The sequence below is a fragment of the Pelophylax lessonae genome (assembly GCF_965119305.1).
Source record: "Pelophylax lessonae genome assembly, chromosome: 12".
In the NCBI taxonomy this organism is placed as follows: Eukaryota; Metazoa; Chordata; class Amphibia; order Anura; family Ranidae; genus Pelophylax; species Pelophylax lessonae.
Window position 1 is genome coordinate 106,813,252 of NC_138779.1, and position 136,038 is coordinate 106,949,289.

The 136,038-nt window shown below is 42.0% G+C and overlaps 1 protein-coding gene across 1 annotated transcript; it reads left to right on the top strand.

Annotated features, from left to right (window-relative positions):
• The first annotated feature begins 18,472 nt into the window (after positions 1–18,472).
• TMEM143 (transmembrane protein 143) lies at positions 18,473–82,049 on the top strand. Its single transcript, XM_082274542.1, has 8 exons — positions 18,473–18,565; positions 35,383–35,603; positions 44,758–44,865; positions 60,096–60,293; positions 61,811–61,941; positions 67,827–68,106; positions 75,667–75,856; positions 81,657–82,049. The coding sequence occupies exons 2-8, from the start codon at positions 35,403–35,405 to the stop codon at positions 81,821–81,823; spliced, it is 1,275 nt and encodes a 424-aa protein (XP_082130668.1). The 5' UTR covers positions 18,473–18,565; positions 35,383–35,402; the 3' UTR covers positions 81,824–82,049.
• Positions 82,050–136,038: the final 53,989 nt, after the last annotated feature.

Genomic DNA, 136,038 nt, shown 5'->3' on the forward strand with positions numbered 1-136,038 from the left:
GTTGGATACATTCCTAAATGCACAAAATATAAGGGGATATTAACAGTTATAGGTAATAATACCAGAGATTGTTGATCAAGGGAATATTTGACTGCCTTTAGAGCAGGGGTAGGCAACCTTTAAGAGGTGAAGGTCTACCTAAACAGCATTAAAAAAAATCAGAGATCACCAGAAAAAAAAAAATAAATAACTAGCAAAGCCTAACTAAATTGTAAAGACAACTAGTATTAGAAAAAGATAATAACACAAATGTAATTTTAAAAATATAAACTTAATATTAACTAAGTCTACCTTAAAAGGGGACAGCGTCAGTCAGGAGAGCAGTGGACAGTGGACAGTGTGTGGACAGTGTCAGTAGGGCAGTAGACAGTGTGTGTATATTAAAAAAGAATAGCGCACACATGCAAAAGAGATGACTATCAAATATGGAGACAATCCATAAATAAAAATGGGGATTTAGTCCCACCATATGGCCATATCGTGCTCAAGCCCACCACTACGTCAAAGTACCCCATTATCAGTGGGTCCTACACTATCCATAAAAAGGGGGTGAATCCAGCCTCTCTAACCCTTTAATATACATGTCGCTTGGTTCATAGCTGCACTGGCTTTAGATATACATGTTCAGGGTTTGCTCCCCCAATTTTTTTGCTTGTTTATTAACCACTTACCGCATTCTAACGTACCGGTACGCCGGTACACTTTGCGGGGTTATACCATGATGATGCCTCTAGTTAGAGGCATCATCCCGGTACCGTGGTTTGAAGCCGACGGTCGGCTTTCCGTCGGTAACGACCGATGCGGCTCGGGAGCCGCTCGATCGTTACCCGGGGGGGGGGGGGGGGCGGTAGGGGACCGGGAGCCCCGAGCACCCAGCCGAAACGTCCGGAAACGGCATCGATCGGGTCTCCGATGACGTAACCCAGGGGCGGCGTCCATGACGTCCCTTTCGGGTTACTGTGCTGCAAAAGGCGGCAGATTTGAAAAACGGCTGTATGCAAAAATACAGTTTTCGGCGTTTTGCATATAGGGAAGTGTAGTGGAGGGGTCTAGGGTCTTTTAGACCCTCAATCCCTCCATAAAGTGTACCTGTCACTACATATTGGTGTCACAAGGGATGTTTACATTGCTTGTGACAGCAATAAAAGTGATCAGATTTTTTTTTTTTTAAAAAAAACCTGTAATAAAGTTTAAAAAAAATAAAAAATAAATAGGAAAAAAAAAAATAAAATTTAGCCGCCCCCGTCACTGTTAGCTCGCGCACAAAAAAAACATATACGCAAGTCGAGCCGCGAATGAAATCGCTGTTCAAACCCCACATGTGAGGTATCGCCGCGATCGCCAGAGCGTGGGCAATAATTAAAAAAAAAGAGCTACACTCTAACTCTAAACTGGTAACCGTTAAATAAATTTAAAGCGTTGCAGATTGAGATCTCTATTGACTGTAGTTTGTCGCCATCCCACGGGGGGGGGGGGCGCAATTTTAAACCGTAACATGTTGGGTATCTATTTACTCGGCGTGACATCTTTCACAATATACAAAAAAAATGGGCTAACTTTACTGTTTAGTATTTTTTAAATGCAGTGAAATGTGATTTTTCAAATTTTTTCCAAAAAAATGGCGTTTTAAAGACCGCTGCGCAAATACTGCGTGACAAAAAATTTTGCAATGACCGACATTTTATTCTCCAGAGTCTTTGCTAAAAAAATATATATAATGTTTGGGGGTCTAAGTAGTTTTCTAGGTGGTTTTAACTTGTAAACAAAAAGTGTCCGAAATAGGGCTGGGGCTTAAGTGGTTAAGTAGACAGTGTGTGGACAGTGTCAGTAAAGCAGTGGACAGTGTCAGTAGGGCAGTGGACAGTGTGTGGACAGTGTCAGTAGGGCAGTGGACAGTGTGTGGACAGTGTCAGTAGAGCAGTGGACAGTGTCAGTAGGGCAGTGGACAGTGGAAAGTGTGTGGACAGTGGACAGTAGAGCAGTGGACAGTGTCAGTAGGGCAGTGGACAGTGGAAAGTGTGTGGACAGTGGACAGTAGAGCAGTGGACAGTGTCAGTAGGGCAGTGGACAGTGTGTGGACAGTGTCAGTAGGGCAGTGGACAGTGTGTGGACAGTGTCAGTAGGGCAGTGGACAGTGTCATTAGGGCAGTGGACAGTGTGTGGACAGTGTCAGTAGGGCAGTGGACAGTGTGTGGACAGTGTCAGTAGGGCAGTGGACAGTGTCAGTAGGGCAGTGGAGAGTGGAAAGTGTGTGGACAGTGGACAGTAGAGCAGTGGACAGTGTCAGTAGGGCCGTGGACAGTGTCAGTAGGGCAGTGGACAGTGTGTGGACAGTGTCAGTAGGGCAGTGGACAGTGTGTGGACAGTGTCAGTAGGGCAGTGGACAGTGTCATTAGGGCAGTGGACAGTGTGTGGACAGTGTCAGTAAAGCAGTGGACAGTGTCAGTAGAGCAGTGGACAGTGTGTGGACAGTGGACAGTAGAGCAGTGGACAGTGTCAGTAGGGCAGTGGATGGTGTGTGAACAGTGTCAGTATTGCAATAGATGGTGTCAGTAGGGCAGAGGTTAGTGTCAGTAGGGCAGAGGATAGTGTCAGTAGAGCATTGGACAGTGTCAGTAGCGTTGGATCCTCGTTAGCATGACAGTATACATTTATAGAAAGAAAAAAAGTAGCACACTTAAAGGTAAAATTATTGAAAAAATAGCATGAGTGGTAGGAATCACTACAATTGATACAAAGCAAGGATGTGTGCAGGAACTGCAGCTCCAGATCCCCTTGCTGGTATCACAGGGACCCTCTGTGACAGCTGCCAAATTCCTTGTCGTGACTTCCACGTGCTTATGGAAAGAAGGGTCAGTAACATGTTTCAAAAGACAACCCCTTCTTTCTCAAACATCTTCACAGTCTCCCTGTTTATTTATGATCTGAAGCATAGTAAACAAAGTTTACTATGCTTCAGTTATGAATGAACGCAGTGATCAGTACCAATAATTCACTGTGTTCATTCAGTCCGGGGTTGGCAAGAAAGGGACATGATCTACCAGTCACCTGTCCACAATCAACAGGTTGCCAACCCCTGCTTTAGAGGATCAGGAAGAAATTTTGTTTCCTCAGCTGAAGAAAATTGGAAAATAGGAAAATAAATGGCTCAACCAAAGAAAACTGAGAAGACTGCTACTAGGCATCAAAAAAAACCCCAATTGCATGTGAATGACAGCTGATATAAAGTACACACTATAAAGTCCACATAGGTCTGAGGTCCAGGAATGTCCAAGAACACATCAGTATCAGCTTGATGACCTGAGGAAGGAGCACGAATGCTCTGTAATGCGTAGCCTATCCTACTGCACTTGGAAGGGATGTCACATCTGCCCCTCGGCTCTGTTGTGTGTTCCACACTGGTCCAGAACAGCAAGCCCGGGAGCTCATTGCACACCCATCCAGCGGGTTCGGGATTGATGTCAATTGATGTTCCATACCTTTGATGAGCATTCTTTTACATGTGTTTGTGAATTGCCTACCATGTGTTAATAAATGTTTTACATCATGCTACACTCAGATGACCCTGTCTTTTTCTCCCCTTTTTGGCTTTTTGTACATAGGACGTTTGAAAAGCTCCTCTGAATGCTAGAACTTGACAGCTAGTAACCAACGGTTAAAAACGTCCATTTTGACACTTTTACACGCCGCGTTCATGCGCATTTAGCGGTGTTTATGAGCGTTTGCATTAAGAAGTGTTTTTTTTTCTCTCTCCCATTAAAAATGCCTATAAACGAACGCAAGTTACCGTGTTTTGACGCAATTACATGCTGTTAAAAACATTTGGCGTTTCAAATGCCACTAAGCTACTGTCCTGAACGCAATTTGTTTGCTTTCAGAAAAATGCTTCTAACTTCAACTGCTTACATTTACCCATAAAATAACATTGAGTAGAGTTCAGGGGCTGCTGAAAAAAAATGCCCAAATGCTCATAAACTTCAGTTTACCAGTTGCAGTGTACATGAGGCCTTAGAAGCAAATTGGACCATGCTTTATAGGGATGTTTTTGCTTTCCTCTTCATCGACTTTGGCTATAGGGGTTTATACAGAGTTGTATAAAGTACTCGAAACCCATACTTGAGTAAAAGTACAAGTGCTCGATCAAAAAGTGACTTGAGTAGAAGTGGAAGTGCTCGATCAAAAAGTGACTTGAGTAGAAGTACTTAAATATTTAACATTTTTTGTACTTAAGTATTGCAAGTAGTTTTTTTTTTAAATTTTGCTACTCAAGTACTGAAAGTAAAAGTACCAGTAGTTTTGAAAAAAAAATTGCTACTCAAGTACTAAAAGTAAAAGTACAAGTACTGTGTTATGTAGTTATTAAAGAAAGAAGTCAAAAGTTTGAACATCATATTGTTTTTTATTATTTCAAATGCAGCTTTTATTTATACATACAGCAGCTTTTATTTTCGTATGCGCTGATAATACACATGTTTTGAGCTTCATGAAACCTGCCATCTACTGTTCTGGCAGTGGTAATTTTTATAATTGTAACAAGTAACTATGCAGCACAAAAAAATATATCGGAGTAAAAGTATTGAAATCATTGAAAAAATGTAGTGAAGTAAAAGTGGAAGTAGGAGAAAAAAATTCTACTCTAGGAAAGTAGAGATACCGCCTTTCGGTACTTAAGTACAGTAGTGACGTAGTTCTACTTAGTTACTATACATCTCTGGGTTTATATATAGAGGCTTTTTACTTACGGTATTTATTTTTTCTATTGGTTGAACAGGATGGACTTTTTTCAACATAACTATGTAGCTATATGATTGCTTATTTTTGGTAGAGCTTTTAAAACCTTACAACGACTTGCATCTTTGTTTTAAGCGCAGATATCTGAAGGTCACGTTCTGCAAGATATGTCATTAAAAAAAAAAAATTTCAAAGAACGTGCAGCGCTAAAAAAATTATACTCAATAAAGATGTATAATAAAATCGTGAACAATGTGACTGTAATAACAAAAAGTCCCAAGTGCAAAAGGCATTAGTGAAATTCCAGGGTGATGTACGTGATCCACAGAAGGCATCAGATCCCAACACCAAGAGGAAAGACAAATAATCACGCTCACCGGAACGTGTGTGTGGGGGGTGGGGAGGGCTGCTCAACCTCGATAGTCTGGTCAGACCGAATACATAATAAACAGGCAAAAAATTTGGGGGAGCATACCCATGTATTTCCAATGCTGCTGCAGCTATGAACCAAAAGACATGTATATTAAAAAAGAATAGCGCGCAAATGCAAAAGAAATTACTACCAAATCTGAAGACAATCCATAAATAAAAATGGGGGTTTGGTCCCACCATATGGCCATATCGTGCTCAAGCCCACTACTGCGTCAAAGTACCCCATTATCAGTGGGTCCTACACTATCCATGAAAAAGAGATGAATCCAGCCTTTCTAACCCTTGGAGATAATACTCCTTGCTGGGAGAGATGTGCAAATGCACTACAGGGGACTCCTCCTATATCCACTTGATGGTGGATATGTAATGAAGTATTTCACTGTTCCTACTCATGAACATGATATCATAGGTTTTGGATGTAATATGCACCTTTTTTATATTTGCACATTGTGCTTTTAACCTGTATTTTTGATGGATTCAATAAAGTTATCTTTTTTATACTAAGCATATTGTATGTTTACCATTGACAAACCCCCAGCCTTTAAAATCCCACTTCGTCAAGGTGGTAGGTTAGTCAACCCTCCTGTCCTCCTTGTTCTTTTCTCACTGCAAGATATGTAAGAAGTCTGCTCATGATTCAATCTGCTAGCATCTTCCAAAAGCAAAAATTTCAATCTTAGGTGAACTGACCCTTTAATTTTCTTCCTTATGAATTCAGAGGAAAAAAGCTCAGCCATGTATATACTGTATGGTGGAAGGGCTTGTACTAATGTATTCAGTGATTGATTCTGTTTTCAAACTCCACATTAGCACGTAGCTCTTAGCAACTTCATTGAATAAACAAATCAATGTGATTTCTAGAGCCCAACACAAATTGATTTTGCACATTTTCCTGAAGCAAAGTAAATATTTCATAATTCATTACCATGAACTATATTGAAAAAACTGCTGAAAAATAAATAAGGAAATAAGTCACATCTAATATTTTAATGCCAAAAGAAAAAAATTACACCCAGTTTTAGTATGTTATTACTAGAAAGATTTTGAAAGTCTTAATATTGTTCAGCTCTAGCCTAAATAAAATTTAGGCCAAAACAGCCCCGCAGATTTTCACAGATTTTTTTCATTACACTCAAACACAGGTGGGGAAAGTAGTATTCTCCAAACTGGGGGTCGGCAGCACATGTAGATCACGGGCAGGTCACTGGTGGATCGTGTTCCTTCCTTGCCGATCCCTTGATTGCTTTACCTACATATGAAGAGCGATGAAGGAAAGGAACAACTTTGTATGCTTACCGCTAACAAGCAGAAGGAAGGGAAACCTGGGCAGGAGGGGCGGCAGGGGTGGCATTTCCTGGAGCTGACTCCTTGTAGTTCCCCATTGCAGCAGCTGAAAGCTGTCTTCCTCTCCCTCCTGTCACTTTTAACTGCTGCAGGGCAGAACTACAGGGGATCAGTTCCAGTAAATGTCACCCCCACTGCCGCTTCTGTCCAGGTTCCTCTTCCTTCTGCTGCCTGGGCACCCCTGTGCACCCCCAAACACCCCCCCATTACCAGATTCCTCTCCCTCCTGCCGGCTGCTGCCAGGACCATTTCAGGATGGAGAGCAGGGAAAGGGGCTGGTAAATATGTCATTTAAAGGCCCTTTTTTTCTGAACAAAAGGGTATCGACCACTCACTGTGTTCAGTCATAACTCAAGATAGTAAACTAAGTTTCCTATGCTTCCATTTGTAAATTAACAGGGAGACTGTGCAGAGTTCCTCCTGTTCATTCATTCTGTGTAGCAAAGGCTGAAGGGATGGAGATTGAAGACATAGTCTTCAATCTTCCTTCTCTGTCTCAAAAGTGAGACACCAGGGGTCTGTTAAGACACCCTCTGTCCTACTAAAGCTGTCCACTGCCCTACTGACATCATCTTCTGCCCTACTGACACTGTCCTTTGAGCTACTGACACTGTCCTGTACCCTATTGATACCGTCCCCTGCTCTACTGATTGACACAAGCCACTGCTCTAATGACTGACACCGTCCACTACCCTACTAACTCTAACCTTTACCCTACTGAAGCCATCCAATACTCTATTGGCACCGTCCACTGACCTTTTGACATCCACTGCTCTACTGAACAGAGAACTGGACAGAGGAAGCCAGAGCAAGCAGCTTCAACTCTCCTGCTCTCTGCACCCCCTATATGAATTAGGAAGCTTTTTGTTTACTCCAACCCCCCTTCCCCGCTGTATCATTATAAACCTCTCATCTGCACACATGTTAATACCCCACATGTTGTGGTGCACTGCTTTTGGCAAAATTAGTGCAAGTACATTTTTTGAGTGTTGAGGACAAGTAGGGGGCCATTTGAAGTGAAGTATCTGACAAAGCACAAAATGAACACAACATAATGCAGTGTAGGTGTGAACTTTGGCCCAGGGTCAGATATATGCACACTGCGACAAACTCTGTGTCAAAGGAAATTTGATCCTGCAATATTAATCATTGGGTTGGAGCTTTTACAACACCCAATATATCTATTTAGAAAGATCTGAGCCTCAAAACTAGTATTTCATAGGTTAGGAGGGGGATCAAAATTTGAGTAAAAACTTATAATTTGTGGATTTCTTGAGGCACTATCAAACATAAATACTAATGTCGATGCCTGCTCTTCACCCAATAGGTCAGTTTTTGTAATGTTTCCTGAGCATACCTGTAACTATACCTAAAATATAAACCTGTTAATACCTGGGCATACATTAAATTGAAAATTTAATGAATAGCTGCATTCAGTGCAAACTTAAAAAAGAAAGATCTAGATGTGGAGTTAGAGGCCGCAGAGGTTTACCAAGACCTCAACTTTTATGTAACAGTCGAATTCAACTTTGTGCCATCAAGCAACTGTAGCAGGGTTACCCCGTGCCACTGGGTAAAATGGTGGTTTACATCAGATTTTGTAGGAAACAAGCATATTATTGGTGCAGGTGTGTGCTGGGTTTATGTTAGAGCCAGTAACAAACAAAATTGCCCTTTCCATCCATTAGAGTGCATGTGCTTCCACTGTGGAGACTCTCATAGATTTACAGGAGTTAAGACTGCAGGTAATACAGGGTGCCGTGAAGTTGCCCTGCATATTTGGCATGCTTTGCAAATGAGTGCTAACTAAACCCTTGTTTTTAACGCATACTGTTAGACAGGTTAATTCGGTTGGTAAGCAGGCTGGTTGGTGAGTTAAGCTGGAAATATTTCTGGTTATGTTAGAGCCAGAGTTAGAGCTTAGGGCCCCACCCACCCAAGGAAGGGAGCCATGAGAGGTGCTGTGTCCAGGTCAGGACAGGAAAATAAAAAAAATAAATAAAAAATGGTCACACATCACAGTTTTAATCCAATATAATGTCCTTTATTCTTCAAACATGGGACAATAGCGAAAGATAGGTTACAGTTGACATGTTTCAAGTGTAGGAGTGCTTAGTCACTCAGCAGTTATGACTAAGCACTCCTACATGTATAGCATATTAACGGTAACCTATCCTGCTCTTTTGTCCCATGTTTGAAGAATAAAGGACGTTTTATTGGATTACAACTGGGGTGTGTGACCAGTTTTCTTCTCATTTGCATGTCACTGCAGTAGCGAGTCTGGGTCAGCACCTGTGAGTAATCCATTACGTACCACATCTGAGCAGTATCTTGTTCTCTAGTTTGGATTCAGGTCAGGACAGACCAAGGCCTGAGCCTGAGATAGTCTAGGAGGGATACAGCATCTGGTAGAGCTGCAATGAAAAACACAGAGCTCAGGTACAGAATCTTTGCATGAACACTAGGACATGTTTCATGGTCAGGAGGACCAATGCGGTACTACTCAAGGAAGTCAAGCTGCCACAAGAGAGCCAGGAGGCTGAATGCTTTGTTTTCATTAATTGATGGTGAGAACCCCCTGCGTAGGAAGACTTCATTGTGAACATTGATGTAAATGTACAATCAGGGTTGCCAACTGTCAGTAAATTTACAAACAGTTTGTAAAATCTGTAATTACTGCATCTGTCCGGGAATGTCCACGTCCGCCGTCTGGTCAGAAAGCTGAACAAAGCCAGGATCGGCTTTGATTGGCTCTCTGCTATAGTAACCCGGAAGCGATGACCTGACATCACTTCCGGTTTACCCAGATGTCAACGGCGCTATTTTTAAAAAATCAAAATCATTCGAAAACTGTTGCTGTTTTGAATCCTTTCAAGAGCAGAGGAGGGATTTTGGGTCTTATAAACCCAAGATCTCTCCAATAAAGGTACCTGTCACATGCCTATTGCTGTCACCCAGGGTGTTTACATTCCTTGTTACAGCAATAAAATTGATAACACAATTTTTATAGCAACAGTGTATATAAAATAAAATATTAAATGAATAATTAAGAAAATGAAAGTGCCCCCAACCCCCATATGCACGCAAACATCGATAGTCCCACACATGTGAGGTATTACAGTGAATGTCAGATCATGGGCAGTAATTCTAGCACTAGACCCCCTGTGTAAATCTAAAGTGGTAACCTGTAAAGGCTTTTAAAATGTCGCCTATGGATAGTAAAATAAACGTCGTTTGTCACTGTTGCACTGGCATGCGCAATTTTAAAGCGTGACATGTTTGGTATCTATCTAGTAGGTGTAACATCATCTTTTATATTTGACAAAAAAAAAATGGGTTATGTTTTGTGTTTTTTTTTAATTAAAATTCATAAAAGTGTATTTTTTCTCAAGAAATTGCACTTTAAAAAGTGCTGTGCAAATGCGGTGTGACAAAAAACTGCAAAACACGAGAGGGCATGGCCAGCTGCAGACCAGGGCGGAGGCTCTGCTCCGTGGCCTAGAATAACAGCGACACAGCGCTACTCTCCTTCCCACACTCACTCGCCCTGCATGGGAAGGACAGGGGACACCCTCAGGCATGTTAAAAAAAAATATATAATTCAAGCCACCAGCACCGCGGCGTCTCACCCATTATTACACCGCTGCAGGGGACATGCACTCGGCCCAAGATTGTACCGGCTCCAGATCCAGCCATAACAGCACAGCCACAGCCGCAGATTCTCTTCCTGCGCATTCCACTCCAAAGGCCCTGGAATCGAGTGATCCCCTCACAGATGCCACCAGATCTGACATGGACACTCTTCCTCCACCAAATTCCATTACTGGGACAGAAGCAGCAGATAGAGGTAAGAGACTGACATCCTCACCTGCTCACTCACCATGTAAAGAGCCCCAAGCCAAAAAACACCTATGGGCTGCTACATCGAATGGTGCATCCATCACAGAGCACATACCATCATTAGCTGCTGTCCCTGTGACAGAAAACCCTGTTACTAAGGCAATACTTAAATCCATGTTGCTTACTTTAAAGAAGGATTCACACAGAGAGTTGCAAATATCTCTCTCTCAAGTCCATGAGAGTGGATTATTTGGAAGAGAGGGCATATGCGTGACTATTCCAAAGCTCACAATGAATTACTATATGCGCATGAACATCAAGATGAGGAAATCCACCGCATTAAGATAAAACTGGCTGATTTAGAGGATCGCTCCAGGCAAAATAATATAAAATTCTGAGGGATCCCAGAAACAATTAAAACAAATGAGCTTACTCCATACTTACAGCAATTTATCTTAACACTACTCCCTTGCCTGAACACACAAGACCACCTAGCAGCTGACATCCCAAGGGATGTCTTACCTTGGATCCACTTTTTCCATATCAAAGAGCAAATTCTCTTGACCTTCAGGGTCAGAAAACACCTGCCAGCACCATACGCTGGCATCAAAATGTTCACTGATCTTTCTCCTGCCACAATGGAAATGTGCAGAGCTTTCACTCCACTCCACTTCATTACCTCCATTCTCCAGCAAAACAAAATCACCTATAAATGGTGGTTGCATGGGGAAAAAGAAGCGCTGGCCTGTGATTAATCACAACTGCTGCACCTGGAACTACCTGAACACCGGGAGAGTGAGATGCTGTATACATATATATATATATATATATATATATATATATATATATTTATGTGCACTGTTGTGAAATAAACAATAGTGCACATACAAACACTACTGACAAATAATATTGCCAATATGTACAAACATATATAACCAATAGTGCAATATAGTATATAATAATAAATAACAAAAAGTCCATATGTGATATAAAATCAACCGGTGACAACTCAATCATTTCTGTGTGCTGCATGCATCACCACTGTGCAAAAAGAGTTCAATTGGCTGTTTACCAGACCCGCAAGGGTCAATGGGCATGTAAACTGGTATGGAATGAACCCACGGACCAAAAAACAATCAGCGTCTCCAGGGTCACAGATGGATATAAGGAGTGAAGAAGGATTATCTCTTATAAAATCACTTTTATTAAGGTTAAAAACACTTACAAAACAGACGGGGAGATGTAGCACGCTTCTCGTGAAAGCACGGCCGTCTGCAGTGCGGTCGTGCCTGCTGCCGTCACGGCTGTATCCACCCATTTTGTAGGTGTTTTTAACCTTAATAAATGTGATCTTATAAGAGATAATGCAATCAGTCCTCCTTTTTCACACCTGATATCCATCTGTGACCCTGGAGACGCTGATCGTTTTTTGGTCCGTGAATTCATCCCTTAACAGTTTACATGCTCATTGACCCTTGCGGGTCTGGTAAGCAACCAAATCAACTCTTTATGCACAGTGGTGATCATTGCAGCACACAGAAATGATTGAGTTGTCACCTGTTCATTTTATAGGACTTTTTGTAATTTTATTATTGCACTATATTGCACTTTTGGTTATACTGTATATATACATATATATATATATATATATATATATATATATATATATATATATATGTACATATTGACAATATTATTTGTCAGTAGTGTTTGTATTTGCACTATTGTTTATTTCACAACAGCGCAATTATATATATATATATATATATATATATATATATATACAGTACGAATGGGGGTTCCCAACGAAATTACTAGTCACATACCAACAACTCACCCCTATCCTCAACCCCAAAGATGGGTACAAAAAGCTGACAAATTAGGGTCTACTTACTCTTGCTACCACCAATATGGGACGAGGCACCTCCAAAGCGCCCTCTAGCTCCCAGAACCCGACGCCTAAAATGGACTGAGCATATATCAGCATTTAACTCCCTTCATCTACTCAGATCCAGCTTGGGCTATGTCCACGTTTATTTTTTTCCTACCCCTTGGGTTACAGTGTGCTACACACACAATACGGTTAAATACTGTTTATCTGACACGTACGATACACTTTTTTGTAGTTGTCTTTTTTTTTTTACAGTTCTCCTTTTCACTGTGTTTTACGATCTGTGCCGTGTATTATACATAGTCTTATATTCAGCGAGTAGTTCAGATCATTTATTATTATTATTATTATTATTTCAGGTACTTATATAGCGCTGTCAATTTACGCAGCACTTTACATATACATTGCACATTCACATCAGTCCCTACCCTCAAGGAGCTTACAATCTAAGGTCCCTAACTCACATTCATACATACATAGTAGGGCCAATTTTTATACAGGATCCAATTAACCTAATAGCATGTATTTCAATGTACTTATTTGATATATCTTAAGAGTATAGTCTCCTTCCATCTACTTGCACTTCCAAATATTCACTACTATTATGGCTATCTCAATCACCTCCATAAATGCTAAAGATCTAAAGTCGCCTTTCAAAAGTAACTTACTATGAAAGAGGCAATATCACCCCATGCAGATGTCCTCTGTGTACAAGAGACCCACTTTTCTAAACTCAAACAACCCTCATGCAAACACAAACAATATCCTTACTTTTTTTTGCAAATGCTAATAAAAAGAAGAGGTGTGTCATGATCGCCATAAGCGCATCAGTAAATTTCACGCTACACCACAGCGAAACAGATGATGATGGCAGATACATAATCCTCTCAGTAACAATTGACAATCACCTTCTTACCATCGTCAATGTGTACCCACCAAACACAAGCCAAAAAAGGTCCTATAACACCTTCTTCTCAAAATTAGCCTCCTACAGATCTGCTCCAATAGTAATCTGTGGAGATTTCAATTATATTATTGACGCTACACTCGATAACTCCAATCCACCAAAGCCTCTGAACTCTCTGCTCTACTAAAAAAGGAAGATCGATATGATCCCTGGAGGTGCTTGCACAATGTGGTATGAGATTATAACTTTTACTACCCCTCCCCCCCCCCCCATCTTACTCTCGGATTAATTTGTTCCTAACAGATAAACTTTTGTTACAATCCGTAAAAGAAGCCGGAATTGGAATGATCCCTTAGTCTGACTACGCACCGGTCTTGATCAAATTATCTGCCCCTAACCACTAACCTAAGCACAAGATCTAGAGATTGAACATCTCCCTTCTCAACAACCCCTTATTTGAACCTCAAATACATTCTGAGATTGAGAATTATTTTCAAATCAATGTGAACTCTGTAAATGATCATGCTTTGACTTGGAATGCTCACAAGGCTTGTCTATGAGGTATTTTCATAAACTAGGGGCACAAGCCAAAAAATCCCGCTCATCTAACACAGAATCTTTACTAAAACAGATCCGTGACTTAGAAATAAGTAACAAACAAAACCCCAACGCCACCACCTCCTTGACACTTAAAAATCTTAGATATCAACTAAGCGAAAAACCTCTGCAACAAATTTGACTATTTCATTAAATGTATTAGAATGCAGTCCTACACAGGGGCGAACAAACCAGGAACATTCATGGCCAAAAACATAAAAAGACAAGTCTCAAACAAAAAAATCTCTTCCTTTACGAACTGCCAAGGCAAACGTCTAAGCAGCCCACTAGACATAGCAAATGAGTTCAGCGACTTTTACGCTAAACTTTATAACCTCATGGAATCAGACCCAACTTTATCTCCCATTTAGGAAGATATTGTCAAATTCCTTTCTACCACTCACCTTCCTACCATCTCACCAGGACAACAGGAATCCCTATCTGCACCCTTCTCTCCAAGAGAAATCCTCAGAATCATAAAGAACCTCCCACTTCAGCAGGCCCCCGGTCCAGATGGTATACCAAATGAATATTACAAACACTTTTCTACTCTCCTTACCCCTCATCTCTGCAAAACATTCAACCAATTTTTGTCAACAGATATTACACCCAAGGAAGCCCTAGAAGCCCTAGTTACTCTACCGAAATTGGGTAAAACACCGGATAACCCTGCCAACTATCGACCAATTTCACTCCTAAACACCAACACCAAATTATATGAAAAAACTTTTAGCCCAACGTCTCTCTACAGTCATTCCCCAAATTATACACCCAGACCAAGTGGGCTTCGTACCAGGCTTTTAAGCTTCAGATGGTACTAGAAGGTTCATCAACCTCATACATTGGGTAGAGCACGGTCAGACGCCTTCTCTCTTTCTCTTTCTGGATGCTGAGAAGGTTGATCTTACATGGAAGCAGTACTTTGTAAATTTGAGCTGTCGGGAACCTTTTTAACAGCCATACTAGGCCCTTACTCTCACCCAAGAACACATGTATGGACCTTGGGCATTGTATCAAACCCTTTCACAATCACCAATGGCACAAGACAGGGATGCCCCTGATTTTTGCCATGGTAATGGGACCCTTAGCACAGGCTATAAGATCCAATCCCGCAGTTTCAGGAATTAAAATTGGAGATACTGAACATAAATTGGATTATATGCTGATGACGTTATTATAGCTTTAACAAACCCTGAGAAATCCCTTCCTGAAATTCAAAACATCCTGGACTCGTTTAGTTCAATATCACTATATAAAGTAAATCACAGTAAATCCCTCAAGCTGAATTTAGGCCTAGGTGCCCAAACGACCAGAGATATACCTGCTGTTACTCCTTTTGCGTGGTCTCCAAAAATCGTTCTTACCAAACTTAGGAATCTGCTTAACATTCCCCAGTCACAACCTAGTAAAATTGAATTATGAAGACCTTGTGGAGAAACGTTTGTGACTATCCAAAGATATGGGCCATATCCTTGCCTCTTGGGCAGGGAGGATTGCCAAAGTAATGTACCTACTTCCCCAAATTTTGTACTTATTCCTTAAAATTCCCTTGCCACTCCTACAATCCCATCTGAAGAAAATACAAAGGATCATAATTTCATCTGGCAACAAAAGTGTCCAAGAGTGAAAGGATCTATCCTCACAACCCCTGTCCAACAAGGATGTCTAAGAACATCTAATCTCCTGGTGTACTATCTTGCGACAATCCTGAACCAGTTGAAAGAATGGTGCAGGACAGACAGTCATGCAACCTGGAAACAAATAGAAGCGGCCGCTCTTAAAATGAAGCCCAGATGTCCATACTTAACTTCAAACCATCACACCAACCCTTGGGAACTATAAATGCTTCACTACGTGTATGGACAGCAATCTCACAGATCAGTAAAGGAATCCTAGCAGCCACCCTATTATTTATACCTACTGAATCCCTAGAACTTTTATAGCCAGATCTATCTTTATCAGCATGAACAGAAGCTGGTATTTCTGATCTGGAACTGCTCTTCTCTGCATCAGGAATGCACACCTTGGCTTATCTACGACAGAAATATGGTTTATCTACCAAAACTATTTTCCTATACTTGAGGATATGTTTGTTCCCTGCTATCCAAGCTGCAATGGTCACAAACAGAGTCTCTATCATATGCCCTCCTAAGATTTTACAATACCAGCAATTCTACAACTAAAGGAATCTCCCTAATATACACATTACTTACCACATCACATCCAGAACCACTCTCCCCTCCATCAAATTCTGGTCCAAACTAGCTGATAATCCACCTCCAACCAAACAATGGATTCAGGCCCTCACAATGCCTGTCTGTCAATTCTACTGCATTTCCCACTGGGAAACCTTACACAAATTGTTCTATAAATGTTACTACACCCCTGACAGGCTGGCAGCTATATATCCCACAACCTCATCATTATACTGCTGGAGAGGTTGCGACAAGGTTGGAACACTACGACATATCTGGTGGGACTGTCCAATGATCAAGAATTATTGGCTAGAGATAATTAACCTTGTCTCATCATTACGCAACATCTAATTTCCTACGTCTCCACTAGACCTACTCCTGGGACTATCAATACCCACCTGGCCAAGACATGCTCAGACGCTAGTAACACATGTCTTGGTTGCTGCGCATCTGGCAATTGCAAAGAACTGGAAATCAATGCAATCCACTGCCCTAACAGACACTATCCGCATTCTGAACACAACTTTCCAAATGGAATTCGCATTTGCCAAAGCCAATTTATCCACGCCAACTTTCTACAATACATGGGCAAAATGGATAGGTGACCAAGAAGCACTCCCCTCTCACAATGAGACCCGATTGGGTAATTACAACTTGCTACCAGATTCCGGAGGAACTCTCCCTTACCTGCCTTACTTGGAGGTAACTCTCCCCCAAGTCATCCCCCCAATACATAGAAGTACCCACAAAGACTGCTCCAATATCTAATTTACTAAATATCATTTCATGGCACAAATAAAGCCTTCCTTACCAAGAAGCACCTACCATAGGTGTCTTCAAGTAAAATCTTGATATTGTTTTCATGTTAATACTATCCTACTGTATCTTATGTAACTACCCATACTTGACACGACTGTTTATGTATCTGCTTTTTCTTTCAATAAAAAAAAAAAAAATTAAAGTAAAAAAAAAAAAAATTACAAAACACACTCATTTATTCTCTAGCGCCTTTTTTTTTTTTTAAAATATATTTATAATGTTTGAGGGTTCTAAGCATTTTTTTTAGCAAAAAACACTGATTGTTACATGTAAACAAAAGGTGCCAGAAAGGACCTGGCCTGGAAGTGGATAAATGTAAAGCGCTGCGTAAATTGACAGCGCTACATAAGTACCTGCAGCATGTTTAGTGCCACTTTAACCACTTGCTGACCACGCTATAGCTGAATGACGGCTACAGAGCGGCTGGCAAGTTCTGGGAGGCTGTCATATGACGGCCTCCCGCCGTGGGGGCGACGCACTTTGTGATTACAGTGTCCGTAGGATACTGCTGATTACAGATTGAGGTGAAGAGCCAGTCAGTGGCTCTTTACCACATGATCACAGCTGTCCAATCACAGCTGATCACGGATGTAAATAGAAAACCGGTTATCAGCACTTCTTTCCTCATGCTGACAGCACGAGGAGCGGAGAAGAGAGCAGATAACCAGCTTCCCTAAAAAGGACATGTACATTGATAATCAGGGCACTAATAATCAGTGTCCTGATTATCAGTGCAGTCCCAACAGTGCCCACCAGTCCTGCTAATAAGTGCTCATCAGTGCTGCCAGTCAGCGCCCCCTCATCAGTGTCACCTATCAGTGCTGCCTACCAGTGCCCATCAGTGCTGCCTACCAGTGTCACTTATCAGTGCACCCTTTTAGAGCTCATCAGTGCCACCTATCAGAGCCCATCAGTGCTGCCTATCAGTGCCCCTATCAGAGCCCATCAGTGCTGCCTATCAGTGCCACCTATCAGAGCCCATCAGTGCCGCCTATCAGTGCCCCTATCAGTGCTTCCTCTTCAGTGTCCACCAATCTTACCTCATCAGTGCAGCCTATCAGTACCCATCAGTGCAGCCTCTCAGTGCCAACCAGTACAGCCTATCAGTGCAGCCTCATCAGCACACATCAGTGAAGGAAGAAATATTACCTGTTTGCAAAATTTTATAACAAACTATAAAAAAAGTTTGTTTGTTTTTTTTCACAATTTTCCATCTTTAGTCATCTATTTAGCAGAAAAAAAAAAAAAAACCCAGTGGTGAAAAAATAACACCAAAAGAAATCGCTATTTGTATATAAAAAATGCAAATACATTTTGTGGGTACAGTGTTGCATGACTGCACAATTGTCATTCAAATTGTAACAGCACTAAAAGCTGAAAATTGGCCTGGGCAGAAAGGGGGTGAAAGTACCCAATAGGCAAGTAGTTAAGGACACATGAATGAAAAGGGTTAATTGCAGAGTCAGAAGGAATGTATGGCTGTGTTCAGTCAGAGACTTCCTAATAAAGTTGAAAAACAAAACCCTTGAGCTTCCCTGCACAAGACATAGGTTTTTATTTAAACTTCGGTTCATATATATATATATATATATAAAACTTTATTAGTTTGAGATAAATGTTCAGCTCTTCCACTATATCCTACTCTGGCAGGAAGCCAGGCACACGCTCACACCCCCTACAGCACGGACACTTCTTTCCTAGTCGGACGTCTAACATTTGACGTAAGCACGCAGCAGTGTTCAGACGCAGGGTCGGAGGTCGCGTACTGCGCATGCTCGGGATCTCAATGTCAGCTCTGTGCTTCCAGAGGTTAGCGCTTGCTATATTGTGTCGGTCTGGGGAGGGGGGATTGTTACTATGGCAGCAGAATGCTTAATATGACGTATAGACAAAGTCCAGGCTGTGTAATTACTGGTTACGTGGATTGTCTTCATTTCTGTGTGTATAGAGACGTGCCTGGCAGTCCTAGCAGGGGGAGAGCGCAGGTAGCACTGGCTTGTTACTTGTCTATGGGAATTAGAAGTTATAGGTGTACTAGGCAGGTGTGCTGAGACTTGTAGTCCTTTATATTGGACCTGCACCTGTTCTAAGGACTCCCTGTCACCTGTCCCCCCCTCTTACACAATCAGAGAGTTTGTATGTTTTAGGAAATGTAAATGATCTTTTTATTCTCTAATGGTGCGTCTCCCCACTTCCTGATCCCTCACCTGGGCCAGGATGACCCAGGGATCAGCACCTGCTGCTTCCGGGTGTGTCCATGTTACACACCCCGGGGGCAGAGTTCACACAGACTGCACTGATCTGCATGTTACTGCATGCCCTGCAAGGATGTAGAGAAAAAGATTGTTTACTATTCTCTCCTGCTCACACCACAATGCTGGTGTCATGTACAACATGTATGCATTTTATCGCAATGCACATCAAAATAATGCAAATCTATTGAGAAAAAAAAAGCTTTTTATCGCTTTGTCCTTTAGAGGGACCCAAAGCCATTTAATGTGCATAAAAAAGCATGACAAGCATGGTAAGAATTAAAGGATAACTCCACTTCCATGTGGGGGGGCTGGGAACACAAAAAAAGAAAAAACAATATAGCATATACAATTATGACACAAGTCATATTGTAATTGAATGTTATTAAAAATTACCTTTCCTTCTCAATCTGCAGCTGTTGTAATTTTCTGAAAATGCAATGCAATATGGCCGCCTGTTCTGTACACAGAATGTATACTGACCACACCCCAAAAACATAATTTACTGCTTGTGTGATTGGCTCACCATTTTTCCCAGAGGTCTGCCTAAGCGTAGCACGTAGCTACGTAAGCTTTTGTCAGACGACATAATTCAGGCAGTCTAGAACACATTCCAACATCACAGACACGCACTTTTGACAAAAGACGGACGATCGTTCGGTGGAAATTCGTAGCGTGTGTACGGGGCTTAAGATACAAGTCAGATTTCTGGCATCCCCAGCAGCAAAAATTTAATTTTTGTTGAGATACTTCCAATATGAACACATCTAAAGGGATGCAGGCCTAGCAGCTTTCCTCATTAGAGCTCTGCAGCTGCCACAGCTGATAGATAGTTATGAAACCACTCCCATTAGACCCATTCAGCACACAGGAACAAATAATGATTTCTTCAGAATACCAAAAGGTAGGACTCTGCAACAAAGTTTGTTAAAATCCCTGCAATGTATTGAGATCACCCAGAGGGGAATGTTTTTTTTCTCTCAACAAAAGTGGAGTTACGCTATAACATCAACTCATTTAACCGGTTGCCGACTGCGCACAGTATATTTACTGCGGCAGTCAGCCCCGGCCAGGCAGAGTGACGTAGGTCTACGTCACTCGCCTGTCACTGCTATTAAAGCCAATAGCGGGCGAGCGCGCGCCCGCCTCGGCTCGTTCAGGGAGGAGTGCGGGCATGTGACCGGCGGACCCGATGTCCGCCGGTCACACTACGATCGCCGGTACAGCAGGAGAAAGACAGAGCGGCTTATGTAAACAAGCCGCCTGTCATTCTCCCTGTGTAAAAATGCAGATCAGACGGTTCTACTATGTAGAACCGTTGATCTTTGTTTTTACACCAATAGCATTGTCCCACTACAGTTAGAATCACGCCCCTAGGACACACTTAACCCCTCCCTGTCCAATACAGTTAACCCCTTTCCTGCCAGTGTCATTTTTGCAGTAACAGTGCATATATATAGCACTGATTACTGTAGTAATGTCACTGGTACCCCCAAAAGTGTCAAAAATGTCAGTCAAGGGTCCGAGCTGTCCGCCGCAATGTCGCAGTACCGCAAAAAAAATCGCAGATCGCCGCCATTACTCGTTAAAAAAAAAAAAAAACACCAAAAATGACAAAAATTTTTCCCTTTGTTAGTAAACGCGATAACTTTTGCGCAAACCAATCAAAATACGCTTTTTGCGATTTTTTTTTTTTTTTTTTTTTTTTTTTTTTTATACCAAACATAGGTAGCATAAAACAATTTGGCCGAAAATGTTAAAAAATTTTGATTTTTACATTATTTTTTGGGGGAATTTCATATAAAAAAAAGTGAAAAATATTGTTATTTTTGCAAAAACTACGCTCTTTTTTTTGTTTATAGCGCATGATCAAAAAATCGCACAGGTGATCAAATACCACCAAAAGAAAGCTCTGTTTGTGGGAAAAAAAGGACGTGAAATTCGTTTAGGTACAGCGTCGCACGACCGCGCAATTGTCCATTAAAGTCACGCAGTAAAAAATCGCAAAAAACACCCTGGTCAGGAAAGGGGTAAAATCTTCCGGGGCTTAAGTGGTTAAAAATGCACACCCAATAGAAGACAATGCAAGTTCATTTTTGAGCAATGTAATGCATTTTCCTGCATGTTTATGTGTGAACAGGTCCTGGGGATGAAGCATTGCATGAGTTCAGACCTGCATCATGTATGTGTATGAGAGATCTGGCAACATGCACAAGTGTGAAAATCAGGGAGCAACAGGGACAAGGGGAAGAAAAAGGAGGCATAGAGGGGTAACAATGCAAGGAGAACTTTAGCTGCAAGGAAGACAACACTGAACTCCATGGACCAGTAACACACACACACACATGTATACACACACTATATTGTCAAAATTATTGGGATGCCTGCCTTTACACGCACATGAACTTTAATGGCATCCCAGTCTTACTCCAGTTGGCCCACCCTTTGCAGCTATAACAGCTTTAACTCCTCTGGGAAGGCTGTCCACAAGGTTTAGGAGTGTGTCTATGGGAGTGCTTGATCATTCTTCCAGAATCACATTTGTAAGGTCAGGCACGGATGTTGGGGAGAGAGCCTGGCTCGCAGTCTGCATTTGAATTATTCTCAAAGGTGTTCTATCGGGTTGAGGTCAGGACTCTGTGCAGGCCAGTAAAGTTCCTCCACCCCAAACTTGCTCATCCATATCTTTATGGACCTTGCATTGTGCACTAGTCTAAATCATTTGGTTCAGGGGTGATTATGGTGTAAGGTTGTTTTTTAGGGGTTGGGCTTGGCCCCTTAGTTCCAGTAAAGTGAACTCTTAAGGCGTCAGCATACCAAGACATTTTGGACAACTTCATGCTACCAACTTTGTGGGATTATTTTGGGGGATTTCCCCTTCCTGTTCCAACATGACTGTACACTAGTGCACAAAGCAAGGTCCATAAATACATGGATGAGCGAGTTTTAGGAGAAGAAACTTGACTGGCCTGCAGAGTCCTGAGCTCAACCTGATATTACATCTTTAGGATGAATTAGAGTGGAGACTGGGAGCCAGGCCTTCTCATACAACATCAGCACCTGACCTCACAAATGCGCTTCTGGAAGAATGGTCAAACATTCCCATAGACACTCCTAAACCTTGTGGTCAGCCATATTTAAAAATCTTGTGAGCAGAAAGCAGGCTACGACTATGTCTCTTCTGCAATAAAGGCGCCTTACCTTTTTTCATGCAAGATGCTTTAGAATGTACAATAAGCTGCACAGCTTATTGTACATTGTCTGCACACCTCATCCTATGGGCTGGAGTTACGTCATCCTGGCCCAGCCAATCAAGGTGACAGAACAGGAAGGGAAACTCATGGATGTCTCCGCACTGGAGAAGAAGCGAGCTTTGGGTGGTTTAATTCAGATTTTAATTTGTCTGATTTAAAGTGGAATTAAACCTGATTTAAACACATGAATAGTAGGTTATATGGTTCCAAGGGCAAAGTTCACATCAGTGTAATCCATTCCAGTTCCAGAAAAAAAAAGTAGAACGTGCTGAATTTTTTGTTCTTTTGTACTGGACTGTACTGGAACACTTTACGACCCTTTAAAAAAACGCACCCAAGTGCACTGGAACACTTATGTCCTTTTAAAGATTAAGAAAAAAAAAAAGGGGGTGCACTGGACTGCACCAAAAATGCATCAAAATGCACTGGAACACGTCAAAAACGCTCATGCAGAAAAGCATCCGGAGCACATCCAGACTGCTTTACTCTGCTGTGAACGGCCACTACAGGAAAGTGAAAAATAACAGTAAGTAAGAGTAAGGCTGGCCATACACTATACAATTTTTGTTGTTCAACTTTCCTTTAGATTTACCAAAACCATATAATATAAGTTCAAACCTGAACACTTTCAATTTGTATGTAATCAGGCAGGCCCTTGCACTACATAGTTGAAGGTAAATCTAAAGGAAATTGAATAAGAAAATTGTATGGTGTATGGCCAGCCTTAAGCTGGGTACACACAGGCCAAAAATCATCAGGAACTGGCAGACTTTCGGCCCATGTGTACAGCTCCTCATCCAACAAAAGTCCGTCTCATGACCAGCTTCTGTTGAACAAGTGTGCTGGAAAACCAGAATCTAATCAGCGCTCACAGTCAATGGCTGTGTGCTCTGATTACTGTGTTCTGGTGGGGGCAGTCCCCTTGTCAGGACACAATAGCGCAGCAGTGGAGATTGCTGTCCTAACATCGAATGTGTTAGTACAGCGATTCGTACGTTTTTTTTGTTCAGCCCACTGGGTTATATAAAATAACAGAAAACAAACTTCCCTGCATTCCTGGCTGGATCACCAAGTGAAAATAAAGAGAAAAAGTCTTAAAGTTTAAGTTCACCCTTTCCAGATTTTAGCCTGTGCAGTCAAGGGGTTTCAGTAGATGGTAATAGAATTGAAAATTGAAAAATTTACATGATTTTAGTGTCATACCTGTAGGTCATTTCCCTAGTTAAAGGCTGCTGCAGGTTTGGATGGGTTCTGTAGTGCTAAAGAACACATAAATAAATCATGCTCCCTACAGGCCTTCCTTATCCATTTAAAAGCAGAAAATAATCCGGTATTAGATTCAGAGGCGGCTTTACACTGACCTGGCTGGGCACCAATGGGACATTTTCACTTTAAGATATATAATTGGGGCCTGTGGGGGACATGGTTTATGTTTACGTCAATGCATGCAATAAGATTCTGGTAATTAATATTTCTATTGCTTGTTTACCTTGGTGGGAAATGTTGCCTGCCTACACTTCTCACTCATGCTTGCTCTACATCTCTGTGTTATTGAGACAATGCCAGACTGATAAAAAAAACCTGATAACTGATATCCAAATCCGGAGTGGTGAACAGAACTTCAGCAGTTTTGTAGGCTGTTCCACGGGCCATATGTGAAACAATTTCAAACGGGATTCCTGCACATATAGGTGTCCATTTATGAAACTGAGATGAGCCGTGATCCTGCTGATCGCAGCTCATTTCCGATCTCTATTGGTTTATGAAACAGAGATGATCGGGGAGAACATGTTCTTCACTGATCATCTCTACATAGGAGAATCTGTCATTGACTGACACAGAAACAGCCAGTTTATGAAGCTGCGATCTTCACACTCCCGGATTCACCAGCCTGGAGGAGAGAAGACAGAATCGGGGGAGAAGGAAGATATTTGACTTCCTTCTTCCTCGTTCAGACCCCCCAACACAGTAATCATGTCCCCCTGCTATATATATATATATATATATATATATATATATATATATATATATATAATGTGTTTGGACACACCTTCTCATTCAAAGAGTTTTCTTTATTTTCATGACTATGTCACACTTCAAGAGGTAGTCACCTGAAATGGTTTTCACTTCACAGGTGTGCCCTGTCAGGTTTAATAAGTGTGATTTCTTGCCTTATATATGGGGTTGGGACCATCAGTTGTGTTGTGCAGAAGTCAGGTGGATACACAGCTGATAGTCCTACTGAATAGACTGTTAGAATTTGTATTATGGCAAGAAAAAAGCAGCTAAGTACAGGAAAACGAGTGGCCATCATTACTTTAAGAAATGAAGGTCAGTCAGTCTGAAAAATTGGGAAAACTTTGAAATTGTCCCCAAGTGCAGTCACAAAAACCATCAAGCGCTACAAAGAAACTGGCTCACATGTGGACCGCCCCAGGAAAGGACGACCAAGAGTCACCTCTGCTGCGGAGGATAAGTTCATCCGAGTCACCAGCCTCAGAAATCGCAGGTTAACAGCAGCTCAGATTAGAGACCAGGTCAATGGCACACGGAGTTCTAGCAGCAGACACATCTCTAGAACAACTGTTAAGAGGAGACTGTGTGAATCCGGCCTTCATGGTAGAATATCTGCTAGGAAACCACTGCTAAAGAAAGGCAACAAGCAGAAGAGACTTGTTTGGGCTAAAGAACACAAGGAATGGACATTAGACCAGTGGAAATCTGTGCTTTGGTCTGATGAGTCCAAATTTGAGCTCTTTGGTTTCAATCACTGTGTCTTTGTGCGACGCAGAAAAGGTGAACGGATGGACTCTACATGCCTGGTTCCCACCGTGAAGCATGGAGGAGGTGTGATGGTGTGGGGGTGCTTTGCTGGTGACACTGTTAGGGATTTATTCAAAATTGAAGGCATACTGAACCAGCATGGCTACCACAGCATCTTGCAGCGGCATGCTATTCCATCCGGGTTTGCGTTTAGTTGGACCATCATTTATTTTTCAACAGGACAATGACCCCAAACACACCTCCAGGCTGTGTAAGGGCTATTTGACCAAGAAGGAGAGTGATGGGGTGCTGCACCAGATGACCTGGCCTCCACAGTCACCGGACCTGAACCCAATCGAGATGGTTTGGGGTGAGCTGGACTGCAGAGTGAAGGAAAAAGGGCCAACAAGTGCTAAGCATCTCTGGGAACTCCTTCAAGACTGTTGGAATACCATTTCAGGTGACTACCTCTTGAAGTGTGACTCTACAATTTTCATAGTCATGAAAATAAAGAAAACTCTTTGAATAAGAAGGTGTGTTCAAACTTTTGGTCTGTACTGTGTATGTGTGTGTGTATATGTATATGTATATATATATATATATATATATATATATATATATATATATATATATATATAATACACAGCCCTCAAAATTCCCACTCGCCTTCTCGCATTTGGCGAGCAGTATGAAACTGCATCACAGAAGATTCAGGGCTGCGGATAAGAAGATATCACTTTTCCTCCTGTAGGCGGTTCAGAAAGCAGGGAGATCAGTGTGGCAGGTGGGCGGTAGCAATTGCAGAGCTCTGCCCTGTGCGGCTCTCTGTAGCTAAAAGTTTGTTTCTCGCTCTCTCCCTTCCACCGGCTTACTGCTCATCTGAAAGGGAGGGAGTGACTGCTGATGTTGCCCCACCTCCTGCCACATCCTTAGCCAATCAGCATACTCCAGCGCAGGATGGGATCAGATATACCTGGCTGAGTAGGAAGAAGGTATGATCACACTCCGCTCACACAGGACTTTACACAAATAGCTCTACAGAAACAGCTGAGGATCGTCACTGCAGAAGTCTTTCCTGTGCAGATTAGGCAGTGAACTCACTGATCGGGAATGGCTTCCCCTCCCTCTTCTCACACTGCTTCTTATCTTTGTTTTTTTGTAAACTGCACAAAGGGTAAACACACTGATAATGATGAGAATTTGATTTCTGAAAGATGCTGCAGCAGGCATTAGATAGGAGTATGTGACATGTAATTGTCTTCAGCTGTTTCTATTGAGCTATGTGTGCCAGAGATCTGTCTCATCCCTCCATTTGTTTGACCTTTTTATGTTATCTTTGCAGGATTTAGGCTGGTCAGGCTAGGAGCTCCAGACTTGTTAACCATTTACTGTCTTGTATTCTGTCCAGTCTCTGACCATCTCTTGTGGTATTTCTGCTATATCTGACCACCCCCTGTATTCTGTCTGCAGTCTCTGACCACCCCCTGTATTCTGTCTGCAGTCTCTGACCACCCCCTGTATTCTGTCTGCAGTCTCTGACCACCCCCTGTATTCTGTCTGCAGTCTCTGACCACCCCCTGTATTCTGTCTGCAGTCTCTGACCACCCCCTGTATTCTGTCTGCAGTCTCTGACCACCCCCTGTATTCTGTCTGCAGTCTCTGACCACCCCCTGTATTCTGTCTGCAGTCTCTGACCATCTCCTGTATTCTGTCTGCAGTCTCTGACCATCTCCTGTATTCTGTCTGCAGTCTCTGACCATCTCCTGTATTCTGTCTGCAGTCTCTGACCACCCTCTGTATCCTGTCTGCAGTCTCTGACCATCTCCTGTTTCTGTCTGCAGTCTCTGACCACCCTCTGTATTCTGTCTGCAGTCTCTGACCATCTCCTGTATTCTGTCTGCAGTCTCTGACCATCTCCTGTATTCTGTCTTCAGTCTCTGACCACCCTCTGTATCCTGTCTGCAGTCTCTGACCATCTCCTGTTTCTGTCTGCAGTCTCTGACCACCCTCTGTATCCTGTCTGCAGTCTCTGACCATCTCCTGTATTCTGTCTGCAGTCTCTGACCATCTCCTGTATTCTGTCTGCAGTCTCTGACCATGTCATGTATTCTGTCTGCAGTCTCTGACCACCTCTTGTGTTCTGTCTGCAGTCTCTGACCATGTCATGTATTCTATATTTCTAAATGTGATAAAAACAGTCCAAATAATAGTCCGTTTGAAGTGCAGCACAACCGCATGCAGGCAGCAGGATACAAAACCTCCACCTCACCACAGTGCACGCCCAGATGGAAATGCGCTTACCGACAGTGGCTCAAATACAAGCCTGTAGTAATCACTTTTTCACATTTTAAACTTTAAAGAGTGCACCTGTTTTGTATGTTTGTGTATTATATAGTGGCCGCTTATAATTTCAGAGTACAGTTTGATGTGCCCTTTCATTATATAAATAAGTTCTGGAGCGCTGGGTGAGCAGGATATTTATTCTACTCCTAGTGATATATGTCCTGTATTCTGTCTGCAGTCTCTGACCATCTCCTGTATTCTGTCTGCAGTCTCTGACCATCTCCTGTATTCTGTCTGCAGTCTCTGACCATCTCCTGTATTCTGTCTGCAGTCTCTGACCACATCCTGTATCCTGTCTGCAGTCTCTGACCATCTCCTGTGTTCTGTCTGCAGTCTCTGACCATCTCCTGTGTTCTGTCTGCAGTCTCTGACCATCTCCTGTGTTCTGTCTGCAGTCTCTGACCATCTCCTGTGTTCTGTCTGCAGTCTCTGACCACCTCCTGTATCCTGTCTGCAGTCTCTGACCATCTCCTGTGTTCTGTCTGCAGTCTCTGACCATCTCCTGTGTTCTGTCTGCAGTCTCTGACCACCTCCTGTATTCTGTCTGCAGTCTCTGACCATCTCCTGTGTTCTTTCTGCAGTCTCTGACCACCTCCTGTGTTCTGTCTGCAGTCTCTGACCATCTCCTGTGTTCTGTCTGCAGTCTCTGACCATCTCCTGTGTTCTGTCTGCAGTCTCTGACCATCTCCTGTGTTCTGTCTGCAGTCTCTGACCATCTCCTGTGTTCTGTCTGCAGTCTCTGACCATCTTCTGTATTCTGTCTGCAGTCTCTGACCATCTTCTGTATTCTGTCTGCACTCTCTGACCATCTCCTGTATTCTGTCTGCAGTCTCTGACCATCTCCTGTATTCTGTCTGCAGTCTCTGACCATCTTCTGTATTCTGTCTGCAGTCTCTGACCATCTCCTGTATTCTGTCTGCACTCTCTGACCATCTCCTGTATTCTGTCTGCAGTCTCTGACCATCTTCTGTATTCTGTCTGCAGTCTCTGACCATCTCCTGTATTCTGTCTGCACTCTCTGACCATCTCTCTGTGGCATACATAGCAGAACTTGTTTTTTTAAATATATCCCAGTGGGGATGATATTTTGTCATGCCATATTGACTTTTTAAGTGTAAACTTGGTATGGGTATTTGTCGTTGTTTACATATCATGTTTTTACTGTTTAAACATGTTAAAGTTGTTGTTTAATATTTATTTTTGTAACTTAATTCTGAATAAAACCTTTTTAACAATGAGATAATTTAGGAGGGCATGTTTAGGGGCAGAATTTGGGGCTAGGGGTTGGGTGGGGAAACTGGTGGCGAGTAACTCTTAAAGCCTGGCTAGTAGCTCAGGACTTAAAATTTTGAGCCCTGTATGTATATGTATAATGTATATATGTGTGTGTGTGTGTGTGTGTGTGTATATATATATATATATATATATATATATATATATATCTATATATAATACATACATGTGTGTATGTATTTATATAATGTGTGTATATTTATATAAAATGTATGTGTGTATGCAGTATATACATATATTTATGTAGGGGGACTAATTATTTTATTAACATTAGTGGGGGTCGAACGCACGTGTACTCAGCAGTGATAATCCAAACGTGCGCCAGTTATGGTAATCTCGCTTTGTCTCACGAGATTACAGGCGGCCCATTCACTTCTACACAGATCTCGGCTGTTCTCAGAGGAAACCCTTCTCTGATCACCCTGTGAGAACTGAAGTTCACCGCTTCATAAAAAGGGTGCCAGAGGTGATAATTTTCCTCGGAGAACTGCCGGGGAGAAAAAAAATTCACAGTTTCATAAACGTACACCAAATTGTATTAAACACAAAAGATATAAAAATATGCAATATCAAAAAAAGCATATCAGAATTATTCCATTAACAGTTTTGGGCTATTATGATAATGTCCTTTCCCAAATCGGAACACATCTAATCTAGTGGGTTACTATTTAAATGTGTTGCAATCTGAGGAAGGGCATTCTCATGCTAGCTCAAAACTGATAATGGAATATTTCTGTTTCATTTTGCATATTTTTATATCCTTTGTGTTTAATACATTTTAAGTGCAGCAATCCCATTTAAATTTATATACACAGTAGATAGAGAGATTAAAAAAACAAAATAAGGGCTCTTTCACACGGGCGTTCCGATCAGATCCGCCTGTCAGTTTTTTAGGCGGATCTGATCGGATGCCCATTCAGCCCTATGGAGCAGCGGATGTCAGCGGAGACACCTCCGCTGACACCTGCTGCCATCCGCATCCGATCCTGTCCGTGAAATCCAGACAGATGGAAACCATATTTTCCATCCGTCCTGGGGATCGGATCAGATGAGATCGGACAGGCGGTCCGCTCTCATCCGATCCCCCATAGAGAGCAGTGGGAGCTGTGACACCTCCCTCTCCGCACTGCAAGTGGAGACGGAGCTGTCATCCGCCGGCTCAGCGGGGATCGGCGGATCGATCCCTGCTGAGCAGCACGGATCCGCCTACGGAGGCGGACCGTGTGAAAGAGCCCTAAATGTATATTTTCTCCAAATAGAAGGTGAGTCACTAGTTTTCACTAGTGCCTTGCGAAAGTATTCGGCCCCCTTGAAGTTTTCGACCTTTTGCCACATTTCAGGCTTCAAACGTAAAGATATAAAACTGTAATTTTTTGTGAAGAATCCACAACAAGTGGGACACAATCATGAAGTGGAACAAAATTTTATTGGATACTTCAAACTTTTTTAACAAATAAAAAACTGAAAAATTGGGCGTGCAAAATTATTCAGCCCCCTTAAGTTAATACTATGTAGAGCCACCTTTTGCTGCGATTACAGCTGTAAGTCACTTAGGGTATGTCTCTATCAGTTTTGCACATCGAGAGACTGAAATTTTTGCCCATTCCTCCTTGCAAAACAGCTCAAGCTCAGTGAGGTTGGATGGAGAGTGTTTGTGAACAGCAGTTTTTAGTTCTTTCCACAGATTCTCGATTGGATTCAGGTCTGGACTTTGACTTGGCCATTCTAACACCTGGATATTTTTATTTGTGAACCATTCCATTGTAGATTTTGCTTTATGTTTTGGATCAATGTCTTGTTGGAAGACAAATCTCTGTCCCAGTCTCAGGTCTTTTGTAGACTCCATCAGGTTTTCCTCCAGAATGGTCCTGTATTTGGCTCCATCTCCCATCAATTTTAACCATCTTCCCTGTCCCTGCTGAAGAAAAGCAGGCCCAAACCATGATGCTGCCACCACCATGTTTGACAGAGGGGATGGTGTGTTCAGGGTGATGAGCTGTGTTGTTTTTACGCCAAACATAACGTTTTGCATTGTTGCCAAAAAGTTTGATTTTGGTTTCATCTGACCAGAGCACCTTCTTCCACATGTTTGGTGTGTCTCCCAGGTGGCTTGTGCCAAACTTTAAACAACACTTTTTATGGATATCTTTAAGAAATGGCTTTCTTCTTGCCACTCTTCCATAAAGGCCAGATTTGTGCAGTATACGACTGATTGTTGTCCTATAGACAGAGTCTCCCACCTCAGCTGTAGATCTCTGCAGTTCATCCAGAGTGATCATGGGCCTCTTGGCTGCATCTCTGATCATTCTTCTCCTTGTATGAGCTGAAAGTTTAGAGGGACGGCCAGGTCTTCATAGATTTGCAGTGGTCTGATACTCCTTCCATTTCAATATTATCGCTTGCACAGTGCTCCTTGGGATGTTTAAAGCTTGGGAAATCTTTTTGTATCCAAATCCGGCTTTAAACTTCTCCACAACAGTATCTCGGACCTGCCTGGTATGTTCCTTGTTCTTCATGATGCTCTCTGCGCTTTAAACGGACCTCTGAGACTATCATAGTGCAGGTGCATTTATATAGAGACTTGATTACACACAGGTGGATTCTATTTATTATCATTCGCCATTTAGGTCAACATTGGATCATTCAGAGATCCTCACTGAACTTCTGGAGAGAGTTTGCTGCACTGAAAGTAAAGGGGCTGAATAATTTTGCACGCCCAATTTTTCAGTTTTTTATTTGTTAACAAAGTTTGAAATATCCAATAAATTTCATTCCACTTCATGATTGTGTCCCACTTGTTGATTCTTCACAAAAAATTACAGTTTTATATCTTTATGTTTGAAGCCTGAAATGTGGCAAAAGGTCAAAAAGTTCAAGGGGGCCGAATACTTTCGCAAGGCACTGTATATAGATGTGTGCGTGTGTGTACTGTATAATATATATAAATATATACAGCGGGTAAAATAAGTATCGAACATGTCGCCATATTTCTAGGTAAATCTATTTCTAAAGGTGCAATTGACATGAAATTTGATAACAACCCATGCAATCCATACATTCAAAGAAAGCAAAACAAATACGTTCAGGAATTATGTTATGTGTAATGCACAGAAAAAGTATTGAATACATGAAGAAAGGGAGGGGTGCAAAGCATGGAAAGCCAAGACACCAGCTGAAATCTGTCAGTAATTAGTAAGCAATCCTGCCCCTTGTCAGTGCAAATTAATATCAGCTGGTTCATTCTCAACTGATGTCCTCTTAAAATGGTGTCTCATTACCAAGGTGTCGCACAAGAAATATCTCATGATGGGTAAAAGCAAAGAGCTCTCTCAAGATCTTCACAACCTTTTTGTTGCAAAACATACTGATTACAGAAGGGTTGCTAAACTTCTGAATGTTCTAGTGAGCACTGTTGGGACCATAATCTATAAGTGGAAACAAAATCATTTCACCATAAACCAGCTACGACCAGGTGCTCCTGGCAAGATTTCTGACAGAGGAGTAAAAATAATTATCAGAAGCTTTGTCCAAGAGCCAAGGACCACTTGTGGAGAGCTTCAGAAAGACCTGGAATTAGCAGGTACAGTTGTTTCAAAGAAAAAAATAAGTAATGCACTCAACCGCTATGGCCTGTATGCACGCTCACCACACAGGACTCCTTTGCTGAAGAAAAGCATGTTGAAGCTCGTTTAGGGTTTGCTGCACAATATTTAGACAAGCCTGTGACATACTGGGAGAATATAGTTTGGTTTAGATAAGACCAAAGTTGAACTCTTTGGATGTCATAATACGCACCATGTTTGGAGGTAAAAATGGCATTGTACATCACCCCCAAAACACCATACCAACAGTGATGTTTGAAGGTGGGAACATCATAGTGTGAGGCTGTTTTTTAGCTTACGGTACTGGCAAACGTCGTATCATTGAAGGAAGTATGAATGGAAAAATGTACCAAGAAATTCTTGAAAAAATCTGTTGCCATCTACCAGGATTATGAAATTGAAACCAGGGTGGACATTTCAGCAAGACAATGATCCCAAACACAAAGCCAAGGAAACTCTCAATTGGTTTCAAGGAAATAAAAAGCTGCTAGAATGGGCCCAGGCAATCACCTGACTTGAATCCAATAGAAAATTATGGGGAAAACTAAAGATCAAAGTTCATAGAAGAGGCCCATGGAGCCTTCCAATATTTAAAGACTGTGTGGAAGAATGGGCAAAAATCACACCTGAGCAATGCATACAACTAGTTTCTCCATACAGGAGGCATCTAGAAGCTGTCATTACCAACAAAGGACGAAGTATTAAATAAATTTCATTTAGCGTGTTCAATAATTTTTCCGTGCTATTCCATTTTGTTACACATAACTTAATTTCTGAATTAATTTGTCTTGTTTTCTTTTATGTATAGATTGCGTGGGTTGTTATCAACAAGTGGTGAACATTTCATGTTAATAGCACCTTTTAGAAAATGGGATTTTTGACTTACCGTAAAATCCATTTCTCTGATGTTCATTGACGGACACAGCTCCTGATATTCAAAACCAGTGGGTTATACTGACCCCTACAGGAGTAGGACACTAGGCAGAAAATAATTCTGGCTAAACCCATGGGAGGTTCTAGGGGGTATACTCCCTCTCTCTGCTATAGCCACCAAGTTTTGTTACAAGCAGTGTCAGGAGAATTATAACAGAGGGGTAGGAGCTGTGTCCGCCAATGAACATCAGAGAAATGGATTTTACGGTAAGTCAAAAATCCCATTTTCTCCTTCCGTTTATTGACGGACAGAGCACTGTCCAATACAAGGGATGGATTTTCCCAGAGGAAGCGCCGTGAAACAAAGCCACCATATCAGGGACTCCTTCGTGCCCCGAATCAGGCGGATCTGATTGTCCAGAGACTGCGGAGTCTTGTCTCATTTGGTCAGAATTTCCCTTTGCATGGACCTTGTATGGAAATGTGCAAATGGAACCGCTTCTAAGGTAGACCCCCATCAGGCCCAGCACCCGCATGCAAGTCCGGAGGGATGACCATTTGTTGCACAGCAGGAGGTGAATTTGCAGCCTACAATTTCTGGAGTTTGTACAGAGGAAGGAGCACTCTGACTAAGGCCGATTCCAGAGTCCAAATTCAGAATCCAGCGGAACTCCCTCAGAGTTCGTATTGTGATTCCAGGTTGTCCACCAGAGCAGAGGGAAACTCTGCTCGCAGAAGGTGATCGTCCAAGTAGCCCAGTACCGCAATCCCCTGTTGGCGTAGCAAAGCTAGCACCGAGGCTGACACTTTTTTTGTGAAGACCCGAGAAGCAGATGCGAGCCAAAAGGATAATGCCACAAACTGATAATGCTCCTCTCCCACAGCAAAGCGGAGAAAACGCTGGTGACTGGCACATATTGGAATGTGAAGGTAGGCATCCTTGATATCGATGGAGGCGAGGAAATCCCTCTGACGCAGGGATGCCACCACCATTCGAATGGACTCCTTTCTGAACTTCTGTACCCGCACAAAGCAGTTTAGCGCCTTGAGGTCCAGGATTGGACGCACTTTGCCTTCCTTCCTGGGAACTGTGAACAGGTTTGGGTAAAAACCCTAAAAACCTTCCGAGGTCGGAACCGGGACAATCACCCCTTGAAGGAACAGGTCTTGAACCGCCCCAAACAGGCCCTGTAAGTGGTCTGGGGACAGGCGCAAGTTGGAAGGAAAAAACCTTGCCAGGGGACAAGAGGCAGGACCAAAGATCCTAGCAAGGAACTAGGTCCTGACTAGGAAGAAAAAAAACTGAGTGGCTATAGCAGAGAGAAGAGGTATACCCCCCCCCTGGGACTACCCATGAGTGTAGCCAGAATTATTTTCTGCCTAGTGTCCTACTCCTATAGGGGGAAGTATAACCCAATGGTTATGAATATCAAGAGCTGTGTCTGTCAATGAATGAAAGAGAAATATATTTACCTTGAAATATGGTGATGTATTCAATACTTATTTTACCTGAGATATATATAATATAGCGAGGTTAGGCAACTCACTCCTCTTCACTTAGCTTTCTATCTAACGTCCCATTAAATTCTCATGGCAGCAACACAAAAAGAAATAAAAGGAAACTTTGTATGCCACCTTTTGGTAGCTCCAGAATATATTTTGTAAAGGAAAAATCTGTTTATTTGCACTAGGCAGCAGCTAGTGCAAATAAACATATAGGATGGCCTATTATTTAAAAATGCTTTATTTTATTGCTGCTTTAGACCCCTTTCACATGGGCTGTCCGATCAGGTCCTCTTGTCTGTTTTTCAGGCGGACCTGATCAGACCTTGCACTCTCCCCTATGGAGCGGCAGATGTCAGCGGACACATGTCTGCTGACGTCCGCTGTTATCCGATCCGATTCTTCCTGCAAAATCCGGATGGATGGTGGTCCTATTTTGCCACCCGCCTGACGGATCAGATAGCATCGGATGAAAACGGACTGGCGGTCCATTTTTACCCAATTTCCCCATAGAGGAGAGTAGGACTGTGTCCCTCTCCTCTCTGCACAGCAAGCAGAAACAGCGCCTGAGTGAAAGGGGCCTTATAAAGTTTACTGTTTAAAACAGATGCAAGAACCTTTGACATCTCTTACTGGCACTATTTTTGCATTATAGATTCTCTTTTGCTTATAGGCTCCTATATTTGAGACATTCTTCCATTTATAATTTGTTCATCAGAGTTTGTGTTTTCTTTCTTACCTAGGGACATTGCTGGCCTTCAACATGCTACACACAGCCCTGGGGGCCCTCCGCACAGGGATTGGTATAGGCAATTCATTAACCCGCAATATGGGCTCACTTGCTGCTAAAATGTCGGAATATAGAAAACTGTGGAGGCCCAGTAAGCCCAAGGATTGGAATGTACAATATCAAGAAAGATATATTCCTTTTTCTAGGTGTGAACTAGTGGACTATTTGGCTCAGGTGAGTGGGAAGTTTAATTATTTGTCATCCTATACAGTTTGATTGAGACTCGTCCACACTACCGCAACTTTGAAGCTGAAATCCCAGTGCGACTTTGGCATGACTTGCATACAACTTCTTTAACAAAAATCAAGTTCCTATTAGAATGGTTCCATTGCACTTAATGGGGTGTGACTTATGATGCGATATGCGCTCTCAAAGTCGGAGCCCATGTCGCATCAGTGAGAACCGGGCCTCATTGGTATGGCTTTCATTCTCTGAACGTGTCAGGTGTTGTCATTTTTAAAAGAGAGACTTAGGCAAGCAAATACATAGATTTAATACTGCTTGTCTATGCCTGCTTTGGGCTTGTTTCAGGCCTCAAGAAATGAGATCGGCCACCAGGATTGCTCAATTTTCAGATACATACCATAGTTTCCTATTGACTAAATAATAAACACTGGTTTGGGTTTTCACCAATGAAATGTAGCAGAATATATATTTGACTTACATTCATAAAGAAAGGTTATTTATTTGCAAAATGTTATCACAGAAACAAAGAAAAATTTTGTCTTTTTTTTTTTTTTTTTTTTTCAAAATTTTGCAAGGTTTTTAGTTTATGTAGAATTTTTTTTTTTTTAAACAAAAAACTCAGTGGAGATTAAATACCACCAAAAGAAAGCTCTATTTGTGTGAAAAAAATGATAAAAATTTCACCTGGGTACAGTGTTGCATGACCGAGCAATTGTCATTCAAAATGTGACAGCGCCGAAAGCTGAAAATTGGCCAGGGCAGGAAGTGCCCAGTATTGAAGTGGTTAATATATCACTGAACTGATTGCTTAGAGCAGCTACTACTAATTTTGTTGCTCTGTTGCAAGTATGGAAAAAAATAATTATGTTCTTGGCTTAGTGCTATTAGGGATAATAACGTAAAATGAAGATTACATTTATCTAGCAAAGCAGGAGAACTGTAAGGGTCCTTTCACACGGGCTTTCCACCCGGCGGACTCTGTTTTGCTCAGTGGGGGATCGATCCGCCGATCCCCGCTGAGTAGGCGGATGACAGGTCTGTTTTTCTCTCTGTGCTGAGACGGACCTGTCAGATCCCCGCTCTCCTCTATGGGAGATTGGATGAAAATGGACCGCCTGTCCGTTTTCATCCAATCCTCCAGATGGATGGAAAATAGGGTTTCCATCAGTCTGGAATTCATGGACAGGATCGTATCAGAAATCAGGGGTGTCAGCGGACATGTCAGCGCTGACATCCGCTGCTCCATAGGGATGCATGGAGCATCCGATCAGGTCCGCCTGAAAATCTGACAGGCGGACCTGATCGGAAAGCCCGTGTGAAAGGGGCCTAAGTGAAAATGAAACTGCAGTAGAAAAAGATCATGTCTCCTCCCCTGCCAGGCAGGACTGCACTATGTGGCCGTGCTGTGTAAATCTCAGGACTGCATGGACAGAAATGTAAATGGCTTCGGCAAGTAAAACAGCTCTTTTATATGTATTTCGTCTTTGAATTTAGCGCTTTGCCTGAAGTTCAGCTTTAAATGGGAAGTAGATCAGATAATTCCCCTGTTTAAAATCATCCTTTTGGATATAGAAGTGCACTGTATGCTTTTTCTACTCTCAAGCAAATTGTATTTCTAGTTAAATAGAACACAGATACTTGGGTCTGGCAGGATATTCATTAATGAACAGTGACCTTTCTATTTTTCAGAGTAGCCAGTTGCTTATTGCACTTTCTCTCTGGGAAAAACCCTCCGAGATGGAACTATAAACTATGGCCAGGAGCACTTGTCATATTTTGCTGATTTACCTTTTGATCAGCCAGGCTTGGTGAGAACCATTACCGCTAAACTCATTAATTAATAGGAATCTCCTGCCTTAGAGCGGTTCTTCCCCCAACATGCAGGTTAAAGGCCAGATAGAGTTGGTTATGTGTGGAATCCCTCAGGTCCATTTATTTATCTATTTTAATTTCCAGAGATAGCTGTGTGTCCATCCACATCATTGTTAATGATGAGAAGACTCATGATGGATTGTTTACAAAATTCTTCTTTTTAGATCTGTTCACAGCTGTGCTCTTTGTATCCACCCGGTGTCTTAAGTCAGTTCCTTACAAATTAATAGGCCCTCATTGCTAAAATATTAAATAAAGTTAAAGGATAACCTTTTGTAACCTGTTACATGTTACACCCATGTACCTGTCAAAATTGGATACCTGCTCCCCCCCTGCACCTCAAAAGGGCTAATTGTGCAAGAGGAGCAGGGGACGAGTCCTTCAAAATGGAACTTCCGCTTTTAGGTGGAGTTCCGCTTTAAAGGAGAAGTATGGGAAAAGAAAAAAATCACTCATGCTCACCACCCTGCTACAGCATCGGTCTGATACTGCAACTGTTCCTTGCTGGGTCTAAGAACTGAGCAATTACACAATCACTGATTGTTCAGTTCTTAACCTTCCCAGAGCAGAGAGCAGTTACTGTCAGTCACCGCTCTCTGCTCTTTCCCTCCAGTGCTCGCTGGCTTGGCAGGTTGGAGAGGGGATGGGAGTGGCTGGCCCAGGCTTTCAGCAGCAAGCTGAGAAGCTGAGCCAGCTGCCAATCTGGAATCTGGGTGGATCCCATATTGTTAGCATCTTTCCGGAGTCTGGAGCAGCTCAGTTGTCAGAGGACTTTAGCCTTAGGCCATACTTCTCATTTAAACAAACTCATAGCTAAACTAAAATTGTATAGGTATAATTAGCAGCTGGTAGCTGATGGCCTTAGAATTAGAATTATTTACCTCTTGACGTTGGCTGCACGCATAAATACAGCCACTTAGCAGGTGGGCCTTAATGGGGAGTGGCCACTTATATGCAGCCCTGTTAAAAACCAATTGTGCTGAGATCATGCTCCCAGCATGATAGCTGGCGGGGATCGGTAAGCTCCCAAAGCATACTTGCAATCGGGAGCTTTCCGATCATGTGACAGCCAATCACAGCGGTCAAATGACCCAAATGCCCTCCTCTGCCTCCCAGTTTTTAGAACTCTTAAAGGGTCGGGAAGCCTTTGGTGCGAAGGGGTTAAAGCAAGGGTCTCCAAACTATGGCCCTCCAGTTGTTCAGGAACTACAATTCCCGTCATGCCTGTGAATGTTAGAGTTTTCCGCAACAGCTTGAGGGCCGTAGTTTGAAGATCCTTGTGCTAAAGTGACTTATAGAAAAAAACGTGAATCAGCAATTTTCTGTAAAAAAGATTTTGCGCTCTAACAGAACAATGGGTGTCACTGACAAATTATCAGTCTCTAATTTTAATGGTAGGTTTATTTTAACAGTGAGAGACAGAATAACAACAAACATATCCAGAAAATGCATTTCAAAAAAGTTATAAATTGATTTGCATTTTAATGAGTAAAATAAGTGTTTGATCCCCTATCAATCAACAAGATTTCTGGCTCTCAGGTGTCTTCTATACAGGTAACAAGCTGAGATTAGGAGGACTCTCTTAAAGGGAGTGCTCCTAATCTCAGCTTGTTACCTGTATAAAAGACACCTGTCCACAGAAGCAATCAATCAGATTCCATTAACTCCACCATGACCACGACCAAAGAGCTGTCCAAGGATGTTAGGGACAAGATTGTAGACCTACACAAGGCTGGAATGGGCTACCAGACCATCGCTAAGCAGCTTGGTGAGAGGGTGACAATAGTTGGTGCAATTATTCGCAAAAGGAAGAAAAACAAAATAACTATCAATCTCCCGAGATCTTCAAGATCTCACCTCCTGGAGTTTCAATGAGAATGGTGAGGAATCAGCCCAGAACTACAGGGGAGAATCTTGTCAATGATCTCAAGGCAGCTGGGACCATAGTCACCAACAAAAGAATTGGTAACACTACGCTGTGAAGGACTGAAATCCTGCAGCACCCGCAAGGTCCCCCTTCTCAAAAAAGCAGATATACAGGCCCGTCTGAAGTTTGCTAATGAACATCTGAATGTTTAAGAGGAGAACTGGGTGAAAGTGATGTGGGCAGATGAGTCCAAAATCGAGCTCAACTGTGTTTGGAGGAGGAAACAATATGCTTTGGGGGTGTTTTTCTGCTAAGGGGACAGGACAACTTCATCAAATCGACGATGGATGGGGCCATGTACCATCAAATCAAATTTCCTCAGCCTGGGGAATTGGAAATGGGTTATGGATGGAAATTCCAGCATGACAATGACACAAAACACACAGCCAAGGCAACTAAGGAGTGGCTCAAGAAGAAGCACATTAAGGTCCTGGAATAGGATAGCCAGTCTCCAGACCGTAATTCCATAGAAAATATATGGAGGGAGCTGAAGGTTCGAGTTACCAAACATAAGCCTTGAAACCTTAATGACTTGGAGAGGATCTGCAAAGAGGAGTGGGACAAAATCCCTCCTGAGATGTGTGCAAACCTGGTGGCCAACTACAAGAAACGTCTGACCTCTGGGATTGCAAACATGAGTTTTGATACCAAGTACTAAGGTATGTTTTGCGAAGGGGTCAAATACTTATTTTACTCATTAACCTCCCTGGCGGTAATGCCGTGTGTGCCTCAGGGTTAATTTTCAGTATCAAAAGGGGTCACACTAGGGTTTACCCTTTAGTGAAACTTACCTTGTCCCTACAATCCCCTGATGTCCTCTCACTGTGTCCTCTGGCCAATGCCGGCATCCGTCTTCCGGGTTCCCTTTGCGGGGCTCGCAGGGGGGCGGAAAATTCAATAACCGTACACAAAACATGACATGATACATTGTAATCTGTTAGGATTACATTACTGTATCAAATCCTTTCACCTCAGTTTTGTCTCTAGTGCTTTGTCCGGTGCCCTGCCTGCACTTTTACAGTTTTATTCCTTTTATTTTTATTAAGAATTTATTAATTTAATTCATTAATAGTTTTTATTCACTTTTACTGTTTTTTTTTCCTAAGAATTACAGGCCTACAATATAAAACAACAGATTTCCATGCAAAACAATGTACCGTTTTGACATTCAAAAATACTGACATAATCAGACCGCCAGGGAGGTTAAAATGGAAATCAATTTATAACTTTTTTGAAATGCGTTTTTTATTCTGTCTCACAGTTAAAATAAACCTACCATTAAAATATAGACTGATCATTTCTTTGTCAGTGGGCAAGCGTTCAAAATCAGCAGGGGATCAAATACTTTTTTCCCTCACTGTACATGTACAGCATATGGACAGTGAGAAAGGGTGAAAACAGTTGTTTCTCAGAGTATGGATGTAAAGTCTAAAGCCTCATACACACGCAACGATTATCGGCCGACCGATCGTCCGACTTTTGTCCAGAGTTGTGTTTTGTTGGTTGGAATGTGCCTAGACTGCACACGAATTTTCTCGGCCAACAACAACCAACTTCAGAAGTGATGTCATGTGCTGGGTTACTTTCCGTGTGTTTTTTCTTCTTTGAGCATGCCCATCAGATTTTTGTCTGCCGAAATCTGTACTGACTGACGGAAAATCGGCCGCTGTGTTGACGGCCAACAAAAATTTTATAGCCTGCACACCAGATTTTATTCGGCCGAAAAGTCGGAGTCGGTTGTCGAAAGCATCATACTAACAAGCCGAAAATCGGGCGATCAACGTTGGCCGAAAATTCCCAGCCAATAATCTATGCGTGTGTACGAGGCATTAGGTTACATACCCAGATGTGGATAAGCATCCTACAACTACAGCCTAACTAACTTTTTTTTCCCCATTTGTTCATAATAGATGGGTATGGGAGGAAAGTAGAGGGTAAATAGAAAATACAATAATAATGTATCTATAGTTGAGGTAAGCAGCGAAGTTCTCATTATGAAGATAAACAGAACCTTGTTTTCTTAAAAATGTCCTGTTTTTTTTTTTTTTGTCAGGAAAGAACCAGGTCTCCCATTTTGCTGATATTCTCCACCTTACATAGTCACTTGGAAATTGAAGGGGAAGGAGGTTAGGGTCCTTCCATTTTAAAGGAATACAGGCTATAGCTGTTTATTTGTCTTTTTTCCTTTTATATATTAACAAATAAAAACCCAGTGCTTATTAAATACCACCAGGAGTAAGCTCTAGCTGGCTCAGAAGATGATATAAAATTAATTTGGATACAGTTTTGCATGAACAATAATTGTCAGTCAAATTATCACATCACTAAAAATGGAAAACATGCAAGTACTGAGATGGTTAACCACTTTACCACCGGAGGATTTTGCTGTCTTATGTCCAGGCCACTTTTTGCGATTCGGCGCTGTGCGACTTTAACTGACAATTGCGCGGTCGTGCGACCCTGTACCCAAGCGAAATTTACGTCCTTTTTTTCCCACAAACAGAGCTTTCTTTTGGTGGTATTTGATAACCTATGCGATTTTTACTTTTTGCGCTATAAACAAAAAAAGAGCGTTTATTTTGAAAAAATAACAATATTTTTAACATTTTTTTATATGAAATTCCCCCCAAAAAAGATGTAAAAAACAATTTTTTTTTACATTTTTGGCCAATTTGTTTTCTGCTACCCATGTTTGGTAAAAAAAATCACAATAAGCGTATTTTGATTGGTTTGCGCAAAAATTATTGCGTTTACTAACAAAGGGAAAGATTTCTGTCATTTTTGGTGTTTTTTTTTTTAACGCGTAATGGCGGCGATCTGCGATTTTTTTTTTTTTTTGCGGTACTGCGACATTGCGGCAGACAGATCGGACCCTTGACTGACATTTTTGACACTTTTGGGGGTACCAGTGACATTACTGCAGTAATCAGTGCTATAAATATGCACTGTTACTGTAAAAATGACACTGGCAGGGAAGGGGTTAATTTTATTGGAGAGGGAGGGGTTAATGTATGCCTGGTGCTTACTGACGTGTGGAGGGGGAGGTGACTGAGTGAGCCAGGGACAGATCGGATGTCCAGCTATGCTGAACACTCCGATCTGTCACTCCCTGTCACTTGGGAGATCCGCCCGCTTGTATTTACACAGGCGGGCGGATCTCCACACTAGATCCCCGACGATCGGGGATGAGCGGCGGCGATCGCCGCTGCTCTTCCCCTGGCCTGACTCCCGCTGTGACTGAAAACAGCTGGAGCGAGCCTCTGGCGGCGCGCAAGCGCCGCCCAGAAGGGGGAGTGTCTGACGACGTAGTACTACGTCGTCAGACGACAACGAGCCACTCTGCCGCAGTAATATTACTGTGGGCGGAGGTAAAGTGGTTAATGTCTGAACAAAGATGTTTCTGTCCTGAGAAGAGAGACAAATTAATGCATTGTCTGTGGGAGGTAACAAAAAAAACATTATTTAGCATATATGTGCTTAACAGAAACAGTATATCTGATGCTAAGTTAAATTTTTTTGATTGGGGATGGCATGTAATAAAAAATAAAAAAAATGTCCATTCGGTATATAGGAAGCAGTACAAACCAAAGCATATTAAATGGGCAATATATAATGTGTGTACCAAAACAACTGGTTACAACCCAATGTACATTCATATTCAAGGAATAACTGGACTTTTGTAACTACCTATAAAATTAATTTCTTGGAGAATGTCATAGGACACAGGGCAGGCTTAATAAACATACATCTTAGAAAAACTTGAAAAGGTGTGATTTGAAAACCAGGTTGCAGCCCTGCATACCTGTTCCACGTAGTCCTGATGACTGACAGCCCAAGAAGCCCCTACACTCCTGGTAGAGTGAGCCGTCACATAAAACAGTGGATTCCTTCCTTTCAAGCCATAGGCCTTAGAAATCCCCCTAGCTGCCAAAGTACAGAGAAATGGTCGACTTAGTTGCTGTCTGACCCTTTCTTGGACCTTTTAGAAGGATAAATATAGCCAAGCTGTTAAAGCCAGTGACTGTAAAGGATGGCAAATCAGACCTTGTTGCAGGAGGTCCAGATGTCCATGGACCATCCACCGCCAGGTTTAGGATGTCTGAATACCAACCACACATTCTCCTCCCCAGCTTTGTATTGAATCTGGATGCTAGCAGATCCAAATTTGGTGTACTCCATCGTCAACAAAGATCCCTGAATGTAGGATGGAGGGACCACTCCCCTGGAGCCAAATGCTGATGGCTGAGGAAATCTGCTGATCAATTCTCCACTCCTGGAATGTGTACTGGGACATAAATCGGGGACATGAATCTGCCCAAGACGGAAAGAGATCCACCTCTTCCTGTTCTCCATGACTCCTGGTGCCCCCTGGTGATTGATCTAGGACACCAGTGTAGCATTGTCCAACTGAACTCCCTTAATGACTAATAATCTTTCCTAAAGAGACCAAGCCCCCTTCACTGAAAAATGATCTATCACCTCTCCCTAACCTGACAGACCGGCATCGGCAATCCGATTCAAACCACCATGGCAGCAGGTGTGAATATGATTGGTGAGATTATGGATGTAGTCCATTGTTAGGACTGACCCTCTGATGCATGGGACTCATAGATCGCTGATGAAAATATACTTGCTAGCACCCCAAGTTGACAGTGCTAAACAAGCGGTTACAGCTCAAAAATGCTGCTGTTATTGAGTACACCACAAGGTGACTATCCTAAACACAAAGCCATCACAAGCGGCTACATCTGAAGAATGCTGCTTTAATAGAATACAGTGGTTTAGCTCAGTAGGTGATTATAAAACAAAGTTGCAGAAAACATGTGCTTTATTCATTCAGAGCAAAGCAGCAGGCTCCCCCCCCCCCCCTCCACCTCCTTTAGCATCACAGATTTATCCTTCCTTCACTCTCCTGCCAAGAACTAGGAAAAGGAAAGCATTACCACAAATCCAATGAATGTTGGTATTTTGTGTTTACTTTTTTTATGTGGGGAAAAAAAGTTGATAATGGGTATATATATATATATATATATATATATATATATATATATATATATATATATATATATATATATATATATATATATATATATATATATATATATATATATATATATATATATATATATATATATATATATATATATATATATATATATATATATATATATATATATATATATATAAAATTTTTTTTTTTTCCTCAGACCTTTTTTTACATATATAGTTGTAATTGTAGTTTTATTTGCATTTATATTTTGTTTTATTTAATATGTCAGATTTATATTTGTACTTATGTTGTTATTTTTACTAACTAGGATGCAACACTTTAATACTTTTCAGGAATTCCACTCCTCTAGTGAGTTGGAGAAGCATGAGTTTCTTTCCTTTGTCAAGCAATTTGAAGGGACTCTCCTCCAGCCTTACCATGCAGTACTGGAGGAGCTTCAGGTGAATGTTCTCTTTGTTTTTTTGCTAAAACTTTGGAAAGTATATTTTACAGGGGAGTTTGTTCCAATTTTACCATTATTCCATAACCCCCTTTTAGACTTTTCCAGGTTCTTGCAGTCCTTATATTTACTTATATGGTGTTTGCCACAGGCCACACTGCCTTTTAAGCTAGAAGTATTCATATCTGACATTAAATTGACACCAGCAAAGGTTTTGGAGATGCACCCTTCAGCTTACCCCTATACCTTACGCTACTCCATGCGACCTCAGTTTTTTTTCTAATGCCCTGTAGGTGATGGACTTCTTCTTCCTTATGGATACGTTTCTATGCTTAACTAGTTCTTATTTAATTTGAATTATTCAATCAACTCTTCACTAACTTCTACTATAACTATAGAAGCAGTGCATGTAGATCAATGCAATGTCAGTAATACGTAGGTAACCATACCTGGACCCCATGCTGTGGGGATAGTCTGTAATGTTGCTTCGGGCATTCGATCCGGCTTGGTCGCTCAACTCAACACTTAGTGCAATGTATGTAATTAGTCGCAGGGTGCCTTTACAGTTCCAGGGCAGTGGTCCATTCCAGTGGTTTCCAGACCCTGAAGACCCCACTATGATGGCCCATACAAGGACCAGTAAAGTGAAAAGGTAAGATAGGTTCGACCTGTTTGATTGGTACTGTGGCCTTTAGCAAGAAAAAGACTAAATATCTCCACTACCTACTGTACACTTATTAGTGTCTTGGAATTGGGTTCAACTAATCGCTTATTGAGTGTTCAAACTTTCACACTTGGTAGTAAAATTTCCACTATTCAGAGATTAGTCTCTGGTTAGTCTTTGGTAGATGGCTAAGTGGTACATTATGTTGGAAATGCAACAGATTGTACTGTGCACTTTAAGCTATAGATGGTGCTGTAGTGATATACAAGTGTTTTTTTGTATAGGCTTGTATATTCTGCACAGACAGGAATTTTTTTTTTTTTTTTTTTCCCTCTACTCTCTCGTGTAATGCTGTTCTCCCAAATGTATGCTGTTCTTTTATGCAAGTAAAGATGAATTCCATACTCCTGAAGATCTCAGTACCCCATCTTGTCACATAACCAACAGTTTATGGGCCCAGGCACTAAACAAAATACTACAGACCAGCAAGTGCTGCATCCAAGCTGCTGAAAAATGACAAGTTGCTCAGATGTGAAATTTACAATTGGAAAACTCAACAATACCAACTACTAGCTGTGGATGTTCAAGCTGAAAGTTCTGCTAAGCAAAGATGACTTGTGCCAAGTGCTGAATACAGACAAACCCACTAATGGACCCACAGAAGATTGGGACAGAAAGAACAGACAAGCGGAAGCTATGAGTCTGCTGGTGGAGTCTTAAGGTCCACATAAGAAAAAAAAATGCAGCTAAAAGTATTTGGACCGCACTACAAAAACTGCATGAGTGTTCAAACTTAAACAGTAAACTATATCTGTTATGCAAGCTATAAAATATGCGGCTAGAAAAAGACCAGTCAAGGTGTGAACACATGAATACTATGCTAGAAATCCTAGAACAGCTATGTGCAATTGAAGAGGAAATTCGGATAACCATGTGGTGAAGCTACTGTTATGCAGCCCTGCAGAGTCATAGAATGCCTTTATTAATGCTTTAGAAACCAGACCCAAGCAAGAATTAAAACTATAATACCCCAAAGGAAAATCAATTGATAAATATAACCGTAGAAAGGAAAATATTTATAATGAAGAGACTGAAAAACCTCTTGAGGTGCACAAGAGTGCAAAGCAAAGTAATCTGAACATGTTTTCGCTGTAAAAAGACTGGCCACTTGAAAAAGGACTGTTCAATCTGGAAAGCCGAGCAGTGAAGGTGAGAGCCATTCAAAAGAGTTAAAGCAGTCACAAAGGAAACTGCAGGCACATCATGGAGTGACACTTTTAAAGTGGCTCAGAGTGGAATGCCACGTGGTTGGTGTATTGACTCGGGAGCAACAAGCCACATGACCAGTGATGAGACCTTCTTTACAGAAATTGATATCAGTGCAAAAGACAGTCTGCCTAGCAAATGGGAAAAGTATGACTGCAGAAGTTAATGATCAAGGGTTCTTGAATTTTATCATGCCGTCAGGGGACAAGCAAATTATTCACATGACAAATTTACAGTATGTCCCAGTCTTCTATCAGTAAAAACTCTTAAGGCTCATGTACTCAGGGCAGTTGAAAACCTCTTCAGAATGCTGGAAACTGACGGTGAAAAACTTCTGTTTTACAGCTTTTACATACTGAGCTTATGTGAGTTTAGCAGCAGTTATGAGCATTGGAGGTTAGAAGCTGTAACGGAACCATGACCCCACAATCTGCTTCGGTCAGAATACCGATTCCTTCAGTCTTGAACATATATATCAGATATTCTAGCCACCCTCATACAAAACTGGCAGAGAATAGCTTGTATAAGATCTGGAACATTTATTTAACAAACTTACACCGAATATATACCCCACCAGTTCAGGTGCCTGATTACATTATCATATACAGATGAAATAGTGTACAAAAATATATTTAACATATCTAAGGAACAACCAACACAAACAGTATTATACTTTCCCACTAGCAACTAATAGATGACAGTGATTCAATTAACTTGAGATAGTTAACTAGCAGACTTGCCGTTATCAAGCTCATGAAGTACAATACACCTTACTGTATGTGTAAACACATCCCACAGTAGACAATAGGTGAGTTAATCAGTACAATCAGCAATGTGTGGAAGACAGGTGGTTGAGCTGATGACATTAGCATCTGCCATGAGTCGGACTGTGCGGAGCAGTCCCCTATTGGCAATAGGCAGCTAGGCCTTTAACATGGATCTTAGTCCCAGACTCTGTGTGTCTTGGGGAGATGTGGACTTGAATCCAAAGTAACATTACTCCAAGGATCCCCCTAGCATACACCGCACAAAGAGCAGTGTTCCCTCACAAGCCAAGGCCCATAGTCAGTAGGCAAGAGGCTAGCCTGCTGTCCCCTCCACAAACCCTGTCCTGAGTGAGTTTGTCACAGAAGCCTTTTTAAAGATAACCTCAGGAGACCTTTCCAAATGCCCACAATGCATACAAAACAAGTAAGTTAATAACTATTTCAGCCATTCTATGAGAGAAGACAGAGCAGTGTGCTTATAGACAGCGGTCTTATTTTTTTGTGTTATCACTATAAATCCCATCATGAGCACGTGCGAGAAAATGTTCCTGATATTGCTGAGGCTCCAGAGACATAGAAAATTGTGTGAGAGGACCAGGCATCAGCATGTGGTAAAATCTGTGTTTTTTCAACATTTTTATATGTTCAAAAATGATCAAAATTGTTTTCCCCTTAAAAAACATGGATAAATGCGGGTTACAGCGTTTACACGCGTTTTACAAGCATTTGAAATGCTGGTAAACGACAGTTCTGAACGTGATTTTTCGGCTTTCAAAAAAATGGCAGTAACCTCCACTGCCTCTAAACTATTATAAATGACTTAGTGTACATGTATACATAAGATAACATAGAGGAGAGTGGGTTCGGAAATCCTCTGAAAAGAAAGATTGGATGAATACCTATACAGACTCGTCACCGGAGAGAAGCAAGCCAAGACTGCCCCTCAGAATCCCCAATAAATGCATGCACCTATGGGACAATCGGGGGACCAAAACCCAGAAGCCATAAAGGAAATTATAAATAGAGGTTTATTAGAAGATATGACAATGCTGCTTTTCAAAATGCTTAAGAAAAGTATTGTATGGAAGCAAAGGTCACACGTACTCCACTTCCACAGACCACTGAAAGAAAAACCATCACTCCATGGAGCATTGATGTGTCCGGATCAATGAAAACTCTCACATCATGCGGGAACAGATATCTGGTGGCTTTCATTGACGATTATTCTAGATACACAACAAATTATCTGATGAAACATCAAAAACAATTTCAAGAGTTTGTTACCATGTCCATGTAACCAAATTTCACAGGAAACCAGGAATAATGCACACCGACAACAGAGGGGAATACATGAGTATGGAAATTGAATCATACCTGATGAATCAAGGTATAGCGCACCAGACAGCCACACCATAAACTCACAAATAAGATGGGGTAGCTGAAAGGAAAAAATCGCACTCTTATAGAAATTAAAAAGAGGAACTGTCTCCTGTCATTGTACCTAACAAGTACTATTGGGAAGTGATCATGACTGAAACATACCTACAGAACAGACTCCCGTTGAATGCACCCCATTCAAAATGTGGTAAGGTTCAAAGCCTAGCATTAGAATATTTGGATGTAAAGCATATGCTTATATCCCAGACGAGAAGGATCCAAGTTTGAGAACACAGCCATAGTGAACAAAGTAAAGGATATAGGGGTTGATGTACAAAATGCAAATGCACTGTGCACTTTGGAAGTGCAGTCACTGTACATCTGAGGGAAAGATCTGAAATGAGGGGAAGCTCTGCTAATTTCTATCATCCAATCATGTGCAAGCAAAAACCCTGTTTTTTATTTTCCTTGCAAGTCTTCCTCAGATTTACAGGGACTGCACTTCCAAGTGCACCGTGGATTTGCCTTTAGTAAATCAAGCCCAAGGAATCCTCTACCCAAAGACTAACAAATTGACAATAAGCCGCAGTGTTTTTTATGATGAGAGACCATCTTCAAAAACAATGATCCCTGAAAGCTGTTCAGTGAATCTGCCCAGTAAACCAGCAAGAGAAGCTGACCAAAATGAGGCCGCGTAGGAATCCAAGCAAGAGGAGGAACTCTCAATAGATAAATTAGGTTCCCCGCTAAATCCTGCAGAACAGCCTGAAATTAGAAACTCCTCTCGGGCGACCAAGGGGATATCACCCCGCAAGCTGTCACATGCTGCTAAGACACATAACATACTTGAACAAGTAAAGCTTAATGTTGAAGGAAATATCTACAACTAAAATGCCAGATTAGGTGCCAAGGGATACTCGCAAAATATTGGAGAGAATAATGATGAAACATTTGCTCCCGTTGTAAAACATTCCACCAACAAAGCTTCTTAGCACTGCAGTCGGGAAGGGCATGCAAATGAAGCACCTAGACATCAAAATTTATGCAGACATTAACTGCTTTAAGACCGCCCCCCTGCACATTCACTGTGGCAGGCAGCCTTTCCTGCGTGCCCGGTGCTGGGGGGCAAGTGCGCGCTGCTGCCGGCGCGCTCCCGCCCCCACTAGGCAGCGGGGCACCTGCCTGGCACCCACGATTGCTCCCCACTGAGAGAAAAGTAGGGTCAGCTGTTGTAAACACAGCTGACCGTTCTTCTCTCTGAAATGATCACAGAGTGCCTGTGATCCTTCTATATAGGAACACAGGTCTCTATGATCATTTCACAAGCCCATCCCCCATACAGTTAGTAAATACTCCCCTAGGCTCACACTTAACCCTTTGATCACCCCTAGGTTAACCCCTTCCCTGCCAATGTCATTATAGTAACAGGGCCTATTTTTAGCACTGATTACTGTAGTAATGTCACTGGTCCCCCCCAAAAGTGTCAAAAATGTCAGTTAGGGGTACGATCTGTCTGCCGCAATGTCGCAGTCCCGCTAAAAATCGCAGATCGCTGCCATTACTAGTAAAAAATAAATAAATAAAAATGACGTAAATCTTTCCCCTAGTTTGTAGACGCGATAACTTTTGCGCAAACCAATCAAAATACGCTTATTGCAATTTTATTTTATTTTTTTTTTTATCAAAAATATGTAGCAGAATTCAAATTGGCCTAAAAAGATGAAAAAATTTGATTTTTTAAATGTTTTTTTTTTTTCGGGGCGGGGGGGGGGGGGATGTTGTATAGGTGATACACCCAAAAGAAAGCTCTATTTGTGGGAAAAAAAGGACATCAATTTTATTTCAGTACAGTGTCGCACGGCCGCGCAATTTTAAGTAACGCAGTGCCGAATCGCAAAAAATGGCCTGGTCATTAGGGGCAAATCCTTCCGGTCCAGAAGTGGTTAAGGAAGATTACTACTTGGAGCAACCCCCCAGGGTTTGAGCCAGGACACAACCCTTTTTGTAAACTTTAAAAGATCATCTGCGGCCTTAAGCAATCTGCAAGGACGTGGAATGAGAAAGTAAGTTAAGTACTCACGAGAGAGGGACTCTTGACGCCAAAGCAGATCCCTTTCTCTACTCCAGAATTTAAGAAGACAGGTATACATCCTAATGTATGTTGATGGCATTATAATCTGTTTTGAACAAGAAGGGGATTACAATAAGTTCACAAGCTGAAACAGATCTTTAGGATTAAAGAGCTAGTGAACATCAGCCACTATCTTGGGATCCAATAGAGAGGGAAGTAGATGGAGGGTATCGTCTCATCTATAGTCAGAAAATTGCCGAAATCTTAGAACAGTTCCACATACAAGATGCAAAAGAAGCAAAAACTCCCATAGAACCAGGCTATCTAATAAGTAGTGAAGTAGAAATCTTGCTACCCAACAATGATATGTACCACAGAGCTATCAGAAAGCTACTATACATTGCCACGGTGATAAGACCAGAAATAGCTGCAGCAGCAGGCATACTCTAGAAAAGTTTTAGCACCCTGTCATCTTGACTGGAACACCGTAAAAAGGACGATACAGTAGCTAAAGGGAACAATTTTTGGATGAGCCTACAGCTACCAGCAACAGCAAATCCAAAATAAATTGGGTAAGTGGATGCTGATTGGGCAGGAGTGCGCCTTCCTATAGGGAAATGAACCATAAGTTGATGTAGCCAAAAGCAACTGAAGCATACATTGCAGCAGCACATGCATGTTAAACCCTTTGCGCCAACAGAACGCAAATATGCGGCTTCGGCTACAGGGGGTTGTGCCCCCGTTCCTCTGTGCTCGCTCGCAGAAGCGAACGCATATACAAGTCATGCCCGCATATGTAAACGGGGGTTCAAACCACACATGTGAGACATCACCGCAACCGTTAGTTACTCGGTGTAACATCATCTTTAACATTATACAAAAAAATTGGGCTAACTTTACTTATTTTTTTAATTCATGAAAGTGTAGTTCTTCACAAAGAATTACATTTAAAAGACTGCTGCGCAAATACTGTGTGACATAGAATATTGCAACGATCGTCATTTTATTCTCTAGGGTCTCTGCTTAAAAGAAATAATATATATATATATATATATATATATATATATATATATATATATATATATATAATGTTTGGGGGCTCTAAGTAATTTACTAGTAAAAAATAGTGATTTTAACCTGCAAGCAGCATATGTCAGAAAAAGGCTTAGGCTCCAAGGGGTTAAGAAGCAATATAGATTTGCCAATTCCTAGTGGACATGGGCATAGACATTGCAAAACCCATTACCATTTTCTAAGAAAACAGGGGATGAATAAAGCTGACACAATTAGAAAGGGTAAATCCTAGGACCAAGCACATCAATATGAAGTATCATCTGCTTCTGGACACTCGAGCAAGGTGTTATGGACATTCAATATTGCCCGTCAGAAGAGATGACTGCAGATGCACTCGCCAAGCCCTTGTTAAACCAACGTCATAGTCTTTTTCAGAAGAACCTCATCGTACTTTAGCAAAGAACTGTTGAGAAGGGGTATTAGAAGTGCAACAGCATGCATTATGCACTCCAAATTATAGATGGTGCTGTAGTGATATACTAGTGCCTGTGTATTTATATATGCTTATATATTCTGTACAGGAACTACATTTTTTTATTTATTTGTCTGCTCTCTCTCATGTAATGCTGTTCTTCTATGCAAGTAAAGCTGAATTCAACATTCTTTAAGATCTCAGTGCTTCATCTTATCACATAACCAACACATTATACCACAGAATGAAGAAACAGACCAGAGTGTGGGACTTTACATGAGGTCATTTAGACATATAAATTTATTTAGATAAATCACATATACAAGTAACCAGGACACCCACAGAGAATTGGCATGTAATAACATATAAATTGCATAATTAACACATACAATTCATAGTAAATGAGAACCAGTACAACAGTAGTGGGTCAGACATAATAAACGTATTCCATATAATATAATATCATCTTTTCTGTAGGTTCATAGTCTCTAAATATATCAAACTTGAATAAAATATCTGAGAAAATGTAGGCTTGACGTGTTTCATGGACCTCCGTCCATTCATCAGGAGCTTAAAATGCATGTTGTATATCTAAAAATAAAAATCTAAGTTATAACAAAATAGTATTGAGAGGGAAAATATGTTAAAAAAAAATTAAACTGGAATAGATGTCCCATCGTGCTACACCTTGCAGGTTACCGTGATTCCATCTGCGTGGTGGGCACCCAGCTCTGACCCATATCCGGTCTCTTTGACCGGATGTGGGAGGCTCGGTTTCCGTCCACATATACCCCACGCCGTTATGTCGATGGCGTGGACATACCTTCACACATCGGGGCATGCAACCTGGAGAGCTATAGACTTTACCATCATCAGTTCCCGCTTATTTATCCCTTCACTTTACCAATTTGGTAAATATGCTTACACCTCTCTCCCCAGTCCTGCTATCTCCTTTCACTTACGCACTTATTTCTCAGCACGTGTCGGTTTTGATTTAGATATGAGAGGTTGCGGTCACCTATTTGTGAACTAATTTCCATCACTGCACTACTCCTTTTCCCTCTCCTCCTGTCATTTCACTACCCTACCTGTGCACGTACTCTGCATTAGGCGGTGTAGCTGTCCCTACTTCACATTTATTTTTCTGCACCTTATTATCTTTTTCTCTAATCTGTATGCACTCATTCCAAATATCACCTTTTGGCACTTCCTATATGGATATAATTTGGGTGTTTACATTCGGTACTGGTCTGTATCCACTTTACTCCCTGAGATATATGAACGTTCAGATTGATGTTAGTTTTATCTTAACTACCCTACAAGTACATAAATAAAACTAAGTACTATATATTTTCAGAATTTGTTTGATTCAAGTGTACCTGCAATATCACTCCCTGGAAAGCTGCCCTCAATTTAAGGATTTTCATCTATTTTTGGTTGCCATTCATGTGTTGCCCTCTCCCCACCTCTGTGCTCGGCTTGTCCGTGCCTCAGCCCCGGGTCAGGCGTTCCTCGGGTCGACCCTGTTCTCCCCTCCCAAGACTGGACTGCCCTTTGGACATTTGACACTACTCAAGGTAGTGTTTATTCCAGTTTAATTTTTTTAACATTTTCCCTCTCAATACTATTTTGTTATAACTTAGATTTCTATTTTTAGATATACAACATGCATTTTAAGCTCCTGATGAATGGACAGAGGGTCCATGAAACGCGTCGAGCCTACATTTACTCAGATATTTTATTCATGTTTGATATAATTAGAGACTATGAACCTACAGAAAAGATATTATATGGAATACGTTTATTATGTCTGACCCATTACTGCTGTACTGGTTCTTATTTACTATGAATTGTATGGGTTAATTATGCAATTTATATGTTATTACATGCCACTTCTCTGTGGGTGTCCTGGTTACTTGTATATGTGATTTATCTAAATAAATTTATATGTCTAATTGACCTCATGTAAAGTCCCACACTCTGGTCTGCTTCTACATATATATATATTATACATATATATATTTAGGGATGGAGGCAATTAGACATTCTACTTGAAATACAATGTGGCAGATCAAACTTTGTCCTATCATACCACAGAAGAGGAGAAGAGAGTTTGGACCTTGAATGAGGTTTGTGCCAAACAGTTGGCAAATAGTGAAGATCTAAACATTTTCATACACACACACACACACACACACACACATCACAGGAGCAGGTTTTCCTTTTTTTCTTTGCTCTCCCGCTTTTGGAAATTTTGTATTACTATCTGGATTATGGCTACATCACGTAGGAGGAGAACCCTCTTGAGATTGCTACTCATGCCACTATTAACTACACAATTGAGATCTGGACCTTTTGCGAGGTCCTCACATCTGAGCTTTGGCGGTCATGGGCAATATTCCCACAGCTCCTGGTGCAGACGTCCCCAGACAACCCTATGTCCATAATACTATGTGCTGCTCTGAGAGCTGATTTATATATATATCTATATATATTGCATCTGCTCCTGAAGAAGTGGAATACAGTCCACAAAAAGCGTCAAGCTTTTGGAATGCAATCTTCATATTACAATCGTGTCTGAATTTATATATGAATTTTTGCGAATTATGTACCAACAATGTATTGTTTCATTTAAATCCATATGAAATCAGCTGTTAACCTAACATCAAAATGTTGTTATATGCCAATCCAATCATTGATGCATATTTTATTGGATATATGTATTACTGTAATTATGTATATATTTCTTATAATTTTTTGATGAAGTTTCTTAATTAAATCCGCTCCTGTAAGTCCGTGCGCGCGCGTGTGTGGGTGTATAAATAAAAATGTTTATGTCTTTACTATTTGGCACGCACCTCATTCAAAGTCCCAACTCTTATCTCCTCTTCAATATTAATAGAGATGGAGGCATACGGGCCCTAGCATGCTATGTGCTTCATTTAAAGTCCCAATATCCCCCCTTTCCTTTATGACATCATACCACAGGTTGCACCATTGTCGCCATTTCCGCCCAGAGCCCTTTATAGGGTACTCGGCACATCCTCTCCCCCTTTTGCCACAGGGACTTTGTTACAGGACAATCAACACCTGGGTTGCTGTGTATCCTCCTCTGGACACACTCACCCCATTTCTACACCCTACTCTGTGAGTTCCTTAAAGGGGAATATCCTTACTGAAAGCAATTGTATAAACCAGGTGCAAGGTAACCAAGACAAAAGCCGCTGCAAAGACCAAAAACCTCTCAGAGTCATTCTGCTTCCCTTGCACCATGCTGAACCCTATTTTAAAACCTGTCCCTGCATCTGATTCTAGCTTTCTCTCAGGCATTCATTAAGCAGCCTATCTGATCAAGGCAGATTTCTTTTCAATGACAGTATGTCAGAATTTCTCAAACAACTAATGGCGTTAATTCAGTCATCACAGTCTAGAGCCCAAAAGTGCCAGGCTGAGTGAAAAGTTGAACTACCTCTCTTAGAAGAGGTAGACATGCAAAACTTTACAAAAGACCCAGAGGTGGTGTTAGAGGAGGACGTGGAAGATTTCTTACTCCCCTCCTCCCATACACCATATACACAATGGCTTGCCAGTGTACATATGCTTACTTCTGCTGTGTGTAAAAGCCTTAGTATAGTCGCACTTGAATCTCTTCAGTCTCGCCTGTCCCCTTTGGGTACTAAGAGACCTGCAAAGTCTAGAAAGAAATTTCCCATTTATGAACAAATAGAATGGACGCAATTCCTCCTTCACAATTAGGGTTTCTCCTGAAATGTTTTTCACTTTTCTAAGAATCCATGCCGAGCTATATCCAGCACAAAAATAATTCACTAAAAAGAGGACTGTTCCAAAAAAAAAAAAAAAGGGACTGTTCCAGTAGTAGACACTACTGTTTGAATCTTAAACATTGCCTACTGTATGTGCCTTTAGAAGATGTTCCTTAATTTAAGGATTCTGCAGACAGAAAATTTGGGACACTTTTAAAGACTGTTTGCTCTTGTGGGTCCAGCCTTGCAACTCTCTGTACCATCCTTTTTCTCAGTCATTGGCTTTAATTGCATGGCTATTTAAGCCCAGGTATTGAAGGACTGGGGTATATCCGACTCGTTCCTACATTACTTAAAGCCAGAAAAGCTACTTTCTAATCTGTCCTCTCTTGGGCATTTTGAAATCGTGGGGTCGATTTACTAAAACTGGAGAGTGCAAAATCTAGTGCAGCTGTGCATGGTAGCCAGGTAGCTTTTAACTTCAACTTGTTCAGTTAAACTTTGACAAAAAACCTGGAAGCTGATTGGTTTCTACACACAGCTGCACCCGATCGACCCCAAGTTTCTACTCTCAAGTGTCTATTGCTCAGTTTTTTAGGGTCACCACATGGTATTCAGTTCATACATTCTGCAAGTTTTACCAGGTGGATGTCCAGGGTTCTATGGATGCAGCTTTCAGCCACAAGATTCAGTAGCACTGAGTTGGGTCGTTGACCCTTATCTCTTTTGTTTGGGTCATTGGCACGGCTCTATTTTTATTTTTATGAAAATCCTTTTTATTAAAATTTTCATAATAAAGTTACAAATGTAGAAACGTTCAACAGTCAGCACTACAATGCATCAGCACCAGTGAACAATACAGCTCCCATACAATATTTTTGACAGACTTAATTTAGAGAATTGAATACAAAGCACATATTAGGCACTTGTAGCTTCCAATCATACCACCCCAAGAAAACCAATAGGGACTGTACCAGGTGCTCTTCAAGACCCTCAGATATTCAGCACTCTTCCCACAGTATGAACTTTTAACCTACTAACTATTAATCTGAAGCCGTGGAATTTTTATTAATCCAACCACCCCCCACCTTATCAAGATGGTACCCCTCTACTAATATAGGTAACTTTGTACAATGGTAAGGTATTATTTACTAAGGCCTTCCAGGCCATGTTGGTAGGTGCCACCGGTTTCTTCCATGACAGAATGATTATTTTACATGCATAAAACAAGAGCAGGGTAAATTGTGGCCCACCTCTCAGATTCATTGCTTAGGAATGTCCCAGGGTCTATAAATATACAGCCTTTGTCCTGTACTGTATGATTTAAAAAAAAAACAAAAGAAAGAAATGTTGACTTACCTGTAGATTTTATAAGTCGGAGTACAGTACAGGACCCAAGACACCCTCCTTTCTGTTCCTGTGTTTTCTATTCATTGCTTGCTAAAAAGAAAAATGGAGCTCTCTCAGAGTAGGGGTGGAGTAGGATTATAGAAGATAGAAGCCTATAACCCAGGGTCTATGAATATCCAGCTTGTGTCCAGTACTGTATATAGATTCCCTTCTATGCAAGTCCTTTTAAATAAAATGTGTAACTTTTATGTTTTGTGACTTTCTCAGTGCTATATCTTTATTTTACAATGCTGTACTACATTCTCCAAAAACAGCAGTTTTGCTATGATAAGGTCATTATGAATCCCTGCAATGACACCTTTACGTTGCTTGATGTAGTGGTTGGTGTGATGAAGCACAGATTATTACTGACATAGAGAACACTTGTCCAGTGTCCATGAACAGAACTCTGGGCCCACACAGCAGCTGGGCTGATACAGAAAAATAACAGTACTGTGGTTAGTACTAAAATATGGTTCCCCCAGCACAAGCTTAATTTTTGAGCATACAGTGAGGGAAAAACTTATTTGATCCCCTGCTGATTTTGTGCATTTGCCTGCTGACAAAGAAATGATCAGTCTATCATTTTAATGGTAGGTTTATTTTAACAGTGAGACAGAATAACAAAAAAAATACAGCAAAACACATTTCAAAAAAGTTATAAATTGATTTGCATTTTAATGAGTAAGTATTTTACCCCTTCACAAAACATGACTTAGTACTTGGTGGCAAAACTCTTGTTGGCAATCACAGAGGTCAGACGTTTCTTGTAGTTGGCCACCAGGTTTGCACACATCTCAGGAGTGATTTTGTCCCACTCCTCTTTGCAGATCCTCTCCAACTCAAGTTCCGAGGCTGACTTGAATCATTCAGCTCCCTCCACATATTTTCTGTGAGATTAAGGTCTGGAGACTGGCTAGGCCACTCCAGGGCCCTAACGTGCTTTTTCTTGAGCCATTCCTTAGTTGCCTTGGCTGCGTGTTGTGGGTCATTGTCATGCTGGAATACCTCACCTTGACCCATTTTCTAAGTCCTGGCTGAGGGAAGGAGTACATGGCCCCATCCATCGTCCCTTTGATGTGGTGAAGTTGTCCTGTCGCTGTTTTGATAGGGGATCAAATACTTATTTCACTCATTAAAATGCAATTAAATTTATAACTTTTTTAAAATGCGTTTTTCTGGATATTTTTGTTGTTCCTCTGTCTCTAACTGTTAAAATAAACCTACCATTAAAATGTTAGACTGATCATTTCTTTGTCAATGGGCAAACGTACAAAATCAGCAGGGGATCAAATACTTTTTTCCCTCACGGTATTTGCCAAATACCACTTTGCTGTACATCCTTTTTTCCCTTGCGTATGTAATGGAGCAGGAATCTGTAAAATGATACAAAGCTATGGCAGCATATTAACCACTTGCCTTCTGTGCACTTAAACCCCCTTCCCATCCAGACCAATTTTTAGCTTTCAGTGCTTTCACACTTTGAATAACAATTGCACGGTCGTGCTACACTGTACCCATATGAAATTTTTATCATTTTTTTCACACAAATAGAGCTTTCTTTTGGTGGTATTTAATCATCTCCTTCACTGATGTGCGCTGATGAGGCGGCACTGATGGGCACTGATGAGGTAGCACTTATGGGCACTGATGAGGTGGCACTTATGGGCACTGATGAGGTGGCACTGATGAGGAGGTACTAATATGCCGCACTGATAGGCGGCATTGCTGGGCACTGAGAGGTGGCACTGCTGGGCACTGAGAGGGCACTGCTGGGCACTGAGGGGCAGCACTGACGGGCGGCACTGATGGGCACTGGCGGGCGGCACTGATTGACACTGACGGGTGGCACTGATTGACACTGACGGGTGGCACTGATGAGCACTGATGGGCAGCACCATCAGTGCCCATAGTGCTGCCAGTCAGTGCTCATCAGTGCCTAGATGAGCAGGCACTGACTGGCAGCACTATGGGCACTGATGGCGGGCACTGTGGGCATTGATGGTGGGCAGTTAGTGTGTTTAGTGTACCTTGTGTAATTTTTATTTGTCCCCAACGGCTGATCGGCTCTCTCCTTCCTCACACTGCAGTCTCTGTGTGAGGAAGGAGCGCTGGCGATGAGAGATGATCTCCTATGTTTACATATGAGATCATCTCTCATTGGACGGTCCGATCACGTGGTGAATGGCCGCTGTGATTGGCCATTCACCACGATCTGTGATCGGCTGTGTCCAAGGGACACGGCCGACACAGATTTTCCCCGATGCGCGCTCGCGGGAGCGCGCTGGGAGCCTGTGTCTGGGAGGCCGTTTAAAGACGGCCTCCCGAAAATGTGAGTCTGCGCTGCAGCCGTACTTCGGCTATAGTGCGGATGGGAGGTAGTTAAACACTTGCAATAATTGCTTGAAATTTGTTTTTTTTATTAAATATACTTTGTCTCTCTTTAGACTTTGTATGATCCCATCAATCCTGACCGTGACGCTGCGCTAGATTCTACAAGCCTTACAGACTGGGAAATGCTATCCAGAGAAAAACAGGTGTTGGAGCATCTGCGGCCAGTTCTGGATCAGGCTAACTTTAATGTGTTGTCTGAGGATGCTTTGGCTTATGCACTAATTGTGCATCACCCTCAGGATGGAGTGCAGGTATTTAATCTCTAATTTTATGTATTAACACAATATGCCTGAAATATGTATTTGAATGCTTATCTCAAGAATTTGTTAGCCCTTATGTGAAAGGTTTAAAGAGCAGATCCACATTCCTACAATGCATGAGGTGTCCTATCACATTTAATGTTATGGTGCAGGCATAAAATGTCACCAGAGTTGGCTGACCTTTTATGAACGCTGATCTTTGGGCCGAAGGGAATATGTAGAATTGACATTCCTATTGAAAAAAGCTTGGAATTGCAGATCATGGTTATGTAAGGGTATAAACTGAACCTTTTAGTACATCATGAATTATACTGTCCTAAAGCATTTAGTAGTTTCCTGTGATCTGAGGAAGTAAGAATTTTTTTGATGCTGTATTCCATCACTCACCCAAGAGAGCTCTGTTAAAGTGTAACTAAACTCAGAACTAAACATTTTATATATTGCAGGTCTGCACGGCGACTACTTGGTCATCGGTGCATACTTTTTCAAAGTTTTGGCATCTGCGGATGCCTCCTTTTGGCTGCAAAAGTTTTGCTGGCTGCAATTTAGAGGGTCTGTTTTTCCCTTCTTGAGGCATTTCAGGTTGGTCTCCTGTTGTTCTAGTTGAGCTACTATTGCTTGGATTGGCTTGTGTTTAGCCTTGGGTTTTTTGTTCCCATCCCTCATGTTTGGCACTGCTTTGGGACGTCCCTATGGTAAAGAATATGGAGCGGTGTCTGTCAATGAATGGAAGAGAAAATAGGATTTTTGAGTAAATACAAAAATCCTATTTGTTTTTTAACCATGTAACTATGAAACAGGAATATATCAGTGGATTGGGTTTCTGGATGGATCAACAGGTATTGCTTGCACTTATCAAAGAAAAATAACAAACAGACCAAAAATTAGCAAAATAGAGAAGTACATTTTTATTTTTCATACACTTCAACTTGGGATGTCCTCATCAGTCTGGATGCTTAACTACCTTCATCTGTCAGGTGTGGTTACACACAGGCCACAAATATTGGCTGAAATCAGCTGTTACAGTAGAATCCGGCAGACATTCGGCCCGTGTGTACAGGTCCCTGTTTGACAGAAGCCAATCTCATGACCGGCTTCTGTTAAACATGCATGCTAGAAAACCAGCAGCTGATCAGCATCTGATCAGCGCTTGCAGTCAAAAGCTGCATGCGCTGACCGGTGTGTTCTGGCGTGGGGGCGGTCCCCCTGTCAGAACACAATATTACAGTGGGGAGATCGCTGTACTAACATTGCATATTTAGTAGCCCGCTGGGTTGAAAGAAAAACAAAACTTAGCACGTGTACTAGGCATAACACTGTCTAATGTTGACAAAATTTTATGCAGATTCCTGCAGACAAGAATATAGAGTTTTAGTTTAGTACATGTGCTACTTCCTAGATTTTTGCATTCATTCACACATACATAAGCAAATTTAGTAAATAAACGACTTCTTTTACTAAAAAAAAGCATAATTTATATAACATGAGAGCTTGCTGTGGCTTTTTAGGTACATGTGAATCTTGATAAATATGAATATATCCGTTACTGGGCACTTGGACAGAGAATTGGACCCCTAACCTCACAGGTGAACCTCAAGCACCAGGAATCGCTCTTCTCCCGAAGCACCCCATCAGAAAGGCAAGACTTGTTTCTGGATGGTCGTCATGTACAATGTAAATATAGAACATTGTATTAACCAGTATGCCGTACAGAACACATTGTATGACTTTGTGGATATACTCTTCCTCTGTTCTGGGAATTGTGTATTTATGTTGATGCACTGTGCGATATGTTAGGTAAGGGCTATGTCACACAAGCTGTTTTTAGAAAAGCTTTGTAGCTGCTACAAACCTCTCATTATAATTATGGCAACTTGTGGTTGGCTGTGGTGTTGCTACTGCTGGCTTCTGTAATATGCGAGTTGCATATCTTCAGGTGTGGCATGACCATCAGCAGCTCTGAATCACATGCAACCGATGCTGGCAGTTTTTGTAACAAATTGAAAATGTTGCTGAAAGTCATTACAGAAATTATCTAAACCGGGGGAATCCAACCTTTTGACCTTCCTAGCCCATATTGGGAAATGAATTGTCCCGGGCTACACATAAAATACACTAACAAGAGGGGTAACTGATGAACAGAAAAAATTGGTCAGATCACAAGTTAACGATTACTGAACTATATAATTTACCTGAGTAAAAAAAAAAAAAAACATATTTTTGTAATATTTTTTTTACAGAACAAGTATACAGGTGTTTTTGTGGCTCGTACATATTTTCAGCATGATAGGTACATAAAAAAGGAAGCATGGAAACAACCATGCAGGATCAAGTAACATTTTGTATGGGAGAACAATCCTCAACAAAGGCATCCAAGCAGATTGAAATTGTTGACGGGGCGAGGGATAAACAAGGGAGGGGTGGTATAATATAATAACCATATTTGGGCATCCCATCTAGTGCCCAAAGAGGTGTAGTGGCTGCATTTTTGCACACCATGGAGGGGGGGGGGGCTGAATTGCCAAAAACCCAAGAGTCCTGGGAGACTGTAGTCTAGGGTAAACAGTAGTAGCGTGCAAGGGGGAAGAGGTGTAGTGGTGGCATTTTGGCACACCACCGGGGAAGGGTATGTGGGGCTGTGGGGGGACAGAACAAGGAAAGACTAGAGGCAGAGGGGATGTGGAGGAGCGACGAGGGAGGAGAGACGAAAGGGGAGAGGAGGGGAATAGGAAAGGAGGAGGAGGGGAGGGTCCCTTAGGAGAAGCATGGGTATCAATGATCAATTCAGGGGTAGGACAGAGAGCTTACACATTGAGAGTTAGGGGAGAAGTAGCGTATCATCAAATCCAGGGTCTCTCTAGCTTCACAAATTAAAGTACTTTGTCCAATAGGACACCTTCAAGTTTAGCGTGAATCAGTGCCCGGGTAACTGCTTTGTAGCTAGTATCCATAGGGATGGAGATTTCCAGGCCTTAGCAATAGTCTGGCTGCTGTGCTTTTTGTAATATTTTTTATTATAAAAGTAAAATAGGGGATGTAGAACTAGTGTGATATTTGACACCGTTTTTGATAAATGAACGCATCAGTATTAGCAATTCTCAATCAATTCTCAAGGTTCTCATCAGATATTTTGGTTCAAATTTTGCCCTTTGTGTGCTTCATCCTTGAAAATAATTGCTCACTATAAAGTTGCTGCCTAAAACCGATGACATGAATAAGGTGCGATTGTGAAGAGTGGAAAATTTTCTTTGGGAAAATTAAACTTCTAAAAGCCCAGTAAAGAGACTGTCAAGTTTTTCTTTTGGCTGCATGTGTTCACTACGTGTCAGCATTTTTACAAGAAAAAAAAAAAAAATCAACATTTTTAAGTAAGTTAAACATTTTGTGTTGAGCCGCATTCTTAGCCAACTAGGGCCACAGGTTGGACACTCCTGCCTACAAACATTTGGTTTAAGCTCTAAACCTTAACTTAAATCCTTGCATTCAGGCCTTCTACATGTCAAGGATTAAATTCTTGTTACTTCTAGCGAGAGCTGTAGGACAAAGCTACGTTACACACCTTACCCCCAAGTCCAGCAAGGTCCAGCACACTCTTCCTATCCCTCTAGTGCTGTTGCCAGTCCCTCTACATCATCACATACAATGAGGTTATTAAGCAAGGTTATTAACCCTTCACTGTACATTGAATGGGCAGGAGTGCATATGTATCCGGAGGCACCTTAGAGAGGGTGACACTACTGAAGGGATCCTGCTTTAATGTTGGGATAAAGGCTAGGAAGGCTTAGTATCACGCTCTGACTATAATCAAAAATGTGCCCCATTAAAACTGCCCTGCATTCTGGTGACCCACATGATGTTGAAAGCTGCTACAGGTATGACAGAGGTACCTACCTTTCATACCTGTCAGCAGCTTTCAGTATTCTTAAAGTGAGTATTTTTTTTCCTAGAAACCTCTTAATAGGTTTTGCAGCTGCTTAAAACCACAGATACAAAATATGCTCTTGTGACAACCCTTATAGAAGCTAACATTAAAAATTCAGGGTTATGAAAAAGTAAACCAGTCACAGATAGGAGCAGTTCAGATGGTAAAAAATTCAAAGTCTGCATATCAAAACAATCAGTAGATCCAGAGCTATGGGCAGGCTTCTATCCCCCCTACAACCTATTGGTCAGCAAAGTGGTCTACTATATTGCCCAGTTCTGTAACTGTTTAAAATGGTTGCTAAGCCACTACTATAAAATAATCGAATCCCCCCTATAATAAGTGCTCCTTTGCCTGTCTTTATAGAAAAAATATGCCGATCTGTACCTGTATCACAGTGGCTCCCGGCGTTCAGCTGATCCCTCAGCTCTCTTCTCTGCCTGGCCGACAGCTCCAGTGGGCAGGGCCGAGCACTGCAGCTGACGTCAGCCGGGCAGGAGGGTAAGAGAGGAGAGAGAGAGCACCGAGCAGTCACATGATCGCTGGGAGCCGCTGTGATAAAGGTACAGTATAGTGTTATAATACAGAGGGAGATAGGATTCATTTATAATAAATATGAGAGCAGCAGGAGTGGAGGGGCAGGCGCTGACACAGCAGATGGGAGGGGAGGGGAGGGGGGAAGAGGACACAGGAGACAGAGAGCAGGGCTGTGGATGACGGAGGTATGTATACTGACCAAGGTGTCAGGGCTCAGCAGCCATGATGCACCGCGGTCAGTGTACAGAGGGGAGGGTAGAAACTGGCAGGATCAGCCAGGTTTTTTATTTGATACAGGGGGCCAAATTACACAGCACAAGCACTGTGCTGTGTAACATGCTTTAAGGCAGTGGTGTCCAAACTTTTTTCAAAGGGGGCCAGATTTGATGAAGTGAACATGCGTGAGGGCCAACCATTTTGCCTGACATTTGAACCATTAAAATTAAATACACATACACACACACACATATATATACAGTGGGTACGGAAAGTATTCAGACCCCCTTACATTTTTCACTCTTTGTTATATTGCAGCCATTTGCTAAAATCATTTAGGTTCATTCTTCTTCCTCATGAATGTACACATAGCACCCCATACTGACAGAAAAACACAGAATTGTTGACATTGTTGCAGATTTATTAAAAAAGAAAAACTGAAATATCACATGGTCCTAAGTATTCAGACCCTTGTGACACTCATATATTTAACTCAGGTGCTTTCCATTTCTTCTGATCATCCTTGAAATGGTTCTACACCTTCATTTGAGTCCAGCTGTGTTTGATTATACTGATTGGACTTGATTAGGAAAGCCACACACCTGTCTATATAAGACCTTCCAGATCACAATGCATGTCAGAGCAAATGAGAATCATGAGGTCAAAGGAACTGCCTGAAGAGCTCAGAGACAGAATTGTGGCAAGGCACAGATCTGGCCAAGGTTACAAAAAGATTTCTGCTGCACTTAAGGTTCCTAAGAGCACAGTGGCCTCCATAATCCTCAAATGGAAGACGTTTGGGACGACCAGAACCCTTCCTAGAGCTGGCCGTCCGGCCAAACTGAGCTATCGGGGGAGAAGAGCCTTGGTGAGAGAGGTAAAGAAGAACCCAAAGATCACTGTGGCTGAGCTCCAGAGATGCAGTCAGGAGATAGGAGAAAGTTGTAGAAAGTCAACCATCACTGCAGCCCTCCACCAGTCGGGGCTTTATGGCAGAGTGGCCCGATGGAAGCCTCTCCTCAGTGTAAGACACATGAAAGCCCGCATGGAGTTTGCTAAAAAACACCTGAAGGACTCCAAGGTGGTGAGAAATAAGATTCTCTGGTCTGATGAGACCAAAATAGAACTTTTTGGCCTTAATTCTAAGCGGTATGTGTGGAGAAAACCAGGCACTGCTCATCACCTGTCCAATACAGTCCCAACAGTGAAGCATGGTGGTGGCATCATCATGCTGTGGGGGTGTTTTTCAGCTGCAGGGACAGGACGACTGGTTGCAATCGAGGGAAAGATGAATGCGGCCAAGTACAGGGATATCCTGGACAAAAACCTTCTCCAGAATGCTCTGGACCTCAGACTGGGCCGAGGTTTACCTTCCAACAAGACAATGACCCTAAGCACACAGCTAAAATAACGAAGGAGTGGCTTCACAACAACTCCGTGACTGTTCTTGAATGGCCCAGCCAGAGCCCTGACTTAAACCCAATTGAGCATCTCTGGAGAGACCTAAAAATGGCTGTCCACCAACGTTTACCATCCTACCTGACAGAACTGGAGAGGATCTGCAAGGAGGAATGGCAGAGGATCCCCAAATCCAGGTGTGAAAGACTTGTTGCATCTTTCCCAAAAAGACTCCTGGCTGTATTAGATCAAAAGGGGGCTTCTACTAAATACTGAGCAAAGGGTCTGAATACATAGGACCATGTGATATTTGTTTTTCTTTTTTAATAAATCTGCAACAATGTCAACAATTCTGTGTTTTTCTGTCAGTATGGGGTGCTATGTGTACATTCAAGAGGAAGAAGAATGAACTTAAATGATTTTAGCAAATGGCTGCATGCAATATAACAAAGAGTGAAAAATTTAAGGGGGTCTGAATACTTTCCGTACCCACTGTGTATATATATATATATAGGAAATAATAAGCATCAGTACTTAATGAATAAAATCACACTTACTGAAACAGGCAGTATCATTGTAGAAGTGATACCTCCTCGGTCAGCTTACATACATACACATACACACACACACATATATACATATATACATACATACAAACATACATACACACACACACAGACATACAAACATACATACACACACACATATATATCACAGTTGAAGAAACAGGCAGTAGGATTGTAGAAGTGACATCTCCCTGGTCAACTCCACAGGATCCTTGGTCGGCTCCTACAGGTGGCTGTGTGCGGTGAAGGAGAGAAGGCATTCTGCACTCCCGCGCAGTCGTGGGTGGCGCCGGGCAGATAGAGCCGAGCGGGGGGCAGAGCGGGACTGGGGAGAAGCCGAGCTGCCGAGGGAGGCCAGAGGCCCCGCCCCCGAGCCATCGCATTGGAATCGGGGCGGGGATGTGAGGAGGCATTGACAAAGGTCAGCAGTGTCTCAGGGGCCGTACAAAACTAAAGGACGGACTGCAACTGGCCCGCGGGCCGGACTTTGGACATGACTGCTTTAAGGGAACAGGATCTGTTTTTTTTTTTTTTGGGTAACAAACACTTTAAGAAAAGTAATATATCTCTATACACAGTTCAACTAATTCCTAATTAACGCTGCTATCTACAGTATATACTATAGTGCCCTTAAGGTAAGCACCTTGAATCACAGTCTCTGTGCTATAGACTATATATGAAGTCATCTGAACCTGGAAAACCCTTTAGAATATTCAGGTTTTTCTTTGAATCTTCCATACATTATATATCTTCTTTACTATGCATCTGTACATTTAACAAGAAGGGAATGCATCATGGAAATGCCTAGTGTTTGCCAGAAATTACCTGTTATTCATTTATTGCTTGCAGTTATACCTTCTAATGGTTTAATTTCTCTTTTAACAGGCGTTACTTTAAGCGGGTTCTATTAGCAGCTCGACCTAAAAACTCGCATATGATTTTAAAATGCTTTAAAGATATACCCCTGGAGGGGTTAGAGCAGCTGCTTCCTGTGATAAAGGTGCGAACTTCCAGCTTTGATCGCACTTTATTGAACATTATGCTGCTAGTTAGCGGAGGCATTGTGTTTGTCAATGTGGGGATGGTGGTCCTTTCAGACCTGAAGATTGGAAGTTCCTTGCTCTTCTTCTTGTTTGCTGGATTTATGACTTTTCGCGCTTGGAAGGTGAGTAGCCAGACTATCTGGGAATCCAAAAACATGCATAAAAAGCCCTATCAAGGAGAAAAAATATTTGTAAATCAACATCAGTAATTTCTCTTTGGAATTAATGAAGTATTCTGAATCTGAATCTAAAGCAAAACCTGACAGATTATCATTTTCATATCAAACTACAAAAATTTAACAAGACACAATATCACAAAACTAATAATCATTTAGAAACCAAAATGAAAATTGGCAGCTTCTTGTAAAAGAAGAGGTAGTATACTCCCGCTCTTAAGCAGCCCATGTGCCCTACCTGCACTAAGTCATCAACCTAATGTAATCTCTGAGGACATCAGACACAGAGCTTACACAGGGTTTGGACTCCTGGCTCCAACAGACGAACACATGCTTAGCCATCCCTTATTATTTAAAGTGCAGGTATAATTTTATCTTTTCTCATTTTTTGAGGGGCACAGGAAGTCACAAACTATTTATTATGTTATACTGCTCACTTTAGGAGATTCAGACACTGTCCGATAAAAAACTGTGGCCAGCCCAGTTTACCTCTCCTACTTCCAGTATGCCTTTTTTTTTTTTTTGCAATCGTTTTAGGAGATTGAATGTCTTTTCTCTGCTGTGTGATGAAAACATTTTTTTGCTACTTTTTTCTTACCTTTTTCCTTACCAAGATTTCCTGTTACATAGCTGCTGAGCTGGTCTTTCTATGCAGCTACAGTGAGGGGAAAAAAGTTTTTGATCCCCTGCTGATTTTCTACGTTTTCCTGCTGACCAAGAAATTATCAGTTTTCAATTTTAATGGTAGGTTTTTTTTTAACAGTAAGAGACAGAATACCAACAAAAAATCCAGAAAAACACATTTCAAAAAAGTTCTAAAGCCTGAAAGAAGTATTTGACCTGTTCGCAAAACATGACTTAGTACTTAGTGGCTAAAACACATGTTGGCAATCACAGAGGTCAGACATTTCTTGTAGTTGGCCACCAGGTTTGCACACATCTCAGGAGGGATTTTGTCCCACTCCTCTTTGCAGATCCTCTCTAAGTCAATAGGAAAATAAAAATGGAGGTTGGGACTTTGTATGAGAGACACGACACTACTGCCATGGTGATGGTAACAATTTATTATCACATATGATATAACCACATGACATGACATGTACATTGTATAAAACAGCATAGGTAGCAGAGCTGGTACATGATACCCAAATCCAGATGCATGACAATCACATAATAAAGTATAAAAAGAGTAAGCATTGCTTAAAATCATAACAACATCAGACTCGACGCGTTTCGTGGACTTATTGTTGCCAATACCTCAGGAGTAGTTGTATGATATAGATCTATAAAAGATATATGTATATCAGTATAAATAAATGACATCAAATAAAGATGGATAGAAGCTGGACGGGGAAGTAAAGAAGGAGAGAAGGGGGGGAGAGAAACACACAACCCCCCAATCTCCTAAAACTTACATGTCAGCTCTGACTGCATTTGGAGCTGGAGGTAAATCCTACAATCTCTTTATTCATTTTAGATTCTTTTTCATGCTGATACCAGCTTTACTTTATGCACTTCCAGTTTATGCTCCTTCTGGTGTGCGGTGTGGTTTGCCCATTACACCCGTCTCTGTATGCCCTCGGCTCCCGTGGGAGACACCTAGGGTCAGGCTTTACCTCCAGCTCCAAATGCAGTCAGAGCTGACATGTAAGTTTTAGGAGATTGGGGGGTTGTGTGTTTCTCTCCCCCCCTTCTCTCCTTCTTTACTTCCCCGTCCAGCTTCTATCCATCTTTATTTGATGTCATTTATTTATACTGATATACATATATCTTTTATAGATCTATATCATACAACTACTCCTGAGGAAGTGGCAACAATAAGTCCACGAAACGCGTCGAGTCTGATGTTGTTATGATTTTAAGCAATGCTTACTCTTTTATACTTTATTATGTGATTGTCATGCATCTGGATTTGGGTATCATGTACCAGCTCTGCTACCTATACTGTTTTATACAATGTACATGTCATGTCATGTGGTTATATCATATGTGATAATAAATTGTTACCATCACCATGGCAGTAGTGTCGTGTCTCTCATACAAAGTCCCAACCTCCATTTTTATTTTCCAAATAACAGGGATGGAGACGTATGACTTTCCCATCATGCGCCTCATTCAAAGTCCCAACCTTCTCCCCCCCCCTATCTCTCTAAGTCAATAAGGTTTTGAGGCTGTCATTTGGTAACTCGAACCTTCAGCTCCCTCCACATATTTTCTGTGAGATTAAGATCTAGAGACTGGCTAGGCCACTCCAGGACCTTTTTTGTGCTTCTTCTTGAGCTGAAAGACCCACCCACAAGCCATTTTCAATAGGAGGTTCTTACCCTATATTTGATGGTACATGGCCCCATTCATCGTCCCTTTGATGTGGTGAAATTGTTCTGCCCCCTTAGCAGAAAAACCCCCCGAAAGCATAATGTTTCCATGGTCTTGTAGCCCATTTCAGTCTTGTGTAGATCTACAAACTTGTTCTGCCCCCCTTAGCAGAAAAACCCCCCGAAAGCATAATGTTTCCACCTCCATGTTTGCCGATGGAGATGGTGTTCTTGGGGTTAAAGCAGCATTTCCTCCTCCTCCAAACACGGTAAGTTGAGTTGATGCCAAAGATCTCGATTTTGGTCTCATCTGACTACAACACTTTCACCCAGTTCTCCTCTGAATCATTCAGATGTTCATTAGCAAACTTAAGACGGGCTTGTACATGTGTTTTCTTGACCAGGGGAACCTTGCGGCGCTGCAGCATTTCAGTCTTTCATGGTGTAGTGTGTTACCAATTGTTTTCTTGGGGACTATGGTCCCAGCTGCCTTGACATCATTGACAAGATTCTCCTGTGTAGTTCTGGGCTTATTCCTCACCATTCCCATGATCATTGAAACCACGAAATGAGATTTTGCTTGGAACCCCAGACTGAAGGAGACCAACAGTTATTTTGTGTTCCTTCCATTTGCTAATAGTCGCGCCAACTGTTTTCACCCCCCTCACTAAGCTGCTTTGGCGATGGTCTTGTAGCCCATTTCAGCCTTGTGTAGGTCTACAATCTTGTCCCTGACGTCTTTGGACAGCTCTTTGGTCTTGACCATGGTGAAAAGATTGGAATCGGATTGATTTCTACTGACGACAGGTGTCTTTTATACAGGTAACAGGCTGGGATTAGGAGCACTCCCTTTAAGAGAGTGCTCCTAATCTCAGCTTGTTACCTGTATAGAAGACACCTGGGAGCCAAAAATCTTTCTGATTGATATGGAATCAAACACTTATTTCACTTATAAAATGCAAATCAATTTATAACTTTTTGAATTGCGTTTTTCTGGATTTTTTGTTATTTTGTCTCTCACTGTTAAAATAAACCTACCATTAAAATTATAGACTGATCATTTCTTTGTCAGTGGGCAAACGTACAAAATCAGCAGGAGATCAAAAACATTTTTCCCTCACTGTATTTTGATCAGCCTTTCCAAAGCCTGACTTTGGAGTGATATACCTAAAGCTAATGGACAGGATATGCATGTCATGCCTGAAGCTAACATTCCTGCACTGAGTTCTGCAATTGCCACTTTCTAGGCTAGAGTGTACTCTTTTAGCCAAGGACTGCTCGGCTTCTGGTGTGACCGTATCTCTGAAGACTTACTCGGATTTACCACATAAGTTTAATGTTTAGGGATTGAGAACTGCCACAATCTGCTGGGTGGAGTTTCATTTGTACTCCACACTTTTACCCCTCATTCAGTGTTAACCTCTTGATGTTGGCCGTATGCATATATGCGGCCGCTCCGTGGCCCCTAACGCAGAGCGGCCGCATAAATGCATACGGCAGACATCAAGAGTTTAACACTGAATGAGGGGTAAAAGTGCGGGGCTGTGCTAAGAGTGCACTTCCTACACACTCCCAGCACGGTAGCCGGCGGGGATTGGTAAGCTCCTGATGCATACTTGCGTTCGGAAGCTTTCCGATCATGTGACAGGCAATCACAGTGGTCACATGACCCAGATGCCTGCCTCCACCTTCCGGCTTTTAGAACTCTTAAAGGGCCAAGAGGTGGTTTAGTGCAAATTGGTTAAGGAAGACCTTCCTGCTGCTGCTCTGGAGTGCAAGTGACACATGGCATCCTCTTTGGTTTATTTCTGCTTTTGCCCACAGAGACCTGCTCACCTTTAGATGCCTGACCCTTCTGTGGTTGGAAGCTCTTTCTAGAGCTCTGTACTAACTGGCCCTGCAGTGAAACTAGTTGTGACAGTAACCTTAGTTTGTCAGACACTAGCTGACTGGACTAAGAGCATTAACCACTTCCGGACCGCCCACCGCATATATACTGCGGCAGGGCGGCCCGGCTATGCAAAATCGCGTATAAGTGCGTGATTTTGTGCAGGGATTCATGGGGGCGCGTGCGCACCGCTCCCGCTGTGATCAGACACAGCGAAAGCCAATCAGCAGGTCCGGCGCCCGCGATGGCCAATCAAGATACACTTATTAGGATTTTTTTACCAAAAATATATGGCAGAATACATATTGGCCTAAATTGATGAAAAAAATAGATTTTTTTAAATATTTTAATTAGGAATGTTTTATAACAGAAAGTAAAAAATATTGTATTTTTTTTTCAAAATTGTCAGTCTTTTTTTTTGTTTATAGCGCAAAAATAAGAACCACGGAGGCTATCAAATACTACCAAAAGAAAGCTCATTTTGTGGGGAAAAAAGACATCAGTTTTATTTGGGTAAAGCGTCGCAGGACCGCGCAATTGTCAGTTAAAGCAACGTAGTGCCATATCGCAATAAATGGCCTCGTCATTAAGGAGGTAAAACCTTTGGGAGCTGAAGTGGTTAAAAAAAGAACCTAATGACTTTGGAAGAAAATTATTTGATCATAGAACACCTGGAGCTCATCACCACAGCTTTGAACTATAATGCGGAAAGGTTGCTGGAAGTCTCTAGCCTCCAGGATGGGTCCCCTGTCCTGAATGTGAGGAGGACCCTCTGGCTTAAGCGCTGGGCTGTAAAACCAGCTTGCAAAATGCTGTTGCTTGGATGCCCTTTGAGGGATGTCTTTTGAGAGCTGTCATGAATACTTTCATTAAAGGTTAAGAGATGTATGGACATACGGTATATATATATTTTTTTTAGATTTAAACTTACCTAGGTGGATGCAGCTTAAGTTTTCCGGTGCCTCTGCACTGAGAACCGCTGATTGCTCGGGTCTGACAGCTCTCTGCTCTGCCCCTGCAGAGCTGGGATGTGGAGGGAGCAGGGTCGGCCAACTCAAGCTCTCAGTGGCCAGCTAAGTCAGGCACCTGGCAGATCCTGACTTCAATTGTCGTGATGACGCAGTGCCTGGACTGACTTCTAAGGCGTCAGTAGAGAGTGGATGTCCGCCCGTTCTCTGCTGAAAACGGGTCACAGGAGTGCAGAACAAACTGCACTCCTGTGATCCATAGGAGATGTACAGCCAATCAAGCTTTGGCTGTATATCTCCTTTAAGTATGTTGTTACAAGGGGAAAGAGTACCCATCTTTCTTAGCAAAAGAATCTTAGACCTTGGGGAAGACTGAATCATGGTTTTGGACCAAGTAGAGGTTCTTTTGTTACTCCCAAGTTTCCTTTTCCAAAGCCAAGTCTGCCTCCCAGTCCATTTGTAAACACTTAACTTCCAAGTGCCCCAAGCCTTTTTACAAATCTTCTTTAGCATGAGGGGGCACCCTCTCTTTCTAAAGTGGGGGGGGCATCTGTTGGGGTTCTTGGTTGAGGGTGTTGGTTTCCAGGGAATACAGCTGTGTTTCACTCCCAGCACCCTCCCCAATTCATTGATTTCCAAAGCAGGGTAACATTTGTTAACCTTTGCAGACACTTTGACAGACAGCATATGAGATGCTTGGGTGAGGAAGATGGTTTCAGCTAAAGTTTTGGTCCCATACCCCTTCCAAGTTCATGGCTTCCAACCTGCCTGTGTCACTCCACAGGTTAGCAGATCTCTATAAAGTCCTGGTGGGCCTTTTGAAGAAGGATGTCATCTCCGTCCCTGCAGCAGTATGGTCATAGGTGTTTTACCCCAACCTGTTTATAGTTTTCAAACAAAAAAAGGGCATCTGCCCCATATTGGATTTCAGGGCCGTAAATGTTAACATTCAGGCTACTGGGACAAATAGGGATGGTGAATCAACCCAGCAGGAACACAGACAGCAGTAAAAAACTTGAAAGGGGTACAAACCCTTGCCACTCACATCATCTAAAACAAATAGTTTTATTTTTACATACATTTTAAAAATGTGTCACTTGCTGATCCTTCACTGGTTTTGATAATTGGTATACTAATCACTAAAGGAGTGCTATGTAAGTGCAGCCCTTGGTAGGATATTCGCTGTTTAACCACTTGAGTTCCAGGTGCCACTTTAAAATGTGACAGCAGCTAATTGTGCCAGCGCTGTTGGCTTTAGGACCAAGAGGTTTTTTTGAAGGTCCCGACTACCTTTTTGTTTTGAAATCGCTAGTTGTGACATCAGTGACAGCTGGGGTCCAGTATTTGGCAAGGGAGCTAAATTAATCAGCAACACAGCACTCCATGGGAACGCTCTGGAGAAGCCACTCATCACTGCACATCTTGTTTGCCCGTTAGCCAAAATTTATCTTTTCTTAATGTTATGCTAACAATATATTGAACATTACTTTTTCCCGCATGCATTGCACTTTGGCATCAAAAGGGGAATCCGAAAATAAAAGCAAGCTTTAACGTTCCACTGTTTCTAAAAATCACATTTTCTTGATATCTTTTTAATCAGCCAACTTGTTAAGTTATATTTTGGGAATACATGTCTGGAGCTGTGCAAATTTTGTAAAAGCTGCGTTGGAAAAAAACTACAAGAAAATACTTTTTTTTCCCTCTAATATGTCAGGGTAACTTTAAAAAGGTATAACGTGGAGCTGAAACCGTTTTGGGAAAAAAATACTCTTGTGACTCAGGGAGTTTATAGGGAGTAAAAGGTTTGGTGACTCAAATGGTTAACATGCCTGATGTATTTTATGACATAGGAACTAACTTTTTAACTGGAGATTGTGTTAAAACCGTATCTGTGATTGGTTGCAACCTTATTAGTCATTAGGCTGGCCATCCATGGATCAGTTTTTTTGATCAGCCATAAGGCTGATTGAAAAAAATTAAACAGGTTTTCCCATCCCCAAAAGCAAGGTGGACTGAGGAAAGCTCCTCACTGTGTTAATGTATTCTGATAGCAGAACTCCCCTGATGCCAGAACTACATTGATATTTAAAGGAAAATTTTCAAGCTAGTTCGAGAGAAGTCAATCATTAGATCCACTTCTCTTAAATAGGAACAACTATAGATGGATCAAAATGTGTCCGGTTCCTGCTTAGCCTGCTGAATTTCAATCCATCTGTAGCCAGCTTTACACTGTGCTGAGTAGTTAAGTGCCTTATTTTATATTCCCATTATCAGGGAATATTCGTTTTTCTCATTTTAGTGATTTCTTATAACCATTCCTTTGGGTATATTCCAGGTGTTTGCTCAGAGGAGAAGAGCCCATTCACTGGAATTAGCTCATATGTTGTACTACAGAAGCACATCTAACAATGCGGAGCTGCTGGGTGCCTTGACTCTCAGAGCACAAGAAGAACATGCAAAAGAAGTCATCTTAGCCCACAGCTTTCTAAAGCAACTTAACATACCAAGCCACGGGTATAATACAGGTGTGTCAGAAAAATACAGTTTTGCTTTTTTTTTTTTTTTTTCTGCCCCTGCTGCACACTTTGGCAGCACTGTGGCTTAGTGATTAAGGGCTCTCTCACACGGTCCGCCTCCATAGGCGGATCAGTGCTGCTCAGCGGGGATCCATCCGCCGATCCCCGCTGAGCCAGTGGATGACAGCTCCATCTCCGCTTGCAGTGCGGAGAGGGAGGTGTCACAGCTTCCGCTTCTCTCTATGGGGGATCGGATGAGAGCGGACCACCTGTCCGCTCTCATCCGATCCCTGAACGGATGGAAAAATAGGGTTTCCATCCGTCCAGATTTCACGGACAAGATCGGATACGGATGGCAGCGGGTGTCAGCGGTGGTGTCTCCGCTGACATCCGCTGCCCCATAGAGCTGCATGGAGGATCCGATCAGATCCGCCTAAAAAACTGACTGGCGGATCTGATCGGATCGCCCGTGTGAAAGAGCCCTAACACTAGTTACTAATATCACCCCTAGAAGGGTACTCTCCTCATTGAGCTGGTACATTTTCCTTCAGCTATCCAAAAACATTTTGATGCTGTTAAGTTAAAATGCTGGTAGATTATATATGATTATAGTAATGATGTTTAGAGGGTAGGATCTGTGTTCCCTGTAAAGTACGGTACATAAATCAGAATTCTATCTCAACAATTACCGTGCATTTTTCCACAAAGGGTAAAGCTACATTTGTTGGTTACTGATGTCAACAGGTTCAGCTTGAGTGCACACAGGACACAATGAGGTTGATTTACTAAAACTGGAGAGTGAAAAATCTGGTGCAGCTCTGCATAGAAACAAATCAGCTGTCAGGTGTTTTTGTCAAAGTTTAATTGAACAAGCTAAAGTTAAACTGGCCGTAAATTTTACAAATTTCTTATTTTGTTTCCTTTAGATTTAACTTCTACTATGTAGTGCAAGGGCCTGCCTGACTGCATACAAATTGAACGTGTTTAGGTTTGACCTCATATTATATGGTTTTGGTAAATCTAAAGGAAAATTGTACAAGAAAATTGTATAATATATGGCCAGCCTTAGAAGTTGATTGGCTGCAATGCACAGCTACACCAGATTTTGCACTCTCCAGTTTTAGTAAATCAACTCCAATATGTTTCACAAAAGACTCTTTTTTTTTTTTTTTTCCAACTGACCATAGGGTTTAAATATGAGATTTTTGGTTTAGCCTTGGGATCCAGGCAACCTTATCAGACAGCACAGCCAAATTTAATGACCTTTGCTGTAGTAGCAGTATTGCTAAGTTGGAAATGCATCACAGTCTGGTAATTGGACAGTAAATGAGCAGCAGCCAACTGCTAAATCATCACTCTGCTCTCCCTTCTTGATGAACAGTATAGTGGTTGTACATGTGTCCTGTACCGGAGCCTTATTGGTTCCCAGTGTTACCTCTCCTTCTTAGATTCTGAGTCTTGCTCTGAAGTGGATTACAGGAGGCTAAAATAATGTGAAATTCAGTTACGTATTTTAGTTGCATTTAAAGGGTCTTTCCACCCAACACTGATATTTCAGTTTTTGGTAGATACCTGAGTGTTATACTACCTGACGATTTCTGCTATCTTTGGATCCTGTTGATTTAATCTCTCAACAGGAGATACTAAAATATGACATTAACTCCAGAATAGACAGTACACAGTCAGGAGATTTGAAAACACTGAAGAAGCCAGATGCTGATTCAGACCATCAGGCTTCATTTTTAATTGAAATATCATTTATTGTTGGGTTGACCCTTTAATACTGTCACTACCTGGCTGTTTTCTTCCACATGGTAAATGTACAAATTAAACTTAAACGTTTACAAAGGCCCACAAAATGATATATTTTCTGCAGGCAGAGGAATTATAGAATGAAAAGACGGGTAGTCTCAGTTTTGTATATCACATGATATTTTGCGCAATTGTTTACAAGTTACATATTTTCAGTAAAAAAAAAAAAAAAATCAAATATATACAGCTGTACAATTGGAAATGCTTGAAAAACTTCAGTACTCACAGTTGTAAATAAAGGCCACATTTGAAATGTTTTACAGCTCACTAGTTTAGAATTAAGTCAAATTATGAACCTAACAATTTACTTCTACTTCTGGCTTAGATAGAAAATGCAGTAAGGGAGCCTGGAAGGGGCAGCATTTTGCCAGTCTGCAGAATTGAACAGGTGGCATTATATCCACTTTGAACATTTCTCCTAAAAAGAGGAAGGCAGAATAAGTTAGAAGAAGCTCAGGGAAGCTATTGTTTAACTCTTTCAATTCCATGACATATAGTATATATCCTTGACAGCGGAAGTGTTATTTATTTATTCATGTTTAAGTGCATTAATTTCTTTACTTGCCTGGATTTAATTTTTAACATTTAAAAAATGTGCATTCTTACCTTTCTAGACTGTCACCAGGTTCTCTATGCCTAGAGGTAGAGCTGCACAATTAATCGTTAACAAATGCCGATCTCGATTCAACCTCACTCACGATCTTAATCTGGCATTTCCATGATTCAATGCAGAGCCGTTCTCTGTTCACAGCTGACAGCTGTCCAAGAAAAAAAAAAAAAAACAGCCGGCAAAGTTTATCACAACATTGCTAAGCATTGAGAGATAAGGACAAACCTTTTATCATTTCGTTCTTTTGGATCAATCGATCTGGAAATGAGGGTAGTTTAACCACTTAAAGACTAAGCCTTTTTCGGACACTTGTTGCTTACAAGTTAAAATCTAAGTAATTTTCTAGCAAAAAATACTAAACTCCCAAACAATATACAGTATCTTACAAAAGTGAGTACACCCCTCTCATTTTTGTAAATATTTTATTCTATCTTTTCATGTGACAACACTAAAGAAATGACACTTTGCTACAATGTAAAGTAGTGAGTGTACAGCTTGTATAACAGTGTAAATTTGCTGTCCCCTCAAAATAACTCAACACAGAGGTCACTTTGAGTACACCTCTAAGTCAAAATGTCCAAATTGGGCCCAAAGAGTCAATATTTTGTGTGGGCACAATTTTTTTCCAGCACTGCCTTAACCGTCTTGGGCATGGAGTTCACCCGAGCTTCACAGGTTGCCACTGGAGTCCTCTTCCACTCCTTCATGACGACATCACAAAGCTGGTGGATGTTAGAGACCTTGCGCTCCTCCACCTTCGGTTTGAGGATGCCTCACAGATGCTCAATAGGGTTTAGGTCTGGAGACATGCTTGGCCAGTCCATCACCTTTACCCTCAACTCTAACGAGAATAAAATAGCGGTCGTTGCAATGTTTTATGTCACACTGTTTTTGCGCAGCGGTCTTTTCAAATGCAATTTTTGAGAAAAAATACACTTCAATTAATAAAAAATAACTAAACAGTAAAGATAGTCCAATTTGTTTGTATAATGGAAAAAGACGATATTACGCAGAGAATCGTGAGAAAATCGTGATCTTTATTTTAAGCAAAAAAATTGTGATTCTCTTTTTATCCAGAATCGTGCAGCTCTACCAAGAGGTAACATTAGTTTCTTTCTAAAACCTCATAGAAATCCAAAGAACTTAATTATGCAAATACCAGCTTTAGCCAAGAAGTCACAGGTTTCGCCTCGTCATCAAACCTTCAAATTTTTTTTTGCTGAAGTTAATATTTGCATAATGAAACTGAGAGATTAAATGATCTATTTTAACTTGGTGTGCCACATCCAAAGGAATCATGAAAAAAAAGTCACCTATATTTACTCTGAAAAAAGTTTTAGACAACTAAGAAAGACACAAGAAAAATAATTATAAAATATTTATTTTACAAAGTTTATTTCAAAAATCCTAAAAATTATTAAAAGTGGTGCAATGGCTGTTCATGAAATGTTGGGTCAGAGATGGACTGTTAATTATCTCACAGTACATAAATAGAATATATTGAATTTCACACTGTAACGCTGTAGATCACTGAAAAACTATATACTGTAAACATCACTGATCCACTGAAGAAGTAGGTGAAAGTAGATGTAGTAACATTATGTCATATGAGATGAAAGTTATGTGATGGATGCCCAATAGAGAATCCAAGTAGATACAGGCATACCCCACTTTTAAGTACACAATGGGACCAGAGCATGTATGTAAAACGAAAATGTACTTAAAATGAAGCAATACCTTTTTTAATTTCTCAATGCATGTAAATACACTAGCTCCATAGGAAATCTTGGTCAGCTTGACATGGCATTGCTCCCAAACCATGTGACTAGGACACCAAGCTTGGGGAGCATGTTAAGGGGATCCAGGACTATGACATAGTAGATTACCTAGGCAAGCTGGCCAGCCACAAACAGGATATGTTGTAGTCCTGGGTCCCCTCTCGGTGCTCTCTAAGTTTGGTATCCCTGTCACTTATGGTTTGGGAGCAATGCCATGTCAAGCTGACCAAGATTTCCTATAGACGCCAATGTTAAAAACCGGGAGTAGTGTCATGCCAAGCTGAACAAGCTGTTTCCTTACTCGCGAGTGTACTTAAAGTGAGTGTACTTAAAGCGGGGTATGCCTGTACTAAGCATTAATGCATTTCAATTGCACATAATCTTCTTCAGGAGAAGATAAATGGAAATTCATGTAAAAGAAAACATGATATTATTAATGGAAATAAACTGAATTCTTTGAATCTCGATATGATGATGATGATAATGATGATGATGATGATATAAAGAGAGCCACTTGCATATATTATGTCCATCAGTTCATTGCAATACATATTTACTCATCCAACATTAAAAATACAGTGGTCCAGGAGTCAGTGGCAGCCCCGCACAGGTCACCCACCGTAAATAGACTGCACAAGGATCACCACATTACATCTCAGCTCCGCCTAGAATAACCAGGGCTAGTGTGAAAAGACATGGGATATAAGGTGCTGGCAACACAAACAGTGAGATGAAATAGTTCACATGTACTAGACCATATAAGAGACAGTAATACTCTAAGGCAGTGGTCTCCAAACAAGGGGTCAGATGCGGCCCCTTGTTTGCTTTTATCCGGAACTTGGAGCACTATTTTCCACTGTTACCAATGATGGGGCACAATTCCTCCCAGTGACACCAAAGATGGGGCACGATTCCTCCCAATGACACCAACGATGGGGCACAATCACTTCCACTGAAACAAACGAACAATGGGGCATTATTTTTCCCCAGTAACATTCTTTCTGTCGAGACCTTTTCTACTCCCAAAAGCCATAGTAAGCCCCCCCTCCTATAGTCTGAAGGTCAGTAAACTGGACCTAACAGTTCTTCAACTTCACGCGCTAACCTTGGTTAACCTCTTAGATTACCATTCTAAAGGAATGGGGCGCAATATCCGTACGGATTGAAGTCTTAACCGGTGTTCGTGTTAGTGTAGCACAAAGCTATGGATGATTCGCTGAGTGCTCATGCATATTCAGACATTGCTAATATAGACAATGTCATCAGAAAGTGCTCAGTATGCATCAAGAATTTACGCCAAGTTCTAGCCTATATAGGATCTTATAACCGACAATACTGAAATACCCCATTTAATCAATTATTTCATTTTCTTTTGTAAACAAAGATTCAACATTTGTATAATTTAATACGGTTTCAGTCTGAATCCTTCATCCGTTGTATTGTCAAGGAGACCAACCTAACACTTTTGTAGTCTGCAGCCCCAGCATACATGATACATCACTTGGGTGCTGCATAAATTCATGACTATAGATGAGTGCCAAAGTTTGCTGCATTTGAAGTTGTACAGTACACTATTAACAATTTATTTTGTTTTTTTTTATTCACCGAGATTCTGAAACAGTTCTACAGATGAAAAAGCAGGTTGAGTCATGGCTGCATGAAAAATCTGGACTGGAGATAACATTCTCTGCAGATCGAGCACTTGAGAACCTTAAGAATATGAGTAGCAAAGAAGAGAAAGGTTCTAAAGAACAGACCGTACAGATGCACAACTGAAGATAGAAGGATGCCTTCTATGGACTAACATTTGTTTTTGTAATGCAAAGCAGATTGCACTCCATGTCTCTGGGTTATTGTGCTTGTTCTGTATGTCTATAATGACAAGAGACAAGTTACTACTGTGTTGATTTGCTTGTCTTGAGCTTGAGAATATTGATTGTATATATAAATATGCTGCTGCGTTTTCAAAGGCTGACATTATCATTGTCTTTCTGCTTGATGTATTTATATTTTCTTGTGGTAAAAGCTTTGCCACCAAATAATATATATTTTTCACTGCAATGTTAAAGAACACTGAAAGCCTCAAAGTGTCTGAAAAAGTGTTCATTCGGGTGCCTCCTGCCCTGAAAACTTAAAGTTGGAGAAATAAAGAGACAATCTAATTGGGTGCTGCGGGGCAACACGGATATTTTTTATTTCAGCTTTTTTTGGGAGAGTAATGAATTTACTTGAATGGAAAAGTAGAAGTTGTTCACAAGAACGTGAATCCAGTCGTCATTTGTTCTAGTGCAGTCATTTTTTATTTCAATTCAATAAACTGCTATTGTCAGAAAGACTTGGAAAAACCAAAACATGCCTTGTAGCATGCAAAACATGCTACAAGGCAAGCTGTCAAATGCATTAAAATGTATGATAATCATTTATTGTTAACACCAGAACTCAATTGACTAATTTATTTGCACATAATGCTTTAATACCAATAAATGTAATAATATGGAAGAAGTTCTTGTTAATTGACATATTTAATTAACAAAACGAAATAAGAAAAGATGGGGGAATGGAAAGGTATGAGCTATGTGTTCACATGGCCCTCCCCTTCAAAGACCTCTTGGGCTTATTGTCATAGAAAAACCTATTGTATGTTTATCAAAAGTTTAGACCCTAACAAGTTGGGTATAATCCTCTATAAACGTGTGTTGAATTCAGTTGATTTGATCTTTTGCTGGGCATAATAATCACAAGTTAAAGCGTATCTAAGCACAACAAAACTGTAATCTATTGCAGTTTAAGAAACCTCCGATGTGGCTGAATTCATTTTCATTTTCAGGCATTTTTTTCTTTGTGTTCAACTGATAAGCCTGCAAGTAACACACTTTAAGTTCTAGGGTTACTCTACTCATTGTATTGGAATTAATTTACTAAAGGCAAATGACTGAGCATTTTGCAATGGCATTTGCTCCAGAGCTTAGTAAATGAGACGAAGCTTCACTTTGCAAAGGATATCCAATCACTTACTAAAGGCAAATTGACTGAGCATTTTGCAAGGACATTTGCTCCGGAGCTTAGTAAATAAGATGAAGCTTCACTTTGCAAAGGATATCTATTTACTTGCAAAGGAAATAAAAACAAAAATCTGCATTTTTGCTGGCACATTATTGGATGATAAAAGTCAGCAGAGCTTCCCCTCATTTACCAAGCTCTGGAGCAAATGTCATTGTAAAGTGCCCAGTCTATTTGCCTTTTGTAAATCAATGCCATTAACTCCATTAAGTCTATTTAGGAGCAGGTTTGGAACCCTATTACAGAAATTGTTTTACACTACAGAACACCTCACCCTCTCCTATCCTCCATTAAATAGAAGGGGGGGGGGGGTTGGGGCTCACAGGGACAGGTAGTGAGAGGGGAATCTCCCCAGTGGGAACAGACCAAAAACAATCTGAGACCCCTTCCCTACTCTAGCCAAAACAAAAGAAAAATTACCTGGAGTTGAGCTTGACAGTGGTTCCATCCTTTTCAATTATAACTGTCCAATAAATTAAAAATGTCAAATTTCTGCATTAGAGCAGCTGGCAGTCTCTAGTTAGTATGCATTCATACAACTTTGAGCCTAAGAATGAAATAAGTTCTTCCTTGCGTGAAATATGCATCCCTAATGTGTCCTTGATGTGAACCTCTTTGAATTTCAAAGTAGAGTAAACCTCCGGCATTTGTTTATACAGAACCTCCCATTTGGCACTTATTTAAAGAAATAAAAAAGGAAGCAACAGCTATAAGTATGTGGATAAACAAAAAAAAAAAAGTACTCCTCTAATGATCCTATCACTGATATCAATGTGGCATTGAATCAATGACATCAGCCAACAAAGGCATTGCATGAACTGATGCAAATCATTTAAAATTAGCTTGTCAGGCTACAATATGCTACAGAAAAATGGCAACTCAGTGTGACCAAAACTGAACCAGGTAATGTAAGATGGCTTCAGCTCTGCTCATCAACTGCAGGAGAGTTCCTGTGTGCGATCAGTTGCCATTTTTCTATAACTGATAGAAGTATCTACAGAACAGACACTAGTAGCAGTCTGTAACGTATTGTGTATGAGGCTGTTTATTAACAAGGAAGCTGGATTTTTTTTCTCTTCATGTCCTGTACAAGAGAACAAAATCAGATATGTTCCTACTTCATTGAGCATATACTGTTTACAGTGCAGTAAGTAATGGTCATTGTCTTATATGATTACTACCATAGGTTTTTAAAGTGAAAATGCAGTAAGTGATGGTCATTGTCTAAAAGCTATGGTAGTAGTCCTATAAAAGTGGAAATTCAGCCAAAACCTATCTAATGCTAAACCTAATCTCAGCCAAATTCTCAACTTTATCTAACCCTGTAAAGAAAAAATCGCTATACCTATCTTTTCTGAAGGTGATCCGGTCGAGTCTCCACATACAGAGAGAAATCCAACAACGGCTGGGAAGTGACATTGCCCATAGAGTTACTATGGGGCTTCTGTTATGTGCTGCCTCTCCTGTACACTCCTACACACCTGAAGCCGCCGCTGACAACTCAACATGGGACCGGACCGGAGCGTCTGCAGAATAGGTAAAAATAGCGATCTCTTCTTTACAGGGCTAGATAGATGAGGTTTGACCACTTAAGGACCAAGCCTATTTCCGACACGTTGTTTACAAGTAAAATCAGTATTTTTTGCTGTAAAATTACTTGAACCTCCAAACATTATATATATTTTTTAGCAAAGAATTAAATGGCGGTCGTTGTAATATTTTATGTCACACTGTATGGCCACAGCGATCTTTCAAATGCAATGTTTTTGAAAAAATACACTTCACTGAATTAAAAAAAAACTAAACAGTAAAGTTAGCCCAATTTTTTGTATATTGTGAAAGATGAAGCCAGACCGAGTACATAGATACCTAACATGTTACTGTTAAAACTTGCACACACTCATGGAATGGCGACAAATTAGGGTACTTAAAAATAGGCGACGCTTTAAAAGATTTTAGCGATTACCTGTTTAGTATTACAGAGGAGGTATTTTGCTAGAATTATTGCCCTCGCTCTGACTATTGCGGCGTTACCTCACATGTGGGAAATGATTACATTTGCGGGCGTGACTTACTTATGCACTTTTTTTTTTTTTACTGTTCCTTTAAAAAAAAAAAATGATCACTTTTATTGCTGTCACAAGAAATGTAAATATCCCTTGTGACAGTAATAGGCAGCGACAGGTACTCTTTATGGAGGGATCCCTCCTTTGCACTTAAAAGTATTCAAAACGCCAAAATCGTCATTTTTGAATACTGTAATTTTTAAAAAAAATTTGGCGCCATTGGCAGCCGAGTAAACCAGAAGTGACGTCGCTTCTGGGTTACTTCATCGGAGACCCAATTGAAGCCGAATCCAGCTTCGTTTGGGACTGAACAGCCGTCTGGCCTGGGAAGGGAGACCCGGCAGAGCGGCGGAAAGCGGCGGGAGGGGGGACATCCCCTCCCACTCTCTGTGATAGCGGCTGCTGAGTCGGTTGTTATCACCAGAAAGGCTACCGCCGACTCTAAAAAAACAGTACCGGGGTGATGCCTCTAGCTGCAGGCATCACCCCGGTACAACCACTTCTTTAAGCGGTTTGCGGGAAGTGGTTAAAATGTGGCTGGAAGTAGGTTTGATGTTAGATTAGCTGAACTTTCGCTGTAATGTGTGTTTTCTTGTCAAATCAAATGTGGGAAATAAAAAGCAATCTTAGGTTTGTTTTTCAGAACTATATGCAGAGTATATTTCTTTTGGATTTATTATTAAAGTGGAACTTTAGAGGGAAAATTAAGTCCTGCCAGATCACGTCAGGCTTGCTCTTTTTGCAGCTATGTAAAACATTAAAAAAAATTGAAAAAAAAAAAGAAAGAAGTGCCTATGGTGTTTAAAATCCAGTAATACACTGTCTCACCCTGCTCTGCACATCCTCAGTTGCTCTCTATTTTTCATTATTGTGCCAAAAATCAGAGCCAATAGAGACAACTCTGTTAACAGTCTAAAGATTTACTGCTGCTCTGGGGCCCTGGACTTCAGATAAATGGTAGCCTCCAGTTAGAAGAAACCAGAACAATGCTACAGGCAGCTTACAGCACACTCTAATTTTGGTAGTATAAATTATTAATGTGGAATGTATGTTTCTTGCTAAAGAACATTATTTTTTTATTAAGTTGGTGTAGGTAAAGTTCTGCTTTATTTCTTGAAGTTAGTGGAGTCCATATTACAGGTCTGTGTGTGTTAGTTATTTGAGTTACTTACAGTTCTTTTTTGGACCTAGAATCAGATTAATATCTCTGTGGTTCTGAATCCTGTACAATAAAAATCTCCTAGACTATTTCTTTTTTTTTTTTTAAGTCTGGAAGATTTTTATTGAAAAGCTTATTTTCAGAACAAGCAAAAAAGAATAACGTGCCATCTGGATCACAAACTAACTTAAACCCATCAGTAAATCTGAGCATGTCATATTAAACCAAAAATGCAGAACTGACATTGGACCATACAAATATACGACTTACACTATTTCAATGGCACTTTCATCCTGTCTTCGTTTCTCAGACTAATCTGAAGACTGCTGAAGCCCCCCAAGCTGACAGAGAGCTTTCTCCTGATTTCAAATCTCAATCCCTATCACAGTGTTACATGAAGAAAATTCCCAAAAGTGTATATGTTGGTAGAGTGCTGGATCAGAAACGAACACTCTTTTGGTTGTTATGTACAGCATCTTTAGCTTTTTATTATTTCCTAAAGAGATCTCCCAGACGTGCTGACCCCTGCTCCTGTTGTCCACTCGCCCTGCTCCCTTGCCTCCAGGAAGGGCTTACTCCCCCTGTTTTGGTAAGATCCTTCCAACAGCCGAGCCCTGGTCCAAGCCCCCCCCCCCCCCCCCGACTAGGGGGCACCCTCAAGCCTCCTCAACACTCCATCTTCCACCAGACTGCCCCTCCCTGGCATAACTCATGCCTATTTTTGAGGTTGCCTGCTCCCTGACAGCCCTTTATTGGGGATTGGCTGAGGCCCTCATAAATATTCGAAGCAGCTCCTAACCTCCACCCACTATCTGGAACATTCTCCAATATCCCAGAAAACAGGGGGAGGCACCAGAGAAGCTGCCAGGATGAGTCACCTAGCCCTGAGTCATTAAACCATGACCCAGATTCATAGCTCAGGCTTAGTCCTGAGCTAACTAAGTTTTGCCTGCCCTAACAGACCTACAAGAAAAAAAACTAAATTAACTATAGTACACTTCTAGAGGGTGCTACAATTATGCATGTGGTTCTGCTATGGAGGCTTTCAAAATTTATAGAGTTAGGGCTGCAGATAATACTGGGGTGTCGTGAAGTGGCTTTGCAGCTTATGCATCTATATATGCAAATGTGTGCAAACTGTACCCCTGTTTTTAACACAAACTGTTTGAGAGAATATGGAGGCTGATTTTCCTGAAATCTAGAAATGCTAGTTGCCTGGCGGTAACAGTGAATTAATGGCTTCAATACTTATCAAAGGCAATCACCCAGAAACGTATGCAGATCACAGGTTCCAACTTTACTAATTGATTTAGAAGTTATTGGAGTCAAAGGCTGACAGGGAACTAGTATTCGTAGAAGATCAGAAATGGCAGCCCTGTCTATTACAGGTTTTTTTGCAAAGGCAATACAGTAGGCTCGCTTTAACATCAGTCCACACAGCTGTATATACTTATCTTCACTCCCTGCTGCATCCAGGGAAGCAAAGTGACATAAGGAACATGTGACCCACTCTCCTTTTTCTCAAGTGACAGCACTAGTGCTTGGTGATGGGCTGTTCAGGCACCCAGCACTATTGTATGGGGGCTGGGAGAGAGTCACATAAGCGATCCTGTTGCAAGTGGCAAATTACTAGCAAAAGGATCACTTGTGAGCACTTTCTGCTTCACAGGCATCAGATAACATTGGAGCAGGTAAGTGCTCAATCCTTTGCTAGTGAGGTGCTGTCAGTGATGCTAGTATGACATGGCTTATAGGGTGCGTGATTATCCCACAACCGGGATGTTTCAAGATTTGGGACATATTTTTTTTTTAAAGGTATTTTATTAATAGAACACAAAAAAAACACAGATAACAGTCCGATACAGATAAAGAAGTGCAGTAAAGGGGGAACAAAATATTTCCAAGAATCACACAAGTACAAGTACTGGTCTGCAAAGCAAAAAAAACATCAGGTACAGTATCACAAACACAAGGCTGGGACATATTTTAATTATTATGCCCTTGGATAAAATTGTAAAGACGGGATCACATTTTTATTTTTTTTTTATTCAAATGAGGGATCAAAAGATGATCAGCTGGTTTAAAAGAAACCTAACTGAGCAACTATGGGGACTGATGTCTGTAACTGTTCTCACAATAGTGTAATTCCGCCAATGACGTTTATTAAACACAAAAAACAGCACAATGTAGCCCCTTTCCCTCAGGGGCTCTCTGTGGAAGTCGGAGGACGAAACGCGTCAGAGCCGTTGTGCGTGGTCGCATAAGGACATCTACACATACGCCGGAGCTCTTTCCAGATTCCATAAGGTTTGGTACAGAGTGATCCAGCGGATTTTATATTTCCACTCAATGCCTTCACTATATGCTACTTCCTGTAAGTAGACATCCTGAGGGGAAAGGGGCTACATTGTGCTGTTTTTTGTGTTTAATAAACGTCATTGGCAGAATTACACTATTGTTGCCCCACTCTGTTCACTTACATGGTCTGTTGGCAACGGAGGAGATTGTGCGGTTAATAGAGGAAAAGTGGGTCCAGTGTCCAATGCTGTAACCTAGTGGTGGAGTTCCTTGAAGGATCTTGATTCACCATCTTCTGGTGAGTTTTAAGAATAGGGGGGGTGCACAAAGTGGTGGTGGAAATCTGGTGCTACGGTCAGGACCCCTCACACCCTTCCTGGGATAAAGGATTGTGTTTAACCAACCTACCACATGACCTGGAAATACCCATTTGAAATTTAAAGGACTTTGGATTTTATTCTTCAGTTCGTTTATATAGCGCTGCTAGTGTTTGAATATATTACTTTTGCTTTAATATTATCGGACACCTTTTTGCAGTTGATCATTTCTTTTATAGCAGCTGCTTTGACGTCAAGTCTGTATTATTGATTTTATTCTTGTGCCTTCTTATTTGTTTTAGCGCAGGGTGAGTGTATTTATGAGATTGTTCTTCACATATTTATCACTCCTTATTGTTTCTACAGCTACATATGTTTGGTAAAAAAAAAAAATCGCAAACAGCGTATTTTGATTGGTTTGCGCAAAAGTTATCGCGTTTACTAACAAAGGGAAAGATTTTTGTCATCTTTGTTGTTTTTTTTTAACGCGTAATGGCGGCGATCTGCAATTTTTTTGCGGTACTGCGACATTGTGGACCCTTGACTGACATTTTTGACACTTTTGGGGTTACCAGTGACATTACTACAGTAATCAGTGCTATACATATGCACTGTTACTGTAAAATGACACTGGCAGTGAAGGGGTTAACTTTTTTTGAGAGGGAGGGGTTATGTGTGTCCCTAGGGGTGTGATTATAACTGTGATTGGCTGTGGGTTAAAGTGTAGGAACAGTGATCAACGGTCCTACATAGTAGAACCGTATGATCACTATTCATACACAGGGGAGAATGACAGGCGGCTTGTTTACATTAGCCGCCTGCCTTTCTCCTGCTCTATGTCCGCCGGTCACACGCGCGGGGGGGTCCGTGCTGTGCGCGCGCGCTCCCTAGACCCTCACAGGCTAGCGACGTAGCCCTACGTTGCTTTGCCTGTGAGGGGCTGACCGCCGCAGTAAATAGTCATGCGGCAGTCGGCAAGCGGTTAAAAATAATCCTCCGCCTTTCAAAATATATGTGTGAAATCATTTTTAAACAGAAACTTCAAGTGAGACATAATTCAATGAGAGTATTTCAGAAAACTTTAATTATCATAATGTGCTGCTACGCTCAATGGGAGCCATGTGAACCCCTTAATTATGTCTTATGTTTTGTAAAAAGAATGTCTCATTTCAAAATGTATAAAGACAGGCGTGAATAAAACTGATATTGTTTACATTGTCTGAATAGACAAATAAGCTGCTCCTTGCTTATACACCATGTTCATTCAACTCCAGACATGGGATCTCTACTCCCTGAGCTAAACTGACCCCACCACTTTAACCAAAAGAAAAAAAAAATCTTCTTACTGCATAGCTCTGTTCTTCATTTGGAACCAAATCTATCTGTCCCTCTTTTTGGACTAATGTATAAATCTTTATTAAAGTGGTTCTAAAGTCTGAAGGTTTTTTACCAAAATGCATTCTATGCATTACAGGGAAAAATCCTTCCGTGCCAGATGATTCTCTCCCCCAGATCCCCTTATAGTTACCTGAGTCTATTCTTGATCAAGTGCTGTGCCTGAGAGCAGCAGCTCTATCCTTTCTCTCCCTCCTCACTAGTCAGATTGACAGCAGTGGGAGCCATTGGCCATTGAAACCTACAAAACTATCTTAGTTTGTCTCCAGCTAAATGCCCCCCCCATGGAAAATATAATGACTTCCACATTTCCTTAGTATTAGAGGTCAAGTTAAGTATAGCATGCACAAAGGCTGGTATTTACCATGCAACATGCACATTAACCACTTACTGCCCCGCTCCTGCAGATTTATTGTGGCGGGGCGGTACATGCAGGCTCCGTCACTATATATACAGTATATTTTATGTGATTGAGCCTGCTGCAGTGTAGGAGTGCACTGTACGGGAAAAAAACTGCGAAAAAACCCCACATTTTATTTAATTTCTTAATTTTCCTCAAAAAATTACGGCTTCAAAAAACTCACCATGACTCTTCCTAATACCTCAGACTGTCTGCTTTCCAAAAAGGGGTCATTTGGGTGGTAATTGTACTGTCCTTGCATTTTTGGTCCTTAAGAAATGAGACAGGTCATCAGTACATATAATTGATCAATTTTTAAATATATACTATATTGTCAAAAGTATTGGGACGCCTATCTTTACATGCACATGAACTTTATTGGCATCCTAGTTTTAGTTTGTAGGGTTCAGTATTGAGTCGGCCCACCTTATGCCCCTATAATAGCTTTAACTCTTCTGGGAAGGCTGTCCACAAGGTTTAGGAGTGTGTTTATTGGGAATGTTTGATCATTCTTCCAGAAGCACATTTGTGAGGCTAGGAACTGATGTTGGACAAGAAGGCCTGGCTCGCAGTGTCCATGTTCTTTCGGGTTGAGGTCATGACTCTGCGCAGGCCAGTCGAGTTCCTCCACCCCAAACTCGCTCATCTATGTCTTTATGGACCTTACTTTGTACACTGGTGCACAGTCATGTTAGAACAGGAAGGGGCCATCCCAAACTGTTCCTACAAAATTGGGAGCATGAAATTGTCGAAAATGTATTGGTATGCTGATGCCTTAAAAGTTCCCTTTACTGGAGTTAAGGGGCCAAGCCCAACCCCTGAAAAACAACCCCACACTATAACCCCCCCCCCCCTACCAAATGATTCCGACCAGTGCACAAAGCAAGGTCCATAAAAACATGGATCAGCGAGTTTGGGGCCATGCAACTTGACTGGCCTGCACAGAGTCCTAACCTCCTCCCGATTGAACACCTTTGGGATGAATTAGGGTGGAGACTGCGAGTCAGGCCTTCTTGTCAAACATTAGTGCCTGATCTCACAAATGCACTTCTGGAAGAATGGTCAAACATTCCCATAGACACACTCATAAACCTTGTGGACAGCCTTCCCAGAAGAGTTGAAGCTGTTAAAGTTTGACTAAGACTGGGATGCCAGTAAAGTTCATGTGCATTTAAAGGCATTGTGTCCCAATACTCTTGACAATATAGTGTATATTCCATAGTTTGTAGATGCTATAACTTTCACACAAACCAATTATTATACACTTATTAGGATTATTTTTACCAAAGACGTGTAGCAGATAACATGTTGGCCTAAATTTTTGAAGAAATTTGATTTTATTGAACATGTTTTATAACAGAAAGTAATAAATATTGTTTTTTTTTGTGTTCTCTTTTTCATTTTTCATTTTTTTTTCATTTATATATATATATATATAAAAAAAAAAAAACAGTGGCGATCATATACCACCAAAAGAAATCTCCATTTGTGTGGAAAAAATTATATAAATTTAATTTTCGTACAGTGTTGCATGACCACACAATTACCAGTTAAAGTAGTGCAGTGCCGAATAGCAAAAAATGGCCTGGCCATGGAGGGGGTAAAACTCTCTAGAGCTCAAGTGGTTAATGAACCTTAAAACAACTACTGAGATCTATATTAGAGTCCTCAGACATCGTCACATGCTTCTACCTCAACTTAAATAGAGAATCCCAGGCATCAATTAAACATTCATCAAATTTCTGTTTGGATACCTAGTCAACACTAAAGAAAGAACGGTACAAAACCTGTATACTATAGAAGGTATTTCACGGGGCATCATCTGCACATACAATGTGTTAGTTGTGCAGGACATGTAAAGGTGATACGGCCTGAAAATATCAATATCCAAATCTATAATTTCATGTATATACTGTACAGTATATTGCACATATACTACATTCTCTCAAAGTGCATGTTTATTAGGGTTGGCTGATTATGCTCCTACATTGCTACTTTTTATGCAAGGAAAGATGTAGCCATGAAATGGAAGCAACACAACCTTCTGTGTTTGCAGTTTTGGAGAAAATTCATAAAATATCAATTTGCATTTATATAAGGTGGTATATAACATCGGGTTGCCCATCTAGATTTCTAAAGTATGGTCAGCCTGGTTGGATAATCCTCTCATTGCCACAGAAATAACAATAGATTAATGCTAAATATTCTGAACCCGTCTTTCTGTGTATGACAATGACTTACTGACACAGCTGTAAATCCTTTCAAACATATTTCCTCTGATGATAGCAGATCTTCTATTTTCCTGGGCTAATCCAATGTGTGAGTTCCGAGCTTCTTTTTTCAGCACGAAATCTAATAGATAATGACCCAGGGTAATTTGGATATAATTTATTTTCTCTGGGTAAAAAAAGAAACCACTTTTATAGGGATCATTGCTAATTCAAAAGTTAGACTATTTTTTGCAGATATAAATAGCTTTTTATATGTTTTTCTAGTGAGGTCCCCTTATAAATGTTGTATGCCAACTAACCACTCAGAATGCTCAACTTTACCAAGCCACTTGTCATGAAAGTGTCAATAAAAATATTTTAGGGGAATTTATCTAAAAAAGTAGGCAGTGTGACTTTTATCAGAAGCTTGCAAAGGTGCATGTTTTCTACGTCTGTAAATACCTGGTTGATCCTGCCATTTCTCATCATTTTCTAATTGTTGGTGGCAACCTAATAGCAGCTGATTCCACAGCTGAGAATTTCCACCTGTGAAAGAAATTGTACATTTTGTATATAACTTGTGACAGTACTCACCATCACTGGGAGTGAAAGAAAGATACTTAATGGACACTGAGAATAGGGTTTGGATTGCTTCAAATGGGTTCTGTGTTTACACTTATGATAATGTGTATTGAACTTCAATGTCAGAGACAGGCTCTCTCTATTGTCTGTGTATTGAGGTGTGATGTGTATTATGTTAAGCAACAACAAAAGAAGGGCGCACCGGCCTCGTGCATTACCACTAAAAAGGTTTATTACAATCCAAAGAAAGCATACATTATACTCCCAAACGAGTGATGATATTGCACATAAAACACAATAAAACCAGTCATCTCCAAAATAACCAGGGAACCCCTGTTCTGGATGATGTGCTTGTGTCAGCAACTGTCTGGCTGGGCTGACACGTTTCGAGGGAGGACCAAAACGTGCTACCTCTGTAGCCAAAATGTGTATTCTGTTAAGCCTGTCTGTCCCATTGTTAAATGTTAATGAACTCACATATTGTTTCTGTCCAGGTGGCTAGATAATTAGTTCAGGTTAATTCTATTTCTGTATACAATTTCATCTGCATATGATAATGTAATCAGGCAACCCCTGACCTGATGGGGTCATTTGATTAGGAGGGGGATGTCCATGCTGTATATAAACTGTGTGAGAATGTTCAATAAAAGAGAAGGTTTCAAAACTTATACAAGCTAAGTTGTCGGCTAGCTTTGTATGGGGGCGGCTGGAAAATCTAATATCTATGTTCAAGATTGAAGGAAGCCATATACTGACGGAAGCCCACAAACACAGTGTGGGTCGCGGTTCCGTTACATAACTGTACTCTGTTTTGTATGCTTTGCTTATGAATGGCACACTGCACCCATTGTGCACACAGCACTAATAATGTTTTGATTATGTATTTGCATCTTTTAAGTCCTGATAGGAAATTAGTCTGCATATGTTATGCTCCTTGTTACCATAAAACCACAATTGTAAAATTAATGTGTTACCTACGTAAGCGTGTGTATAAAAAAACTTCAGCTGCGCTGAATAAACATAACAGTGATTTGGAAAGATACTGAGTGTATATTTAAATGTCTGTTCCCTACTGACTGTTAATACTAATTTGGAATCAATATGGGGATAGTTGCCTATCTATACCAATTCTAGAACACACCCTCAGTGAGCATGCTCCGCCAGTGTACCCAGAGGAAGCATTCACTTCCGTTTTTTCTTACTGCAAGCCATCCCATGTGACGCTTTTCATCAGCGTTAGGTGTGGCTAGAGCACATGGGTTGACATGTTAACCTCCCTCCTGCTTTTTCTTTTTTCCTTTCATTCCGCAGGGGTACGCAAAAACAAAGCAACTAAGTATACAAAAAAAGTGCATGTAAAACACACACAAAAAAGTGCACTTCGGATGTGTCTCTTGTCCACCCCAAAAGAGTAGGAATATACCCTGACCCCTCGGGGCGCAAAGCTCCTGACAGGTGAGTAAATATATGTGGGTCTGATAAATGTGTTCTCTATATACGTATATATATATATACTGTATATATTGTCACTTCTGCTTTTTCACTGTTTTTTTATTTTAGGAGCTAATGTACACTTTTCTGTTAACTGTAGGAAACAAAGTTTGATCCTGTGATGACACTAACCGTCTGATGAAAACCAACCACCTACCTTCCTGTTTGATCAAAGAATAGACATTTGTGGTCAGAACCAGTTTGAACCAACAACTGCCATGGTGGACTGCTGCTAGTTCCCTTTTTGTGTCAGTCACATGATGTTAACGCCCATTTAACTATTAGCTTGCCATTCAGAAGATATGGACACTGATTGGATTGATTATACAATCACACCTAGAGTACAACCTAGAACACGCCTATGTCTTATGCATATTCATTACTATAAATTAGTTAGCCTAATGTTTGCTAGCTAGATGATATACTTCTGCTTTTGCCCAGTTCACTTCAAACTGAGCTTCTGTAAAAACATTTCCTCCCACTGCAGTGAATAAATGCACCTTTTCTTTCATCAATTTGGACTCACTATCTCATCTTAAAGGTCTTGTTTGAAGACTCCCTAACTGGAAGTAAAAGTTGGTGCAGCGTGACTCCAGTCCAGTGGACCCCCCGACCAGAGAGATGTGAGATCCACGCAGGCCATGGTAAAACCTTTTGTTCTTACTTATTCTGCCCTCGGTGGCAAGTAGCAGTTGGTGTCTGAGCTCTGCTAGCTGAAGGAGTCTTCTGCTGTTGATGAGATGGTGAGATATAATGAATGTAAGCTAGAATATTGGTAATGTTACCCAGTCTGACCTAAATAAGTCCTCTACTTCACTTGTTGCAGAAATAATAGAACCTATTATTATTATTTTTGGTGGATTGTTAATGTTCTGTTTTTATGCTTGGGGTGTCAATAGATTTGTGAGACTTGTGAAAAGGTTTTACAAGAGGACTGTAGTGGTATAAAGAGCCTGTGTGGCAAATGTAAGCCTGTGTGACAAGTGTGATAAAGTGCCATTTGATGGCTATTATGTGTGGCCTGGAGAAACAATTTAGGTGATGACCCAAATTGTAGTAGAGACTCAAGGAGGACTCTAGACATGGGACAGTGGCATCCCCATTTTTAATCTTTATTTTCTTATTTCTTGTTTTCTACACCTACTGCAATTATCTTGCTTTGGGTGGTGCCTTTATACATGGAACTTTGCTAGGCTGTTTCCATTTGAAAACTGGGCACTGATGATTTGCAGCTGTGTGCTCAATTAACGACGATCGAGGATGAGCTCAGGAAGTGTTAGCCACTATTTAAGCAGTATCTTTTCATGTATGTGCATGGTTACGACTAAGCGGACGTTTATCCTTGAAACGCGTCAACTACTATGCTTTTCATCCCCTGTCTCTGACTGTATTATACTTTGAATTTATTGATTTTATCTCTTGGATTCTAATAAACGGATTTTACATTTTGTACCTTCAAGTTGGAGTGCGGCTACCTTTCTCTATATAAACCCCATAGACCTCCCAATGCCGAGAGAGGTAAAAATGGCACAAGAAAATTGAGTCCTTTAGCAGAAATGACAGATAGATTAGACAGTGGCTAAGGAATGACACCAAGACTATTATAGATTGGACTAAAGACAGACCAGATCCAATACCAAAAGAAGGAGCTTATGATGTGATAACTTGGATCTCTGTGTATGTTAATTATCATGGCAGACTGACAGAGTTGGACAAGGGAATTAAATGTGTACAATTCTGGATTTTTGAAAGTTTGCAACGTGATGGAATTTTACTAGTTATGAACCTGTTAAGAGTTTTCTAACACATATTACTGATAGGCCAAGTAAGAAAGATTTAGACAAGGCAATGCAAGTGTTATCTAAATGTTTAAGAAATAGAAAGATATGTGAACAAAACCTGTCAGAGATGGTTGATAAGTTACAATTATCCTGGGACAAAGTAAGTTATAGGAAGAGTAAAAGGAGCAAAAATAAAAAGAAAAAAGCAGAGAATGAGACAGTTAAAGCAGAGAATGGGGTTAGCGAGGATGAAGACAGTGATGATAGCCAAAATGAGATAAAGACCCCTCTTTCATTCAAAAGATCATCCCGAGTCCCCCCTCAGTATCCATGTCTCCTATAGCACCCTTTCACCTAGATCGACACCCTCCTCTAAGTTATCGGGCACACCCGGAGCCTAATGTCGCAAGACAAGAACCTCCATACAGGGAAGCTATACGAGACTTAGAGAGTATAGCTGCCCAGGAAGAAAATTAAGCTGAACTTGGCTTGAGATATAATGGATATTCTGTTCATGTAATTACCAATACAAGACAAGGACTAGATGATGGTCAACCGATAGTTACAACAAGTACCAGTTAACAGCCCTTTTCCCCAGGGGAAATGCACGCACTTACAAAGGATATCCCACATACCACAAAAGATAAAGCTGTCTTTATGCAGGAAATGAACAAATTAAAAGAAACTCAGGATCTATGTTGGGCGCATATGGCTCAATTGCTGAGAATAGTCCTTGGATCCACTGATCTAAACAAGGTCACACAGAACAGTGCAGACGACAATGCTAATGTCACAATTAGGGTTGAGCGAACACGGACTGTATTGTTCAGGTTCGTACCGGACTTTTGGGTATTCGGTACCCGGACCCGAACACGAACATTTCCCTGTATGTTCGGGTACTGTCCGTTGTTCAGTAACGTTATTTGATGTTTTGGTGCAGTTTTAATGGCGCAGTTTCAACATGTGCAAGGCAGCCAATCAGCAATGCGTTAAACTAGTATGCCCTAGAAGCCATCACAGCCATGCCTACTAATGGCATGGCTGTGATTGGCCAGTGCAGCATGTGACCCGGAGTCTATATAAGCTTGAGTCACATAGTGCCGCGCGTCACTCTGCTATAACTATACTAGGGAGAGGTTCCTGATGCTGCTGAGGGAGAGATAGGAGATTACTGTAGGGTCAGGCTGGAGATTGCTTTGAGGGAAAGCATAGGAAGAATCTTCTTTAATCAGACAGCGATCTACATTGATTTGATTGTGTGGGGGTGCAGTGCACAATCTTTTTGCCCAGAGGGAGAGATAGGAGATTACTGTAGGGTCAGGCTGGAGATTGCTTTGAGGGAAAGCATAGGAACAATCGTCTTTAATCAGACAGCAATCTACATTGATTGTATTGTGTGGGGGTGCAGTGCACGATCTTTATGCCCTGACCTGAGCCCAGTGAGGAGGAGAAAGGAGAAAAAAAAACTGTTATCAGTCTGTTAGGTGGGCGGAGTGTGGTGCTGCACATTTAATGCAAGCACAGTGCATATGTGTCTGCTTAATCTGCATTTAAAAAGGAAAAAAAAATGTTTTCCATCATATTTAACTTTGACATACAGTCTTTACACAGACACTGCTTTTCTAACCCGCTCTTCAAAAGGGGAAAATAATTATTTTTCAGTATTTAGGGAAAAAAATAATTTTTCAGTTTTTCATTCAAATGGGTTTTTTTTTTTATTCAATAGCGGAATAGAACAACCACAGTATCCAACCTGTTAGGCGTGCGGTGTGTAGCGGCCATTTCCTGCAAACCACTCGTGTCCTGTCATCATCACATTGTCTGAAGAATTGCCACGCTAGGGAACTCCTTTGAGCTGGCTTTGGTGTGCTCGGTCCTTTGCTGCATTGGGCAGTAGCAGGCGTAGTGTCTAGGGCACGGCCGCTCTGCTTTTGCACCCTGCTCCCTCTTCTGCTGTGCTGGTGGCTCTGTGCGACCACCGCCTCTTCCTCCAAACCACTCAGGTCACCTGCATGACGTTCATTCAATGTGGGGTCGAGGACCTCATTGTCCTCCACATCATCTTCCACCCAGTCTTCATCCCTGCAACCCTTGTCGGTCTCCACAATACGGAATTCCGCAGCAGTTGGTACCTGTGTTTCGTCATCATCCGAGACGTGCTACGATGGTCCTCCCATGTACTCATCTTGAGTCATAAGTGATTGGGCATCGGTGCACTCAATCTCTTCCACTTCCTGGGCAGGGCTAGGTGGATGGCCCTAGGAAACCATGCTAACAGAGTCATCAAAAAGAAGAAGAGACTGCTGCATGACTTGGGGCTCAGACTGCTTGGCTGATTTGCAAGGGGGTGAGGTGAAAGATTGATGGACATCGGCTGCAGGTGGCAACTCTGACCTTTCAGCAGAAGGCTGGTTGGGAGACAATGTGAAGGAACCGGAAGCACTGTCAGCAACCCAATCTACTATCGCCTCTACTTGTTCTGGCCTTAAGATTTGTAGAGGCGCATTAGGCCCTGCCAAATACTGCTGTAAGGTTCTGTTGCCTACTCGCAGCTGAGAAAGGTGTTTCACTTGTGCGTGTAGCTGGCACAGATCGACCACATCCTCTCCTTGCAACAGGAGCTCCACCAGCAGCACCACGACCCAGCACTAACATGATGGAGCAGTATGTGTGCACACGCCTAGACGTACTGAATGACGGGTCTGCCCCTTTCAACTTCTGGGTCTCCAAATTGGGCACATGGCCTGAGCTTGCCCTTTACGCCTTGGAGGTGCTGGCCTGCCCTGCAGCCAGTGTATTATCTGAACGTGTATTTAGCACGGCTGGGGGCGTTATCACAGACAAGCGCAGCCACCTGTCCAGAGCCAATGTGGACAAGCTCACGTTCATTAAAATGAACCAGGCATGGATCCCACAGGACTTGTCCGTATCTTGTGCAGAATAGACATGTATACCGGCCTTACCCAGCCATTGTTGAATTTGATCCTTCTTACTCTTTTGGGGTGTACCCGAATTTAAAATGTTTTTTAATTAAAAACCAAAACCTCGTCCTCCTCCTCCACTGCCACCGCTGCTTCCACCTACACCACCATATCCACCGCCATATCCACCGCCACCTCAACCTCCTACTCCTTATGGACCTCGTCCTCCTCCTACATCATTCAAGATGATTATTTTTTTATTTTTCAGTTTTTTTATGTTATTTTAAGTTATTTCCCTATCCACATTTGTTTACAGAGCACTTGCCATGCTCTTAAGAGGATTTTACTGCCATTTTCAGCCCTCTAGCCCTTTCCATGTTTGTTTTAGAGCCATTTTAGTGCTCAAAAGTTCGGGTCTCCATTGACTTCAATGGGGTTCAGGATCGGTGTAAAGTTTGGGTTAAGTCTTGTTAATGAACCCAGACTTTTTTTTCAAGTTCGGTCGAACCCACCGAACCCAGACATCCAGGTGTTCGCTCTACTCTAGTCACAATATGTCAGCAAAAAGAAATAATATCGGCGCACACATCCAGATGCACTTGAATGAAGCAGCTGACACCCACAGGTTAATCTAGGTCAGTGTTTTTCAACCACTTTGCCGCGGCACACTAGTGTGCCATGAGATATTGCCTGGTGTGCCGTGGGAAAAATTCCAATTTCATCCGAAGCGCATGTTTGGGACTGTAAATAGCTCCGCTGTCACTGTTACACTGACAGGAGGAGGACAGGAGGAGACATCGCAGTAGATCGCAGATGAGCAGAAGAGCGCCGATGGATCTGGATCTGGAGGAGACATGAGCAGAAGAGTGCTGAGTGTGACGGACAGCGGCTATCTGGAGGAGACAATCGCAGTAAGTACTGAGTGACAGTGAGATACTGCAGTGATGGACAAGTTTTTGAAAAGGAAAGAACTGGACTCTGAACAAAATTTGGAGCCAGATGAGAGCCCAAGTATGAGTGGGGATCAAAAGAAAGCAAAGATGGTTAGCTCAAGCAAATTCTCTGGCACAAGGCAATATAGCGAAAGCTATATTTCATTTGGATTTACTTTCACCGGAGATGCAAACAAACCAACTCCACTGTGCGTGGTGTGTGGTGAAAAGCTATCTAACAGTGCTATGGTCCCAAGTAAACTTAAACGCCATCTCCAAACGAAACACCCTTCGCTTCAAAACAAGAATGCAGACTATTTTGTTCGCCTGCGTGAAAACACGGAGAAACAGGCAACTTTCATGAGGAAAACCACAAAGGTAAATGAAAGAGCTCTTAAAGCTAGCTATCAAGTTGCTGAACTTATAGCCAAGTCAAAAAAGTTGCACACTATGGCAGAGACATTAATACAATCGCAGTAAGTACTGAGTGACAGTGAGATACTGCAGTGATGGACAAGTTTTTGAAAAGGAAAGAACTGGACTCTGAACAAAATTTGGAGCCAGATGAGAGCCCAAGTATGAGTGGGGATCAAAAGAAAGCAAAGATGGTTAGCTCAAGCAAATTCTCTGGCACAAGGCAATATAGCAAAATCTATATTTCATTTGGATTTACTTTCACCGGAGATGCAAACAAACCAACTCCACTGTGCGTGGTGTGTGGTGAAAAGCTATCTAACAGTGCTATGGTCCCAAGTAAACTTAAACGCCATCTCCAAACGAAACACCCTTCGCTTCAAAACAAGAATGCAGACTATTTTGTTCGCCTGCGTGAAAACACGGAGAAACAGGCAACTTTCATGAGGAAAACCACAAAGGTAAATGAAAGAGCTCTTAAAGCTAGCTATCAAGTTGCTGAACTTATAGCCAAGTCAAAAAAGTTGCACACTATGGCAGAGACATTAATACTTCCCGCATGCAAAGCTATTGTAGAGGAGATGCTCGGACCTGAAGCAGCTAAGGAAATAGCCAAAGTCCCTCTCTCAGACAACACAATTTCCAGACGTATTAATGATTCCAGCCAGAATATCAGCTTTGTGTTCAGCCAAACAGGCCCAGGTTTCGCACTGAGTAAGTAAACAGAAATATGAAAAATTATAAAATACTTAATATTATTTCATAATAAAGTAATTATAAAATCATTTCTTTGTGTTTATTTGATTCCTATTCAAGAGAATTTCTTTATATATATATAGTCAATATAGGCACAGAGTTAAATTTTTTTAACATTTTCTAATGGTGGTGTGCCTCATGATTTTTTTCATGAAAAAAGTGTGCCTTTGCACAAAAAAGGTTGAAAAACACTGATCTAGGTAACCAAACACACTGAAATGTATAATAAGACTTAGTGCAGCGCTAGATGAACAAACCTATAACGATAATAATATAGATATAATGATATGAAAGTCCATGCAGGAGGAGCCCGTGCAGATGGAAGTGCACTCAAAATAAATCTGTGATCTTGAACTTGAAGTGATACAGATTCACCACCACACAGACTAGCCTCTCACCTCAATGACTGATCCACAATGGGTCAAACAGCGCGTAGACTTTTTCACTTAATACTGCAACCAAAGAAGGCCTTAACAGGATGAATGGATGGTATGGCTGATCCTAATCACTCAGGGCAATCAAGCAAACGACTGTCCTCTTTAGGTGTGGCTCAAAGAAACGGCAGAAAGTTGCATATGGTGAAGTAAGTATTCACATTTATTAACATAAAATTAGAAAGCCTCTTACATGTTAAAAGTAAGCATCACGCTTGTAAAATCCTGACGGATCACCGCCGTAATGCACCAGAAATGCAGCAGACAGGTAAACTTCATACTCTTCCATGAGACAGCGGGTGATGTCACGGCTGCTTCCTCCGCATGCGTATCGTCCCAAAAGAGAGGGACTTCCTCGGGGGCGTAAGGAATTATTAGCGCTACACGTGTTATTATTATTGTTATTGGACTTTTTCTATTGGTCTGTGTGAGCTGCTTATCCTTGACTAATTTTATGCTTATCTAGCGCAGGAATTTTAGATTTTTAAAAATAATGAAATGCAATATCAAAGAACAATGTTCACTAATGGTTTAAAACAGCGACTAATGATCTTTATGGTAATGATGCAATTCTCAATTTGAAGGAGAACTCTGAACTATCTCTGTACTGTTAATATTCTAACTAGCAATACTGCAACCAGGTAGATTGAGTCCCCTTTAAGAAGTAGCAGGTGTCGACACCCCTCCTTTGGCAAGGCCTTGCTATATCTTCACCGGCAGTTGGAGCTCTTAACACTGTCCAAGGTGATTATAAGATAGGTGAAGAATCAGATGTTAATTTGTAACCCCATAAGGAGTGATGTATACAGTAGTGTCTGCAGTCAGTGTGTAGATGAAAAGGTTATACTTGCGGTCAGAACTCAACTCAGGCACCCTCTCTCTTGGATGTCCGTCCGTGAGGGTCCTATAGGATAGGCGATGTGTTCTCCTACACTCCGGCATCTGGGAACGAGCGGTGCTCTGTTTCTTCAGGCTGTCCGGCTAGCCTTCACTCGCTTCCCCTTCAGCTATACTTTGACAGTGTCCACAGTACAGCGATCAGCATCCGCTCCGCTGAGGATGAGTTCCGTGCGCGGGCCAGCCCTTTGTGCACTAGGCCGCAGCTGCAGCCAGTCCTTCACCCATGACAGGCTGATCTGTACTCACTGGGTCCCAAAAGCAAGAGAGCATTTGAGCTGGGGAGCAGATCGATTTTTATCCTCTCCCATGATCCTCCACTTCCCCATTGCTTTTTGGGAAGATAGTCCCCCCAGCAATCCAGATAATGTTCTGCTACTTGTCCAGAACTACATCCCCCACAATCCTGTTCTTCCACTTCCTGTGAGAGACCAATCTCTTCTAAAAGCAGTCTTAAAGGGGCACAGGAACAACTCCAACAACAACGATAAGTATATATATATATATATATATATATATATATATATATATATATATATAATTATATATTTTGGTAGTCCGGTCCTGGCTACATATACAATGTGGTATTAAGATAGAAAATATGACAAACCCAGATTACTTTTTGTATAGAGATGGTAAACACATTAAGTCAGAAGAATGGTTTCTAGCCCCCCAGGAACTGCACAGGAACACATATACCCAGAAACAGTGGGGCCAAGATTATCCATTTATCTATAAACCCTGTTGAGCCCTCATTGGGCTATACTCAAGCTGAAGTGGATAATTTCCCACTATTTGATCAGAATCTGTGTTTTCTAATCCATGCTGGAATGTGGCAATATCCCAGGATGGGAAACGTTTCTGCAGCCAGATGTTGCAATCATTAGACCAGGGAGTATATACGTTGCCCTGGTCACAGACGTTTTACACCAAATGTACTAATAGATCCATAGATCCTTACTACCTTATCTGTGGTCAAAAGGCTTAAAGTGGATACCTTCCCATAGTTATGGTTCCTGCTATATTGGGATATTAGCGCCATTCCTCTTTGTTGTTGAGGAAAATGACATCAGGGCATATAAGGTACCAATGAGTCAACTAGAGTGTTACCATCAACCCATACCTGTACAAAACGTAGAGCTGTATTTAATATTGGAGTTAAGGTATGGGCATGTTTTCCAGCAATACTAGGGGGAGGCATAAATATAGTAGATAAAATGGAAAAAGCTCTTTATAAGTATAGTGCATTGGTTGACCAGATGTTTAATGAAGTGCAATCAAGGAAATAGCTGCAGGCCTAAGATTACTACACAAGCATACCATGCAAATTGAATAGGCCTTTAGACTACCTATTAACCAAAGAGGGAGGCCTATGTGTGCTTGCAAATGATACTGCCTGCTGCACCTGGTTTGAAAGCACCGAGACACAAGATATGATAGAAGTCCATCTCCAGAAGATGGTAAAACTGAGGAAACAGGCCATTGATCTCACCACCCCTGAAAAGGATAGTAATTGGAATCCAGTTGCTGCTTGGAACATCAGTGGGTGGATGGGCTCATGGATTTAACAAATGCTTTTTGTCCTTGTGAGAATTATTGTCATAGTATTGCTTTCTTATTTGTTTTTCAGGTATGCTAAAGGTGGAATACATAAGATTACTACAATGACAGTTATGACTCAGGAAGATGACCCCAAGGAAGAGATAGAGTGTTACCAGAAAGCCAATCTAGCAGATACATATGATACCAAGATGGGTGATGCAAATGAGTAAAGTCCAGTATCCACATACACCATAAGAAGAACTTTACTCCCCTTAGCAGTGAATTAGTACTGTGGACCCTTGGTGTTGTATAAGGTAGGGAAAAATAAGGTAGTGACTCTACCATAGGGGTCAAGAGGAGGGAATTGAGTAAATATATGTGGGTCTGATAAATGTGTTCTCTATATACGCATATATATACTGTTACTTTTGCTTTTTCACTGTTATTTTATTTTAAGAGCTAATGTACACTGGGACGAGAGTCACTTTGGTTGGGGGCCCATGGACCCCAGCTTACCTTTGAGAGCTCTGGAAACCCATTCTCCAGCTCCCCTGGTCCCTCTTATGTGTAAGTTAACCTGTGTCTATTGGGGGCACAGGGTGACCAAGAAAATGAGAGACAGCTACTTAATGGACATTGAGAATGTGGTTTGGATTACTTCACATGGGACAGTAATATTTATGAACAATATCTTTCAAGAAATATATGAAGACTATTCCTGGTTTGTTTGAACATGTTCATTGAAAGTCAAAAATACATAAATAAATGAGTCTTCAGTGCATGCTCATTGAAAGTTAAAAATACATAAATAAATAAATGAGTCTTCAGTGCTGAATAAATATAAAGTGCTGGTGCTGGTGCTCACTCCACACCCTGGTGATCTGTGCGATACTTTGCTCAGTAGCAGCTCACCTTAATGTCTGACCCATATATCTCAATGAGTCAGACAAGCTTTAGCAATCAATATTGCCATACACCTCCTTCCTCCTCCAAGGCTAAAGGATGCAGGATCTCTGATAGGATTTCCAGCTGGAACTATCAGTGCTCTGCCTCCTCCACCTTCCTCTTAGGAGCTCAAGGGAGCAGGACACGATCAGAAGTGGTGCATATAAAACAAAGGGAAGGACACTCCTAGTGCATATAAAACAAAGGGAAGTACACTCCTAGTGCTCTATTTATACTTTATTTAATTTACTTTATTTAAATTATTTGATAATTTATTGTACTCTGTTGGTGCACTATTTCACCTTATGCACTTTATTTATTCACCAATGCCATCTATTTATTTATTTAATGTTATTTATGATCATTGAGTGATTGGCACTGCATTTTACTTATTTGATATTATTTGTGTGTAGTGAAAGCACTAAATGTAAGCAGCCATCTGATTATCACTATTTAAGATTTTTCTTTGTGGATTGCGCTGATTATTTTTCTTGTTTTATGTTCATTGAAAGAGCTGGTCACATTGGCCTCTGTTCCATGTTCTTCAATGTAGGAGATGGACAGTCTGTTACTGGTGGTCTCCTGCTATTGTCTGTGTATTAAGGTGTGATGTGTTTACACTTATAATATTGTGTATTGTACTTCATGAGCTCGATGACGGCAAGTCTTCTAGTAAAATAGCTCAAGTTAATAGAATCACTGTTATCTATTAGTTGCTAGTGGCAAAGTAGAATACCGTTTGTGTTGGTTGTTCCTTTGATATGTTAATTATATTTCTGGACACAATTTCATCTGCATAGGATATTGTAATCAGGCACCTGACCTGGTGGGGTATATATTCGGTGTGAGTTCGTTCAATAAATGTTCCAGATCTTATACAAGCTATTCTCGGCTAGTTTTATATGGGGGCGGCTAGGATATCTGGAATCTATGTTTAAAACTGAAGGATGCGGTATTCTGACGGAAGCACACAAGCGCATTGTGGGTCGTGGTTCCATTACATTGGTGGCAAGTGGTGGGATGCATCCTGCAGTCTGGGACATCCAAACCTCCACTGGGATCCAAGGTCCGGATAGCACAAGAGGAGAGCTACAGATACCAGCCACCATGGAAGAGGAATTTGGAAGGAGGTTGCGAGAGATGCGGATACAGCACAGGCGACCAGTGTCAGAGCAGGTCCTACTAGGATGGTATGATTCAATCTGCTTAGAACTCTGGAAGGAAACGCTAGCCCGTGAGCAGCAACACCAGGGAAAAATCCTCCCCTCCATCCAGGAAAGGTACTGGTCGCAGTATGGATTGCAAGTGCTGTTTTTGGGAGATAAACCGCACAAAGTGCAGACAGATAAGTTAAGCAGGCTGGTCTGGGACGAGCAGGGCCGGTGCAAGGATTTTTAGCCACCCTAGGCAAAATATCATACAATGCAGCCCTCTCAGATGATACAATGCACCCCCCATATCATACAATGCAGCCCCCTCATATCATACAATGCAGCCCCCTCATATCATACAATGCAGCCCCCTCAGATCATACAATGCAGCCCTCTCAGATGATACAATGCACCCCCCCCATATCATACAATGCAGCCCCCTCAGATGATACAATGCAGCCCCCCCCCATAACATACAATACAGCCCCCTCATATCATACAATGCAGCCCCCTCAGATCATACAACGCAGCCCCCTCAGATCATACAATGCAGCCCCCCCTATCATACAATGCATGCCCCTCATATCATACAATGCAGCCCCCTCAGATCATACAATGCAGCCCCCCCCATAACATACAATGCAGCCCCCTCATATTACACAATGCAGCCCCCTCAGATTACACAATGCAGCCCCCCCATGTATGAAGAGAAGACAGTGAAGCCAGTGCCCGGATAGGGGAGTGTACTGTCTGTGTCGTCTGTGTGAGGGGTTGGAGAGGAGGGAGGGGACACACATTGTCTCACCTGGCTGGCTTTGTGGATTTGTTTCCTCAGCCCGGCGGCCACCGACATGCTACCCTAGGCATGTGATGGGGGAGGGGAGCCCAGTGTCCAGCAATCTGGAGTGGGGGGCGTCTGGAGAGGCACAAGCCCCTCCCCCTGGGTGTGATTGGAGATCGGCTCCTGATCTAGAAGCAGAAATCAGCAGTAATCGGCTGGAGGGGCGGAGTGCAGCGAGCGCCGAGCTGCATCCCAAGGAGGAGCTGAAACTTGGGATTTCCATGGAGGGCACCTCCGGCGCCCCGACTATACTAATGTCCGCTCTAGTGGTGTGTGCTGCTTGAGGCTTGCTGTAGCGCTCAGGTGGCACAGCATGAGGAGTGCCACGCCGGCCAGTCCACTACTGATTCGGGATGCAGGATGGCGGCGCCCCCTGCTAAGTTGCGCCCTAGGCGGCTGCCTAAGCCACCTTACAGGTAGCGCTGGCCCTGGGGACGAGATACATTTAAAAGAGAGCTATAGAGCCCTCTGGTGGCATGTATCCCAAGCATGCCCTTGGATAGTGGATGACAGCCCAATGGAAGGCTTTGGCTACGGCGGCCTAGGACTGTTGTATGGGAAGCTGTGAGGGGGCCCTAACGTTGGGAGCAATCTGGAGAGGCAGTAAGAGGAAATTATGGATTACAGAGAAAAGATCCTGAATATCTCTGAAGTGTTCTGAGCACTGGAAGATATGGAGTTTCTGGCCGTTCAGGAATGGGAGCTGGAGATCACCTACAGACGGCTTCTAGACTCTGCTCAGTGGCAGGGCTGGGGTCCCTTTGCCTGGGAATATCCAGAAGTACCAGCTGACAGTCCAGGAAATCCTGGCTGAAGAGTCGGCAATGTGGCACAGTACTGTTTGTGTTGGTTGTTCCATAGATATGTTAATTATATTTCTGTAAACAATTTCATCTGCCTAGGATAATGTAATCAGGCATCTGACCTGGTGGGGTATATATTCTGTGTGAGTTTTTTGTTCAATATATGTTCCACATCTTTTGCAAGCTATTCTCTGTTAGTTTTGTTTGGGGGCGGCTAGGATATCTGGTATCTATGTTGAAAACTGAAGGAAGTGGTATTCTGATGGAAGCACACAAGCGCATTGTGGGTCGCGGTTCCGTTATATACACTTTTCTGTTAACTGTAGGAAACAAAGTTTTAGTCTGTGATGACACGCACCACCTAATGAAAACCAGCCACCTACCTTTCTGTTTGATCGAAGAATAGACATTTGTAGTTAGAACCAGTTTGAACCAACAACTGTCATGGCTGCTAGTTTCATTTTTGTGTCATAACCCTGGGATGTGTTTGATGGTCAGGAAGACCAAAAGGTGTTTCATGATCAGGAAGACCCTGCAGAGGTACTTGGAGCAGTAAAGCTGCCACAGGAGAGTCAGTAGACTGAGTGTTATGGCTTTGCAGTGTGTAACGCTCCTGCGTTTTACGTATGATGTGGATTTTCAGCTGCAGAAATATTCCACTTCAGTAGTCATGTAGAGAAACGCTGAGACACCAATCCCAACTCTCAATGACTAATCATGTGTGGATGATCTCAATTCAGCAAGTAAATACACACACTCAATAAGATGTTTCCTAGAGTGACTTATGTATATAGTAACACAGTGATGATAGGCTGAAGAGACAGGTTGGGTAGAGATGATAGATGACAGACACTTGAAAGGAAATGTTCTTGAAAGTAAGATAGTAGCAGATGGGATGCAGATAGGTTTAGCAATCATGTATGGTAGTAGATGACAGAGTAGCAGGTGGACATACAAGAGAGATCAACCCAGTGCAAGAACAGGTGGTAGTAGGCTCAAGAGCTAGCAATCTTAGATAATGCAGATGTAGTAATAGTCCTTAGTATGCAGAGCTAGATAGTGTAAGCTTTAGTATAAAGGTTATAGGGGTTTCCCCTGTGGGGTACTTATCACTAATAGCAATGTAGCAAAGGATGAGCGGATGATCCGGTAGCGGGATACAGGGATCAGCGCAGCGTGGTTCCGACAGCGAGGTATGCTTGCAAGCATGAGAGCTTCAAGACAGGTTAGCATCAAGGCACAAAGCAGTTTGAACGAACACATGTGAGTGAGAGCCGGCGATCTAAATAGCCATCCAGTCCGGCGCTCAGTGATGACAGCATCAGTCTTAAAGGTGTATGCGCACCTTACCAAAAGAGAATGGTGGGGCGCATACACTTATGAAAGAGTAATTAGGGTTCCCAAAGGTACCAGAACATTACAGTACCCCCCCCTTAAGGCCGGCTCCTGAAGGCCTCTGGAGCTGGTTTGTCTGGGTACTTCGCATGAAAATTGCGGATTAATCTAGAGGCATGTATGTCAGAGGTGTTTAGCCAGGTGTCGTCTCGGGGCCCATAGTTCTTCCATCGAACCAAGTACTGAAGTCTTCCTCTGTGGATACGAGAATCCAGAATCTCTTTTATCTCATATTCTTCTCCACCTTCAACTTGTACAGGAGGAGGAGGTGGGATAGTAGGCCTTATTCCTTGGTCAGGAACATGGGGCTTCAGTAGCGACACATGGAAAATGGGATGTATTTTGAGGTCTATTGGCAATGTAAGCTGTACTGCAGCTTTTCCAATAAGTTTCTTGATTGGGAAAGGTCCCAAGAACAGAGGTCCAAGATTTTTGCTAGGGATTTTCAGTCTTAAATTTTTTGTGGAGAGCCAAACGAGGTCCCCGATAGCGTACTGAGGAGAAGGTCTTCTGCGAAGATCATAGTACTTCTTTTGTTGACTATGAGCGTGTGCAATGGTAGTATTAAGCAAACCCAGAGAGTCCTTTATTTGGGTAAGATAGTCTGAGGCTACTGGGTTATTTGAAGGAAGGATGCGTGGTGGAAGAATAGAGGGATGAAACCCATAGTTCAAGTAGAACGGACTCTGCTTGGTCGTACTGTGGGTTGCGTTGTTGTAGGCAAATTCTGCCAGAGGGAGAAGATCCACCCAATCATCCTGTTGGTAAGAAGTGTAACAACGTAAATATTGCTCGATGCATTGGTTGACTCTTTCAGTCTGTCCGTTGGTCTGCGGATGGTAAGGAGAAGTGAGCTTCCGCTCGATCCATAGTATGTGACATAGTTCTTGCCAGAACTTGGAAATAAATTGTGATCCACGGTCAGACAGAAGAGTTTTTGGGATACCATGTAACTTAAAGACATGTTTCATCAGGAGTTCTGCCGTTTGTTTGGACGAAGGTAGTCTGCGAATAGCAATGAAATGTGCCATTTTTGTCAGATGGTCCACTGACACTAAGATGGTATTAAATCCTTTGGAAGGAGGCAATTCCACTATAAAGTCCAAGGACACAACTTCCCATGGAGTTTGGGGTATTGGTAGACTGCATAGTAGACCGGATGGTCTCGTAGTGTCAATTGTGGACCTGGCACAAACATTGCATGAAGAGACGAATTTTTGTATAGATGTTTTCATGTCAGGCCACCAGAATTGTCTGGTAATCAGATTAAGAGTCTTTGTCATACCCATATGTCCTGCCATAGGCACATCATGCGATAATTCCAAGATCTTGGTGCGTATGGTAGGTGGTATGTAAAGTTTGTCGTTGTAGTAGAGGAAGCCTTCTGCATCAGTATTTAGTTGTGGTGGGGGTGAATCCAAACTTATACCATGCAAAACCTCTTCCTTCAAGGAACGGACAACTCCAATAATGCGTTTGTGAGGTATTATAGGAACGGAAGGGATTTCGAAGTAGTTTTCTTCAGTTAGTTGTGATAGTGCATCCGCCTTTTTGTTCTTATCTGCAGGTGTGTAGATCACTAGGAAGTTAAACCTTAGAAAGAATAGTGACCATCGTACCTGTCGGTGAGAGAGAGTTTTGTTAGTCTGAAGATATTGGAGATTTTTATGGTCCGTGTATATAAGTATTGGTAATTGGGTGCCTTCGAGTAGATGTCGCCAATTCTCCAGAGCCAATTTTATAGCAAGCAGTTCCTTTTCACCCACGGGGTAATTTATCTCTGGACTGCTTAGGGATTTAGAAAAAAAGGCAACTGGATGAAGTGGTGAAGTGTGAGTTGGTCGTTGGGAGAGTATTGCCCCTACTGCCATGTTTGACGCATCTACTTCCAGAATGTATTGGAGGCATGGGTCTGGATGGCGTAATATGGGAGCAGAAGTAAACCTTGTCTTTAACAGGTGAAAAGCTTTATTTGTTCATCTGACCATTTGAATGGTTTTTTAATGCTAGTGAGCTGTGTGAGCGGTCTCACAATGGCAGAGAAGTTTCTGATGAACTTCCTGTAGAAATTCGAAAATCCAAGAAATCGCTGTAGCGCCTTGCGTGTGGTTGGTGTAGGCCAAACCTGAATGCAGGATATCTTACTCATGTCCATCTCGATTCCTGTTTTGGATATGATGTAGCCTAGAAACAGTACCTCTTCTTTATGAAACAAGCATTTTTTCAGTTTCACATAAAGGTTGTGTGCAAGCAATCTCGATAATACTAGTCTTACATGTCTTATGTGTTCAGACAGGGATCGTGAATATATAAGTATATCGTCCAGATATACCACAACACAGACATCTAGTAAGTCTCTGAAAATATTGTTTATAAATCGTTGAAAAACTGCAGGGGCGTTGCATAGCCCGAATGGCATTACAAGATATTCGAACAATCCGTATCTGGTTCTGAATGCAGTCTTCCACTCGTGTCCAGCACGGATTCGAATGAGATTGTATGCTCCTTTCAGATCCAATTTTGAAAAATAGGTAGCTCCACGCACCTGCTCAATGAGCTCAGGGATAAGCGGTAGAGGATAGCGATCTTTTATTGTAATAGCATTCAATTGCCTATAGTCGATGATAGGCCTGAGACTTGAGTCCTTATTGCGGACAAAAAAGAGTCCTGCTGCTGTGGAAGAAGTGGAAGGTCTAATAAAACCTTTCTTCAAATTCTCATCCAAATAGTCCTTGAGATGGGAAAGTTCATCCTGTGAAAGAGGATAAACATGACCGAACGGCAATTTGCTATTTGGGAGTAGATCAATGCTACAATCATAGTCTCGATGGGGAGGTAGTGCTTGAGCATTTTTCTCAAGAAAAACCTCAGAGAGATCCTGATAACATAGTGGTGCAATCTCATCTGTCACCACAGACAGGATCTTCCCGAAAGACGGGAGGTTACACGTACCCTCGCAATAGCAAGAGAGGAAGGCCAGGGTCCGTTCCTTCCAATCTATGGTTGGTTGATGGACAGACGTTTATCTTGTGATCCGGGGATGCACAGTACAAGCAGAGATTACCAGATCGTCTTTTGGCTCTTTCCATAGTTGATAGAGGTGGGCGTATGGTTCCTATCTCCATAGGAACGGGGTCAACGGCCGAAATCCGAGAAGAACTGGATAATGGCATTCCCATTTTCTCAGCCTTTCTTTCTCGTAATCTTCTATCTATGGTGATACTGAGTTGTATCAATGCATCCAGGGTTTTTGGCAGATCCGCTCGGGCGAGCTCGTCTTTAACGGCCTCTGATAGGCCAAGCCTAAATTGGGTTTTCAGAGATGCATCATTCCATTCTGAATCAAGGGTCCATCTCTTGAATTCTGCGACAAAGTCTTCTACAGGTCTCCTACCTTGTTTCAAGGATCTTAATTGAAGATCGGCAGTACTCTGCCTATTGGGATCATCATATAGGCTAGTGAGTTCTGCTAGGAACAAGGCATAGGAGTTGAGAAGCTGGTCGTTTTTCTCAAAAAGAGAGTCTGCCCAGGCCCGAGGATCGCCTGTTAGGTAAGAAATAATAAGAAATAATAGTACAAAAATTTTTTGCGATCGCCTGTAAATACCAAAGGAGGATTTATTTTGGGTTCAGGAGACTGAGCAGTGGTAAGTTGTGTCAGTCTAATTACCTGCTGCGACAGAGCCTGATTGTCTTCTTTTATTCAGCAAGTGCGGTATTAACGCAGTTACTTGCTGTTTTAATTGTGTCATCTGAGTGGTTATTTCTGCTGAATCCATTTGTGGTTCGTTCAATCTGTAACGCTCCTGCGTTTTACGTATAAAGTGGATTTTCAGCTGCAGAAATATAACACTTCAGTAGTCATGTAGAGAAACGCTGAGACACCAATCCCAACTCTCAATGACTCATCATGTGTGGATGATCTCAATTCAGCAAGTAAATACACACACTCAATAAGATGTTTCCTAGAGTGACTTATGTATATAGTAACACAGTGATGATAGGCTGAAGAGACAGGTTGGGTAGAGATGGTAGATGACAGACACTTGAAAGGAAATGTTCTTGAAAGTAAGATAGTAGCAGATGGGATGCAGATAGGTTTAGCAATCATGTATGGTAGTAGATGACAGAGTAGCAGGTGGACATACAAGAGAGATCAACCCAGTGCAAGAACAGGTGGTAGTAGGCTCAAGAGCTAGCAATCTTAGATAATGCAGATGTAGTAATAGTCCTTAGTATGCAGAGCTAGATAGTGTAAGCTTTAGTATAAAGGTTATAGAGGTTTCCCCTGTGGGGTACTTATCACTAATAGCAATGTAGCAAAGGAGAGGTTCGGCAAGAGCGGATGATCCGGTAGCGGGATACAGGGATCAGCGCAGCGTGGTTCCGACAGCGAGGTATGCTTGCAAGCATGAGAGCTTCAAGACAGGTTAGCATCAAGGCACAAAGCAGTTTGAACGAACACATGTGAGTGAGAGCCGGCGATCTAAATAGCCATCCAGTGCGGCGCTCAGTGATGACAGCATCAGTCTTAAAGGTGTATGCGCACCTTACCAAAAGAGAATGGTGGGGCGCATACACTTATGAAAGAGTAATTAGGGTACCCAAAGGTACCAGAACATTACACAGTGATGGTGAGAACCCCCTGTGTGAGAAGAGCTACCTGAATGAAGTTTGACCTGCCTTTAAAGTGGGCTGCCATGGCCATACAGTTTTGGACTGGCGCAACTTATTGTTAACGCACCTACTGCTTAAGTTTAATCACCCCATTCTTACTGTGTGCATTATATATATATATATATATATATATATAGTATCTCACAAAAGTGAATGCACCCCTCACATTTTTGTAAATATTTAATGCTATCTTTTCATGTGACAACACTGAAGAAATGACACTTTGCTACAATGTAAAGTAGTGAGTGTACAGCTTGTATAACAGTGTAAATTTGCTATCCCCTCAAAATAACTCAACACACAGCCATTAATGTCTAAACTGGCAACACTGGCAACAAAAGTGAGTACACCCCTAAGTCAAAATGTCCAAATTGGGCCCAAAGTGTCAATATTTTGTGTGACCACCATTATTTTCCAGTACTGCCTTAACCCTCTTGGGCATGGAGTTCACCAGAGCTTCACAGGATGCCACTGGAGTCCTCTTCTACTCCTCCATGACGACATCACGGAGCTGGTGGATGTTTGAGACCATGCGCTCCTCCACCTTCCATTTGAGGATGTCCAACAGATGCTCAATAGGGTTTAGGTCTGGAGACATGCTTGGCCAGTCCATCACCTTTACCCTCAGCTTCTTTAGCAAGGCAGTAATTGTCTTGGAGGTGTGTTTGGGGTCGTTACCATGTTGGAATACTGCCCTGCGGCCCATTCTCTGAATGGGAGGGGATCATGCTCTGCTTCAGTATGTCACAGTACATGTTGGCATTCATGGGTCCCTCAGTGAACTGTAGCTTCCCAGTGCCGACAGCACTCTTGCAGTCCCAGACCATAATACTCCCACCACCACGCTTGACTGTAGGCAAGACACACTTGTCTTTGTACTCCTCACCTGGTTGCCGCCACATACGCTTGACACCATCTGAACCAATTAAGTTTATCTTGGTCTCATCAGACCACAGGCCATGGTTCCAGTAATCCATGTCCTTAGTCTGCTTGTCTTCAGCAACCTGTTTGCAAGCTTTCTTGTGCATTGTCTTTAGAAGAGGCTTCCTTCTGGGATTACAGCCATGCAGACCAATTTGATGCAGTGTGAGGCTGTCCCCCCCACCCCTTCAACCTCTGCAGCAATGCTGGCAGCACTCATACGTGTATTTCCCATTGACAACCTCTGGATATGACACTAAGCACGTGCACTCAACTTCTTTGGTCGACCATGGGAAGGCCTGTTCTGAGTGGAACCTATCCTGTAAAACTGCTGTATGATATTCGCCACCATGCTGCAGCTCAGTTTTAGGGTATTGGCAATCTTCTTATAGCCTAGGCCATCTTTATGTAAAGCAACATTTTTTTTTTTTTTTCAGATCCTCAGAGAGTTCTTTGCCATGAGGTGTCATGTTGAACTTCCAGTGACCAGTATGAGAGAGTGAGAGCGATAACACCAAATTTAACACACCTGCCCCCCATTCACACCTGAGAAAAGTCAGTGCTGGAAAATAATGGTGGCCATATAATATATTGACACTTGGGGCCCAGTTTGGACATTTCCACTTAGGGGTGTACTCACTTTTGATGCCAGCGGTTTAGACATTAATGGCTGTGTTGAGTTATTTTAAGGGAACAGCAAATTTACACAGCAATATTTACAAAAATGTGAGGGGTGTACTCACTTTTGTGAGATACTGTATATATACACAATACTGTATATATATATATATATATATATATATATGATCAACAGCCAAAGTCCAGCATAAAATGCAGAGATGAGATGTGCAAGAACAGGAGGCAGAGGGACAGCAGTACACTGACCTTCATAGTAAAGAGCTCTGCAGGGGGGGATTGTTAGCACAAGTCTATTTACTGGAGTAAAGTTTGTGCTCCCAAGTACAATGCAAAGAAGCAAACTGGCCATTCTGGGATGAGCTTCCATGCCTGGCATTGTCAATTTGAAACAAGAAAGCAGGGGGACAGGCAGGATCACTAGGTATTTCACACAAAGGAACACCAGTACATAGTACAACAAGCACATATAAGGAATGTTGCCAGGAGCGGACTTCGTCATCTATTGTTGCAGTCTTGTCTACTGCTCCCCAGACTGTTTCTATACTCCCCTAGTGTTAGTCTCAGATTGCATGCATCATACTCCCGAGATTAGAGGAGAGCATTGTGGGAATTGTAGTCTTCTGGAAAGATATTACTGCACTGCTAAACTGTTTTTATACTTCACCTCCCAATAGGTCATTCGCTCCAGGGGAGAATTGTGGGAGAGACTATAAAGGGATCTGCTGACCAGGCCCACGTTCTCTTGCTTCCCGGGATCTATCGTGTGTGCATTGGTCCGCCGCAGAGAATGAGGACTGCTGCCTACCCCACAACACCCAGCTGTCTGTAGACGAAGCCCAGGCAGGACGGACGACACTTGCTATGTCACTGACATCCCTGCAGCTTCGCTGATGGTATGAGAGTCAGTTTAAGTACAGTTATCAGCCATAATTACATTATTACATCTCTTTGAACACTGTATACAGACACCTTGCATCTGGATCAAATACCAGATCATCATTAGTCAGAACCAGCTATCTTGCATTACTGTCTTACTCTATGCTACATTTGGGGATTCTTTGAGCTCCAACTGCCGGTGAAGATAATAGCAAGGCCTTGCATTCTGAACATTGCTATTTTATTGCTCTTAAAGGGGACACGCAACTGGTATCTAGAGTACCTCATCTCTCATCAGGATACAGGTATTAAAGGCCGGCCTGGGGTTCCCCTTTAGTAGGAGTATTTCACATAGCACTTCATAGCTTTTCTAAGAGATGCATTCACTACTGTCTGATACTGTGTATATTAGTGTTATCTGCTTGCCACTGCTAATGGTTATGTAACTGTTTTCTTAGTATTATTTCAACTGAGCCTTGGTGGTTTACCCAAGGTCTAGTTGATTAATACCTCTTTTAAGCCTTTCTTTTGAGTAAAGTAAATCTGAAAGAGTAACTATAGATCTGCATTGTGTCAGTGTGTCATTTAATAGGTATACACAAAATGTCTGAACCCGGAGTGTCAGGAGGGCTGGATAGTTTGCAGGGTCAAGGCGCAACAGAATAGCATGCAACTACAAGGGACCCCCAAGGGGGCAGTGCTACAGAAATATGAAATGTTGGGTTAATATGCACTTAAAGGATCTATTCACAAGGGCAAATAGCACATCCTGCAAATTCAAAAACAGCTAAACAGTGAATTCCTGCTCCTGGAATGACAAGCATGTGCAAAGAATGGCTGCAGCTGTCCATTAGTGTTCTCAGCCATTTGTACAACCAGCAGTTACCTGCATTGATCATGACTGGATGCAGACAAATCACACCCAGCGATGATTATCTACCCCTAACCCCTAGCCCCGGATAGCTGAGTTAAATGTAGCCACAAATTTCCAGGGACAGCAAAAAAGGAAAAAGTTTACCACAGTTTGTAAATGTTGGCTGTTGCCAAATATATATAACCTTGCTACCCTAAGAGCTGGTGCACAAGTATCTTCTGGTACACACAGCCATGGCAAAGGGATCAATCACCCACTAGAGTTTCATATTGCTGATCTACGCTAATAACTATCCAGCTACCCCCACTTTCCATGGCTATTATCCGTCACCTCATTCTTGTTGTGGATTACAGTTTTTATATTACAAATAACTTTTAAGAGTAGGACTTTATTGGCTTGTAAATGCCTACAGCCAAAGGTAGGGCGAGACACTTGGTGGGGCATCTCCAAGAGATAGAAGTGGGTCTAGCTTACCAGTTTTGGTTGGGCTTAAAAGAAATAAACTCCAATATAAAAATGGGACAGAGCTGAGATGCATGTATTTGTGTATAATGTCCCCGTGTTTACAGTGTGATTACACCAGTGCTGTCTTAGAGCTGTATATGTATCATATCTTCAGATGCCCCATCTGCTCGACATTTCATGGTCCAACTAGTGTTACTAAATGCTGCAGCCGAAATACTCCATTGCTTCTGCTTCTCTCTTTCAAGCTTTGCAGAACAAATTTATAACCTATTACTTCTCAGAAAAAAATATTTATTTCTTAAAAGATGAACCTATCAATCATGCCGCAGGCAAGTCTGTGACGGCAACTGAACCGCTACATGCAGCAGACTAGATATCATGAGGTGTTTTTATTCATGCTTCAAAGATGGAGTCAGTCTTGCATGTAATCTACAGTGACTAAAACTGCTTCTCTTCTCTTCTCTATGATTTCTTTCTCTGTGTAATGCAATATATTTGACTTAATTCATGTGGTTACATATTAGGCATCACCCAACTCGTTATTTTTCAGATTTTAGAAATAAATTGATGTTTGCTTATTTTGAAAACAAAAAAAGAAACCGCAGCATCTAGGCTTAGCCTCAAATTATATGATTCACTGTGTAAAATATTTGTAACCCTAGAAATGTCACCCCAACTCCCTGGAACTTAAAGAGGCCCTGTAATATGGTTCATCATACTGTAGCCTTTTTAATGTTTAAGGATATAAAAATTCAAAACTATACACATATAAATGTAAATTCCACATATCTATCTAAATACAAAACTTTTTTTTTTCCTTTTTGGATACAGAAGTTATTGATAAAATCACTCTCAGTTTTTTTTCCTCTTGGCATCTGTGCTCACTTCAAGGGCTTTCTCTTTATTTCAGTGAGTGCAAATGTATTGACCACTTCTGGACCAGGCCTTTTTCTGACACTTGTTGTTTACAAGGTAAAATCATTTTTTTTGTTGATAAAATTACTTAGAATCCCCGAACATTATATATATATTTTTTTTAGCAGAGACCCTAGAGAATAAAATGGAGATCATTGAAATATTTTTTATCACACTGTATTTGCGCAGTGGTCTTAAAAACACAACGTTTTTGGAAAAAAAAAACACTTTTTTGAATTAAAAAATAAGAAAACAGTAAAGTTAGCCAAATTTTCTTCTATAATGTGAAAGATAATGTTATCCTGAGTAAATAGATACCAAACATGTCATGCCTCAAAATTGCAAAAATCAAAAACGCTTGTGGAATGGCGATAAACATTGGTACTTAAAAATCCCCACAGGCGTCATTTTAAAATTTTCTACAGGCTACCAGTTTAGCATTACTGAGGAGGTCTAGGGCTCAAATTATTTCTATCATGGTAACGATCACGACCTCACGTGTGGTTTTAACACTGTTTACATATGTGGGCACGATTTGCATATGCGTTCGCATCTGCATGCAAGCTAACGGGGACGGGGCGCTTTAATTTGTTTTTTTCCTATTTATTTTATCGTTTATTTTTTTATTTTTACACTGTTTTTTTTTTTTTTTATTTTGATCTCTTTTATTCCTATTACAAGAAATGTAAACATCCCTTGTAATAGAAATAAGTCTGACAGGACCTCTTTAATGTGAGATCTGGGGTCAAAAAGACCTCAGATCTCACATCTTCACTAAAAAAGAAAAAAAGTCATCTTGAAAAAAAATGGGCTCTTTAAATCGGATGCTAGGAAGCGACGTATGACGTTGCTCCAGTCCTCCAAGGCCATAGAGTCATGTGAGGGCCATCTTGCCCTCACTGGACTTCCTGCCTGAGAGTACAACAGACCGTATAGTTTTCCCCTCTATAGGCGGGTCCGGTAAACAGGAAAAACGACTGGGAAGCTGTGGGGGGGGCACCTCTCCCACCGCCCATAAGGGTGATCCCACTGCGCATCCGCCACTGGGGCCACCCTTATGTTAAAGCGGACCGCCCGCAGTTTAAAAAAATACCGGGGTTATGGCAGCTTTCTGCTGCCATAACCCTGGTATTTAACATCAAAATACCGACGTAAAACTGCGGTGGGCGGTCCGTAAGTGGCTAAAAGTGAAGTTCCTCATCTGAATAGATGTCCCCATTGGAGGATTTCCATTCACCTCCTGTTCTGGTGACAACTTTAAAACTTTGGATTCCCTATAATTACTGTAAGTAGCTGTTGTTAATGTGTGATAGCGCTGGACCAAAATAAGTGGGGTATTGGTACTTTTGTATTTAGAGCAAGGCCGGCCATGCATGGTGAAATTTGCACGGATTCCCCCATCAACACAGACAATGCTGGCAGGGAAATTGGCAACTGTCTTCTCCTGGCGGGGGGACGTCCATAGCGAGGGAGTGATGTAATCGCCAGTCAAACTTGGAAGAAAGACTGGGTGAGGATGGAAGCCCGGTCAGCGGTGACAAAACGCGCTGGGGAGGAGCCAGTGACGTCATCACAGGGTCAGACGTTGGGACTCATTGGAAGTGGGCTTGAGGGTTCATGCTCCATGAGGGGTGAGAGTTTGTCTGTAGGCTATTTCATCTAGGTATTGTGCACATGTAAATGTGAGTGCTTTTAACCCTTTTTTTAAAATAAACTTATGGTTTTTTATGTTACAGGTTGATGGTTCCTAGTATCTATTTTTGAGTTCCTTCCCCCCATTCGTGGAGTGCTGGAGAGAGACGTGACCTTTGCAGTGTCAAGAGTAAGAGTCTATCCACCATCTGTGGCCATTCCTGACATTAAAAGGGCAAAGTGCATATGACCTATGAGTTATATATGTCTGTGGATTGAGGTGAGCTTCTAGTGTTACTGGGGTGGTGGAGGAGTCACATGGGTGTCTGCACTTTACTTATTTTGTTTGCACCTTTGAAAGAAGATTGCACAGTTTTGTGACAGTTAAAATATTCATATGCATCAGGATAAAAGGAGAATATATGCACATTTAAAGTTTTATATAGACTGAAGAATTGTAATTTACTGTGTAAAACTTTTTTATATACGCAATATTAAGTGTGTATGGGGGGGGGGGGGGTCACACCATCCCTAAATATTGCACATTCATTATGCTATATTGAGTTTATTTATCACTTATAAATGATCAGAGGTTTTCTATGCCCTAACTATGGAGCTATTACCTATCTAGAGTGGTTTCACCAACACATCTTTAGTTTGGATTTGGTAGCGCTGCAATTTTATTTTGTTATTTTGGTGACAGCGCATGGTTATGGCGGCGGCTCCCCCATAGCACCGGATGGCGGGCGCTCTGTGGATACATCACCAGATTTACATCATTACTCTATGGATTTAATACCTCTTCATATTGGGATCTTCTTTGGAATACCAAGACTACCATTTCTTATGTTTGTGGAGATTCCTGTTATTTAGAAGCTTCTATCAATAAATATATATTTATTTCTGTTTTTCCCCATATTATTTGTACCTTCCACTGTAGCTTAATTTAACTATTACAGGCTCACTTACTAGAGGGGTGGTTACTTTACTTATCTTTACACCCGAGTATCACATTCATCAATCCATGATACAGTTGTCATTTTCTGGCTATATTACTTTCATGATGGACCCAGATTGAATGTGCCGACCATCCTTATTTATTAGCTCTTTACTAAATTCAGTGGTAAGATATGCTCCTGATGAAGCGGCACCACGAAACATGTTGAGCTAACACTCTGACTATCACTGTACAGTATTACAGCCACGCCGATATCCCCTGAGGGGTCTCTGGTATTTATCATTGTCTACTTAGGGGATTTGGCTTCATGACCGTAGTCAATATTAGGGTTTATGGTTTTATGCTACGTATGTTCATCATTTAACCATTCATGACTTTTCTTGATATTTTTTATGCATATGCCTATAAAGTCCATATTTTCACACATAGTCCCAAGATTATCTATTAGGACAGGGCACAATCCTTTTCCTATGCATTCAGGTTGCCACCCCTGGTAATGCACAATTAATCCAATACAATTATAAAGAATAATTCCATATTTATATAGACTGAAGAATTGTAATATACTGTGTACATTTTTATTTTATATACACGATATTCAGTGTGTATAGGGGGTCACACCATCCCTAATTATTGCACATTCATTATGCTATATTGAGTTTATTTATCACTTATAAATGATCAGAGGTTTTCTATGCCCTTACTAGGAAGTTATTACCTATCTAGAGTGGTTTCACAAACACATCTTTAGTTTGGATTTGGTAGCGCTACAATTGTATTTTGATATTGTGGTGATAGCGCATCGCTGGAGGATTTTGTTTTCAGGTAAGTCTTTCATAATGTGCTAGTATGCAATGCATACTAGCATATTATGACATTAATTTGCATGGAAAAGTTTTTTCGTTTCTGCGGTTTACTAGATTCCTTAAACCTGAAACTTATAGATTATGTTTTTGTTTGATTAATACATGCATTGTGCGATGATGTCTCACTTGTCAGTGATTGCTTGTACCTGAATCAATCAAAAATCCCAGACTGTTTGCCACCATTTTGGCAATACCTTGTAATTCAGTGGCTGAACTACCAGGGTGACAGCCCGCCCGCCAGTTCACCCAGTATAGGGAGCCTGGTCACCTATTCTGGCTCTGCCAGTCTGGGGGGGTCTATCCACATGCCAGCCCGCCCGTTGGTTTGTTCTGCCGCTGGGGGGGGGGGGGAGCCACCTGCTGTCCGCTGAGGGGAGGCCGAGCACTATCACTTCACTGGTCCGCCCCGCCAATCCTCTCCATAGAGAAGCCATGTAGGGAGGCAGACACTGAAAGATAAAGTCAGCTGACAACCAATAGCGTGAAGGGGGAGGAGCTCTCCCCTCTGCAAGGAGACCCTGTGACACAAAGGCATCCCTGGAGGCATGTGAATATTGAGGGGAATCAACTGACTGACTATAAGTGATTAATTGCCAGCACAACTGATCCCATCCTCCACCACTGCTGCCTTTTACTGATCATACCCCCCCCCCCCCGCCACTATAGGGATGAGATCTGTAGTGGTAGTTGGGGGATGGGATCAGTAAGAGACAGAGTTGGTGATGGGGGAGGATGGCACCACCGCTGCCAATGATCCCACCCCTTCACCACCGCCGCTGCCACTGATCCCACCCCCCCAAACCACCACCACTGCCACTGATCCTACCCCCCTCAACACCACCGCCACTGCTGCCACTGATCGCACCCCCCTCACCACCACCACTGCTGCCACTGATCCCACCCCTCACCACCACCACCGCTGCCACTGACCCCACCCACTTTTACCACTACTGCCACTGATCTCATCCCCCCACCACAGCTGCTACTGATTTCATCCCACCACCACTGCCAACCATCCCATCGCCACCACCTCTGCCACTGATTCCATTCCACCACCACTGCTGCCACTCATTCCATTCTACCACCACTGCTGCCACTCATCTCATCCCACCAACACCGCTGCCACTCATCCAATCCCATCACAGCTGCCACTGATCCGATCCCCCCCACCACCACTGCCACTCATCCTATTCCCCCCACCACCACTGACACTCATCCTATTCCCCCTACCACCACTGCCACTCATTCCATCTACCCCCCCACCACAGCTGCCACTCATCCCATCCCCCCCACCACCGCTGCCACTCATCTCATCCCACCACCGCTGCCATTCATCCCATCCCACCACAGTTGCCACTGATCCCATCCCCACAACCACCACTGCCACTCATCCCATCCCCCCACTACTACCACCACCGCTGCCACTCATCCCATCCCATCTACCCCACCACCACAGCTTTCACTCATCCCATCCCCCCCACCATTGCTGCAACTTATCCCATCTCATCCCCCCACCACTACCACCACTTCTGCCACTCATCCCAGCCCCATGATCCAGGGGGTCCATGCCTCACCTCCGTACACCTGGATAATCCCCTCTCCGCTGCAGGAAGAAAATAGAGGGGATCGGTTCCTTTATATGCCGCCCCCACCACCCCTCCTATCCAGGTGTACAAGGGCTGGGTCACCACCAGGAGTCAAGGGGGCCCATGATGGTTTCTTGCACCGGGGCCCTGAAGGTTCTAGTTATGCCTCTGTTATAATTATATAAAGTTTGTAATTATATGTGTACATGGCACAGGGAAAGCAGTTTATTCCTTATGAACAGCTTTGTTTTATGGTGATTCTGTTATCCGATTGATGAGCTCTGTCTGAAAAAATGAAAGCTTCTGTGCAATCTCTAATCATGTCAAACACCTACAGTCCCTGGAAGCCAGAAGCCACGCCATCTTAGCTTTAAGCGATGTGATGTAATTTCAGAGGAGTGTTTTGATTCATGGCAAGATGTATCTTTAAACTAAAAACTTAAAGAATAAAAAAATATTTTATTTGGTAATGCTGGCCAAATAATTCCCTACTAGCTATAAGACCGTGTCAAGTACTGGAGTGGGGGAAGCTGCATTTTCTGTAAAAACGTCCTAAATTCCTACACAGTTAGGCAGTTCCACTAAAACAAAACAGTATTGTATGTTGCCAGCTTTTGACTTGCCACTACCAACTACTGATCAGAAACTGGCAGCACTAGGGTGGAAAAAGTATTGACAGCGTTTGTTAGTTTCCTCCTGCTCTGTGTAACAAGTATGCAGGGTGGTGCAGTGGCATTTCCTTTCAACTTTTTTTTCCATAACATTTCTGCTACACGTCCCTCATAACATATCTTAAAATTCAATCCATTTGTATCAGTTCTCCAGCTTTTCTCATATGGTTTGTCTTCTAGAGATTCTTAAACTTAACATGAACTCTGCTTCAATTAGCTAGATGAGCCTTTGTCAACCTTTTAACTATTACTATTATTTATATTATAATTTTGCTATTATTATTATTGCCTGTCTCTTAGCCCAGGTTCACACCTTCCTGTTTTTACGCCCCGCGTTTGCGTGGGCAAGGCAGCCCAAGACTAAGAAGTCATATAACATCCTCCCAGGATTGTGCCTCATGTGCGCTTTACGGGACACAGCCAATGACAGATCACTGTACCGGCCCGCTGCTGGTACCATGTGATCACTGTGGCCAATCACAACAGATTACATGACAATGAAATACTTTGATTCGTGCCTTTCATTGTGATTCCTGTTGCCCTAGTGACCACGCTTCTTAGGATGAAACGTACGTCGGGCAGAGGAAGTAGAGATATCAGCATGCCCGTTAGGATGCCGGATGATATTGTACACAAATGGCTATTTTCTTTTCAGCTTTGTAAGTAGATGTCTTTTATTACATAATTTTTTTTTTTTTTTACCAGACAGTGCATAAACAGGATCTCTTCCTTCTCTTTTCATATACCATGCCCCATTTGAATGGTTGGGAGTACTATATGGTAAAGTGCCATTTGGCAAGGAATGCTGCAGAGTGTGTCCAAGGCAATTGAGTATGTGTATTGGCTTCCCTGCTGGGCGATACTTCCTAGACCCACAGTGAGGGGTACTCACTAAAAGCGAGGTCAGACTTATACAGGGTCTCACTTTCTGGTAAGATGCCAATTTTATTTGTCTTGGAGTTGAGCACGTTTAGGTGGGCACTAACAGCACCAGCATATTAAAGATTTGCACATTTTGATTATTATATCTTAACTGAACAATTTTTGGGGACTTTGTACCTCATCTTTGGACTATTGCACAATATTATTTCTGCATGATTGCACAGAACTTCTGATGAATATATGTATCATTTATCTTATTATCACTTGACATACTGGTGTGAAACACTTTACAAGTGTCTTTATAGTACTATATATTTCTATGACAATTTTTATTTTATTTGATGACAGCACAATATTTTCCTTTTTATTTATTTATATTGTTATGTGCAATATGTTTGAGTGCAGCTGTCAACGCTCTTAACTACTACTTCATTGCTTTTATTACACTGAGCGCAGATACCATCCACATTGTGTACTGTTATGATGAGCTCCAGTGGGGACTGGTGCTCCATCAGTCGAAGGGGGGGGGCGGCGGGTGGAAGACGGACAGAAAGACCCCCCCAATCACTTCAGCTCTGTGATTAGTCACGGTGATCACATAGTACAGACAGGGCCAATCACAGCCCATCTGTACCATGTGATTATCTGTGGCCAATTACAGCTAATCACAATAGTAAACACTGAATGAATAGTTTTCATTCAGAATAAAATGGTTGCTTATAACTGTAAAATTTACAGTTATAAGCAACCATAGTGTGTTAAAAAAAAAAATCCTGATTACTTCCCCAGAGTAGTACAGTGTTACTGTGGTAACATTGTACTGCACTGGTGACAGTATGCAAAAAATTGTAAAAAAAAGAAAATTCTTTAATTTTTTCATTTTCCGAAAAAATTGTGACAAAAAAAAATACAACTTAAAAAACTTGCCATACCTCTTACTGAATATCTTTGACTACTTTCCAAAGTAGTCATTTGGTTGATATTTGTACTATTCTGGCATTTCAGGCCTCAAGAAATGAGATCTTAGATATATATACTGTAGTTCGTGGACTCTATAACAATCCTACAGACCATAGGCATGCGCAGAGGGTGTGTCGAGTGTGCCTGGGCACATCCTAATCACTCTGTGCGGTGCATATTCACCCTGCTAATGTTTCACCAAAGCCCCCCAATGGGGCTCCTAAAAATGTTTTAAAACATTGCCCTACTATGTTCATGTTTTAATACATTTGGGGTGCACACCCTAATGCAATAGGCTGCACACACCTACGCTACAAACTAAATAATAAACATGGATTTGGGTTATTTTTACCACAGAAATTTATCATTATACATGTTGGCCAAAGTGTAAATGTTTGCCCCTTTAACCTGTTAACAACCACCCACTGCAGTTTTACTGTGGCAAGCAGCCCCTCCTCCGCGAACTGACGTAGCTATACGCCGGTCGCGCACCTGCAGCTAGGGGGTGAGCATGCGCCGGCGCACTCCCACCCACAATTGGCAGCAGGGACTCCGATGCACAGGGCCAGCGGCTCCGATTGCCTCCTGTTATGGTTAGTTGGTTACTATAGAAAGGACAAATGTTGTGGGGCATGGGGCGTGATTTTAACGGTACCATCTATGACCAATAGTGTTAGTATTCGGTTAGTTGGTTACTATGGTGGCTAAATCCTGGATTACTTTAGCGGGTCTGCTAACTGTGAACAGGCAGGGTTTGAATTGAACCAATGGTAAACCCAAACCCGAATCTCATCCTTACACGCAAATATCCCTTATGGACAGACAAACCCTTTGAGCTTAAAGTGATATATAAGTTTTTTTTTTTTTTTCAAAAAATAACAAACGTGTCATACTTACCTGCTCTGTGCAGTGGTTTTGCACAGAGCAGCCCCATCCTCCCCTTCTTGGGTCCCCTGCTGGCTCTTCTGACCCCTCCCTCCTGCCGAGTGTCCCCGCAGGAAGCAGCTTGCTATGGGGGCACTCGAGCCGAGCCGCTGCTCTGTGTGTCAATTCAGATACAGAGCCGCGGTTCGGCCTCGTCTCCTCTCTCTCCTCATTGGCTCACTGACTTTGATTGACAGCAGTGGGAGCCAATGGCGCTCGCTGCTGTCTCAGACAATAAGTAGGGATAGTCCCTGGATTTTGTGGCACTTGTGCAACATCGCTGGATTGAGATGGGGCTCAGGCAAGTATTAGGGGGCTGAGGGGGGCTGCTGCACAAAGAATGCATTAAGATAAAAAAAAAAACCTTTTGCCTTTAGAACCACATTAAGATTCATTTTAATGCACTGTAGTGTGAGTTACTTTTCTGTATTTGTGAAAATATGAAATACATGTGTTTTTTTATAGTGTGGGAAAGTTTAGGTTTAAATGCAACTAGTAGTCCCAGTTCAAAGAACATTTCTCCTTATCTTTTCACTACCATGTTATTGTTCTCACTCTGTAATAGACAGATTTCAGTTCCTAATCATTTAAAATTGCAGACAAAATCACAACTATTAGGAATTGCTATGGCAACCTGCAGGAAATTTGATTCTGCTAGCTCACTGGTAAGTTGCAAGGTATCATGGACTATTCAAACCCTGGCTCAGAAAATCACAAACAAGGAAATTACATATAATGGCTAATCTGTAAATGAAAGTGTGTTCCTGTGCTCTCGTAAATCACAGTTTTTTTTTTTTTTTAATCTAACTTAAAGGGAAATTTCAATGTGAGATCCTATGTAAACCCTGTATTACATTATGTTCATTTGGTAATTTTCTATATATTGTGGGCTACCATGCAGGTCGTTCGACCTGGCACCTGGAGCATAACTCCTGCCTGGTTTACCAGGTCTAGCAAGACCTCTCTGGCAGAGAATGTCACTACGATTGTCAGATTGATATGCTCTACTTAAACCAATTTAGCCCCGGAAGGATTTGCCCCCTTTCTGACCAGGCCTTATTTTGCGATTCGGCACTGCGTTACTTTAGCGGACAATTGCGTGGTCGTGCGACGCTGTGCCAAAACTAAATTTACGTCCTTTTTTCCCACAAACACTGCTTTCTTTTGGTGGTATTTGATCAACTGTACGATTTTTATTTTTTGCCCTATATTACAATATAAACAATATTTTTCACATTCTGCTATATGACATTCTCAAAAAAAAAAAAAAAAGTATAATCAACATTTTTTAACATTTTAGGCCAATTTGTTTTCTGCTACATATTTTTGGTAAAAAATTTTTTGCAAAAAGCGTATTTTTAATGTTTTGCGCAAAAATTATCGTGTTTACTAACTACGGGAAAGATTTGCCATTTTTATTGTTTTTTTTTTACTAGTACTGGCGGCGATCTGCGATTTTTTGTGGGACTGCGACATTGCGGTGGATAGATCGGACCCCTAACTGATATTTTTGACACTTTTGGGGGTACCAGTGACATTACTACAGTAATCAATGCTAAAAATATGCACTGTTACTGTAATAATGACACTGGCAGGAAAGGGGTTAACATTGTGGGTCATCAAGGGGTTAAATGTATGCCTCATGCTTACTGACGTGTGTGTGGGGGTGGGGGGGTTCTGTGACAGGCAGAGAGATCGCAGTTTCAGCTATGCCGAATCTGCTGATCTCTTCCTGCCTGTCACTGAGAAGATCCGCCTGCTTTGTTTACATAAGCAGGCGGGTCTTCTCACAGTTTCCCTGACGATCAGGGAAGGAAGGCGGCAATCGCCGCCTCTCCTCCCCCGGCCCGACTCACGCTGTGTTTAAACACAGTGGGAGCGTGCCTCCGGCGGCGCACGTGCACCACTGAAGCCACTTCCCCTCCAGTGTCGTAGATCTACGTGGCTGGACCCAGGGGAGCCGCACTGCCGCAGTAATATTACAGTGTAGCGATATCCAGTCCGATACTGCCAGAATGGTTTTAGACAGGGCTTTTTTTTCTAAAAGAATAGATGCAGTAACTCCTCCCTTCCAAGTCACCCCTTGTCTCCGCCCCCACCCACCTTCCAGCACCGTTCCTTGATTCCACCCCTTACCCGCCTCCCATTACCACCCCTTTTAGAGAATACAGAACCAAGTATCATTTTGTGGTGCTAAATAATTTGTAAGAAATGTGTTAATGATAACAACAAGAAAAACAGTAAAATAGATTTAGCAACAATGACAACAGATCCACCCCAGCAACAACAGACTGACAGCAGCCAGAATCAATAGACTCTCCAGTAGCCAGCCACATTAGATCCCTCCCTCAACAGTAGATCCCCCAGCAACATAAGACCCACCCTTAGCAACTATATATATCCCCCACTAGCAACAATAAATCCCCCTGAAAAAACATATCCTTTTCAGTAACAATAGACCCCTCCCTCAACAGTATATCCCTCCTATCAATGGTTGATACCCCAGCAATTTAATACCCATCCCCAGCAACAATAGATTCCCCCAAGCAACACAAGACCTCCCAAGCAACAATAGAACCCCCTCCTCTGAAAAAATATCCCCTCCAGCAGCAATAGATTTCCCAGCAGCCACCATCAACAGACCCTCCAGCACACCTTGCCATTACATACATTCAGTTCTAAAGGTACCAGAGATGCATCCACCCGTGTTCCTGCTGGAAAAAAAAAACATGGCTTTGGCCCAACAACACTCAGTACAACACCAAGTGGCAAGAAACAGTGATGTGGGAGCTCTGAGTCTTCTCTCAGGTAAGTACAGAATGAAAGGCAACACACACATACCTATATGAGACGGTTTGCTGTGTACTCAATCAAAGCTAAGTGTCATTAGCAATCTGTGAAACATGAATAGCAAATATATAAATATATATATATCCAGCAATAAATTATAAATAAAATCATCTAGTTAATAATGTCCAAATAAAGTGAATACAATCCATGTGCATACTAAAACTTTTCCCAATAGATACAAAAAAGTGCTATGTGCATACAAGATTAGTCCAATTCAGAAAACAAGACAAAAAATGTCTAAACGTCCAATAGTGTGGTGAAAATGCACCTTTGTGAATGAGAAATGGAAACCTTTTTACCCCGTGGGTAAACGGATAATCTATATATGCCACCAGGACCTAAATCACTTATACAATGGATGGATGCTCCGTCCACACTTGCACCCTCTTATCTTCCCGCAGTTCAATTGCATATATATGAGGAACACAAAAATGGTATAATAGTGCAGAGGCGTAACTAGGGTTTCCAGCGCCCTTGGCAAGGAGCTGTATCTGCGCCCCCGAGAAAGAGAGAGAGAGCTTTGACAGAGAGAGACAGAGGGGGAGGGTTTGACAGAGAGAGGGGGTGACAGAGAGAGAGATGGGGTGACAGAGAGAGAGAGAGAGGGGGGGTGACAGAGAGAGAGACGGGGGTGACAGAGAGAGAGAATGGGTGACAGAGAGAGTGACGGGGTGACAGAGAGAGAAGGGGTGACAGAGAGAGAGGGGGAGAGAGAGAGGTGTGACAGGGAGAATGAGAGAGAGGGAGTGACAGGGAGAGAGAGCAGGGGTTGACAGGGAGAGAGAGAGAGAGGGGGGGGTGACAGGGACAGAGAGAGAGAGAGGGAGTGACAGGGACAGAGAGAGAGAGAGGGGGTGACAGGGAGACAGAGGGGGTGACAGGGAGAAACAGAGGGGGTGACAGGGAGAGAGAGAGGGGGTGACCGGGACAGAGAGAGAGAGAGAGGTGACAGGGACAGAGAGAGAGAGGGGGGTGACAGGGACAGAGAAAGGGTGGTGACAGGGAGAGAGAGAGAGGTAGTGACAGGGAGAGACAGAAAGGGGGTGACAGGGAGAGACAGAGAGGGAGTGACAGGGAAAGAGAGGGGGTGAGAGGGAGAGAGAGGGGGTAAAAGGGAGAGGGAGAAGGAGGGTGACAGGGAGAGAGAGAGGGGGATGACAGGGAGAGAGACAGAGAAAGAGGGGGGTGACAGGGAGGAAGAGAGAGAGGGGGGTGACAGGGAGAGAGAGAGGGGGTGACAGGGAGGGAGAGAGAGGGGGGTGACAGGGAAACAGAGAGGGGGTGACAGGGAGAGAGAGGGGGATGACAGGGACAGAGAGAGAGAGAGAGAGAGAGGGGGTGAGAGGGAGAGAGAGAGGGGGGTGAGAGAGAGAGAGAGGGGGGTGAGAGGGTGAGAGAGAGGGGGTGAGAGGGAGAGAGAGAGGGGGGTGACAGGGAGAGAGAGAGGGGATGACAAGGAGAGAGAGGGGGGTGACAGGGAGAGGGGGGGTGGCACAGAGAGAGAGGGCGGTGACAGGGAGAGAGAGGAGGTGACAGGGAGAGAGAGAGGTGACAGGAAGAGGGGGGTGGCACAGAGAGAGAGGGGGTGACAGGGAGAGAGAGAGGGGGGTGACAGGGAGAGAGAAAGGGGGTGACAGGGAGAGAAAGAGGGGGGTGACAGGGAGAAAGAGGGGGGTGACAGGGACAGAGGGGAGGGGGGTGACAGGGAGAGAGAGGGGTGACAGGGAGAGAGAGGGGGGTGACAGGGAGAGATATGAGGTGACAGGGAGAAAGGGGGGTGACAGGGAGAGAGAGTGGCATGACAGGGAGAGAGGGGGGTGACAGGGAGAAAGATGGGGTGGCACGGAGAGAGAGGAGGGTGAGAGGGAGAGAGAGAGGGGTGGCAGGGAGAGATGGGGTTTGACACAGAGAAAGGGGGGTGACAGGGAGAGAGGGGGTGACAGGGACAGAGGGGGGGTGACAGGGACAGGGGGGGGTGACAGGGACAGAGGGGGGTGACAGGGAGAGAGGGGGTGACAGGGAGAGGGGGGTGACAAGGAAAGAGAGGTACAATGCAGACACAGATGATCCTGCACATTATAACCTGTCATGGGGGGGGGGACATACAGGCTGCACACTACAGAGGATGGTGGTGAGGGAGTATATCCAGGGAGGACACAAGTGAGCACAGCTCCCCGGGGGACACACAGCAGCTCTCTGTACCTGAGAGGCCTTTCGTCACTGCAGAGTGCATTCACCCACCGCTGAACTGCCTGGAGCTGCCTTGAGGGGCCGACTGATGAGGTCATGTGGGCGGAGGCGGAGCCCCGACACTGACTGTCGCCGCCTTCCTGGCCTTGGACACAGACAGAGAGCTCCGGCTTCCGGGATTGGAGCGGGGGGAGCACCGGCCACCGGGGGAGCAGGCTGAACGGAGGAGCGGTAATTCACTGCGTCTGTTACACTACACTGCCAGTGTTTTTGCGCCTCCCCGCTCGGCCTGTGCCCCTGGCGGGCGCCGTTCCAGCGAACCCCATGGTACGCCCCTGTAATAGTGTTAGTGTAATTCCATTTTTTATTCTCTCATGAATCAATAAATAATTGTGCTTACATCAATGAGTGCCTATCCCGGCAATGATGAGAACCGCCACAATAGATAGAGGAAGCGTCTCCTCCTCGGTTCCTCAGCTGATTTGTCACCCTGCCACAAAGAGTTGCTGTGGTCGCCAGCGTGCGTTCTACAGGAGTCGGGATGTGAAACCCACGCCGGCTGCGACCACAGCATCAATGCTCGTGGTGCCCTTCCATGAGCCTACGCCATTTTAAAGCATGACATGTTAGATAACTATTAACTCTGCATAACATCATTTTTTTTTTACTACAAAATTGGGTATTATATTGTGTTTGTGAGTAATATAATTCATTACAATGTTTTTTTTCAAAAATATTGTGCTTGAAAAACTCCTGCGCTAATACCGTGTGACATAAAAAATTGCAACAATTTTATTTTCTAGGGCCTAAAAATTGATACAGTATGATGTTTAGAGGTTCTAAGTAATTTTCTAGCAAAAAAAAATGCAGATTTTTACATGTACGTAAAATGTATGTGAGAAGTGTCAGAGTTGGCCTGGTTGGGGAGTAGTTAAAATAATATCATAATATCATATTAGTGCAATTTTTGTGTGATGTAGCCGAACATAACGTTTAAAATGAACATATGCATTTTACTTTGGAAAAGTTTTACTCTTTCAACACTACATTGTGACTCACACATACAAAAAGAAGAATTTTCTAAATTGTTAGTGTAAGATAAGATTAAGAAGGGTTGAAAAGGGCACAAATTAGCAGAAAGGGAAACTTTTTTACAGGTTTGTGATTGCTAAAGCTCAGTTCACACTGCCGTATCTTGGGATCCAACTTGTGAGACCCCAAGTCGCATGTCATGTGAAAACCCATGTTAGCCAATGAGAGCTGTCTTATTTATCACTACTGAAGTCGCTCCGACTTTAGAAAAGATTCCTGTACTACTTCAAGGTGACTTCTACCAGACTTGTGCCTCAGAGTAGTACACCACTCAATTCACCGGGAACTCTCCAGGCAAAGTCGCTGTAAGTCGCGTGAGTTTCAGGTCCCGGCAGTGTAAACCGAGGCTCAAAGTTCACTTACATAAGCATTTGATGCACAGCAACCAAAAATGTATTCCAGATCACTAGTGAAGTTACACTTTTCCCAAAGACAACAGAATTGCGGAAACATTCTATTTACTTTTCTGTAATGTACATGAAGCCGAGGACCTGATTTTTTCAACTCCTGAGCTTTGTGCTGGATTCCCCCAAACAGCCAGCAGTTCCAGCCTGTACCCCCGCCTGGACCCACAGGAACCGCTGAGACATGGTGGCATTTCCAAATGGCACTGGAATGAATAGAAGCTAGAAAATGGACTACCCTATACCCAATATTTGTAATCCTTTAAGGTACCTTCTGGGCTATATTGATGATGAGTCCTTCTCCAAAAAACTCTCAACTTTTGTTATGCCTAGCCTCATCTTACGCCAAAAAAACTATAACTATGCATTGGAAGTCTTCAGCCCTATCGACTATAGCCTTTTGGCTTACTCTTGGTAATCAAGCCTTCCCGCTTTACAAATTAACTTATGAAGCTAGAGGATGCCCACGTAAATTTAATAAGATATGGGACCTGTGGGTTAATTCTGACCGCACTATACCACCTAGTACTTAGAATTATGCCTAGAAATTACCATTCCTTGCTGAATCTCTCATTTATTTTTAAATTTTTTGGAACTTTTACTTGAATATAGGTTTTTGCTGTTGATAATCATGACAGGCTTGTAAGAGATTTTAAGTGATATGTTGGTTCTTTACTTCATGATCCACATATAGAGAATGGACATTGTACATATTATGTATGGTGACTTATGAGCAATGTTTGCTCAATCTTTTCTTTGTAACAGTTCTTTATTCTGTAACCAGATCAATGCTATGTACAAATTCCTTTATATATGTACAATAAAAAGGATCTTTAACCACTTTACCACCGGAGAATTTTGCTTTCTTACGTCTGGGCCACTTTTTGCGATTCGGCACTGTGCGATTTTAACTGACAATTGCAAGGTCATGGAATGCCGTACCCAAACTAAATTTACGTCCTTTTTTTCCCCACAAACAGAGCTTTCTTTTGGTGGTATTTGATCACCTGTGCAATTTTTACTTTTTGCGCTATAAACAAAAAAAGAGCGACAATTTTGAAAAAATACACAATATTTTTCACATTTTTTATATGAAATCCCCCCCCAAAAAAATGTAAAAATCAAAATGTTTTATCATTTTAGGCCAATTTGTTTTCTGCTACATATTTTTGGTAAAAAAAAATCGCAATAGGCATATTTTGATTGGTTTGCGCAAAATTTATTGCGTTTACTAACTAAGGGAAAGATTTCTGTCGTTTTTGGTGTTTTTTTTTTTTTAACGAGTAATGGAGGCGATCTGCGATTTTTTTTGCGGGACTGCGACATTGCGGCGGACAGATCGGACCCTTGACTGACATTTTTGACACTTTTGGGGGTACCAGTGACATTACTACAGTAATCAGTGCTATAAATATGCACTGTTACTGTAAAAATGACACTAGCAGGGAAGGGGTTAATTTTTATTGGTGATCAAGGGGTTAATGTATGCCTGGTGCTTACTAACATGTATGGGGGGAGGGTGTGACTGAATACAGCGAGAGCGAGCCTCCAGCGGCGCGCGCGCGCAGGCGAGAGAGGGGAATGTCTGGCGACGTAGGTCTACGTCGCCAGACGTTATCGAGCCACTTTGCCGCAGTAGAGCTCCAGTGAGCAGCGGTAAAGTGGTTAAAAAAAAAAGAAAATGGACTACCCTGAATTTAACCCCACCAAATATGCCCTCTAATTTAATAAAATTAAAAAGTATATATTTTTCAGCTAAGTAAGCGACACTGATATGATATCCTCCCACTTGTGTAATGGTGATTGTGAATTTTTCTAT

What these genes read in the sequence shown, in the direction of transcription:
- TMEM143 (XM_082274542.1), top strand. Translation starts at nt 35,403, where the DNA reads ATGCTACACACAGCCCTGGGGGCCCTCCGCACAGGGATTGGTATAGGC. An exon ending in ACCCTCAGGATGGAGTGCAG is followed by an intron (nt 60,294 to 61,810) that starts GTATTTAATCTC and finishes GTGGCTTTTTAG; the next exon opens with GTACATGTGAATCTTGATAA. An exon ending in AAGCCACGGGTATAATACAG is followed by an intron (nt 75,857 to 81,656) that starts GTGTGTCAGAAA and finishes TTATTCACCGAG; the next exon opens with ATTCTGAAACAGTTCTACAG.